The sequence below is a fragment of the Astatotilapia calliptera genome, chromosome 12 (genome assembly GCF_964374335.1).
Source record: "Astatotilapia calliptera chromosome 12, fAstCal68.1, whole genome shotgun sequence".
Classification (NCBI taxonomy): domain Eukaryota; kingdom Metazoa; phylum Chordata; class Actinopteri; order Cichliformes; family Cichlidae; genus Astatotilapia; species Astatotilapia calliptera.
The window spans coordinates 3,438,815-3,568,417 of NC_137433.1; the positions used below are offsets into that span (position 1 = coordinate 3,438,815).

A 129,603-nucleotide genomic window follows, 5' to 3' on the forward strand; every position below is an offset into this window, starting at 1 on the left:
TATTAAGCAATATAAATATCCTATAAAAATCCTATAAAAAGCAAAAATACTGTACTATGATTTGGTAGAAAAACTACAATTTAACAGAAATACTATATTTGGCACAAATCTTATAAAATAGCAGAAATAGTGTGATTTTAGCACAATAGTAATAACTTAAACAGAAAAATTGGAAAAGCAAAATGGACAGCTGAAAAAATGCTGAACATGCTGAGGGTCCCTCAAATATACTTGTTAAATGAAAAAAAATATATATATAACAGCCACACAATCACAAATATGGACACATATGGAAACACATGCACAGAGAGACACACACACAGGATCCAATTCAGTCAACCAGTCTAAATATATTGAATTGGAATCTTACAATGAGATCATCCCATAAAAAGGCGCTCTCTCTCTCTCACACACACACAGACACACACACACAAATAAGTGTAAGTAAGTGTTGTCTATTTAAAATAAAAATGTGAATTTTTAGAGATATATGACATGGATGACTGGTTGGCTTACAAGCCGTGAAGGCCTCAATATGCAAATTTGAATGCCTCAGCCCTCAGATATGATTGGCTGGCTGTGAAGCCGTGCAGGCCCTGATTTGTAAATTTGAATGTCTCAATCCTCACAGAGGATTGGCTGCCAGGGGACCTGGCAGTAATATATGGAAATAGTATGATTAAGCATAAATACTACATTTAGTAGAAATACTATGTTTTAGCACAAATACTATAAAAAGCAAAAATACTGTACTATGATTTGGTAGAAAAACTATAATTAATCAGAAATACTATATTCGGCAGAAATACTATATTTAGCACAAATCTTATAAAATAGCAGAAATAGTGTGATTTTAGCACAATAGTAATAAGTTAAACAGAAAAATTGGAAAAGCAAAATGGACAGCTGAAAAAATGCTGAACATGCTGAGGGTCCCTCAAATATACTTGTTAAATGAAAAATATATATATATATAACAGCCACACAATCACAAATATGGACACATATGGAAACACATGCACAGAGAGACACACACACAGGATCCAATTCAGTCAACCAGTCTAAATATATTGAATTTGAATCTTACAATGAGATCATCACATTAAAAGGCTCTCTCTCTCTCTCTCTGTCTGACACACACACACACACACACACACACACACACACACACACACACACACACAGCAGCAGCAAGTGAACTGGGGCTGTCAACAGCATGTTTGTTCACACCGAACGCGATGGACGCGAATAGAGCGTCAGGTTTACATGTAAAGTCAATGGAAAGGCGCAATGACGCGCGATTGCGGGTCCCGCGAAAATTCGGAAGGAGATTTGCGTCGCCAAAACGCGTGAAACGAGCGTCAGTGTAGCGCATCTGGCGCGTTTGACGCGCGAATAAAACCACGCGCGTGAGTTTTTGTGTTGCATTTTGTGCATACGCGCGTTTCGCGTCTACTGCTCGAGTTGGAAAATCTGAACTCCAGCATCAAATCGCGCCGCGACAACCAATCAGGAGCCTGGTGACGTGGCTCTGACCTAGGTCAAAGGGGCAGATCCAGCCAAAGCCATTCATTCTTCATTCAGTATGGAGGAAAAGCTAATCAGTGCTGTGGCTAATTACCCCGAGCTGTATGATGCCAGCTACTATTTCTACCAAGACAGGAATAAAAAGGACCTAGCTTGGAGGCACATAAGTGAGGAGATCGGGCAACCTGGCAAGTCCATTCCTTCTTCTTTTTAATTTTCAGACTGACCCGATGAAGCCGCACAAAAGCTAGCAAGCCCACCTACTGTCCCGCGATTTTCCCACTGTTGTACAAATACCTTTCCGCTAACCAGATAATGCGTTTATTCAGAGGACATCTGCAGGAGAAAGTGGAAGAGCCTCAGGGACACCTATAATAAGGAGAAGAGGACAGAGAAGGAGAAGAGGAGTGGGTCTGCAGCAGGATCGGGGAGGAGATGGAAGTTCTTCGCGGTCATAGGGTTTCTGGACCCCTTCCTCACCCCGCGGGAGACTAGCGGAAATATGGTGCGGACCGTGGGGAACTTCTCCCCCGAGGACCAGGGACAGCCCGAAGAGGCAGCAGGGGAGTGTCAGTCAGAAGGTGTATGTTTACAATGAATTAATGTAGGCAGTTAATTTATGCGTGTTGTCATACAGGAATATATTTTGTTTATTAATAAACAGTATACAGTAGTCCCACTGTTCATCCGTCACCGCCTCGCCTTTTCGCTGATTTTTTTTTATTGCACCGTACAGCTTTCAACAATGCGCATTGCATTCTGCAGCCCAAATGACAAATCTCCTCCGTGTCGTGTCTCCTGCGCTTGCCAAACTTATCATGTTTGGTTTTGATAACCATCATGTCCAATAGAAAAAACAGCACTTAACTATGACCCTCATTCGGAAATAGACACCTGCACCGGGAGCGAAAAAGGCGCACAAAAGTGGCGCCGCAGACGGAGAAAAAGCGCAGCATAATACTTTTACGTTTTAAAATCGACAAAGGTTTGCACTTTGAGAATCAACTTGTGAGAACTGTGACCAGTGTTGGTCAAGTTACTTGAAAAAAGTAATCAGTAACTAATTACTGATTACTTCCCCCAAAAAGTAATCCCGTTACTTTACTGATTACTTATTTTCAAAAGTAATTAATTACTTAGTTACTTAGTTACTTTTTAAAAACACGATTTACAACCTGAAGAGGTGATAAAGCGATAGATCTTTCAGCCCAATTCTACTTTTTCTGCATAATCCATCATACAAAATGTAATCAAATGGAAAAGTCTCTTTTTTTAACTTGTTTTATCAGTTTTAATCTTTTAACTTTATGCATCAAGCAAAACTTTAATTATCTGCAACATTCTCTGAGTTGAATAAATTAGTTTAACATTTAAACCTATTTTCTGCACATTCCAGCACATAAAATAAAATATTTTTTGTGTTTACACTCACTCTTTCAAATAGATGCAAGTAAAACACAGCAGAAAATAAATAAAGTCAAAGACTCAGCAGTCCTGTTGCTCTATTTTCACCTGTAAAGCAGGACTGCGGTAGGCGGAGGTTTACCCTGGTGCAGGTGTACAGCGGTCAGTGGAAGGATACGGCAGTTTCTCTGTGAGTTTCCCATTACGTCGTAGCTACTCGGTGCTTGCTTGGAAGTTTAGGGTTTTTTTCGCTGTAAAAAGAAGTTTTCTTCCCACGCACAGCGGACACTAATGTTTTTGTCAGTTTTTATGGAATCAAACTCAAAGTAAGGTCAGTACTTCCACGCTGCACGCTCATACTCTCTCCCACAATCGATATGTGATCCATTGTTGATCTGCACACAGCTGTTGTCACTAACGGCGCACTCGCTTACGTCACTGTCGTGAGACATTCTCGCAAAAAATCACGGTTTTAGTAACGCAGTAACGCAGCGTTCCTACGGGAAAATAACGGTAATCTAATTACCGTTTTTGCAATAGTAATCCCTTACTTTACTCGTTACTCGAAAAAAGTAATCAGATTACAGTAACGCGTTACTGCCCATCTCTGACTGTGACTACTGTTCATGTGCTGCAATAAATGAGAGACCACTGTATATAATAATAAGTATATAATATTCTCTATGACTATTGTCTTCAGCCTGTTAACATTTAATATTCTCCTGATAGAGTCAAGTAATCATGCAGCAGAGTCCTCCCCTGTTGCTTCTCTTGGCTCCCCAGTCCCTGGTCCCTCAGCTCCTGCTGCTGCACCCACAGGTATGAACATCAAGCACTGATAGCTTGTTACTTGCTTGAATCCCCTTGTGATCACCTTTACTAAATATCTACAACCAATCTGTTCATATCCTGTTTTTTTTTTCAATTTTGAAAATGAAAATCTAGTAGCAGCCTTCTCATTACTTTGTGGTGGAGCTGGCTATCCTGGAGTCCCTAAAGAGGCCACGCCCATCTCCAACAGAGCATTTCCTCCTCAGCCTTGTTCCTGCTCTGGAGAGCATGCCGCCTCAGACACGAGAATTCGTGAAATTTCAAATTTATAAATTAGTTTTTGAAAACAGCACAGCTGTGTTAAATTTGGAAACATTGGACCCTAATGATCAGTAGTTTTCTGATGAGGCAGCAGCTCTCCAGGGCAGAAACAATGTTCTTATTCTTCTCCTCCTTCTCCCTGAGGCTCTTCCACTCCAAGCTGGGTCCTTTTTATTCCTGTCTCTCTGTAAATAGTTAAATTTCATATATTTATGTTTTTGTTACTGAATTTATATATTTTATCAAATAAACATTTATAATGACAAATGTCTCTGTTCTACTACACAGCAAATATTGGCACCCGACTTGACACATGTAGAATTTATTTCATATTATACTAATGACAAATATACTAATACAGTGGGATGCAAAAATTTGGGCAACCTTGTTAATAGACATTATTTTCCTGTATAAATCGTTGGTTGTTACAATAAAAAATGTCAGTTAAATATCATACAGGAGACACACACAGTGATATTTGAGAAGTGAAAAGAAGTTTACTGGATTTACAGAAAGTGTGCAATAATTGTTTAAACAAAATCAAGCAGGTGCATAAATTTGGGCACCACAAAAAAGAAATGAAATAAATATTTAGTGTATATCAATGTGTGTGTCTCCTATATGATATATGGGGTGCCTTTGTCTGGATGTGCTTCTCATCCAGAGCTGCACAGCACAGAGGAAAGTTCCAGCGCTCCTGGAATCCCTCTGTGATGGAGCGCCAGTCTCCAGGTGAAGGCACAGCCATGAAGTCGTCCACTAGACAGTCCCAGATGGACATCGCTGCCTGGGGGGTGATCTGGCTCACCGTGGACACACCGACTCTGTAACTGAACGCGATGGTCCTGAAGGAGTCCCCGGTGACAAGGAACCTGGACAAAATTGTTCAAAATTAGTATTATGTGTACTGCAGTTACAAAATACATTATTCAAATTCCAAAATACTTTTGTGATGTCAGATTTAAATCACAAAACTTAAATCTTACATAAAACATTTTGTAATTATAAGGATAATTACAAAATGTATATTAGATCATATCTAAAACAGTTGTGTTTTGTTTTAACTTTAACATATCATAATTTGATTGGTAGCAACTTTTGCCACTACAGTGAGCCAATCACTCATAATCCCTAAACATGTCAATCAGGTAGGAATGAAGTAAGACATTAATAGAAATAAAGAGTTGTATGTTGACATGTAGCCCTTTCCTTGCTTAAATCATTAATATTTTTGAAAAATTAATCTGTGATAAGACATAGCTTATCAAGATAGAACCATGTAACTAAAGATGAACCAAACTGTTCAGTTTTATCTAACTCTGTTTTAATAAAGGCTGGTGACCCCTGCTATAGAGTCTGACAGTTGCAGGGATTATATACAAATATTCAACTATCCCAGAATTAAACCAGGTCTAAATTAGAGATGGCACGATACCACTTTTTTATGTCCGATACCGATACCGATATCATAAATTTGGATATCTGCCGATACCGATATGAATCCGATATAGTGTTTTTTAATCAACAAAACTGTTTTTTAAAATATCTTGCTGCATTTTGCAAGTCTGCAAGTTCATACTCAAGTTTAAAACAACAACTACACTAAAGCTATTCTGTTATACCTGTATACAAAAAAAATATTTCATAGTTCAGCAATACTGATCAATCTAATAAACTTAGACCTACACCATCCTCCCTATTCTGGTATTTTAAAGAGTACTTAGCGTAAATATTAAGCAACCTAACTAATAGGGTTCCAACTCCCAGCAACAACAAAAATAAATAAATAAAAAATAGGGAACCACCCCTCACGCTCCACCTCATGATGCTTAATCAACGTAATCAACCTTAATTTGATGAAGTGTGAAAAAAATGCACAGAAATCAATTATTTTTCAAGAAATATTAAATAGATTCAACATCTTTCTTCAACAAAATTGCAGACTGCACAGATGGTACCTTCCCAAAGGAAAATGTACTATAGCTTACTAGGGTATATATATTAGACTTAATAGTCACTATATACAGTAATTGACTTCTATTCATTTTACATCAAATTAAAACTTTGGGTGTCAGATAATTATTTATTAAAAGCTAGACATTTTAAATGAGAATAAGAAAGAAAAGTATGTCTTTGTGCCCCCTTTTCCCTGTTCATGCCCTATCGGCCCCCCTGGCTAAACTTTGCTAGATCCGCCCCTGCACAGTTACCAGCCGTCAGCTACGTAGAAAAAGATCCTGGTGTAGAAAGTAATATTAAATAAATTGTAACAACAGCTTATCAAGCTTAAACGTGCTGCTGTTGTTCAGCCGCTGGTTTGCTCTTTCTGGCGCAAAGTGGACCAAAAACAAACAAGAGAGACTCACAACAGAAAAGCCGATCAGCTGATCATTAGCAGTTTCACGATTGAAGTAGCAGCCGGAGAGCGAGAGGCAGTCGCTCGTTAAGCTTAACGTGGGAATGCTTTACAAACATTCAGAGATGGACTTACACACTTGCTTTACTTCTCTCGGGGATAACTTTGTCGGAGATGAAATGCCAGGTTGCTAGCGAAGCTCCAAATGCTATCCAGACCACCGACAGGTCCCGCATGCCACAGCTGCTCTATCACGTGATGCATACTGCTCCGACGTTCTGAGGCGAGTTACGGCGTGTTGCAAGTTTTGTGAGGTGCTTTCGTGATATTTAATGGATCGGATTACATTTTTTATTTTTCTCCGATATCCGATCCAGTAATTTAGGTCAGTATCGGACCGATAATACCGATACGTAATATCGGATCGGTCCATCTCTAGTCTAAATATAAAGGAGTGAGTATCACTACAAAGGTTAACTCAGTGGTCCTAATGCTACAGTTTGATATCAGCAAACACCGAGCGCATACATTGATGTGACACCACAGCCATGCTATCATTGCAAACACTGATAACAGCATAAATCGAATTAAATCGGGACTTGATGAGAGCTTCTGAGTATCACTAGAAATATTATAAACAGTCTCCATACCACAGTTTGCTATCAGTAAACACCGACAGCATTCACTGTTAGCATAGCACATCCATGTTAGCAGTGTATAAATGGATGGTTTAGCATATATTAGCACAGGTATCAATAAAGGACTACCGTATTAAATACTTTTACTAACCTCAGGCAGACGGACAGGCGCTCTGCAGGTGGGATTGAGCACCTGTAGTTGGTGTCTAGGCGGGCGATGCTGGGACCGACGAGGGAAAGCAGGTCCTCAAACTGGCCGACGGTGATAGCGCTGGAATCGGCCGTCATCCAGGCGCAGCTCCTGGAGCAAATGGTGAAACTCACCAAACTGCTCACGCCTCTGGAGGACCTGATGGACCCAGGTACGGCGAGGACGTCTTTTACGCCGCTGCTCTGCTCTCCACAGTACATAGAGAAGGGAGACTCTCTCTTCAAGCGCTAGCTCGACAGCTGCCATCTTGCAAAGATACCGGTCTGGCACAACTTCCTCCCACATTTCCGGTTCACGCGCGTCAAAACGTTGAGACGCGAATGTGCACGTGTCAAATTAGGGGCGTTTGGGGCGTTTTGTTCGCGTCCATCGCGTTCGGTGTGAACACACCGTTAGTCAGTCAAACAGCTGTGAGCTGCTGAATTTGAATCCACCAATCAGAGAGGCTGTGTACTTTTTCCCGCCAAAACAGGTGCACGCAGCACAGAGAGACACAGGATTTTTGCAGTCTATTTCTCATAATGACGACTCCCCTCAAACAAATGACCATAATTTCCTAACCGTAGGGGCTAGAACGGTCATTCTTAAACCGTTTTGTTCAGAAGAGATGGGGGAATCTTAAAGTGTTGACAATTTATCATTAAAATATGAATTATTAAAGATACTTGACTTCTAATGCACCATAACTGAGTAGAGCAAAGCAAAAACTGCCTTGACTTGCCCTCAAACAACGCTTTGTAACTCTAAATCTATTTGGAGTATTAATATCATTCTTTCACCGTAAGAGACAGCAGGCTTTGGTGAACAATCATGGAAATTTTCAGGTCTCTGTGGAAATCCATTAAAAAGATATGACGAGAGAAAAAAGTGGTTCATTTCCAGAGTTTGAAATCTGAAGAAATCTGAGCGAAGGACGAATTTCCTACCCTCAAACAAGTCTAACTCATTTCAGAACGGTAATAGGTGAGAAAATAATTCTTGAATTGTGAGCGTCAGGAGTATCTGAAGATATACTGGGACAAGCCTTATGTCTTAACTTTGCTTCGTTAAGGAGATATGACGATTCGAATATGCCTCTCATTACAGAAATCAAGCGGTGATTTTGAACAAGCTCTCCATTCACTTTCTATGGAGAGTTTTGCGACTTTGTGTTGGTCTGAGGAGATTTGCCAAAGTTCTATAAATCCCACAACAATGATAGTGACATTTTTGGAAAGCCAGCAAAAATACCTATGTTTTGATGTATAATTTGTGGAAGTTGAGTGGAAGCTGATTTATACCTGAATAGCCCAATAATTTGAGAACATTTTAAAGTTTGAATGGTTGTTCTACGTGAAAAGTAGTTAAGTTTCAGAAACAAGCAAATTTTAGCAGAATTGCAGAAGTTTCCCATTCATTTCAATGGGACAAATTAAGCTTAATATTTTAAAAAGTATAATAGTGAAAAATACCAAAAGACATAGCACACATTAGCAGAAATAGCAGAATAGTTTAAAATTTGAACGGTGAAAATCGGCTGAAAATTGTGGAAGTAGTTAAGTGCCAAAAAGTGTACGGAAGTCCCAAGAGGAACTCAATAGTGTACAACTAAACAGCAGCTGCTATATGTTACTGCTCAGCAGCTTAAATGAGTTTTGCATTTACGGAGGTTGGGTGTTTATCTCTGTGTCTATAAGTGAGTGTACGTCTACGTGGGGGGGGGGGGGGGGGTCTGGATGAATTAACGGGTAAAAACTAGCGTTAGTAAAAAAGTTGAAAACTTACGGTGGTTTGTCCTTTGCAGAAGCTGTACCTGGATGCAGTCGTTTGAGGTGCTGGTGCATAGCCGTCATGCTTTTATGATAGGCCGTTTCCACCTCACAAAGCCGGCAAACGACTGAATCACTTCCTTTTCTGTTAAAATATCCCCATACTGTAGAACTACGTGTTCGGGTGGAGTGATTTAAGTTGACTGCAACTGCCTCACTCATGATTCCGCTACTCGCTGCCGCCATGTCTTTTTTTGAAAGTGACGACGCATCGACGCAGATTTTTTTACGTCGACGTACGATTACATCGACGCGTTGTCCCAGCCCTAATGGCAGTACTGCACTTTAAAGAGGTTACGTGGACTCTGCTGACTCCATTGTTAATTCTTTTTTTTCCAACAATATCTTTATTATTTTTTACATTTTAATGACTTACAAACAGTCCAACATTCTAAATACTACATGAACATACACTCCTCTCAGACAGCAAAAAGAAAACAAAAAAGTCATCAGATTTATCACCCTGTTAAAGGCCTAAATTTATCATTATCCCAAATCAAATGTCATTGCCCTCAGTCCTCGTCCTCCTCAGATAATACAAATCCTTCTACAAAATTCACAAATGGTCTCCACACCTTCTCAAAAACATCCAATTTCCTTTTCAGTATACATGTTATCCGCTCCAATGGCAAAGCCACCATCATTTGTTTTATCCACTGTGTGATACTTGGTTCCCTTGTTCTTTTCCATTTTAGTGCGATTAATCTTTTTGCTTGTAACAAACCCATATCAATAAACATTCTGTCACTTTTTGTGTATCTCATGTTTTCTGGGTACAATCCCAGAATAAGGAAGCCAGGATCCAAAACAACCTCTTTGGATAATATTTGTTTCATAGTTTGTGTTACTGCAACCCAAAAAGAGCCTATCTTCCTGCAATCCCAAATACAATGCCAAAAGTTACCTTTATCTTCATTACATTTATTACAAGTGTCTGGAATATTAGAGTTGTACTTATTCAATTTTTCCGGAGTAACATATATTCGCATTAACCATTTGTATTGCAACAACCTTAGTCTAGAATTAATAGTTTGTTTATGAGCTTTTGCACAAACCAATGTCCATTGTTCCACGGATACGTCTTTCTTTAAATCATTTTTCCAGGCGTTCAACCTTCCCAAAGAATTGTCAGATGTTTTGGACCTAATCAATTTATATATTTCTGATATTGCCCCTTTTTTTGAACTGCTTTTGCTTATGTCTTCCAATTCTGATTTTGGTGGTTTGGTGGAGGTATTATTTTGATTCGCTCTAATGTAACTTCTAATTTGGAGATATTTGAAAAATTGCTTTCTATCTATATTATATTTATGTCTAAGCATATCAAAGGACATCATATCTTGAGAATCTGTTGCATACAAATCTTGGATTTTTTGGAGTCCTTTAATTGACCATTGTCTAAAAACTTCATCCTCTCTTCCAGGTCTGAAATCCTGGTTTCCCCACATTGGTGTAAACTGTGACAATTAGAGCTGGGCGATAGAACGATAACGATATGTATCGCGATATAACTTTTTCTCAACCGAGCGTGACCGAAGGTTACCGAAGAGAAAACAGATGATGGTTCCAATGCCGGAGAGATTGTCGAACGGAAGAGCCATAGAAGTTCCGTAGTGTGAAGGTATTTCAGCTATTTCAAGCCTGACAAAAAACAGAGTAGCGCGCACTGTAAATTGTGCCGAAAGCAAGTCTGGAAATACAATAAACTGGTGCATGCTCAGGCTACGTCCACACGTACCCGGGTATTTTTGAAAACGCAGATTTTTCTATGCGTTTGCACCTTTCGTCCACACGTAAACGGCGTTTTTGGTCACTGAAAACAAAGATTTTTGAAAACTCCGTTTTTGCATTTACGTGTGGACTAGAAAAACGGAGAAAACGCAGCGTCAAAGGTGTGCGCATTTTTTTGACGTCACACTGTGCGCCACGTTATTGTTTCGGTGAAATGAATTTCTACAATACTGTTACTGTTAATTCACATTTTACTTGTGAGCAACGGCACATTTAAATCTTACAAATATAGTTATTTGACTTATATCATGATAGATATCGTTATCGCCTGAAATGAAAAAAACATATCGTGATATGAAAAAATCTCATATCGCCCAGCTCTACTGAGAACTAAAAGGAAATTCTCAATCTCTCCTTGTTGTATAGCTGAGCTTTTCAAACAGTTTTAAACTTTAGTCTGACAAAAGCCGAATGACGAATTAGCGCTTCCAGTCAGACACTGAGGCTACGTCCACACGTACACGGGTATTTTTGAAAACGGAGATTTTCCGTTTTCGTTTTAAAAAATAATCCCGTCCACACATAAAGGCACAAATGAAGGAAAACGCTGCTATGAACATGCCAAAGCAGCAGGTGGCGCTAGATTCCTAACCGTGCACAAATGTTGGCCAATCAGAAGTCTAGAAGCCTCGGTGGGAAAAAGTAAACAAAGCTGGGGCATAGAAGCAGAACCGAGTCGTATGTGTGGACGGACAGTAACTGTGTGTATATGTAAGCATTTAAACACTGCAGAGAGTAGAATTAACAGTATTGTAGAAATTCATTTCACCGAAACAATAACGTGGCGCACAGTGTGACGCATGCACCAGTTTATTGTATTTCCAGACTTGCTTTCGGCACAATTTACAGTGCATGCTACTCTGTTTTTTGTCAGACTTGAAATAGCCGAAATACCTTCACACTACGGAACTTCTGTGGCTCTTCCGTTCGACAATCTCTCCGGCATTGGAACCATCATCTGTTTTCTCTTCGGTCACGCTCGGTTGATTTTTCTAGTCGGCACACTCATTTCCTCCATTATGCGCTGGCTGCTCAAACAAACACACGTGCGGCTTGGCACTTGTGCTGTATGTAACAAGTCACGCGACGTGACGCTGCGGCTGTGATTGGTTCGGCTCTGCGCTACTTAATTTGGATTGGCTGACCTTTTTTTTTTTTTTTTAAGAGGACAAGAGCGGCGAGGTCTATCGCGATAGCTTAATTTCTCTATCGAGTAAAAGTTATATCGCGATACATATCGTTATCGTTCTATCGCCCAGCTCTAGTTCTCAGTTTATTTGATATTGACAAAAGTTAGTCAATTTTGTCTGTTCTTCTGTAAAACAAGCTAAGATTTATTTTTAGAATTAATATTTTGTTTCTAAGTGGAATTTAGTCTGTTTCGTTTGTTCTATTTTGAAACTTAAACGCTTTAGCGGCTGCCTTTTGTGTAGTTTGCAATATTTGCCTTTATTTATCTGAAAAAGTCTCATGTTCCTTAAGTACATCTACCCTGTTGAACTTATTATGGGAAATAAATATTCAAATAAAAACAAGCTGCTGATTATTTCACATTTTACTTGTGAGCAACGGCACATTTAAATCTTACAAATATAGTTATTTGGCTTATATCGTGATAGATATCGTTATTGCCTGAAATGAAAAAAACATAGTGATATGAAAAAATCTTATATCGCCCAGCTCTAGTGACAATACAACAGGTTCCTTCATATATCTTTTTACATCATACAACACTTTGACCATGTTCTTTACCATTGGATTTTTCGCCTTTTTAATCAAGTTTATTGCTGTGTCTGAGAAAAAATATAAAGGTAAAGGTGGATGCAAATTAATACTTTCCATCTCTGACCATTGCGGGGCGTTATTTAAGTCAAAATAGTATCTTATAGACCTGATTTGACATGCCCAGTAATACCACTCAATATTTGGACACATGACACCACCCTCGTTATATGGTAGATGCAACAATGATAATCTTATCCTTGGTCTCCCATTTTTCCATAGAAAACCGAGAACAAGCTTTTTGATCCTGCTAAACCAATCAACAGGAGGCGGCAGGGGGATGTTCTGATACGCATAAAGCACCTTTGGCAGTATACTCATTTTGTATATATTAATCCGACCAATTAAAGAAATTGGTAGAGACATGCATCTGTCCACTATCTCTGTTATTTCTTTAGAAAGTCTTTCATAGTTATTTTCCACGATCTCACTTAATTTGGGCGAAATCATTATTCCTAAGTACATAAAGTCCTTTACTGTCTTAAAATGAGATGTTACTATGGGTGGGTTTTTCCTTTCTTCTTCATTTAGTAATAAAATTGATGATTTAGAGTTGTTAATGACATACCCTGATATTTGACCAAACTCCCCTATCAATCTAAGCAGAGCAGGTATAGATTCTGTTATTTTAGAGAGATATACTATTACATCGTCTGCGTACAACGAAATCCTATGTTCTACTTCATTTACCATAATTCCTGTCAATGATAAACTCGAACGTACAGCTATAGCAAAGGGTTCCATAGCTAATATAAACAACAGTGGGCTTATCGGTGAGCCTTGTGGACATCCCCGTTTCACCCTTATTGGTTTAGAGATATTTTTGTTTGTCAAGATTTCAGGAGTTGGAGTTGAGTGTAATAATTGTATCCATCTTCGAAACACATCTCCATAACCAAATCTAGTCAGAACATCAAAAAGATAAGGCCACTCGACCCTATCGAATGCTTTTTCAGCATCCAGTGAGAGAAAGGCCCTCTCTGAAGAATTGTTTAGTCCGACTATAATATTAAAGACTCTTCTCACATTATGTAGACCTTGGCGCCCCAATATAAAACCGTTTTGATCTCTGTGAATTACTGAGGGGAGAGTATCTTGCAGACATGTTGCTAATATTTTACCCAACACCTTAAAATCAGAATTAAGTAAGCTTATCGGCCTCAAATTTTCACATTTATTACTCGGTTTTCCTGGTTTAGGTAACAAAAGGATTAGTGATCCTGTTACTGATTTAGGAAGACTTCCTTTGCTTAATGATTCCTGATACATTTCCAATAGTGGTTTCATTAATTTACTTTTAAATTTTTTATAAAAATCAATTGGGAATAATAATAATAATAATAATAATAATAATAATGGATACTTTATTGATCCCCATGGGGAAATTACTTGTTTTTCTCTGCATTTGACCCATTCACTCAGTGAAGCAGTGGGCAGCCCACTAAGCAGGCGCCCGGGGAGCAGTGTGTAGGGACTAGTGATGGGTCGTTCGCGAACGAAATGGCTCTTAGAGCCGGCTCTTTGACGTGAACGACGCGAGCCGGCTCCTTATCGCGAGCCGTCACGTGGTTGTTTTTTTTTTTTTCTTTCTCTCAGCCTCTCTCTCTCGCACTTTTTTTCCGTTTCACTCTGCACGCGAGCCTTGTGCTTTACGCTGGGCAGAGGGGGGAGGGGCGGTAGTTACACTCAGTAGCACAGGAACAGAGCCAGAGAGAGAGAAAGAGAGGCAGGGACAACAACATTAGAAAGGTATAGTAATCATCCACAACTATTTTGTATAGAAACTAGACAACTTAAGAGGAATCTTACATATTTCATAATCACATCTGAGCAAAAAATCTAACCCCCCGACCTTATTAAAGAGTTTGTTTGGAATATGGTACCACATAGATTGAGGATAGGAAATGCAGTCTTTTATCCATGTGAGCCTGAATGCAGCAATAATGGATTCAAAGTCTAAAGCTTTCAAGCCCCCATTTTCATAGTCTTTAACTAGTTGTGATTTGCGTATATAATGTGTTTTATTCTTCCAGATAAAGCTGAATATAATAGAATTGGACAGTTTAATCATTTTAGGAGATGTAAAAATTGAATAACAGGGGTATATGAGTCTTGAAAGTCCTTCTGCTTTAGACACTAAGATACGACCTAATATGGATAAATCACGTGTTAACCAATGATTAAATATTTTTTTAACTACATTTAATCTAGGAGTTATGTTATTAATCTCTCGATCATTAGTATTTTTACTGATTATTAAACCAAGGTATTTTACTTCCTCTTTTACTGGAATATTGTTAATAGTATTTTGATTACAGCTGTGTACAGCTAAGATTTCACATTTTTTAAGGTTTAGTATTAAGCCGGATGCTTTTGAGAATGAAAGGATTGTATTAATTGCAGTAGAGACCATATTTACATTCCTTAGAAATAAGGCAGTGTCATCAGCAAATTGACTAATTTTAAATTCTTTATCAAGAATGTTTATGCCTTCCAGATCTGAAGAGAGTTTGATATAAATGGCAAGCATTTCTGCTGCAACAATAAACAATAACGGGCTAATAGGCCATCCCTGCCGAATGCCACGATAAATTTTAAAACTATTAGAAAACCCTTGATTGAGTGCAATACTACTTGTTATATCTCTGTACAACATTTTCACTACACTAACAAATCTGGGACCAAAACCCACAGCCTCCAGAGCTTTAAATAAAAAATTATGCTCCAAAGAATCAAAAGCTTTAAAGAAATCAAGAAATAAAATAAGGCTATCATGAGGAATTAAATGATTGTAATCCAACATATCTAATACTAAACGGGTATGATGATGGATATGACGTCCTTTTATAAAGGCTGACTGTGTCTCATCTATTATTTGAGTTATTCCTGTTTTTAATCTGTTGGCATAGACATGAGCTAATAATTTGTAATCACAGCAAAGAAGTGTGATAGGTCTCCAGTTATCTAAAAGGATAGGGTCCTTGTTTGGTTTAGGAAGTAAAGAAATTATTCCTCGTTTCATAGTTGGAGATAGCATCTGATCATTTATACATTCATTAAATACCTCTAGTAATAGATCTTTAATGTCACTCCAGAAATATCTGTAAAATTCAATCGTAATTCCATCAGGACCTGGTGATTTACCACTCGCCATTTGGGAAACAGCAGTATCCAATTCAGTTAAAGTGATTTCAGACTCATTGAGATTTTTAAAGTGTGTGTCAATTTGAGGAATTTTTTCATGGATAGAGCTAAAAAAAAGAATTAGTCTCCGAACTGGAATAATTTGTAGTGTAGAGGGCTGAATAGAACTCTGTAATATAGTTATTTATAGTCTGTTGGTCTTCAGTCAGGGTATTATTAATTTGTAACTTCATTATAGTTTTTTATGGTTGGTATGTTTGGTATGTACCAATTTAAAGTCATGCCATTTGGGCTTCAAGGTCCACCAGCGACATTCCAACGATTAATGGACCATTCAATTCAATTTTATTTATATAGCGCCAAATCACAACATAAGTCGCCTCAAGGCGCTTCATAGATACAGAGAAAAACCCAACAATCATATGATCCCCTATGAGCAAGCACTTTGGCGACAGTGGGAAGGAAAAACTCCCTTTTAACAGGAAGAAACCTCCGGCAGAACCAGGCTCAGGGAGGGGCGGGGCCATCTGCTGCGACCGGTTGGGGTGAGAGAAGGAAGACAGGATAAAAGACATGCTGTGGAAGAGAGACAGAGATTAATAACAGATATGATTCAATGCAGAGAGGTCTGTTAATACATAGTGAGTGAGAAAGGTGACTGGAAAGGAAAAACTCAATGCATCATGGGAATCCCCCGTCAGCCTACGTCTACTGCAGCATAACTAAGGGAGGATTCAGGGTCACCTGGTCCAGCCCTAACTATATGCTTTAGCAAAAAGGAAAGTTTTAAGCCTAATCTTAAAAGTAGAGATAGTGTCTGTCTCCTGAATCCAAACTGGAAGCTGGTTCCACAGAAGAGGGGCCTGAAAACTGAAGGCTCTGCCTCCCATTCTACTTTTAAATACTCTAGGAACAACAAGTAGGCCTGCAGAGCGAGAGCGAAGTGCTCTAATAGGGTGATATGGTACTACAAGGTCATTAAGATAAGATGGGGCCTGATTATTTAAGACCTTGTATGTGAGGAGCAGGATTTTGAATTCAATTCTGGATTTAACAGGAAGCCAATGAAGGGAAGCCAAAACAGGAGAAATCTGCTCTCTCTTTCTAGTCCCTGTCAGGACTCTTGCTGCAGCATTTTGGATCAGCTGAAGGCTTTTCAGTGAGTTTTTTGGACATCCTGATAATAATGAATTACAGTCGTCCAGCCTGGAAGTAATAAATGCATGAACTAGTTTTTCAGTGTCACTCTGAGACAGGATATTTCTAATTTTAGAGATGTTGCACAAATGGAAGAACGCAGTCTTACATATTTGTTTAATATGTGCGTTGAAGGACATGTCCTGGTCAAAAATGACTCCAGGGTTCCTCACAGCGTTACTGGAGGCCAAGGTAATGCCATCCAGAGTAAGAATCTGGTTAGATACCATATTTCTAAGCTTTTCAGGGCCGAGTACAATAACCTCAGTTTTATCTGAATTAAGAAGCAGAAAGTTAGCGGCCATCCAGGTCTTTATGTCTTTAAGACATTCCTGCAGTTTAACTCATTGGTGTGTGTTATCTGGCTTCATGGACAGATAGAGCTGGGTGTCATCTGCATAGCAGTGTAAATGTATGCTATGTCTTCTAATGATGCTGCCTAAGGGAAGCATGTATAATGTAAACAGAATTGGTCCTAGCACTGAACCCTGTGGAACTCCATAATTAACCTCAGTGTGTGAAGAGGACTCTCCATTTACATGCACAAACTGGAGTCTATTAGATAGATATGATACAAACCACTGCAGTGCAGTACCTGTAATACCGACAGCATGTTCTAATCGCTCTAATAGGATATTATGGTCGACAGTATCGAACGCTGCACTGAGGTCTAGCAGGACAAGCACAGAGATGAGTCCACTGTCAGAGGCCATAAGAAGATCATTTGTAACCTTCACTAAAGCTGTTTCTGTGCTGTGATGAGCTCTGAAACCTGACTGAAACTCTTCAAATAAGCCTCTGCAGATGATCTGTTAGCTGTTTGACAACTGCTCTTTCAAGGATTTTTTAAATGAAAGGAAGGTTGGAGATTGGACTATAATTAGCTAAGACTGCTGGTTCTAGAGATGGCTTTTTGAGTAAAGGTTTAACCCTTTAGAGCCGGTCGGAGCGGGAACGCTCTGTTTTACGTAACTATTTTTAAATCCCGGTAGCTCTGCAACCACGTGAGCTAGCACAATAATCTTTTTTGCATATGAAACCGGAGGAGTTGTACTTACATCTTATGCCATCAGCTTGTCCTAGGTCACGGTTTCCTTCCACATAAAGCTTTGCAAAAACTGCATAAAAAGCGCTTGCAGGAACAAAAACATAATATTCCAGAAACACGCTTTGCCGATCCGATCAGCTGTTCATAACACTTCCTACGTTGGAATAGACGTCAGCGCGAACTTTTGCATGTCCGCCATTACCTGCTTCGACGGTTTTGTAGAATATTGCACTTTTTTGCAATTTATGTAATTACTATGCACTTAATGCATACATATTATTAAAATCTGGGCTATAATTGTTGTATTGATGTATAGCAACTTGAAATGCTCCCAAAAATGGCACCACACCATGTAAAAATATAATATAAGCTCTGGCAGACTTGGTTCTATGGTAGGTCTTAAAGGGTTAACTACAGCTAGCTTGAAGGCCTGTGGTACATAGCCGATCATTAGAGATAGGTTGATCATATTTAAGATCGAAGAATTAATTAATGGCAGGACTTCTTTGAGCAGTTTTGTAGGAATGGGGTCTAAAAGACACGTTGAAGGTTTGGAGGAAGTAATTATTGAAGTTAACTCAGAAAGATCAATTAGAGAAAAAGAGTCTAACTTAATATCAATGGTACTAAGAGTAGCTGTAGATAATATTACATCTGTGGGATGATTACTGGTAATTTTTTCTTTAATGATAAAAATTTTATTTGTGAAGAAGTTCATGAAGTCATTACTAGTTAACGTTAAAGGGATGGTTGGCTCAAAAGAGCTCTGACTTTTTGTCAGCCTGGCTACAGTGCTGAAGAGAAACCTGGGGTTGTTCTTATTTTCTTCAATCAGTGATGAATAGTAAGATGTTCTGGCTTTGCGGAGGGCTTTCTTATAAAGCTGCAAACTATTTCTCCAGGCTAAATGATGATCCTCTAAATTTGTGACACGCCATTTCCTCTCCAGATTGTGAGTCATCTGCTTTAGGGTACGTGTTTGAGAATTATACCACGGAGTCAGGTACTTCTGATTTGAGACCTTAGTTTTCACAGGAGCTACAGTATCCAGAGTCGTACGTAGTGAGGAGGTGAAATTATTAACAAGATAATAATTCAATAATAACACATCTCCCATGTACTAAGAGATGTGTCAGCATTCTCTGCAGCATATCTGGATGACGTGGTGGTGTACAGCCAGTCCTGGGAAGAGCATGCAGACCTACAGAAGGTGCTACACTCCATCAGAATGGCTGGACTGACTATCAATCCCAAGAAGTCCTCCATAGCCAACAGAGAAGTGGAGTACTTGGGCTTTGTAGTTGGCTCGGGGAAGATAAAGCCGCAGGCTGGAAAGATTGAAGCAATTCAGTCCTTCCCAGTTCCGACAACAAAAAGGAAGGTGAGAGGTTTTCTGGGTCTAGTAGGCTGGTACAGGAAATTCATACCTTCTTTTACAGAGCGATCCACTGTACTGAATGATCTCACAAAAGGCTTAGCCCCCAACAAAGTGCGTTGGACAGAAGACTGTGAGCAAGCATTCAGAGACCTCAAGGAAGCAGTTACACATACAGTTCTACACAGTCCAGACTTCAGCAAGCCATTCATTTTGCAAACTGATGCTTCAGGAGTTGGCCTTGGTGCTGTCCTTCAGCAAGAGGTGGATGGTGAAAGAAGGCCTGTGGTGTTTCTGAGTTGGAAACTACTCGACAGGGAGACGAGGTATTCGACGGTGGAGAAAGAGTGCTTGGCCATGAAATGGGCTATTGAGGCCTTGAGGTATTATCTTCTGGGACGTCACTTCACTCTGGAGACTGATCATCGTGCCTTCCAGTGGTTGAACCGCATGAGGGATGCGAATGCCCGCATTGCAGGATGGTACCTGTCTCTGCAGCCTTATGACTTTACGGTCCAGTATAGGCTGGGGAAGTCAAATGTGGTTGCTGATTGTTTATCTAGGATGACAGAGGAGTGAAGCACTTCGCGCTTAAGAGAGGGAGGAGGAAATGTAAGGAAGAGGACTCCCTTACTGCATTTATTTATATTATATTATCTGTATAGCACTTTAGAGCACACCTTTCACTTTATTAAAAGCACCTTATCAAGCACTTTATTTAGCATTGCACTTTAAGCATGGATTTGCACACAAGAAGTTTAAATATTTATTGACTATTTATTGGGAATTTTAAAATCAGTTGGTAGCCTTATTTCAGATCCTGCACAGCTGCTCCTCGTCAAGGAATGTGGTGGTTGTCTGTCAAGAGTAGTGATGTGACGTTCTGTATCGAGGCTTCGGAGCGTGTGTCGAGTAATGGAGGGGGCGTTTCCGCGAAGCGCGTATCGAGGCTTGCTTCATTTATGGGAGGAGCTGAAAATGATGACGTCCGAAGCCTCGCTGCCCGGCTGTACCACGTGACTGGTTCATGAAGTGGTTCGAACTTTGCCGTGAGATATGACAGCGATACAAACCCCTCAGACTTCATTCAAAAATGTGGGTGTTTGATGGAGAGTTGCGGTTAGAGAGAGTTTGGAGACAGTTTGGAGGTTTATGAGAGTGAGGAGAGAAAGTCAGGAGAGAATGGAGCCAGCTAAGAAGAGGAGGATGTCCTCCCCTGTGTGGGAACATTTTGATCTTATTCCTCCCAACAAGGTATGTAAATTTCTACAGAAGATGTATTGTCATGATACTGATGGTGCAATACAATTTATGTTGAGCTGTCTTGACTTTTGTACAAGGTGAAGTGTTTGCTATGTGCCAGGGAGCTGGGCTATAACAACAACACCTCATCCATGCTTAGGCACTACAGAGCTTTGCATGAGAATAAGGGGGACACCGATTGTGGAGCAAGACCAGGTGAGCCATCAAATGCAATGATAATATAGCATGCAGTAATGTTACTAAATGATATAACAATATTATACAACTGTTATAAGTTACGTGTGTGATATTTATATTTGTGCTTTATCTTTATTGTCTTTCCTCAGGAGAACAATCTCAAATAGATGAAGACCTGGTCAGCATGGTGATTGAGGACTCCCAGCCATTTAGCATTGTGGAGGACAAAGGATTCAAAAGATTTGTTAAATCATTAAATCCCAGCTATGTTCTCCCCACTAAAAAGGACGTAAAAGCAGTGAAAATTTAGTTTTTACAGAATAAAATGTGAACAGGCAGGACTGAGGCTCAAAGCCTCAGTGTGTAGCTGTCCATACCTCAACGTTACAAAAGCACAACTACTGTCCACACCCCAACCACACCTCACCTCACAGTAAATGATCATTTCCATTTCAAGCATTTCCAAATAATCATTTCCCATACTGCCACTATAAATATACACAGTATACTGCCATCACTACAATATACATGTTTTACACACTCCTTTTGTTGTTGACATTTACAGGCTGTGTGCAAAATGCCACACTCTTCAAATTCATGCCAGCTATTATTTTTACGTCCAGTAGGTGTCCTGCTAGAGCAAATGAAGCTTCGCGTTGGGGTGAACCAATTGGATGAAAAGCTTCAGTGCTTCATGGGGCTTCATCTGCCCATCACTATGAAAAGCTTCAGTGCTTCATGGGGCTTCATCTGCCCATCACTAGTCAAGAGAGAAGAATGAGATTGTGATTAAGGTTTACCAGTAAGGAAAACTAATGCAAATTTGTGTGTGAAATCTAGGAATAAAAGTGGTGCAAATAAGTGTTTGTAAGATAATGATTACTCACCTTTCTTGCCTGTGTCCTCTTCAAGGTGTTTGGGCAAATGTTTCCCCGGGGGCCAGACACCATTTAAAGGTTCCGGGAGAGGCCTTTGGTAAAGAGAGTGTGGTGAATCTTGTGCTTGGGTTTCTGGGTTTTTATAATATTGGGTTTGGTGTAACATTAAAGTGTGAAATATTTATTAATATGTAAATGTGAAGATGTATTTATGTATTTATTTATTCTAATTGATATATTGTATACTGTGGTGGAAGGTTGGGATTTAAGAATTTACCTGAGAGTGGAATAATGGTTAAGTCTGTGACAGCTGAACATATTTAAGGCTGCCAGTTGTCATTAGAGGATAGATTTTTGTGCTGTGAAGAAGCTTGACAAATTAATTGTTGTAAGGAGAGCTGTATAGGAAATAAATGCTTTTTTTGTTCCACTACGCTTGCCTTGGTCCATCTCACTGTGTTTCCAGCCACTAAGGGCCGCCCTGTTACAAGCACATTTTATTTTAACCACTAATAAGTCTGATTTCCTGCTTTTATTGGGGGAAATGTATATTTTGAAGAGTCTGTTAATATTTAGATTGGATACATTTGGCTTTATTCACCAGCAAGTTTTCTACAACCTTTCAGTTTTATGCCACTAATATCTCAAAATCCCTCCTTTGTTCTGTTGTCCTTTTAAAGAGATAAAGGTAAAGATAACCTTTACTAGTCCCACACGTGTGAAATTTATTGTGTCACAGCAGAAAGTGGACAGTGCAAAGTTATAGCAGCAAAAATTAAGAGAAACACTGGAATAGGATAAGATAATAAGAATAAGATACTATATACAATAGAATAAAATACTATATACAACAGAATTATTGTAATGTAATGTCTCCATTACAGATTGGTGTTTAGTTCACTTGATAGTTATTGATCCTGTACAAACATGCTATTGCTTATATATATATATATATATATATATATATATATATATATATATATATATATATATACATACATACATACATACATACATACATACATACACATATATACATAATCCTATGGAAGCCTTAGTGGCTTCATATATCATGGAGGTATAATTTTTGCACATAGATTGAATTATTGTATCACAGATGATACTTAGTTAATATTATGACTAATATTTATAAAATGATCTGACAATTATCGAACCAGAAGTTTTTTTGGTTTGTTTGTTTATTAGTTAATTTGTTTTTCTTTCGATACAAGTTGTCACGTTTTTCTATTGACAGTAATATCCAGTAAAAACATTTTTGTGAAGAGGGGTATCCCTGAGAGGAGAGAGGCGGTGCGCGTGCTGTGACAGCGTGAGCACGGACATGCGTAGAGAATTCGGCGCGCGAAAGCTGTAGCAGGAAGTGAGAGAAGCTGAAGGGAAACGGCGGCCAGTTTGGGATTTGAATCTCTCAAACTACTCTCATAATCTACAAACATCTACAATAATATGGCAGACCCAAAGGTGAGGTCTATCATTCTAGGACGTGTAATGCTTTATGATTGCTGGGAAATAACAATTTTGTGACAAACATTGTTTTTCATGTGTCATAATTTGTCAAAGTTTCGAAAGGAAGCCGTGTGCAAGAAATGCCGACAATGATCTTGTCTTTGGTGATGCTATGAAACACTAATTGATATTTTTTCAGTGATGTAAAAGGTAACGGAACGCCAATGGACTTGTAAAAGTGCACAGTGTTAACCGTTGTAAAATTTTCCACTCTTAACACTTCCGTTACAGTTCACGAGCCCATAATTCAAAGTGTGCAGCCAGCAAACGTGTTAACATTAGCTTCATACTGTGAACATTAGCATAGGGAGGTGATGTGCGCAAGAGCATTAGTGCTTCTACTACACGATCACATCGGTCAGTTTTTTAAACTGGGTATTTTTCAATTAGTATACTTCTCACTAGCTCAGGGCAACGAGGTTAGCTAGGTTGCTTGCCTTTGTCTGCCAAGCACAATACTTGCTAACATTAGTTAGCTAGTGTTAGCTCTATATCAGGGCGCTGTTTACTGTCTGTTAGTAGTGACGGTGTTATATTAAATAGACTGCTCGAAAATCACACAAGTTACTGAAAAAATACTGCAGTTGTGCTAAGCGTTTTGCTTAGCACAACTGCAGAGGTGCAAAAAAAAGAGAAAGTCGGATTGTTAGCTCCGGGCTAGCCGGCTAGTGAAAGGCCTGCGTTTCTAGCTAGGCAAGTTCACAACGAGTTGTCTTAGGAAAAAATAAAGTTGGATAAATATTTGATGACAATACTAAAGTAAAATGAAGCTTCAACTTTAGGGGGCCGGGGGGAATTGAGTTAATTTAATGTACTTTTCCTCTTAGGACCAGGAAGACCATGATACCACTGCAGATGGTGCAGAAGACCCTAATCATGATCCCCACTTTGAGCCCATCGTGTCTCTTCCTGAGCAGGATGTGAAAACATTAGAGGAGGATGAGGAGGAGCTGTTTAAAATGTAAGTTGCTTACCATGTGAACACATTAACAGAGACACATTAATCAGTTTCCTAATACTGAGGTGTTCTGCTGTTTTCATAGGCGGGCCAAACTATATCGTTTTGCCTCTGAAAACGACCCGCCGGAGTGGAAGGAGAGAGGAACTGGAGACGTCAAGCTGCTGAAACACAAAGAGAAGGGCACAATCCGCCTCCTGATGAGGAGAGATCGAACTCTAAAGATCTGTGCCAACCATCACAGTGAGTCAAATCTGATTTCATTGCTATTCATGTCATGACAACAATTGGCCATATGTAACCTAAACAATATGGGTGAGTGGCGGTACAGGTAGAGTGGTGTGAAGATGTGTTATTTAAAGCCAAGGTGTACTCGCTGACTGGGCGTCCAAGTATTTTTTGCTTGTTTTTATTGCAAACATTTTCTGATGTACATGTAAGTACAAAAAGACCATAGGCCCCATGTGATTCCCCCCGTCACCCTTCCCCACGATCTTTAAATGAGTCAAATCCCTGGTATTAGTGGCAACAACAGAACTATAGATGAGCAAACGAGAGGTTGAGGGGTGGGTGTTAGAGGTACTGGGCTTGTAATCTCATCCGGTTGTGATATTATCCAGACTGTGATATTTTTTTGTGTGTTGGTTTGATTGGGAAAAATGTGTGTTTTACTCCTCCCTCCACTCATGTGTGGAGATAAGAAATGGTGCATCTGTGTGTTTAATTCCCAATTGAAACTACTAGATATTAAAAAAAAAAAAATCTATTTAAGTGACTGTGCTCATACCAGCACTTTATGTGTTCTTGTTAACCACAGTTTTACCAATGATGGAGCTGAAGCCCAATGCTGGCAGTGACAGAGCATGGGTGTGGAACACACTAGCTGATTATGCAGATGAATGCCCCAAACCTGAACTTCTGGCAATCCGCTTTTTAAATGCTGAAAGTAAGTATTTAGGTACCCATTTCAACATTACACATTAATTCTCCCAGAGCTCTTTAACTTGGATTTTAAATTATGTTACATTATGTTCTGTTGCAGATGCTCAGAAGTTCAAGGTGAAGTTTGACGAGTGCAAGGAGGAAGTCAGAAAACATCTAGAGCAAACAGGTACATGAAGCTTAAACTTTTAGGTTTTTTCCCCCCCCTAGATATCGCATATGTGAATTTTCTGAGAAGCAAGTGAAGTAAAACAGTTTTGTCAACATAAACGAGTCCATAATGTAGATCACATCAACATTAGATAGGAATTGTCAGTAATTTTACTTGGAAACATGTCAGTAGCAAGTACTTTCAGAACCCTGAATGCAACATTTTGCTAAGGTTAAAATGACTTGTGTTGACCTAAGACTGAATTCAAACTGAGGGCAATGTGACATGAGGATAGGGGCTGTGAGCATGCAGACACACTCTGTTCTCTGCTGCCAACTTCAGCTGGGGACTTTTTCTGTCTGCTACATGAACACGCAGAATGTAACACTTTACTAGTTTTCTAAAAGACTGGTGTCGGTATGTTCTGCTACATTACAATTCAGTTTTCACAGGCCCATGGTGTTCGTGTCATAGAAAGGTTAGACTGTTGTAGAGTGTGTTGAGTAAACCTACTGTACTTCTGCACCTTTCAAAACCATGAATTTAATTCTTCTTCGACAAGATGTGTATGCTGAGGGTCACTGTTTTGCTGCAAAGCCCATTTTCTTTTTTGTTAAGTGTCAGTTCATGTATGTATCTTTATTTATTTGCTGGTTTTCAGGGTGGGTGGACTGATTTCTAGCTCAATCATAGCACTATCACGTCTCACTAATATGGGATGAGCTTCTGAAGTTCTCCAAACAGAATGCTTCTTGTTTAAAGATTAAAAAAAAAAAATCCAATTCATCAACAAAACATTGTTCATTCAAACCATTGTATCAGTCTTGATACATTTCCGCACATTTGGAGCTCATGCTCACACCTGATTGTCATCCTGGTGACTGTAAACATCTGGTTGTTATTTGACCTCTGGGTTTACATGCATGTGCCTCTTACAGATGAATATTGGATCATTTTCCTGACTAACCCCTTAAATGTCAGTCAGCGTTTCAATTTCAGTTGTTTTATTGGGTTATCCTTATTTTTGATTATTTTGTTTTAGGTAATATTTCTACAACACAACAGTCAAAGCTGTAGAATGCAGCATTGCTTCTTAGCTAATGGCACTTATCCCTGTTTGCTTTTCACAGGCAACAGCGATAGTGCGAACAAGGTGGCAGAGAAGTTGGAGGAACTCTCTGTGAAAGACAAGGCATCAGTGGAAAAGAAGGAAGAGGCGAAAAAGGAGACTGAGAAGAAGGAGGTGAAGGATGAGAAGAATTGAGAACCAAGAACTTGCTTTTGCTGATCTTCAATATATCGGTTTTTCCTCTTTTTCTACAATAGACTCTAAACGAACTGAATTTGGACACTTGCATAATATTATTAGGTTTTCTTTTTATTGTTTTTTGCCTCAAGATCACAAGTCCTTGATGCCAATGGGGGAAAAAAATACACGCTAGTGATTTTTTTCTGGAAAAAGTCCTTCCTTTCCCACCCCTTTCCCTCTTTGCACCGTGGAATGCCACGCTTTCCATCGTTGTCATCTACAGTTCAATGTTACTTCAAACAAACTGTGAAAAGAGGCTTGTGATAGTGATGATTCCCACATTGGGGTATTTTTTTTGTTTGGTTTGTTTTTGCTATTCTGATAAAGAGTTTTGTTTGTAGAGGGAGAGGATAACGTAGCCTGCTCGATGGCAGCGCAGGGTCATTGAACAGGTATTACAGAGGTGCATTTTAAGTATAAAATCCCATGTTGCATCTCAGTGGGCCGCCTTACCCTGTCCACTGTTAATGCTCCTACTGTTAGACAACAAGGCAAAGACTTCTCACTGACTGCCTTGCAGAAGTAGTTCCTTCTTTGGTCAGTTCTGTTGGGAACTGATTTGAAGGGAATCCACTCCAGAAAGTTGAGGGGCATCAGATGAGTACTGCTCTGTGCAGTGTGCACTGATGGTTGACTGATAGGAAATGAGATGCACTTAGCTATTTTTTTTTTTTTTTTTGTCCTGACAAACATCAAGTCCAAAGTAAACAGTCCATCAGTTTGGTGCAGCTATGCTCTGACTTGCGTTCCTCAGTAGTAAATCAAGTTTGTATTGTTTAGATCATAACATTCCCAGACTTTAAAGCATGTAGAGTATATGTAACAGAGTGTGCCCTCTTTGATCTGTGTGCTCACCACCCTCTCCTTTTCTTTCCACTAATTGAGTTCTTAACCTTGCCTCTGAAGTGCATCTAAGTGCCAGTGCATCTGTAAATACATGAATATGGATGAAATGTTGCTTCTCATTTGCACAAATGATTTGAAATGTTTCGTCCAACTTCGAATAAAAGCTGTCAAAGACCACACGTTTGCATTCATATAAAGTCACTCGTTTGTTGTTAGGAATAATCAGTCTGATTCAAAGAGTCGGAAACTTTATTTACTCTGCTCAGGTCATTGGGAAATATTTCCTCTTCACAAAAATAGGAACGCATGTACAGTTACAGTATATTCTTCATTTTTAATACACATTGAACTTTCTATATGAGTTTCAGAAAACAAAAGTCAGCTTGTGGCTGATGCAACAGAGTCATTGCTGACTGTCAGGAATGGCCCCTGACCTGCAGTGATGTCCATCCCAGAAAAACAACATTGGACTAACGGCAGTCATCTTAAAGAGGAATGACATCGATTAGCTCTTTAGATATGTGGTCAAACAGGGTCTGGGAGTCACGATTGATCGGCTTTTTCAGCAAACTCAGCAGCCATTGGTCTGTTCTGGGATTTCAAGATGTTCCACTTTGCCATTCCGCTGACATTCCTACCCGTCCGAATTTCCAAAAAACTAGCCCTGTATACCACAGCCTCACAAACTATTTTAATCATTTCTCAAATACAGGAGTTGGAACAGACGAGCGCGACCGTGCTTTGCAGTAATGTCTTCATTGGTAAGGCAACTGGGTGAGACCTTAAATGGGAGACAACTCTTGCCACAGAAGGTTCAAGAAAGCGTACCCAGTCAGAGATCGTCACAGGTGTCACCTGCTGCTCAGTACAAAACACTTCTGCTATTTCACTGTCAAGTGAGTCAGCCATAGTTTGCTTTGTATGGAAACAAAGTTTCTTCCCAAAGGCAACAATGGCTTATTGTTAATGCAACCAAATGCAACATTTACATTCTAGTAACATCTGGCATGTTGTGTCATTGTCCACTTAGTTTTCATCAGCTATTTTAAAGGTATTACTTTTTTTTTTTGATTAACAAAAAAGTAACGGCAGTGCCAGAGCTGTACCAGACAGCTACTGCGAATGAATGAATTTGGCATTTTCACTCTTTGTGACATAGCATTACATGACCTATTTGTTGTCTCTTTGAAGATGTGGTGTGTAGCCGCTTTTGGCACTTAAAGGTCAAGGCTGCTTTTATGCAAAGCCCAGTCCTCAACGTCATCATTTAGACAGTTCATATCATTGTGGATTATGTCATAACTTCTGTTTTTAACACTGCCATGTAGAACAAATTCTATCTACTTTATTTACCCATCTTTCACAATCTCATCCATTTATTGAAATTATAATTTAAGAACAAACTCCACTCGAAACAGCAATTCCATATAAAAGGATACTTTTTTTAAAAAAAGGAAAAGTACAAAATAAAAAGTGTGACCAATGTTTGTTTTTTTTAACTGATACTGATTTGTTTCATTTAATCTTCCTATATGTATAGTTATAGCAAAAACATAGCTTATTGACTAAATATTTTTCCTTTTTTGAGTTTGACAAAGTTTCATTTGGTTGCTTCCGGGGTGGACTCATTCTGTACTCAGTGAAAAACACTGGGATGAGGTATTCTGGTCTTTCAGAGCACAATATAATCACCCCAGCTCTTTTGATGTGGCTGATGCTGAAATCACAAACTGAAAAAACAAAAAGCCATGATTGGATACTGAATCCTCATTACGGGGTAAAGGGGCGGGGCTGTGCTAGTTTGCAACTCTAAAAATCTGTGCTCCACAAACAGGAAGCGGAGACATTTATAATATTCAATTTAATGTCAACCTGCATCTCTGCATGCATGAGTTCTTGAGAAAATTCTTTAGAAAAATTAAGTGTGTTCATTAAAAGCGACTTTTTCATTAAATTTGGAATGCAACCACCCAAAACTAAAGTAAAAGTTAGGTACTCTGTAGAAGAGTGGGTGTTCCTCAACCCCTTACCACGTGCTTTAAGGATGGATGGATCCCTCTGAAAGTGAAACCAGTACGTTAGTGCCTTAAACCTGCATTTGTTGTAATAGCCAGCAGGGGGCAACACTTCTGGTTACACAAAACAAGTCTTATGGAATTCAAAAAGAAAAAGTAATCCTAAATCTCACTTGATTTCTAATGCATCTTCCAAATGAGATCATGGTATCAGTAGCTAGGATCAAGTTGTTTTTATGTCGGTTTTTTTAATACTCCATGGTGTTAATTTAGTAAAACATGGTCCCATTTATAACAAAAGGAGACGGTCAGGCAGGGGATACACTGGGATGTGCAGTGCCCTCTGTTCCACCCTTCACTTTCTCTAGCATACTAAACCAGTGCTAGTCGGACAACTAATGAGTCAGCTGTTCTGTTTGATTTTTGCAGTAAGTGCAGTTTGTTTTAAGCCTGATTTTCACAGGCTAAAATTAGCATCCAGTTGATGTCACAGTATAAAACAGATGCAATCCGCTGATCGAAGATGCTAACTAATGTTAACTGATCAGCTGTGCCCTCCGTTTCAAATGTGTTTAAAAAGAGAAAAAAACTCAGCTAAATCCTAAAGTTAGTCCTTCAAAACAGGAATCTCCAAACAAATGGGTGATGTCATTGTATTGTGGAACATCTTTTATATACAGTCTTTGCCCAATCAAATAACCATGTCAGGGTTGAGGAACACCCGCTCCTGTTCTGCAGAGCTCTTTCCTTGTCACCATCTCCAGTTTCTCATCTGACTTGTGTTGCTTTTTTTTTTTTACTGCCCTTGCACATATCGTCTCCACATAAACCTCCATCACATCTCCACCAGACATGGCATGAACAGTACAAGTTAATGTGAAGCACCTTGACTTTTTGAGGTCAGCTGAAAAGAGTCTTCTTGCAGAAATCCGTAGCAAGTCAAGTGTTTAATCGATCTGTAGTGTTTCTGTTCAGCCCTCAGCGTTCGCTGGAGCGAAAGTTTGCGTGTAACATTTGGAACAACAAGCGCTTCATAAACACAGATGAGAGACGACGGTAAAAACATTGACGATCTCGCTGGACGGTCCACGACGATGGACTACAAAATATTAAGGACAAACACTCTGCACACGCACAGTACAGCCTGCAACGTTAACAACCGACAACCCACCCCTCTGGCACAAACACACACGGGCATATAGCTAAACAAGACCCTCAAAAGAGCAAAGAGATCCTCTGATTTTGAAGAGTAAACAGGGGGGGGTACTATGCACCCCTCACTGCCTGTTATCTTATTAAAATAACAGAGGAGAATCTCTGTGGCAGAGCGTCCACTGTGGGTCATTGGTGGATGTGGTGTCCCTGCTCACACTGATATCTCATACGTGGTGCCTCCTACGCCTGTCACCTTTTTGACGTTACTGTGGCGACTGGGACTGAGGGCGGCACCCTGGGCACTCGGGTGGCAGTCCATCTGCCCATTAACTTTCATGGCCTCTCTGAGTGGAAAGAGAAGAATAAGAAATGATTCAACAAACAAATCAAACACTAAGGGATGTGAAAACATGCACATCAGTTGGAACAGCAACACAATTTTATATGTCAGTCAGAACCCGCCCACCCAAAAAAAAAAACAAGACAGCAACGTGGATGATTAGTCAAGTGTTTACTTGTTAGTAAAGTAAAAGGCTTGAAAATGTTAGTGGAGTCAGTAAAGAGCATGCAAAATGAAAAAGGAATGATTGTCACACAGTTTTATTCAACAGATTTGTTTGAAATAATACAAAAAAATGTTATTGATTTTTTTAACTTCTACTAGAAAGGCAAACAAACAAATCAAAACAGAATGTGTACGACTTCACACACCAGACATAACTTGTGAATAAATGAGCAGAACAGTGGGACAAAAAAAACCATACACGACACAACTGCTACATGTTGCCTCGATTAGCAGTACCCTAGTGCCCTATGTATTGCTGGTTGTGTCCAGCAGAGGGAGCAGCGTTTCCATCCAGAATACATTCAGTGACCTCCAGACCCCGGCTCTGTACAATGCATGCAGTACCCCAGGAGTTACATTAGGATTCATACCTTGGGCCCCCTAGACGAGGGGAGTCTGTCCTCTCGTGTGCACTGATGTAGGAGAGTTTCTGGCGGGAGTAAGAAGGGGAACGGGGCATAGCGGGGGAATGGGGCTGGTGGGCCGGGGAGCGATAGGGGCCTTCTGGGCCTGTGGTTCTGCTCTGGCTGCTGTTGATGCTGCTTTGATCTGTGTGCAGGGAGGTGGACGACGTCCTAGGTGCACGGCCCAGTGTAGAGCCAGCATGACGCAGCACTGGGGTTCTTTGACCATAGCTCATCAGTCCAATCCCCATTAGGTTGTCCCTGGAGCCTCCATAGGCTGGAGGTGTTGGGCCTCTTGACCCGGGGCCACGAGGCCCATCTGGGTAGCAAGCATTGGCAGGCAGGCCATAGCCCCCATCAAACACACCAGAGTCCTGGGCATAGATATGGGTCTGGGAGCGCCCGTGATGCATCTGCCGCCTCTCCCTCTCCTCCTTCTCCTTTCGCTCCTGGATGGATGCCATGATGGTCTGGGAGAGGTTGTCGTAGCGCACCGGAGACGGGTCTCTGTCCCTCAGGTGAGGGGACTGTCTGCCCACCACTCTGGGGGGCATCACTGGGCTGTAGGTAGGGGGGACCTGTTGTCTCTGCATATCAGGTTCCCGGATGTGGCACATTTTGGTGGGCAGGTAGGGTGAGTGGAACCCCACAGAGGGAACACCACGGTGGGCCATGGACTCACTGGGAGTAGCTGGGGAAATGCTAGGGTTGAGCAGGCTGTCATAGGATAGACTACCATTGCGGTTGGAGAGATTATTGGGAGAGAAGACACTCTTGTAGGGGGTTGAAGTGACTGTCCGTGGCTCCAGTGCTGGGAGCTGGCCCTTCTCCGGTCGGCCATGACCCTGCTTGAGGCTGAGAGAGCGGGAGTTGATGGGGTCTGAATCCAGCTGGAGGGGCGAGGACTGAAACGTGCGGTGGAGGGGAGCATTAGCATATTCAGGCAGGTCCAGGTTCGGCTCAGATCGATAGTCATGACCACGGACACCTTCTTCCAGGATGGCTGAGGGCTTCCGGTCATCAGATATGACAATCTGAGGGGCAAATGTCAAAATAGCATCTGAGCCTTTTGGCACTTTACGATGACTCACTGTTCATTGTTTCACAGAGATGTATAATAGATAATAACATTAATGCGTTACCTTCTCCTCTGTAGTGTGGTAGTGGACTTTGGGCATGGTGCCAAAGGTTGGCCTGAATTTGTACATGGCTGGAGTGGATGGGTGGGTCTTACCAGACAGGGAAGTCTCTACAATACACACAATATAAACCCTGTGTTAAAAAACTCCACATTAAAGCAACAACACATTATAGTATATAAGGACAAGAGATAAGAAGCTGTAGAGTTCTGCAAAACCACACAATCACAGTTTCTACACAACAAAACTAACAGGAATAGCCAGATGGGAAGAATCAGTTCTGCAACTAATATTTAACACATCTGAGTCCAGCAACAGCCAACTGCCCATCACTGAAAAACAACACTCTTCTTGAGTAAAATGCAAAACCCAAATGCATTTAAAGAAAGTGCTTTTAGCAGGCAGCCATGTCTCAGCGGGGATGCCTGAATCTTTTTGGAGAAACACGCAAAGAACACCTGTGTCCACAGGTTCAGAGTTCAGTAAAGTGCCTCGAAAGGCGAGGTGACGCTAGACTGGGCGCAGTGACCTGAAGTACCACCAGGCAGCAGTAGTGCTCTTTGGAAGAGCAGAAAGTTTCCAGTCCCTGACATAATGCACCATGACACTGGAGATCCGAGGAAGAAACCTGCCCTTAACACTACTATAAACCATTTCATACTGCTGAACGGAGGCTAAAATCCTTAGCTGTACCTCCACGGTAGGTTCGTCGTTTATACGGATGGTTTTCAAAAGGCATTTTTCAGTTGCCATTGTACCCCTCCCCTACCCGAAAAACGGTGGTGATTTACGTTGTAATGCTTCACCCTGGAATCGTACCACAAATCTGGTGCTGATTCACAGAGCAGAGCTTGCCTTCTCACCGCAAATCACGGCCGATTTTCTGGCCAGGCGTGAAAAAGGCCATCAACCTGCCGCTGGGAGGGACATTCATCAGGCTAATCTAGAGCCTGCTCCCAAACCAGGACACTAGTGATCTACAGAGGAAGTTCTGGGAATTGCTCTTTGGTGCAACCGTGACAAGAACAAGAACTTGGATTGATGATGACTGACAGGAGAAAGAGAGAGAGATGGAGTCAGGGCTGTTTCTGTGGTTCTTACCTTCACTGGAGGTCATCTGGCTTTTAAGCTGGTTGTACCTATCAGCTTTGGGTGGCAGCGGCGGCTGGGTATCCTTGTCATCTAAACCATCGAGGCTGCTTTTGGACTACACGAAAGACAGGAGACAAACACAAAGTGTCACAGAGGGTTTTCGGGGTGGCAAACCTGCACATGGCAACTAGTCTACGTTTAAATTTATACTTAGTAGTGGCTGTAAAACGAAAAAAAGAAATAACAGCAGAGTTGGATTAAGATTCTCAGATTAAGGGATGTAATGCTGGTAGCAGCTGACGCAGTCTTGAGCTGGAAGTCAGCTGTGCTTCTATTTAAGTCACCGTCTGCAGATTTCTTCCCTTTAAAAACTTGCATTATTAGGCCGAGATGGCACCAAACTTCAAATGACACGACTTTGTCATTTAGCAATCAATACAATTTTCTCCAGTACCTCTCAGCCAGCTCTTAAGAACTTAAGTTACAGGCAGAAAAGAAAATCCAAGTAATCAATCCTAGTTGCAGAAAGATCCCTGACTAAGCACAGAAACCAGGAAGTAATTACTCCATTGTAATAAAGCTAACTTTCCTCTTAATATTTTCCTTCCCAAACCATAGATGCGACAAACCATGGTTAACTAAAAACAAAACAAAACTTCAGCCAGACATGAAGAAGAGGGAGTTGCAATAAAATTAACTGCTCAGTCGAGGCCTACTTAAGAAAGCCGACTCGGATTTTCCAAAAGTTAACAACATAAGGAACAAAAACGTTCCAGAGTCTGGGGACAATCCAAGGGTGACTTCCCAGCCGGCTCTCGTTTCCATATCTCATCTGCCCCTTAAAGGCAAAAAGACAAGTTTCAGTCTGTTTAGTCTAACCTGTGGGTCAAATCAAATATGAATTGCTCAATATAATATTTCATTCGTTTAGTCGTTCTGACGCACGTGTTTCACCCCAAATTTATCAGCAAGTGCGCAGCAGTCTAGATTTAAAGTGAACTGAGGTATCTGTGCCATCCTCTGCATAACCCCCTGTATTTTTGAATAATAATGAAATAATATGTTGACACAAGTCTTGTTAGTATTAAAGTAGCCATATTGTTATACAGTGTTATCAGTGTATGCATTCATAAGAAAAGATTTGTTGTGAGATTTCTTGTCAGTCTCTGTGTTATGGGCAGTAACTGGTGGAGGATAAGAGCTGGAAATGTATTTCTTGTCCTCTGTGGATTAATGCTAAATGGATTCTTTTCACTCCATACATTATTGATGAATACTAGGATCATCTTTAGTGCCTATAAAAGTTGTAGCGTGCACCATAGTGCTCACACAGCACTTCAAGGCTCCTAATGACAACCGAAGTTCAACATGACCGATTCAACATTAATGATACAGGCCTGGATAAATGCTAGTGCAACCTGATTCCAAAAAATGTGGGACGCCATTTAAAATGTAAATAAAAGCAGAATGCTACGATTTGCAAAAACTCATAAAGCCAATTTGCTTTCACAGAAAACATATCAGATGCTTAAACTGGGACATTTTACTGTATTACACCGAATTTGATGGCGGCAAACGTTCTCAAAAAAATAGGGAAGCTGGAAAAAGTGCTAGAAAAGTGGTTGGAACTAAAAAGAAGCAGCTAGAGGAACATTTGGTGTCTAATTTAGGTTTAGTAACATGACAGGGTGTAAAAAGAGCATCCTAAAGAGTTCCTCAGAAATGAAAATGGGCAGAGCTTCACTAAACTGCAACAACACTGTGTCTAAAACATGAAACCTTTGAAAACTTAGAAAAAAGGGCGATTGTGGCTCAAGAGTTGGGAGTTTGCCTTGTAATTGGAAGGTTGCCGGTTCGAGCCCTCGACAGTCTCAGTCGTTGTGTCCTTGGGCAAGACACTTCACCCGTTGCCTACTGGTGGTGGTCTGGCTACAATGTAGCTGCCATCACCAGTGTGTGAATGTGTGTGTGGATGGGTGGATGACTGAGTGTGTAAAGCGCTTTGGGGTCCTTAGGGACAAGTAAAAAGCGCTATACAAATGCAGGCCATTTACCATATTTAATTGCCTACAGTAAGTACTATAGATTCAGGAAATCTGGAGGAATCTGTGTGCAAGGGACAAGATGCAAATACAGATTTGAAGCTCTATCAAAGAAGCAGAGAAGAAGCTGTATGCAAACATGATTCAGAAACTCTTCTGTCTTCTCTGGGCCATGCTCGTTTTAAATACCTCCATACAATCAGCGCCCAGTTCAAAAGCCTGCATCTCTTATTGTAAGGAGGTGGACCCGTGCCTATATAACTGCCAGCTTGCACATCTGGAAACACACCATCAATGTTGAAAGTCAGGTTTTAGAGGACATGTGCTCCCACCCACACGATGTCTTTCCATATTTCACCAGTACAACGATAAATCTGCATCTATTACATCAAAGTGGTTTCACAGCAGTAGAGTACAGGGGGCTGAACTCTCCCGACTGCAGTCCCGACCTTTCATCAATTTGATGCATCATGAAACAAAAAATATGACTCAGAAAACCCAGAATTTTTGAGCAGCTAGAATCGTCTATATGACAAATATGGGACGACATTCCTGTCCCAAAAGTGCATCAGTTGGTCTCCTCAGTTCCCAGACGAAGAAGAGGGGATTCTACACAGCAGTAAACATGGGACTGTCCCAACATGTTGCTGACATCAAATGTGGAACACGTTTTCTATTGCAGGTTTGTGAGATTTGCAAATCAGTTGCAGACATGCTTACTTTTACATTTAGTCAGACTCACCACATCCTTTTGAACTCAAATAATTTTCCCCATTTGAGTCGTCCGTCTTTAAGGTGTTAAATAATATTCTAAAGCTCTGCTTTATCGCACTAATGTGTCCTCTGTAGTGGAAAAAGGACTGTGTCGAGCCACAAACGATAGAGGAACAAGGGAAAGCTCCCTAGTAAGTGCAAGCTAGTCACCTTGGAGCTGATGATGGTGCTATGAATACCGTTGTCGGTGACTTTGATGGTGATTTGCCTTTCTGAGAGATCTGGTCTGATGAACGGGGGCTGAACTTTGACGTGTGGCTTCTTCCTGGGGTCCAGCATGTACCTTCATGAAAAATTTACAGCACATTAACAAACAGGTTATTTACAGTCATCTACTGAAAGTTATACTTCATTATCAACGCACGTCAGCCTCTCTGTCATGCACTGACACGCCGGTATCCCAACTGACTTGCTGCATGCTTTACAAAAGACATTTCACACACAGATGCGCACGTTTAGCTGGCTTTTCAGGGCCGTCGCTGCAGAAACTTGAGGAAAAAAAAAACTGTTCCATGTTTTCTGAGCAGTCGTGACATATTCAAGCAATCAACGCCTTTATAAAAACAGGAAACATAATGATTCTGCTGTCAGACTCACTCCCAGTCAGGTTCGATGTTATATGAGTCACTGATTCAGTAAATTAAAGCGGATCCCATCAGGCCTGTGCAACAGCTAAACAGCAACCACACAACATTTCACCCCCACCTGTTGTTGTCTCTCTGCAGTCACACTGTTGAATTTTATGGGATGGGGCTCATCCCAATAGGGTGTAATGGGGCGGGTTTTAGTGATGCTCTGTGTGCATGTGAGCAAAAAGCAGGTTGACTAGCTCCGCGCCGTTTCCCATTAACTGTTGTTTCTACAGAGTGAGCCAATTCCCTCAGCCATCTGCCTTCCCCCCCCCCAGGGTTGCTGGCTGCTTTCAGGCAGAACACCTCTGTAGCTACCTCAGAGCATGTGCTTGTGTTACCACTGCAGTGATGTGCTGGTACAGCATGGATTTCATGGCACATGAGTAAGCTGTGGTATACATATGCACGTGTATTGCCTTGATGTACTGCATGTAACAGGAAGACAAGACAGTTTCTACAATGTATTAGCTACCCATACTATGGACACACGCAGCATAGTAAAGCATCTTACCTGGGTGCTAGGGGACTACATAAAACGTACTCCACGTTGCCACAGCAACCCTTGGTGAAAGGATTTACTCCTCCACGAAACTTGCCCGTCACCTGCAGAACAAAATGCTGGTTTACAGCTGGAAGCAAAGTAAACACAAGGCCATGGCCAACATACAGAGAGTGGACACACACACACACACACACACACTTGCCTTTTTATCTTAGTGAAGACATCTAATTGACTTAATGCTTTCCCTAGCCGCTTACCCTAATCCTAACCATCAAAAGTGAATGCATAACCATAACCATAACCTGTAACCTTGACACTAAAACCACATTTTGAGCATCAAAAAGATCTTCAAACTTGTGGGGCCAAGAATTTGGGCCCCGTAAAAGACTGTTGGTCCCCACAAGCAGAGGTGGGACCAAGTCATTGTTTTGCAAGTCTCAAGTAATGTCAGGCAAGTCAGAGTCGAGTCTCAAGTCATTGGTGTAAAAGTCCAAGTCAAGTCACAAGTCTTAGAACATTTTTTCAAGTCAAGTCTAAAGTCATAAAATTAATGACTCGAGTCTGACTCGAGTCCAAGTCATGTGACTCGAGTCCACACCTCTGCCCACAAGTATAGTAACAGTTGAATTTTTGGTCCTCACAAGGATGTATAAGTGTGAACACACACACCCAAAATGCATTCACAAGGCGTCTTGCATGGGAATATCTGTGCTGTTCAGTGTTGTGTGTGATATTCCCTTAAGTGTGTCTGTGCTTATTGCCTTTAACGTGCTCAACTAGTTTCTAATTTCTTCTTGTTCTACGTGGAGCTGTTACACCAATAAACAGTAACAATACTAATTGTTTGATTAATAAATGCACGTTCCTTTTCAGCAACATCTCCTCACCTGTTCGTTGGTTGTTCGACCTCGAGCTACAAGCACCATGTGAAAACCTGTGAGTCCCATGACTGGAATAAAGAAAAGACCCGCTATGCACATCACTACCAAACTGAGCACAAAGGTCAAGGTCATAATAATGTAAGGTCACAGTGCGAGTCATATATGCACGATACAAGGAAGCAAGTTTACAAGAAATAATAAAGAATCTAAAGCTAATAACACAAAATGATTTTTGTAGGATTTACAAACGTGTAAGGATACGTGACAGTGGTGTGCAGCGCTCCCAGCGTTTCTCTGTGATCAAGGACAAAGATGAGGCCAAAACAGAACACTCCCACCATGTGAGCGCTCAGCGACAGCAGGAAGAGGAAGAAGTAGCGGTAGTTTCTCCGTCCAATGCAGTTGTTCACCCAGGGGCAGTGATGGTCAAAGTCCTGAGAAAGGGAGGGAGTTTTCTATTTAGAAATTTTGAGAAACCAATCAGAAGAACTCTTTAAGGTTTTAAGAAGGAAAAAAAAAAAACCCCACACAATGTAAGTAAGTCATGATGGTACAGTTGGTTCAGAGAGAGAGAGAGAGAGGGGGGGGGTTTCAAATGCTAAAACTCTGCTTATTTTTGAGGCATATGAACATAAATTATAAATAAAAGATAGACGTGGTCACCATCACCTTTGTTTGTGCCTTAGCAACCAGTTGAGCGTGTTTGCTGTGGCCGGCATGTGACCGAGAAATCAAGGACACTGCACGTAGAGACAGCTTCACGGTCTATTTTACTGTAACTGGGACTATAATTTACTAAATTACCATCATGCTCTGTTATAAAAAAGACTTGATAGAAGGGACTGAGAACATAAAGTTTTTAGGAAAACATTTTCTGACTGAGGACCTTTTTTTTCTCCACAGTCAGAATTCTTTTTGGAACCTGGAGGCCAGAAAAAGAAATAAATAAAAATGCAGGTTTTAAAGCACCTAATCATCAGGTACAGTCCAGCTCATACATACAGCTCGAACTCTGGCATTCGTTCTTCTTCTCCTTGTTCTGCACTGCTTGGGAATTGGAAACTAGTTTTATGACTCCTGTTGTTTCAGTAAACAGTAACTCCGAATCACACTGTGCCTTAAATAAATGCCTTGTACTGCCTATTGCATGTGTGGTTTCCCGGTAGTCCTAAATCTTACTGAGACATAAATTCATCTACATCCCTGTAAAACTGTTCATTAATTTCATTGTTTTGATCATCAACATTCGACCCCTTTTTCCAGTTTCTAGAAGAAAAACACATGCAGGAATACAAGCTGCTTAATTCTGCATCTTGTGTATTAATATCTGATGTCCCTGTGTATTTTTATGCCTCTGTGTGTGTACCAATGTGTAGTCTTACAGTATTTTACTGTTGAAGCTGCCAAAAGCTTATATTTATTCCAGTAATTATAATCTTTAATGATGACATTTTTCTTGCCAGAAACACAGATAATAAGAAATGCTGTTTCCCCGCTTTAATCCTTGGCAGGAAGTCTAAATATATGCAAAAAAGAAAAAAATCTGCATTATTTTTCATATCAAATATGCCTGAACATGCCAACTGGACAGATTCTTGATAAAATACTTATATGTTACTCTGACCTTGATGCATATTTAGATTTCATATGCAGTGAACCCACACACACACACACACACACACTCTCTCTGTTTGCACTCATGCTTCTGTATTCACACACACACCTCCACACAGTTGTCACAGACGCTGCAGTGCGAGCAGCGAGGCGGCCTGTAGAAGTGACAGGTGGCGCACCACTTCATCCGGACCTGAATGCCCTTGATCTCCACGTTCTTGTAGAGCGGTGCCCGGAAATCATCCTCCTTATCCTCGTCCTCGTCCGCTGTGGGTGAGAAGAAGACATTGCAAACAAACCCAGAAAGAGACACGTGGTTGTGCTTTATGATTCCATTTGACAGGGACACGAGGGAAGCGCCTCAAACGAAGCCCACCCTGCTGTTAGATGTCTGCAGAGAGCAAACCCGTGACCTATTCGGTGTGCTTTGAGCTGATCAACTGTGTGACTTGTGTAGAGCAAGAGACTGCCTGGCTTTATTCGCACAAGTTTATACATTCTTAAAATGGATTTGTTTTTATGGGAGTTAGACCTCAAACCCTGGCAGAATTATCGGTTTGCTTTATCTGACATAAAAAGATAATTAAACCCGTACTTTGCAAACTGCAGTATGAGCTTTCCCAGTGTCCGACTCTGCTGTTGGATGAACTGCAACTGTTAGCCACAAGCAGAAATGCAATGCCATACGCAAAGTATTCCTTATTGTCTCTGCAGAGAGAAAAACGGAACAACTCCTGCAGCTGAGAGCTTTTTTGTTTTGTTTTTACTGTGGAGCTGTACCAAAGCAACATGCCTTTCATCTGATCAAAGGAGCACATTTGATCGATTTGCATGAAACTCCAACTTCAGAAAATAATTTCACAGTACAGCAATAACTGACCCGGGTAGGTGAGTACACGCATGCAGAAGGAAACCAAGCAAGATAGCAGCAAAGGTAGAGCACAGAAATAAACAGTTCCATAGCGGGAGATTGCTCTGCTATTATGGCTCTCAAGTCGATTCAAATAGATTTTGAAGCAAAGCCGCCTGCCAAACCAGCAAACACAAACAGCAGTTAGGCTCGCATCTCCTCTGACAGATTCTTTCCTCCAAATGCTCCATCCGAGCTTGTTCGGTAACAAAGCATTGGCCTGTTTCGTACAATCTACACCGCCTTTGTCAAACTCAATTCTATTTTTGCATGAAACTCAGGAAACAAATGAAGTATGACCTAAAATATACAGTTTGTTTTTATTTTTAGCACTAAAGACTAAGGTACCTACATCCAGTCGCATCCACAGCGACCGGCCATCAGCCACAATATTAAAGTCACTGACAGATGAAGTGGATGGTACCTATCATCTCAGTCTTCTGTTAGGAAACATTGGGTTCTAGCATTGACCCACTTAAGCATTGCTGTAGACTAAATACAAACTCCTCTCCTTAATATAACAACGCACCCCAGTGGCAGCCACCTTCCCCTGACACTCCGAAACATTTTAGGATTGTTCTCGAGAAATGCAACAAAGAGCAGAAGGTGATTTCCCACATCCCTGTCCTATTGAGCATCCTCGAAAGCCTGATCCACAGATGCCACGACCCTCAACCCACATGGTCCAAAACATCCACTGGCAATGCTGAGTACCAGCCACACACAGCAGAACCCCCTAAAATTCTGTGTCTGGGCTTCAATATGTATGAACTGTTTAAGGAGTTTTATTATTTGCAGCTGATTGTGTGTGTATGTACTTACAGTGTGATTCTTTATCATTGTTTTATGTTAACTGCGTGATGTTCAGATACATTTCATTAGCTCTGAATGCTTGTTCTTGAAAGACTGCCAGTGTGAAGGCCACGTAGAACATCATTCATGTTCTAGGTTGTAATGCTCAATTTGTTCTTGAATTGTGAGTCACTTTTTTCCCAGCGCATCGTCACCGTCAGCATATGTTTTTGTCAGATGTTCATCCTTCACAAACGGGTGAACTGTGCATATTTACAGGACATGAAGCTGGCAAATTAAACACAGTGAAGGAGAAACATTTTACTATTGTGGTCAGTGATGATTGGCTGTTAGTGGGCATGAAATTATCTTTGCTCTTTGAGTGAAAAAACGAACACTTGAAACACATGCCATTTCCTATGGTGACATAGAGGTAGCCTACATGGACAAAAATGTTGGGTCACACCTCTTAATCTCTGAATTCAGGTGTTTTCATTGCAAAGTAGAAGTGTTAAAGAACCACAGCAACTCAGCCAAGAAGTGACAGAACATATAAAGTTGCAGAGCGAGCTCAAAGAGTGCTGAGGCTTATAATCCAGAAAAGTCTCAGCACTCTGTTGTCGCAATTACTGCAGACTTCCAAACTTCCTCCGGCATCAACAACAACACAAAAACTGTGCATCGAGGTGTTGTGTTTCCATGGCCAACCAGCTCCTGTAGGTGTAAAACATAGGTGGCCTAGTACTTCAATTCAATTCAATAAAATTGCATTCAATCCATGTAACACCAAATTACAATAATAGTCGCGTCAAAGAGAAAGCCCCAAGAGTCAAGCGACACCCTATGAGCAAGTACTTGGTGACAGTGGGAAGGAAAACTCCCTTTAAACAGGAACAAACTACAACATTAGCATTTTTATTGAAGTTTCAGTTTCTTTCTAATTGTCTTCAGAAAAATGAACTTAATAACTGCACAGCCTCATTAGCCCCAGTCATCTTTTTTGTGCATCACCTCAATTAGTGGCTTCCTCAAAAAAAGGGGGAAATTGCAAGTGCTGTCCATGACCTCAATCTGCACTTTACTTTTACAGTCTTGATGACACATATATTATAATTTGGCTGACAAATATAACATCAAGTGCCTAGAAAAACTCATCTGCCACCAGTCTATAAAACACAAGACAGCTGCTATAGAAGGCTACAGTCATGGCCTGGGGAGGCGGCTAACTGGCACTATACACAACCTACTAATCATTTCCCCTTTATGAGCAGAAAAGACTCTCTAAAGCAAGGTCCTTATCATCAAGAAGCAAATTAAACATGTCCAGGGATGGGTGAATTATCAGTACCCACTATGGCTGAGACTCAGGAGTCTGCCTGCATCAGGAGCAGAGGTCAGTGCAGCTTGTTTGACAGGCTGAACAGCTGAAAGATACTTAATACACCGTGCAATATGAAGGCTCGTATAACCTCCAGCAGTGCCCTGCATGTGAAGCTGGTAGACTGTAAGAGGCAGATAATAGGGTAATGAAACGCTGTAGGGTGGTTCTCTGATAAATGTGGTGCTATAAAAAAAAAAGAAAAGAAATAAAGAGCACCTTCTAAATGGGGACTCAGCAGAGTTTACCCATTACTTACATGTAGCACTTACATTTATGTGCACATGCTTTATGACAGACACTAATGTTTTAGATGGCAGATAAATACTGTAATAAGATTTTGCTTAGAAAGTTTACAGTTCAGACTGTGATCAAAACATTTTCAAAGCTCCTCGCGTCGGTACAAACCTCTGGGGTAAACACCAGGGTCCATGAAGGTTGCCATACTGAAGTTGGCCAAGACGAAGAGGAAGACCAGTCCATTGTAGAGAGGCACAGCGGGCGAGATCACTTTAGTCAACCAGGGGCACCTAGAGACACACATCAAGACAAAGACAATCAGGATCCTTCCTGTGTGTTGAGCAGCACATCGTAACAAACATTTAAACAGCGCTGCATTTTCATCAACCGTGCGTTTCCCCTTCTTGTCTTTACCATAACCGCGTAAAAAGTGACAGCAAAGATAAAAGTGTTACAAGAAAACAGACTTTCCCATGAATGAGCCTCTATTGAGTAACGATGCAGGGCAGTGTCTAACAAAATGTCTATTTAACACGAGTACATAAAAGCCCGATGAGGAGGATTTGAGGTCTTTGAACTCAATTTGTATCTTTCTGTTTGGAAGTAATTCTTCACTGGAAAAGAACTATTGTTGATTTCTTACTATGCGGCTCCACTCAGTGCACCACTTTACACTTACATAAGTTGGGCTGTAGTGAGTCACTAAAGTCCAAGTACAGCTTTTTCCTGCATCAGCTTTTTGTGCCCAAACAATCAAAGCTGACAAAAACCCAAACTGGTTGAAATCTTCTAAAATCTTTGAAACTCCTGCCTTTAATAGTAGCTACTGTTCAATTAAAATAATTGAGTTTTTGGCACAACAGCTGATGTCTTACTCATCCACAATGAACTTTAAACTTGATGTAGTCTGCACTGGGATCTGCTAGCCAATAAATGCATCAGCTAGAAATACTCCAGCCTCAACACTCACACTCAAAAGCCATCACTAGCGTGGCTAAAAATATTCTCACCAAACCTCGATGAGCAACATTTTGCATCAAACCGACCTTCCCCACCGCCTGCAAATTATAGCTCAATAAGGGCTGTGACACATTCAAGTGTGGAGACACCTGAGTAAGACTCACAGCTCTGCTCAGTCACCTGCACTTAAATGTCAAGACACTGTTTGCTTCCTACGGTGTCACGATTCAAGCCGACTGCCTCTCTGGAGGTGAAACGCCATCGGAATGGAGATGTGTGAACACCTACAGCTGGACATACCACAGAGACCCTGCAGGTCAGAAACTCACAGAGGATTCATGAATTAATGAAATATCTCACAGGTGTGGGGTGTGGGGCTGGGGGTTCAAAGAGAGACTCTAAGTGATGACTAATACACTCACGGCCGGCTGGCACACAACTCAGATACAAACACTTGAATCTCCAAACATGCCTCCCCAGCTCATTGTGACGTCAAAAGCTCCTTCCTGTACTCGTGCCCCGAGATCAGCTTCAATCCATTTATCTCCTTTCCTGCTCTGCCAGTCTGCTGTTGCTTTGCTGAATTATTCAGAGCCATGGCTCTACAAAAGACCGAGAACAGAGAAGCGCTAACGGGGACGAGATGGCCTTTCACACATGCAGTCCTCTTCAGCTTTGTTAGACCTAGTATTGGGTTGATCCGCCCTCACTGTTGCATCATATCACTGCTAACTCTAGTCTATAACTAGATGACTAGTTGAAGTTTTCAAAATGGCCACAAAAATATTCATAATATATTACATCCTAAAAGAGCTGCCACCTAAGTTAACTTTATCCATGTAAAATCGGAAACAGGTGGAGCGATTTATTGCGACATGGAAATACAGGATATATGGCAAAGTCTTACAAGGGACAGATTTTTGTTCCTGCTTATTCTCTGAAAACACACATTGCACATATCTTCCTTTACAAGACAATAACATCAAAGTACATCTCAGCAGAACTGGCATTCACTCAGCACACTGCAGTGAGTGCTATGCTGTGTCAACAAGTGCTTAAAAAAATTGATCAAAGAAGAGAAACGGGACGCAGCCCCACAGTCTCCCGAAATCCCAATTTACTTGCCTGTCAAGGGATCATGTATTTTTGTGCAGTGTGTGATACAGTGGAGTCAGATAGGAGGTGGGGGGTGGTGGGGTGGAGTGCAGCTGACAGCAACCATTTTGGGAACCTGGGAGCTGACAGCGTGGGAGGAAAATGTGACTGAAAGAAAGTCTAATTAAGCACACAGACATTGGTTAATTGTGTAGGAGGAACAAATAACAACAGAGTGCTTATCAGCCCTGCGTGGTAAGCAGTGTTCACGCTAAGTGTCGCCATGACACTTCAACTGAGGCAAATAAATACAGAAATAAAAATGTCCACAAAAAATAGCTTGGATAATTTGTTAAGCTGAAAGGGCTTTTTCTGCCAAAAGGGCAGTAAAGTAATGAGTTTGCTTCCATCGAGGCCTAAAGTCCAAAAAGTCCAGGAATCTTTTTGATGATTAAAACTACTGCAAACAGGAGCTGGAGAGCGTCCAGGCCGATCGGCATCTAAAACAGCAGCTTGCATGCGGCCGAATACCTCACAGACACTGAGGTGCAGAGTCAACGTCTATACCAGGGAGTAGAAATTAAAATCATATTTCGTCTCGTGACTGAGATGAGGATGAAAAGGGAGATAAAAGCACAGGATTGGGAAGAAATAGCCCACAGCTCGCTCCCATGCTGGCAGAGCAGCTTGCGGTCTCCTCACTAACCTTAGCCAGATCAATGAGCGCTTTCACAGCAAACATCTTCTAAATCACTTCTACTACTACCACTACAGGTCCCATCCATGCATGCCTACTTAAATGTAAATCCACCCGTCATTCCTCGGGTTACACATGTGATTTTCCTGCTGAACAGCAAAGGAAGAAAGTCTGTAGGAGGCAGACTGCGAGCTAAGAGCGCACCTTCCCCTCTGCCGTCATACATTTGCATTGTTAAAGTGCAAATGAGCTCTTTAAACATGACTCACATGTTTGGTGAACGATTATGCAAACGGCCTTGGGGTGGTCAGAACTACTTGGTGATTTAATGGATCCATACTGAGACGTGAGCAAAAACAATTAGAAGTGTAGAGCTGTTGTTTTCTAAACCAGAAATAATTACACGACACGAATTACAGCGCAGCGCCACGCCGCTGCATTAGCTGTCAAAACTCATCCTCGCTGTTGTCTGGATTCACATACACTGTAATTCAATCCAGCTGAATTCAGTGTAGTATAGTTAACAGTTTAACAGGAAAAAACGAGGAATATTTGGAGCATTTTCCAGACTTCAAAATCCCGATTTTATCATTGTGAAATCACTGAACAAAAAATCACATGTATGCAAAGCTCAGCGACAACTGCTGAGTTGTTCATTTGATCTATATTTGCATTAAAAAGAGAGAAAAAAGGAGACAGAATGAGAGCTGTGCAGCTCATCTGCATGTGCTGCTGCTGCCCTCTGAACAGAGCAGAGGCCCCCATGTCTGCCGACTCTACCACGTTTAGGCTGCATCATTACTTGATATGTGCTTTTGACAAAATTATGTCACTATGGGATCTGCAAACAACAGGACAGCTTGAGAGTTCGTGGAGCTGGATTTGCTCACAGAGGGAGAAAGTAAAGACGCAAACGTTGGGATGGTTTTATGGAAGAAAGTCGTGAAACCCAAAATGAAACTATTTTAATAGATACACATCATTTGACAATAACAACAGAGTATCTGATATCTATTGGTGGGAAACAGCAATGGTGATGATAACTCAGCAGTCTTTAAAAGAAAAAAAGTAAAATGGGAGAAAAACAAATCGTGTCTTAAGAAAACCACAGGCTTGAGTCTGTTGATTCAACACAAGCTCAGTGAAACACTTTTAGAGGTAAACCCCTAAAATCCAGAAAACCTCAGAGGGGAGGAAAAGCCACTGCAGTCTTTGTCAAGTAATTATGTGTTTGATGAGGAATTTGATGATTTTTAAGATGGCTCAACTGGTCCATTAGTCACAGCTGAAGCTTGAAACAGTGCTGTGACAATCAATCACCTACCATGACAAGCATCTATATGGTCTCCACTACATATCCTAAGGCTATTTGACTACTCGGATCTATCTGTCCCTCATTTTCCTTCTTTTGGATCACAGCAGAAAGAAAAAAAAACAGCCTTCCCTTTGAAGTTGCTGTAATCTGCTCTTTTAGTAGCACTGGGAGAAATGGAGGGCAGAGTCTGAACAACCATCAAAGAGAAAGCTGACTGAATCCAGAGAGCTTTGGGGACTGATACTGAGAGGTGGCACTTTTCTTTGTCCAACATGGACATTTTTAAGACGCGGTCGTCTGTGTGAATGTGAATAAGACGGATTAATATGCAGAGTACGTCTGTGATTCATTCACAGTAATGCTCGATGAACTATACGTGTAAAACCTGACAGAAACTGACTTTTGATATTTCAGGCTGTCAAAATGTTATAAGTGATAGATGTTCACTACATGAACAATAAAATACTTTCCTGTCACCTTTTATCTGGATCTCAGAGCCATCATGAACAGTGAGTCCTCGCTGGAATTACACCCATAACGGTAGAAGACGCTGCTGGGCCAAAAGGAACACTTACAGTAATGTATTCAGCTCCTGCTGAGAACACCAACCCATTGATTAGTTCATTAAGTCTCAACCCAGTGGGACACACGAGGGAGGGTGTTCTTGTACTGACTGCCTACTGAGACCCAGTGATCCGAAATCCATTGTAAGGCTGGTATCATTTCACCCCCTAGGAAGGAAATTTTCATTAGGACTTAAAAAGAAAGAGAGGCAGTGTGAGAGAACTGTAGTCATGAAGGAAATTAGTGTGAGAGCTTGATCTCAGTTGTTACATACATGCCATCTACAATCATCTCCCAGGACCTCAGTTCCCACAGTCCATCACAGAATCCCACCTGCCAAACCAGTGCCGGTTCCTTCCTCCTCTGCAGTTTCTGTCAGACTAATTTTACTCCTCATAGGTTTCGTGAACAGCACCATAAGTCGCTTCTAACTCCCTTAGGAGCTGCCAGTCACCAACACAAACACATCCCTGAAGCTTTGTATTCACACACAGCGGCAGCGAGCCTGTTGTCAGTGGAAACAGAGGTGTGTTCACTGCAGATGTTAAGCAGAACGGTTTGAGAACTCACAGACCGAGCGGGTATCGTAAATTAAACTTCCTCTAACCCCAAGTTATTCCTTCCTTGCCTACAAACTGCAGAGCAGCCCGGCTGGCGCTCAGCCTCGCATTCAGAGTATGTAGTTAAATTAGGTCTAGTCATTGCTTTTAGCGTGACATGTCAGAAAAATTGTGAGTAGTGACCACTGCAAGCTTGCAGAGGCCAAAGTGAAATCTTTGCATTGCTTTTTTGTCTGACCAGTTGGTCTCCATTCAGAATTAACAACCGATCCTTTTGTACAAGGGGAAAAAAACATAACCGGATTTATAAATATGATTTTTAAACTGTCCTCCCTCCGTGTGTTTGTGAGCTGGAGGCTTGCTGCTCCTTGATTGGCTTCCCCACAAACTCTGTAAGCAGATCTGAGTCTTAACCGAGACTTAAAGTGAGCACAGTCAAACAACAAACATGTGGTCTTCAATAGCGGACTTTAAAAAATTCTATTTAAAAAATAGCCGTCTGTGTTTGATTTTATTTATGCTCATAAGGCATATAGAGTTTAGCAAATTAATACCAATACTAAAGACTAAAAAACCCACTTCACTTGTGTTTGCTTCTCTGGAGCCTCGCGGAAAGGTCGCCTTCGCTCTGAGCCTAGAGAGCAGAGGTGGAAGCCGAGCAGCCGCGGGGTACACTGTTTGCCATCTGCATGCTCGGAGCCCAGCGTGCATTTTCATGGCTGCACAAAGGCTTCGTTTGAAATCAAGTTAAATGCTTTTCACCCCTCATGCTGCCCTTTTACATTTGCATATTCACAAATCCCATTTTGATTGTTTACAGAAAGACGACAGCAGGAAGGCTGCCCAGCGCAGAAAAGCACAGTATCCAAACCAGCTTACTACAGTAAATGACATCACGTTATAAATACGCATACTGTGCAGTGACACTATTACAAGCGTCGCCTGACTCCACACGTATAAGGCTCATGCTAAAGCGCATGGTTTCATTTCAAATTTATATTAAAAGAGCAGTGTGATTCAGTATTTATAGCTAAATGCTTACACTCGTGTTTCAGTGAAACATGACTTTATAAGAATAAAACAACCAAACATTTGAAAGTCATCCCCGGTACAGTTTCCAGTTAATGTGTGGAAGCATTTTGTAGGGGCAGATGGAGATGAATGACATTTGGTGATAAATGAAAATATTTTCATATGGAAGAGGAGAAAAGAGACAGTGTGTGTGTGTGTTTTCCTCATCTTCACTCTTCTGCCCACTCACTGTCTTTGTATTAAGAAAAAAAACCCATTACAATACTTTGTCAATCTCCCCGTTAATTTCCCCAATAACGATTTTACAAGTACTCATCTTTCCCACAGGAAAATAACAAGTCAACAACATGTGCGCTCATAATCCCATAAATCAAACGGGAGTCACTTTTCCTGATGAAAAACTGTTGGCAATGACATGTGTACCAAACTGGCATAACAAACACACTCATGTGCATGCACTGGATTGTGTGGGCTGTCCAAGTGATGACACATGGGTGGCTATTTTGTCGTTATTGGGATTTTTCTTTTCTTTTCTTTTAGGCACCCCTTGGGAAACTGGAAACCAGTACAGTGCGATGGGTCATTTGTTATAAATGAGGCTTATGGGGCCAAAGAAACAGAGGCTTAACAAGAGAAGTGCTGTAACTATGGGTTATTTAGAGAGTAGCAAAGTGTATGCATGTATGAGTGGCTGGATACTGCTAACATAGACACGCCATTGGTCTGCTCACTCAGTTGCCAGGCTGATATGTACGGAGGGAAAGCAATGTCTCAAGAGGTTTGCTTGCCCTGTGTCACATTCCCAGCCACTCTTATTCCAAGTCTCAAACATGGCAGCCTGCAAGTGTGGCCAAGAGTTTCAAGAGTTATGACGCAAAGAGGCGACAGACAGAGTCGTTCAGACTGGTTTGTGGCCTATTTTCAGATAATTAAGTGCTGGACCATTAGTGTTGCACAGTCGATACAACGGGAAGGATGAGTTGCATCCATCTTTTACAGCCAATGACATGAGAACCACAGGAATTTATTGTATTTATCTGACATTCAGTTTATTTATAATGTTGATAATTCAATTCAGTTTAATTTTATATATACATAGAACCAAATCACAACAAAAGTCACTTCAAGGTGCCTTATGTTACAATAATGGAGAGAAAACCCCAACAATGAGCAAGCACATGGCAACAGTGGGAAGGAAAAACATCATTTTAACAGGAAGAAACCTCCAGCAGAACCAGGCTCAGGGAGGGCCGGCTATCTAGCGCGACCGTTTGAGTGTGAGGGGAGGGGCCAGGACATAAGACACACTGTGGAAGCGAGCCAGAGATTAACTGATGATTAAATGCAAATTCGGGTATAAACACACAGTGAGTGAAAAAAGGTGATGAAGAAACCTCAGTGCATCATGGAAAGCCTCCAGAAACCCAGGCCTATTGCAGTGTAACTAAGGAATGATTCAGGGTCACCTGATCCAGCCCTAACTATAAGCTTTATCAAAACGGACACTTTTAAGCCCAATCTTAAAAGTAGAGAGGGTGTTTGTCTGCTAAATCCAAACTGGGACCTGGTTTCACAGAAGTGGGGCCCAAAAGCGCCGCTCTCGTTGGATTTATTACCTCAGTCATAACTTTGCAATGTTATGTAATAATATCTCGTATTGTAATGATTTCAAGTCTTTTCACTCGAGGATTATGTTCTTTTTTGTTGTTGTAAAACTGTTGTAAGATACTAGTGCTATCAGTGAGGAAAAAGATGCAATTGAAAGCTCAGGAAAAGCAAGTGAGGGCCTTTGTTGAATTTGACCACTGAGGAGAGTTTGATGTTTAGCAATTTTAAATGAACCAAATAAGGAAACTCAATACATCCTGCATTTTATCAAACATTTTTCGCTGACAGAGGCCAGTCAGTGCTCTTTGGCAAATGCAAATTTATTCGTAGCCAAAGCAGAGGGCAGCAATGCCAAATCCCTTTCAGCACACGGCTGACTCGACAGTTCTAAGAAGAAGCGAGGAGGAGATAAGAAGATCTTAGCTGAAACCTGAGGAGCAGCATCTACAGAGACACACATGCAGATAAACAGAGAGCAACACAAACAAACAGGCACAATGCAAAAGTCAGATAAAGCCCGAGCCTTGTCCAAGTTTTAGGAAGCAAGACGAGGTCTTAATGCACAATGTGCCCTCTCCTCCTCTCTCTAACCGCACCCTCCATGGCTCTCTTATCACTGTTATGGCTATTTATCTCTGTGCGCCATCTGCAATGTGCTCCATCCACACCACCGAGGTCAGTGCAATTCTCCTTTCCTTTCCCTTCCTGCAGGAAGTTGAGGCTAAGTTAGGGCTGGACACACACACACACACACACACACACACACACACACACACACACACACACACACACACACACACACACACACACTTCTTAGCCAGCCGGAGATATCGTGTGGAGGTGCTGGAGAGTTTCATGAGGAAAACAGGACACATTAAAAACACAAATACACTGTAACACATGGCTCGAACTAGAACACACAAACAGTAACATCAGCATGATGCAAGTCCTGCCATGTTGTTTGGGCTGAAGCCCTAAACAAACACCTGGCTATATTATATTATATTATATTTTATATACAGATATATATATATATAAATATATTCACTTCCAGGAAATAGCCATTCCAAACCGCTGATGCATCTGGTATCTTGCCACAGCAAATTCTGCTGTATTTGAAATCCACCTTTTGTGGCTGATAGCTTGTCTGCCCCTGCAGAGCCCATCAACCTAATGAACTGTTCATCAATCACTTTAACACACACACACACACACACACACACACGAACTGGCACGGAGGTTGGCAGAGATGAATGGGACTGGTAATAAAACAAGAGGGGATGTTCACACACACATCCTCCCTCACAACCGAGGGTTCGAGTTAATGTGGTTAAGTTTTGAGGGAATTAGCTCAAAGAAACCTGTGCACACACACCAGCTTCCAGAAGCTGCTCAGAGTGATAAAATGCTCCTGTGGGGAAAAGGTCTAACACTGAACATTTCTTTGTTTCAGGTATAGTCCTCCTTGCAGCCGTGTTTCTTGCATCCAGTAGCTTATTTTTGGTGGGCAGTGTTAGTCAAACAGCAAAAAGTGAGCCCAATGCAATAGGCAGCTATAGCTGAGAGCTGTCTGCTAGCCTTCACCTCAATCTGCATCTACCAACAGTATTTAGAAATTTGGTGTTTTTTCGAGCATTTTCAGTAGAAATATGTGGTATAATAGTGCCGTACTGTATGGTAAAAACTATCCTGAATAATTTTCTTCTATTATTTTGCTAGTCTGTTAAATAGCACTACTAAACAGATATCTGTTTCTGGTACAGTTTACAGATGCAGCATCCTATCAAAGAGTGTCTCACCCTGGTGTCCAGATATGCCAACTTCTAGGTAAAAACTCTAACATAATAGTGGCCAAAACACTGACGTTTCAAAATGCAGCACCCAGAAACCAATAGGGGTTGTCACAGTGCATATATCCATTTTAGCCACCATAAGCTACACTTGACCAGCAAAAAGAGATCAAAGGAGCTATTCTTTAGAAATTGAACTATTCTTTTCCACAACACACCAGGCCTCAGAGGCAGTAACCAAACAGATTCTGCTTAAAGTATAAAATGCCAAAGAAAAGAGACTAACCCAACTTAGCAGTGATATTGTAAAATGTAACCAAGTCCAGCCCACATATTCATGGTAACGTAATTAACGTCTTCCCTGTGTTCTGAACGTTTCTCTCTGGAGCGGTCCCTAAAGCTTCTTTCCATTTCAATATGTGCTAAATCAAATCCAGTCTCTAGGCTCAAAAACTTCGGCTCTTTCATTTGGAGCAATATGGACCTTTTGCTCACCTTTAACACATTCGAGGCCTAAAGGCATTACTGGACATCCCCAAATATAATATTTTGGGATATTCAGCCAGAGTTGGAATATTATTATTTTTTAATCCTAAGTGATCCATCCAGTCCATATGCAGCTTATAATGCAGTACTTTCCATTTCAATAAAAGAGCCGACAGATGTGGAAAAACAAAACTGCATTCACATTCAGGCTGAATATATTTTAGTACAAAATACTATCTTACATTGCAACATGAGCCAGTGCCATTAAACAGTACTGACAAACATTAAGAAGATGATATTACAATTAAATGTTTACATAAGGCTCAGAAAATATCTCAGTGATTATTTTTGCCAATGCTTGAAAAAAAGCAAGTTTTAATAACACATGAGAGCATCCCAGAACTGTTCTGGAGTTCCAGTACAGCAGACAGACCGTAAATAAGGATGACTGACGTGTCTTCACTACCTTGCTCTCTTTATAAAGAGTATATTATACAGCACAGGAAACCTGCTAAACAAAAACACTGCAGCTTCACAGCATCCACAAACTGTAGACAAGCTTTTTCCCCACTTACACCAGAGTGTACGTTCCTCGTGTGTAGCGTAAAACGTCTGTATCTAACTGGCGCTTTCACTCGTGTGGCAGAAGGCTTTATAATAGTCTTTTCTCTCAGGCTGCCCACATGCCTTATATATATTATGACAGACTAGGCCTGGGAGCAGACCATCCTTATAATAATGTTTGTCCAGGATCAACATTGCAACTGTCCAACCATGTTGTTCTGATGTCATAGCTTTGCAATGCTGGGGGTAAAAAAATCCTTTGTTTATTCAAAACTCTCTTCTGGAACTAATGGTAAGCATTTCAAATGTTGACTTTATTAATTTATACAGTAATATAAATATGTTAATAAGTTAGGCTCGCTGTTAGCGAAATTTAGGTTACTCATGTTGGTTTGCTAACAATAGTTTTGAATAGCTTTGGCTAACTTCTTGGCTAACGCTAACTGAATGTCACTGGTCAATATTGGTGTTGATCCTGGACAAACATAATTACGGTGATGCAGGAACGACACCAGCACAGGGAATAACAAATTGTGCATGCTTTTTTCACTGTGAGGTACAAGGTGTAGTCTTTGTGAACAACACCCTGTTTTCTAAATGTATCAGTGAGTTCTTAAAGTCAAAATGCTTGCTAGCGTACATCTCTGTACTTTTATTTAAAAATGTAAACATACAATGAAATACACAAAATTAGATAGCGAGATGAACCATTAAACATGAAGGACCAGCAAGAACAAACAAACTTCAACTTAATATCTCACTGTACAATACTCACATTAGAACTCTCATCTAAAATGTTGTTTTAACTTCATTGTTTTTTGTCAGGAACTTTTTATGTTGCCCACCAGCTACTTCTATAAATCCATCTTAACAGAGGAGGCTAAAAGCAGTCCCCACCTCACTATAGCTTCTTATTTATTGAACATACCTCAGAGTGGTATTGATGTCCTCATCTCATTTCTGGCAAAAATAATAAATAAATAAATACACATCACAAAATTTAAATAAAGCAAATTTACAAATAAAACCAGTCACTGGGGATGTGATGTAAATCCAGCTGAGACTATGCAGAACCTGTCAGGTGGTTGCTTCTTTGTGCCAGTTATGTATCAAAAAAAGCAGCAGTGATTTATTGATGTCGTATTCTAAAGAAGCAGATTTAAAGTCAAGTCACCTAAAGGGGAAACTGAGTCGTAGCCAAGGTTCAGAAGTTTAAATGAGAGAATTGAATCAAATTTCAGGATCTTTGAACTTGAAGGCACAAAAAAAAATGAACTTTGGACGATTCAAAGGAATTGCTTGGGTTTAACATGAATTAACCCCATCCCGAGCACCTTTGTATCTTTATTGAATTGATGTGTGCGTGCCAAACTGGCTAAAGGGAAGAATTTGCAGGACAAAATGTCCTTCACTTCAAGCTCAAACCTGCTCCCACCCCACCTCCCCCCTCTCAGTTGTTCTTCTCCATCCATCATGAGTCCCAGAGCTGAGGCAGGTGCTTTCACTAAACCTCCCTAAAGAGTGCCCCCCACCACCCCCTCTTCCTCTTCCTTCTTCTTCATCTTCGTCTCCGCGCCTCCCACCCCTCTCTGCTCTCTCCCTCTGAAGAAACTCATCAGCGGCCCCTTCACATCTGCGGGAATTTTAATTGTACATTGTCAAAAAAGATTTTTTTTCCCCCTTTAATCCAGCAAGAGAGGCAATCTAGATCAGCTGCAGGCCTTGAGGGACACAAACACAATGAGCATTTACGCCCTGACACGTGAACAAAATGTGAAAGCCCTAGCAAACACGAACACTACCTATGAATGAGCATGCTTGCACGTGGAGATGCACAGAGCATGGAAACGTGCAAAGGAGAAACCTCTGAGATGATTGAATATGGCAGATCTTAATATCATAGTTCATTCCTTGTATCTGCTGGGACGGGGATGAAATGTGACTGTTCTAAGACAGAGAATACAAAAAAACCTAAAAAACAGACGCACTCGGTCTACAGCAGGCACCAATCGTGACGTCTGTACAGGCCGGGCTCCAAGTCCTACATGCTGCAGGGGGAACAAAGAGTCCCATTGATTTACCAGAGCGCAACAAGACAACACAATGATTCCTTTTAGAAATACAGGCTGGCAGCGTGGGGCAGAATCCCACCAGTGTTCTCTGGGAACTCGAGTACAAAGACGGGGACAGACAGAGGGCAGAAAGGTCAATAAACTGGGCTGAACTGTCTTGAATGCAAGCATTTTGCAGCTCAGAACGACATAATGGCAAATACATGACTGGGCACATTTACACACTGAACGTTACCCTGCACAGTTGCATAATTGATATTACACCAGTGTTAGCGTTTAAGCAGAGAGCATCAATATGTTCTTTCACATCAAGTGCCAATTCACACGCCAGTGCCTAGTGAGCCTCGCTGGCAAACTCGCTGCCGCTGGACAGACGTAAATATAGGACACTGACGTTAAAGCCTCACGGGGACGGTTACGATGTCTATGCACTACCATCAAAAATAAGAGCTCCTCCTGTGAAGCGCATTGAATTGGGCATCCATTCTTTCCAAGGGAGCATTTTTTAAGCTGCTGATTAAAGTATAATAAGGACGGATGGCAGAGAGAGGAGCCTGGGCTAAAAGCGTGACCTGTGGCAATGTCAGTCGTGGCACTGCTGATCACAACTGATCAGTATGTGTGTGTGTGTTAGGGTTCATAGGGTGAAGAACCAAAAAGATGACATGAGACCGCTAATCCAACTCCCTGAGAAATAAAGGTGATAAATCATAGCAACCATGTGTTTTAGCCCTCGTGTTTTAAAATTAATCTCAGATTTTCAGCAGTAATAGGATAAAAAGAAAAGGATTTTGTACGAATGTAATATGTAAATGTGTGGGTTTGGTTCCTGCTGATTGAAACTGATTTAAACCAATTTGGACGGAAGAAAATGAAAAGCGTGGCCCTGTGACTTCCTGAAAAGCCCAAACCACGATTTACAGTTTCTGTATCTGGCTTCACTCACTCACCAAAGGATCCTGCGAACATCATATGAAAAGGCAGGCGCTATCTTCTAAAGCACCGGCTGCCGGCCTACTTCCCTTATTAAAGGGATTCCTCTGGATGTCTCTCCCTTGATGCTTTGGGTCGCACCATCTGCTCCTGTTGCACTGGGGAGTTTATTATGGCATGACAGCCCTGCGAATTGTGACCCTTAATGAAATTGTGGTGCGATATGTAAGGTCTGATCCGCTTAGGGGGGCTGTCGAGGTCTTTGTCGCTGTAGCAGTGGCAGACAGGAGCTGGAGAGTCAGAGCAGCAGGAGCCATATGCGGGGATAAACGCTGATGTCAAGTTGCCACTGATTCAATAAGGGGGGGGGACTCTAGCTAGGCTTTTACAATAACAACATTCACATTAAGGGTGTGGGATTTCATTACTGAATTGTTAAGTGATTCCTGGCCATATCATTTACTGAAAGGCTCAACACAGTTATGGTGAGTAGCAGGTTGGCAACATGCTGGAATAGAGTCTGATGGTCTTTATTAAGATTAATGCATTTTTCTCTTTCACTATATCTACTATTGTTACTACTGTGCATCCCTGGAGACGATGAGAAAGATGAAGAATTATTTTCTAGTCCTTTGATAGACAGAGTAATATAGCAGCTTAGGCAGAGGCTGTGTTTTACACTCAGTGATCGTCTAACTGGTCCTAATGACAGAAACTGATGAGAGCTTTTGTTTACTTAGCGCACAATTCAGGCTACTTAGTGCAACTAGCTCCGTTTTGTGTTTAATGGGTTTGGAAAGACATTCTGTCTATAAATACACATGCTGACCCAATTATAGGTGGAGTAGAGTCATCTGTGATTTAGTCTGTTTGAAGCCAGCCAAAAAAAATCCCCTTGAGTCTGGTAGGTGGGGCAAGCAGATTCTCTGAAAACAATTAGAGCTGAATGCATAAAGATGCAGCCAATATCCCATTTTCTAAAATAATGCCAATGTTCAGAAGTGCTTTCACGCTTGTAAAGGCGAGATCGAGCAAGGTTTAAAGAGAAAACTGTGTATTTCTAAAAGCACGACTGCATTTTGGGCTAATGTGATATCTGCTAAAATCTAAACACACACTCGCAAAAGCAAAATCTTGCAGTGCTTCAATCCTGAACTTGAAAATCTGGTATGAGGCCACAGTCACACAAAGCATACTGTGTGGTGCTCATGTGTCTGTCCTGCGTGTGCATTGAATCCACATGCATCCCTGAACAGATAGCTGCACTATCCATCTGGACGACCGAGAGCACATGTGGATCTCCTTATCAGGTCTCTGAAGGTTTCACTATGAAGTCGTCTGTAGCCTGCACTTTGGGTTTCTTTTTTTGCTTGAAAAATAATACTGAAACCAGAACATTTCCTACCAAAAGGAAGGAGGCCCTGATGAAGCCAAAGAAAGCCACCCTTGGTTAAAGGTTTGATGTTTAAAATCACCATCAATAAAAGAATGACTTCCTCAATTTATGAGCACTTTTTATTTCGAGAAATGTGCTCATTCATGTTCTTGCTGTGGGTTTGATGATAAGATCAGTATGTAAACACCAGAGCAGTGCCTATTAAAAAGCTCTATCCAGCACTGCATGGCCAATGGTTTCACTTTAGGACATTATAATGGAGTTCAAAGAAGAAACCAGGCTAACATTTCATAATACAGCCCACAACTCGAAACAAAAATAATTACTATGTAAGTAATTTTAAATAATGCGTAAGTTCTTTTATGTAGTGCATGAACAATTTGACATCTTGCAAACATAAGGTACTTTAGAGGAAAGGAGACACAAATAATACTGTAAGTAATTTTAAATATAGCATAAGAAATGTATTATGAAGTGCATATAAATGTACTTATAATTACTCTCAGAATAATTTGTGTCTCCTTTCCTGTTACTGGACATATTATAAATTGTTACCAAAACCAGTTGTTCCAGGCATCTCCATAAGCCGGCAAGAGCCAGAGGGTGAGTTAATTACACTCTGCAACCACAGATGGGAGCCCCATGACTCTGTTTCACAGCCAGTCTGTCCTACAGGTGAGATGGGGAAATATGCCCACTAGTGGATAGCTAATTAATGCCTCCTATCCGCTCACACGTTTGGAATCTTTGCGATTATTTATTTTTTTCTCCAAGGATTTACTGATGAATGCATTTTAAAATGCCCTTCAGTCTCTTGCCGTCTGCAGTTACTAATCTGTGGTGTCGAGCTCAGTCCAGCATGCTGCAATCTGTTATTTGTCACAAGTAATTGCAACCCGTAACCAGGCTGGTGAGCTTGCAGAGCGACGCAGGTTGGTAGCAGTACATAGGACAATTCATTTTGCGTTTGCATTCTGAATACCACAATTTATGTTCTATTTTTATTTCGCTCTGACTGAATGACAGCAGAGATACCTTACATCCGAAAAACTGATTATCAGTGCAAGCCATTGCCAAATATTAAAAGAAAGAAGTCGAATTGGCTACTTTTGCTATAGTTATTAATGTTATCAGGTATGAAGCTAGGTTACACTAGCAGCTAAGTTAGAGGGGAGCCACAAACTACCACAAAAAAGTCACTGGAATAATCGTCTCTGGATCAGCTCTTAAAAAAACTAAACAAAAAAAAATCAACCATACTGGTCCATCCCTAATCCTACTGTAAAAATAGAGCTCTACTTCCTACTAATCCCAGATGAACAGGTGCTTCTATTTAAAGGACCAAATCCTCTCCAATCCACCCTTTGGAATGCCAACACTCTTTCTCCTCCCCCACCCTTCAGTGTGTGGGGTTTTCACTTGTATTTCTTACTCTTCCTGACTCTCCTGGATTGTGGACAGAGAAACAAAAGCCTCCGGCTCGGAATGAGCTGTGGAAACCTGCAGGAGGAAAATCGTTTAAGAAACCAAAGCTTTCACACACCCCACCCCCCACCAGGAGAATGTTTGACTGTGCAGGCCTTCAAACACAAAGGTGACTGGGCACTTCTCCTTCAGCTTATTCTTACTTTAAAACTGAAAGTCAGTAAAACTCGAAAGCTGTTCCCTAACATTAAGCAGCCACACCCAAAGGCCCAGAAACTATTCAAATCCAACAAATAATATGTGAGTGTTTGGAGAGTGTTTCAGTCAAAAAAAGAGGTCAAAGAAAAATCTCATGACGTTCCAGAGTGCAGGGAAGACCAAAAGATTACCTTAACTTAAAAAAGTAATAAATATGACATAACATAAACAAAGATCTGCATTATAAACTTATATTAAACCCGAGTAACCACAGTGGTGAGGACACAATAACTAGGAACTAGTTTTAAACCTGATTTTAATCTGGGCCTGTTAATACCTGTTAATTTTAGAAATAGAAAAAGATTCTTTACTCCTGAGTTAATGTAGTCGGAATATTTCTGAATGGCCCATTGCACAGAATTTGGTTGCTAACAACTGGGGCAGCAAGGAGAAAAGATTTCCTTGTTTCCAGACAGAGGAAACGTGAGCAGAGTTCACAGTGGCTGCAGAGACAATATGAATTGCGGAAAGTGGTAGGGGTAGGAGAAAAGACAGAGTAATAAGTGGAAGGAGGGAAGTGGGAGGCAACAAGGTTTACTTTAGACTTTCCTTTGTTTTCTTCGACCTCAAGGCCGCTCGTGAAACCGAGACGCCAATCAGGCAGTGCAACGCTGGCGGACAGCGAGTGACAGGACAATATGGTGCGAGTCTGGCTTTGCCAGCAGCCACAAGACAGATTGATCGCACCCTTTGACTGAGCGACCGTCATGGCAAGAGCATCGTACAGTAAACCAAAGCTCTCACAAAAGGCAGCAGAGTTTGAGCTCTGCTAATTATAGCTTTCCCCCTGAGCCTGAAACCAATTTGTCTCGTTTTCAATAGTTTCCCCTATCACGCTGGCAGAACGGCTCAGAGGCCTGTTTGAAAAGTTGTAATGAAAACAATTTCTCCTAAGAACCAGTGGGGTCTGCGTTTGGCCTTGGAAAATACAGCAGGAGTAGTCCTCCACCACTATCACCATAAATGGGTGGAGAAGCCAGCGAGCAAGCAGACATAAATTCTCTTGTAGCAGTCAAAATGTGTTATGTTATCAAAGGGGAAATAAGGTTGACAGGCCCTTGGGGCCAGTCGAGGGAGCCGGCTATTCACACAAGCACAATCACAGTCTTTCTAAATATGAACTTTGTATGGCCGGTGCAGCTTTAGTTTTTGTGGTGGACACAATGTGACACGCATGGGTTGTGTCAGTTCAGCAACATACAAAAAGAAGGAAAAGAGCCGGGGTATCCGAGCATGGGACAGCGTTCCTGGCTCACTTAAAAGCCTTGTTTTTCCTTTCTGTGTCTCGGCTGTGAGAGGAAAAACAAAAAAGTCCACTCTGATGACTCGGTTTACCCTAACTTGGGATTTTAAAGCCAGTGACAGCTGCTGTTATGGCTTCTACTTAATCTTTCTTCCTTTTGGACGGACTTAAATTATCGCCATCTTTATGCTCCTGCTCTCAAATTAAACACTGAATACTGAAGCTATGCAGGAACAAGAATCAGCAGTCTTACAAGGTTACAAGAGTTTGTATGATACTAATGAGCTTTATTGTCAGTATCCACTATGACCACCTTTATTTCTATAAGTCTCTGAGCCAAGCCTTCTTGTAATTTCTGTAAACAGTTTTCAGGAATCCTTTTCCAGGCTTCTTGAAGCACATTCAAATCTCCTCTTTGGATGTTGGCTGCCTTTTCTTTCATTTTAAGTCAAGATGATCCAACATTGCTTTAAAAATGTTGAGGTCCAGACTCTGGAAAGGTCAGTCCATGACTGATTGTGTGTTTTTCCATCCAGGTATGCTTTTACCACACGATACAATTTAAAATTGGTTCTTTGCTAATTGGCCTGTAGACACAACAATGGTCTCTTTTATATGGTTGAATTCTTTGAATTATCAGTTGAAAACAAACAAAAAACCCTCATAGCTCTAACAATGGCCAGGTAGAAGGACTGGGCTGAAAATGAGTCCAATGAAAAAACAAACAGAAACAGAAACAGCTAATGTCCACAGTTCTGCAGACCTTCAAGAATCCTGAGAAATAGACCACGTAAAAATACAAGACAGTCTGACTTCTTGGAAAAGCAAAAAAAAAAAAAAATATATATATATATATATAATAAAAAACCAAAGAGGGGTGTCTCAAAACCTCTGCATAGTGCTGCTGATTAAAACCTCTGCATTTGTGTTAATCTTATCCTTGAGATCTTTAATTTGATTTAAGCGTAATTAGTCCAGATTTGTCAAATCCAGTTTGTCCTTCCTTCCAAGCTACTCTGTACATGTGCCACTGACCAATACCACCAGGGTGTAACTTGTTGTTTTTAACTTGTTAGCTTGTCAGCCTCTAGCTTTTCTAAGTATTAATGTTAGAATGAAATTTCACTGGGCAGCATTTTGTCAGCAGCCAGTGAACACTGCAGTTTTTAATCGAGCACAGGTTCTTATCTCTTAGTATAAATATTTAGAGATTCGCTCTGTGAAAGTGTGAAGTCATGACACACTCTTATCTATGATTAGTGGTGCAATGCTGATACGGCGTTTTCATGTATCAGCCTGTTGACTAAAAGAAATATTCAAATACAGTATGTCAGAGTAAACACGGGAAAAGTACTGGAAAAAACCCAACAAAATAGACACTGATGATGTTCTCATACATCATATAAATGAGTAGGTTTACCAGAGTTTGTACAGATGGTTGATAAAGTTAAAAGACATGTTCGTCTGCTCACTCAACTCAAATCTATTAACAGCAGAAGGAGCAACACAAGACTGAAGTAGCTGGAGTCACTGTGCTCTCCTGTGAATTCAGCCCCTCTCTACAGTTTGCAGGCGGTTTTGAAACATCTGAGATTCAGCTGATCGTCCTGCACGGACAACACTTTGTTCCGGTTTGGTTCCACTTGAAACACTCGAGTGCTGCGCTTTTACAGCGTTATCAGTACGGTGGGCAGGACTCATGACGTCCTGCCCAGAGGGCCTGTGCCTGAACAGCACACTCATTGTTGACTACCAACATAGGACCTGACGCCATACCTCGTGACTCACCATCAGAAGGCTCGACGTCTGATGTGAAGGGATTACCTGAGGACCAGCCGGTCTAACGTTTGCAGATTAATAAACAGCGATTGTATATGTGTGTCTGTTCTCTTAAGAAAGGTTTCTCCTTGCTGTGAACTTGACCCAGTCTGATGCAACAGGATGCAAAAGGCAATTTGTGATCCCACTTTCTAAGTATAATCTTAGGCCAAAGAAGCCGCTCGTGACAGACATGTTTCCTTCAGTGAATAAAAGCTTCATCTCTGCCCTGTTTGATCTCTGCAGCTGCCGAGACTTCAAACTCTCCTTTCCCCGCAGTAACCGAGCCACGACTTCAGCTTTCTTTGCTTTCCCCCCCCCCTCTTCTAGAAAGCCAAGACTTTTTATAATTCACTCTTTTACTTGAAACCACACCACCCCTCTCCATCTTCTTTTTCCATCTCCACCTGTTAAAGCCTTGCGTGCTTGACATATAGGTTCTGCACATATGTTTGATCTCGGTGAGAATATCAGCTCACGGCCTGAAATCGCACAGTGAAAACCAAACAGTCGTTCTGACTCAAAGCGCCTCCTTGCTGGCTGAACATGTAAGACTTTCAATTCATTTTCCAGCAGGTTGAAAGAGATGGAATCAGCAAAGGATCCTTGGAGCGAGAAATCGCTTCCCTGAAGATGAGCTTATGGTTTTACATCGGATGTTGTTGGTTTTTTAAACGCCGGAAACTTAATAAATATGTAAAGTGTAAAAAAAAGACAGCAATTTGATTCTTGTTCTATTTGTGATTGTGGCATATAGCCAATCAGGGCAGCGACTCTACAGTGTGTCTCTTATGGCTTGTTAAGAGAGGTGGTGGTGTTGTGTGTGTTTGGGGTGTTACTGGCACTTCACAACTCGCACACAGAGAAAAGCGACACATGATTTTTGAAGCCTTTGAAACTGAAATATTCTTGATCCTTTTCCGCTACCTGGCCTGACTATAAATAAACACAGCGGAAATAACTTCGCGTCCCCACTTTACGGCCAAAAAAAAGTTTTAATTAGAGGATAATTTCTCTTGTTTACTGGCCTTGTGTCGTTATGTTCAGCAGTTTTTGGGGGGTTTCTTTGACAGTTGCTGAGAGGTGGTGGCTCTCTGTCTCTGCTGAGAAAAAAGCAGCAGACGGGTATTAATTGTCCTCTCATCCTATAATGATTCATCACAAAGTGAGAGGCAGGCAATAATGGCGAAACGCCAAAATCACATATGCGTGAAGCTATTTCTGACGGCAGGACTCTGATCAAAAAGCCTGGTTTTGAGTCCCATGGCTTTACGGGTTAATCAGTAATGTAAAGCACTCATTTCTCAGATCCACAGTAGACTAACATCTTGCTCATTGGCCTATTTTAGACTAAGAAGTAGGAAGAGTTCACAGTAAACACACGTATGTGAACCAAGGATCCCATTAAAAGCAGCCACTGAAATAGAGGTCTGCCTTTCTCCCTGCAACAAAGCTGCCTTCACCCCTCATAATCTCCCAAGAGTCTGGATTATGAGCAGCATAAGTTTATTTTGAGCCCCGAATAAAACGAACAGTTCATCTTACATCCACACCTACTCACAAGGAGAAGAGAGGAGTGGCTGAGTACAGCCTCCAACTTCCTCCCTGGGTTCAGTGAATGAATGGACGCTCTATTGGGCCTGGATGGTCTGTTGCTTCAGCCCACAGTGGAAAATATGACGACCCAGCAGCAGGTAGGAGAAAGAGGCCTTCTGGGACAGCATAGGTGGGAGGTCCAACCACTTTACACACAGTATGGGTTTGTAAAGACGAACTGACACGCACTGACTGTGGGGTTAAGGGTTCAGCTCATCTGAGTTTTGGGAGCAAATTAAACTCAAACATTTTGCACAGTGTCTTTCCCGCTTAGTTGAAATGTGGTCACCACAACATATTTTACAAGCTTTTACAACAGCGTAGTCTACTTCTTAACTGGCCCAGAACTGAAACCCAGCATGAAAGCAAACAATTTAAAGATCTAACTTTCTGTAGAGAGAACCAAGGACTATGATTTTACACTTGATGCGATGCAGTGAGACGTTTTCTTACACAGCGGCAGAGTTCCATGTTAGTGCTCCACATTTTCAGCACCAATTCAAGGGTTTTTAACACTGCTGACAAATTAGCAGACAAGGTCACACAGAAACATGATAGTTACTGGTAGCTTTATTTGAGATGTCTTGTTTTATCTTTGGAAAACAAAACAAAACAGCAACTAGTGGCCAGTTATGCTGTGCTTATTTTTAAAGTTTAGTTTAGCTAGTAACCAGCTAGTCCTGCGGTCAGACAGAGTCAAACTCCAGACTGCATCTGCCAACAACGGTCCCTCATCTGCTTTTGGAGACCCACGACGAGTTAGAAATGCGGAGAACCAGTTCATTGGTGTCTACGCTGAAAATCACAGAGGCTACCAGAGCAGAACAAACGCGACCGTAAGCAGCTGCAGTCCGAGACGCTGGAGTCTGAGTCCTCCACAGGATGACAGACTCACTGGAGAGGAAGCAGATTATATGCTCCACTGTGAAGGCTATAAGTTAGAAATGCACACGTATGTACATGTGCACATATGCAGAAATAGAAACTAAATCTGTAGGAAACACTTACAGATACTTTTTAAACTTTGGCATTGAATACGCAAAAGTAAAAAGGGGGAGAAATGACAAAACTTGTGCTAAGAGATCTCCGTTTCACCATTTCGTGGGCTCTCTGTTTTTATTTGGATTTTTTTTAAAATCCATTTTTCACAGATGACACCACAGTGGAACTTTGACCTTAATTGCCGCCAAAAGATAAACAACCTGGAACAATATTTATGTGAATTATTGCACGCCATCTCCCACAGTCATCCATCCGCAGCAAATTACCTGACTGAGACAGTGAAGGCATCGCTGTCTTCTACAACCTCTCTAAAGGTATACAGTCAACTTGTGAACGTTAATGTTTCTTTTCTGAAATCCACATACATTACCATTTGAAAGGTGGTCTGTGTCTCACTGCAAATGTGCAGAAAAATACACGAGTTTATAAATGTATTTATAGGAACCAAACAGCAGCCATTGTTCTCTTTTAGTGTAACAACGAACATGCAGTTTAGCAATATGTAACAAAACCCACATTCAGGCCCTTTGGTGCCCTGAAGCTCCTTCAGACAACAGGATCCCTCGGATGTCATGTTGGAGGTGTGACTCACAGAAAAGTTGGAAATTATAAAATTTCCTAGAGTCAGCTCATACAGTATGTGTTCTGATAGATTGCTACAACATTTGAAGAGGAAATGAATCACCGCATGCTTTTAAATCATTTCTAAGGAAGTACTACCAGCTGGTGCCAGGAGTTTGCAGACTGGATTGAACCAGCTATGAGCAACTATGTCTGTGCAGCAAGCTGCTCAACGCTAGTACTACAGTAGTCACTCAAACCAGCCAACAAATCACTACAGCAACACAGGCTGCAACCACCTTAAAGAAAACTAATTTGGTGGTTATGTCTTAAACTGGTCACTGCAGATGGCTGCCCCTCCCTAAACTTGGTTCCTCTGGAGGTTTGATCCTGTTAAAAAGGTGTTTTGTTTGTTTTTTATTTCCACTGTTGCCAAGTGTTTTTTTCTCATCGGGGCAACATCATTGTTGGGGATTTCACTGTTATCGTAAAGTCCCAATATAAAGTCCTTGAGATGACTATTGTTATAATTTGGTACAATATAAATAAAGCTGAATTAAACTGAATCAATGGATACAATTTCTTCTTCTCACACTCTGCATGGCAACAGCAAGGTAAAACTGAACTCCACTCAATGCTGCAGACTAACTTTAGGCGGGTTTATCTTGCACCGCTTTCACGCTGCCGTAGATGGCGTTTCCATTATTCCTGGAGTCACCCATCCTAAATTTGTACACCTTTCTAATGCAGGCACTTTGGATAAAAGCAGCACATTAATGCTCTGGGAGAGTGCCTACATATTTGGCATTGGTGGCTCCAGAAATGTGTTGTTTTTTTAAAAAAAAACAAAAAAAACATCCATTAAATAGCAGATAAAATAAAATAAAGCAGCAGAATGCACTGATACAACGGGCAGAAAGAGTGGCGTAATCACTTAGCTGGGATTATGTGGAGTCAAGCATCCCATCCTGCAGGGATTAGTCATGGAAAACTAGGCCTTGCATTCACTGTCACCTTGCCATGACATCACACTTTGTTACAGCTGTGACAGGTCACACTTCACACTCACACACCCGCGGTTCCATCGCCAAAAAACCCACTAACAAGCTAAAGCCTCGGTTAAGCACCTTGCCCCTGGCGTGCCCCGGCATTGTGCGCGAACAGCTTGTTGTGTAAACTCCTGTTTGTTCGGTCTATTCAAGCTGTTAGGCGTCACAGGAGAAAACGTCAGCGCATCTTTGTGTCTAACTGGCTATATTTGGAGTGTGGCACAAAGCGAGGAGTACGCTGTGATTCTTCGTAACACTGAGTCAGCTTCTCTCCCAGTTTCAAACTCACCTTTTCCCTGTGGGGTCAATCTAGCAAAAGGCACACAGCCTCATGCCAACATGACTATACAGGGGATGTGTCACTGTTTCTAGCCTACTGTTATGGAGTTTTCAAATGGAAATCTGCTCCCTAAGCATGTTTTTTTTCTTAGCTTGACTTTAAAGGACACAGCTGGTTGTTCCATACCTCATGTGTCTTTGCTCCAACAGACTCAACATACAGGGAGTGCAGAATTATTAGGCAAGTTGTGTTTTTGAGGAATAATGTTATTATTGAACAACAACCATGTTCTCAATGAACCCAAAAAACTCATTAATATCAAAGCTGAATGTTTTTGGAAGTAGTTTTTAGTTTGTTTTTAGTTTGAGCTATTTTAGGGGGATATCTGTGTGTGCAGGTGACTATTACTGTGCAGAATTATTAGGCAACTTAACAAAAAACAAATATATACCCATTTCAATGATTTATTTTTACCAGTGACACCAATATAACATCTCCACATTCACAAATATACATTTCTGACATTCAAAAACAAAACAAAAACAAATCAGCGACCAATATAGCCACCTTTCTTTGCAAGGACACTCAAAAGCCTGCCATCCATGGATTCTGTCAGTGTTTTGATCTGTTCACCATCAACATTGCGTGCAGCAGCAACCACAGCCTCCCAGACACTGTTCAGAGAGGTGTACTGTTTTCCCTCCTTGTAAATCTCACATTTGATGATGGACCACAGGTTCTCAATGGGGTTCAGATCAGGTGAACAAGGAGGCCATGTCATTAGTTTTTCTTCTTTTATACCCTTTCTTGCAGCCACGCTGTGGAGTACTTGGACGCGTGTGATGGAGCATTGTCCTGCATGAAAATCATGTTTTTCTTGAAGGATGCAGACTTCTTCCTGTACCACTGCTTGAAGAAGGTGTCTTCCAGAAACTGGCAGTAGGACTGGGAGTTGAGCTTGACTCCATCCTCAACCCGAAAAGGCCCCACAAGCTCATCTTTGATGATACCAGCCCAAACCAGTACTCCACCTCCACCTTGCTGGCGTCTGAGTGGGACTGGAGCTCTCTGCCCTTTACCAATCCAGCCACGGGCCCATCCATCTGGCCCATCAAGACTCACTCTCATTTCATCAGTCCATAAAACCTTAGAAAAACCAGTCTTGAGATGTTTCTTGGCCCAGTCTTGACGTTTCAGCTTGTGTGTCTTGTTCAGTGGTGGTCGTCTTTCAGCCTTTCTTACCTTGGCCATGTCTCTGAGTATTGCACACCTTGTGCTTTTGGGCACTCCAGTGATGTTGCAGCTCTGAAATATGGCCAAACTGGTGGCAAGTGGCATCTTGGCAGCTGCACGCTTGACTTTTCTCAGTTCATGGGCAGTTATTTTGCGCCTTGGTTTTTCCACACGCTTCTTGCGACCCTGTTGACTATTTTGAATGAAACGCTTGATTGTTCGATGATCACTCTTCAGAAGCTTTGCAATTTTGAGACTGCTGCATCCCTCTGCAAGATATCTCACTATTTTTGACTTTTCTGAGCCTGTCAAGTCCTTCTTTTGACCCATTTTGCCAAAGGAAAGGACGTTGCCTAATAATTATGCACACCTGATATAGGGTGTTGATGTCATTAGACCACACCCCTTCTCATTACAGAGATGCACATCACCTAATATGCTTAATTGGTAGTAGGCTTTCGAGCCTATACAGCTTGGAGTAAGACAACATGCATGAAGAGGATGATGTGGACAAAATACTCATTTGCCTAATAATTCTGCACTCCCTGTAAATACAGATCATAAAGGAATTGGAAGGATCCAACAACTGGCAGAAATTTGCCTTTGACAAATTTTATTTTATGCTGCAAACATTCCATTAATTTCTCTCCTTGGCTGTTACTGGAGCACATATTGCATGGCTTCAGAGCACATCTGAGTGTTTCAGAAGCATTTAGTCTGCAAAAGGAGTTTGATTTCAAAAATGACTTCCTGGTCTCCTCATCTGCTCTGTGCAGCTTAACGTAGCTTCTGTCAAAAGCAGTCTGGTCACATAGTTTTAGGGATGCAGAGCAGATTCCTGCTTCTGAGACAAGGCATCAGATAGTTCCAGTTGCAGCCTTTAATGCAACACGTGCCAACAGACAATCAGACAATTGACAATCCACTGTGTTTCGAATCAGCACCGACAGAGTAAGAACCATATTCGGATGAGACCGGCCGGAGGAGTACACACGTGGGCGATCATGGCTCAAGAGTTAGGAGTTCGCCTTGTAATCGGAAGGTTGCCGGTTCGAGCCCCGGCTTGGACAGTCTCGGTCGTTGTGTCCTTGGGTGAGACGCTTCACCCGTTGCCTACTGGTGGTGGTCAGAGGGCCCGGTGGCGCCAGTGTCCGGCAGCCTCGCCTCTGTCAGTGCGCCCCAGGGTGGCTGTGGCTACAATGTAGCTGCCATCGCCAGTGTGTGAATGTGTGTGTGAATGGGTGGATGACTGGATATGTAAAGCGCTTTGGGGTCCTTAGGGACTAGAAAAGCGCTATATAAATACAGGCCATTTACCATTTACACGAGGTTAAAAACAGTATTTTTTTTATTCTTTTTAAAAAACAAAAAAACAAAAAACACTATATTGAAAAGTTACATTACAAATGAGAAACTTGGGCAGTGGGCATCAACAGCCCTCCCCTGTCCACACATCTGGCTCGTTTTACTTTACATCTGGTCGGATAACAGCTGACATTTTGATGTCAACTCCAAAACTGTGAAGTATGTTAGAGGTAGGAACACACACACACACACACACACACACACACACACACACACACACACACACACACACACACACACACACACGATGATAACAATACTCTCACTGTCACCTGCAGTTACAAACTGTTCTAATTTTTACAAAAGGCAGCACTTCACTAATGGCAATCAATTATCTGTTTCAGTAGCAACAGTCATTAAAATGCAACACACCAGGCTCCGCTAAAGACACAGTAAGTGTTTTGAAACCAATATCATAATTTTAAATGAGGTTAGTGTAGAGCTTTGAAAATAAAAGCTATTATGCAACAGAAATAAGCATCCCAACCTAATACCTCCTGTAATGTTTTGTTTAAAACACGGGAAACAGCAAATGTAATTGTAGTAGCGATCTCTTTGTGCGTTTGTTTACGGTGTGCAGCGGTTACGTAATTCGTTAAACCCCTATCAGCAAACCTAATTTCCTGCCAATGACGCCAAATATTTGAACTGCTGCCTTGTGCCCGCTAGCAGGAATGAAATGTTTTGTGGCTTTGCAGCCATATTATTTTATTCATGCAGTGAAGTACGGGACAAAATGTTACAACAGCACCACATTTATTATTAAACCCTGCAAACTGGTGTCTAGTTTCTCCAGCTGCCACTGTAAACTCTCGTAATGCATACTGTGTGTGTGTAAATGTATAAGCTTCACTTGAGGCAGTACTGTGAAGGAGTGTTGGATCAGAAGTTATCCTGTGTAGATAAATATAGCTTTATATCTGGCAACACGGAGAAATGTGCTGCATCCAACATACACCCCTGTCCCCCTTTACAAGGGGGTATGTTGGATGTGTGGCACACATAGTGCAATAGCCTGTACAGCAGTCCCTGGAAGGGGGGACAAGCCTCCAGCACAGACCCAATCCTCATCTCCTGAGTCAGTATCCGGTGTTGGGGCAGGGCCTTTGCCAGCTGGGCCTTCATGTAAACCTCATTAGGCCTGGCATCAAAGGAAGTGGCAGCAACCAAGCAAGAGAGCTCCTGTAAGACACTCAATTTCCTGTAAAATGCAGCAGGTGTAACAGGAGAAAAGCAGACTGGTCTGCATTACAGGCTGACGAGGAAGCCGCTGATATTCAGACTGATTTAACCTGTTCTGTGTCACAGAAATGCTCCTGAATCAACAGCTGGTGCTTTCAATATTTTCCATCAAAGACATATATGATATATATATATGGTTTAACAGTCTAGTACAAACAATGAGCCAACCTGGGGGAAGGGGGGTCGTTCAGTAACCTCTCCACTTCTCTCACACAGACTGTGATGATCTCAACAGTCATTGCTAGAAGACACCACACGGTCTCCCCGCAGGGATCGCTCTGAAAGGAATAAGATCCCATTTCCTGTGATCTTTGTGGAAAAACCCTACAAGTCCACCACACCAGATAAGCAGTATTTTATAGCAAAGCTTGTGTAGACAAAGATTTTATAGCTTATTACTATGTGCCACAAAGCTCCAGTGATGTTTAAAATGTGCTAAAAACACAACAGTGAGCCACACGGGTGGACCTGGGCAGACGGCAGAAATCTAGTCTATATCAAGTCAGCTGCTCTGATGCTGCAAATACATGAAAGATTTAATGTGGATCAACCAGAGAGTCTAGCAGATGTCCTGTTATTACTCTGTTTTACACTGCTTTACATGAAACTGTGCTACAGCATTGTGGCTGCTATAACACCTCTAAGATTAGCCATTTTAAATGTAAGTCTTGCTAGACTAGGACTCATAGTAGCCTTTGCTAGAAACATGGAAATGCACACTCACACAGACATTAGTATCCTAATACAGTCAGATCAACTAATTGTGTTGATTTGGCTGAGACCAATTTGACCTCAGCCCACATTAAAAGATCACCGTGTGAATGTGAGCACATGCAGCTCTGAGAGCAAAAAGAGGCAGCCCTGATGCGCAGGAGTCATCAGCAGAGTCAGACTCCCCGTGCAAGTCCCAACCCATCTGTTTCATTCAGACGCAGCGGAGGAAGGGTTAGGGTTCAGCCTCAGCTGATGATCACCGGTCAGACCTTATGCAAGCAAACAGGCCAAATCTAACAGCTCGTGATATCCCCTCAAAGTAAACGCCCACGTCAAGAGGCCGAAGAGTTCCGAGATTTATTAATGTTTGCACTCCCCTGTACTTGATGATGCATTTTGTCTGAGAGGGGGAAGAAAAGATAAAGTTCAGCAGAGCCGTTTGCTCTGGCTCTTGAGTTTGTACACATGGAAGTGTGATAAAAATGTCCTCCTGGATATGGCTTGAAGATAAGGGCTGGCAGCTGGCCAGCTCAGTCAGAGCACAAAATGCTTGTGTTTTTTTTTTCCAGTCTCGCAGCCAAGATAAACTCCTAAATGGTACCAGCAAGCAACAATTACAGAAAAATAAAGCAATCCCAGATCTGCCGTGCTGTTTCTGCTTTGTTTTGTTTGTTTATTCATGATGTTGAGTAGAAAGACAAAAAAAAATGGGAAATGAAAAGAAACTATAACTGCTGATTGACAACTACCTGCCCATTAGCTGTGCTACTCGTGTCAATGAAGGAGCACTGTGCTCCAGTTACGTTGGGAAGTTAAAAATAGGCCTCGCTCAGTCACCACTTAGCCTGGCAATGTGGAGAACAGATTGCAAATGAGCGCAGTGAAGTGTTTGAATGGCAGCCCTTGTCGCCGGCTCTGCAAGCTTTGACGCACACACTGAATGTAAAGCAGCAACGCACACGAGCGATGGCTGAGCAGTAAACACGCTTGTCATGGATGAAGGGTCTGAACGCAGAGGTGCCCTGTGTGCTTACACTTTATTAGTACATTAATATTACGGCCTCTGAAGTTCCAAATCAGAGCTACAACTTTACCTCTGCTCTTCCCTCTGGGGGCACATCATACAGACTCGAACATTTAGCAGTGTGTGACAGCAGCTGAACATCCTAAAGGGACAAGTAACTGGTTACAGAGGAGTGAGTGTCTGATACAGCGGGGTGAACTGGTTATTCTGGGCTGTAGGTAATGTTACAAGTAAGCAGTGCAAACAACTGCATGTCTTTTACAGTAGACATGCAGTTGCGCGGCTATTCTGTTCACAAAGTAAGGAAGTAAATGGGAGCAAAAGCTCAACACGACGCCATTTTTTGCCTCCAACTGTGGCACACGTGAAGCTCCACCCTTAAAGAAATGATTAGGTCATGTCACTGCCGTCATAAACTTTCTCCACTGTGTAGTCTATAGAATATAATTAGCTTCAGCTTCATGCATAACCCATTAGAAGGAAGATCAATACTCTTGCTCATTCTGCCCCGTGCTTCATTAAGCATACCGCGAGGCATGATTTCAACGGGGCTTGAAAAATGTGTTGGCAGGACCAGCAAAGCTCTCAGCACCGCACGTCTGCTTTAACACACAGCCCTGCTTTCTCAGAGGTAAACAGGAGCACACGACCAACCCCGCGGGCCACAGAGACACGATTATATTAATGGGACACATAAAAGTGTCGACAGTCACATATAATAAGTCGTCATTTTTCCTGCAGGCTTGCTTAATGTTGCTGCTAATCATAGTTATTTGTGAGGGCACTTAATAGTTCCCAAATGATGTAGAGAGGAAAAGCACCATATTGGAGGTGGACGGATAAATCCAAATATTGACAGCATCGATACCGGTGCTGGTATTGGATCCATCGATCCACTAAATTGTGTTGAATAAATAATTTTTGGGGAATAAAAAAAAAAATGCACGAAAAACTGAAAGGTGTGTTTTGTTGTGTTAAGTATTAGTGTGGACACAGTGTGATGATTCATCTCATAAGCCATGACACACCGCCCCCCCATGTAAGCAGTACTGGCCCTTTCCTTACTTGGTATCAGCTCAATACCAAAATCTGCACTACCATGCGTGTCTTTGTCATTGTCACAAGGCGCGAGGTTGTGCCAGTCTAGGATGTGTCCCATATCATTGCAGGCTCTACAAATGTCCACATATGGTGCTGATATCTGTGAACTGTAATGTCAAGCAGTATGCACACTTTCATATTATACTGCATAGTCCATCATTGTCACACGAGCAGGCTCTGGAAAACAACAGCTGAAATGTGTGCAAATATGCAGCTAGCATTATCTTTCCATTTAAGAGTGTTTAAATATTAATATTTAAACACTTAATTTTTTTGTTCAGATTCTGCAGTTGTACATACAATGCTTTGTTTTGTTTTAGGTCATCTACTGCACATGCAGTCTATAGGAGTCCTTTATGCTTGTTGGGGTAACAGAAGAAGGTGTTGTGAGATTTTACAGACTGCGGACAATGGCGACAGACCTGTTTGTCAAAGTCTACAGGTCTAGCATAATGACGGGCTCCTAAAACCATGAGACAGGTGCTCAGATTTGTATTAGCAATGGTCTAAAAATATCCCTTTGTGGGACTCTATAGTGTCAGCAGGAGGCTGATGCACAGAAGCTGGTTGTTGTTTTTTTGTTTTTTTTCCTCTTTAGTTCAGTTCTGCATATCCGTGTCCTCTCATTCCAGCTGTCACCACACCTCAACCCATGTCACATGAAGGCGGGCTTCCCGGGCAGCTGTTGTCACGCTCCCTGTCACCCCACCTGCTGAGAGGAAAACCTTTTTTTCCAGCCGCTACAGACGGAACGGCAACTCTTCGCCCATCACTATCCGAGCTGAACCGACGTGTTTCCTGACATCTAAGCTACGTTTGCATGCTTACTTAGGGAGGTGTGTGTGGGAGTTAAGGCAGCTGTACTACTGCTGTTTCTGCACTAACCTAAACAATTGTTCATGCTGTTGGTGTTTCTTTTAGACAGGTGTAGTTTGTGACTGTGATTTCCACTCCTCCTCCTCCTCCTCCTCCGTTCTTGGGTAGCTATTCATTTGGGCTTTCAATCCAATCTGTCACAACATTGCGGACGGCATTTATGGCTCCCTGGTTGGTCATCTCTCTGTTTACTGTGCTCAGACTCAAAAACAGGGCCAGTAGTAGCCATCTCAAGCCAAACGCGCTGCTTTAAGAAGGACTCAGAAGTGAGAAACATGCAAGAAATGTGAATACATATGGATAATAAAACGAGAGGAATAAAAAACCCCAAAATGAAACACTGCATTTCAAGAAATACATATGCAATAGAAGCTCTCCTTTTTAAAAAAAAGCCCACGAAAACTTTGTTCGGAGAGTAAAATGCGACAGACGTCTCGAGGGAAGAACTGAAACTCACTAATAACATTCTGCACACACTCTCAGGGGGAGCTTCTCAGTTTGCAGCACCCAGCACATTAGTGCAGGCAGGAATATGCTTATAGGGACGAGAAAACGCCAGGGCCTGTCACAGAGAAGCTCTGCAACCCTGAATGATTTCATTAACATGGAGCAAGACAGATATGGCAAGGCGGGCTAAACCCACAAGCACATATCGCAGGGACTGTAACCTGCCACAGAGAGATGACAAAAACACATGCGTCCCCTCAGAAAGGCGGCGTCTCCACAAACCAAAGTGGACATTCAATCGTGGCATCGTGGGGGGGAGTGAAAGACGTGAAGAAACTTGTGAAAGATGTTTGTGGAGCACTCTGGACTGTGAAGCTGACTTCGCTCGAATCACGGCAAAGACTTTAGGTGGGTAAAATGTTTGAGAGGTCAATATACAAAAAGAACGCACATTTGCACTGGACGTTATTGTCACAAAACACACGGTGGACGAGGATATGCAGGATCAGAATGTGAATTGAATTAAGGAGAGCAGTGCGTACAGAGCTGAGTACGGCCTCGTACAAAGATCGATAAAACAAACTACTTGATATTCACAGATTATGCCTGTCTGATATTCAGTGATGCTAAAAGCCAGCGTCCTCATGAGAATAATGCAGAGAGACACATTACTGCTGAATTATTGAGCTTCTGTGGTGAAACTGCTACAGAAGTATTTTAATTGCACGTAAGGTGAGAAGCAGAGAGAATACTTCACTTTGGTCAAATTGGCTCCACACTGACAGATGCTGTAACTCGCACAATACACAGCTGGATCCCACACTGGTAAGGATTTACCCCCAGGGCCACATTCAGAGAAAACATCTCTAGCTGTTGCTGTAAGACAGATTCAAACAGAAATGTTTTCATACATAACAATAGAAGAAAATCTTCCTATCATCTTGCGGGTGCGGCCAGATTAAAGCAGGCGATCAGGAACATGAACTGTAGTAAAGTAGCTCTCCTGTGCTCCATGTTTCTCTGTGTAGATTTGAATCCTCTCTGTGTTCTGGGAGACTAACACTAACATCAATTAAACAGTTTTGTTTTGTTTTTTGATCCTTCTTGATAAAGTTGTCAGCGTACGCTCGGGTCAGCAGAGAAATGCAGCCACAGTTATAAAAGTGCAAAAATGTCTGCAGAGGCAAAGTAGGAGATAAACAGAAGGGACGAATTCAGTGGATCAGTGAACTCGCCACACACAATAGGGCAGCTGAGTGTGAGCGCACAATGTGCTCAATTTTCAAGTGAGGTCATGCTTTAAAACCAGCTGCACGAGCTGATAAATGACATCTTTTTAGTTTCAAAGAGACATGAGGGGTACTTCCCACAATATGACCTGCACAGGCCGTCCGCTCTGTGTCCTCCTCAGTCATGCTGGTTACCATCATTGCTGCAGAAGCAGACCAACATAATGCTAATGCATAGGAGGCATAGCTTAAACTTCTATCCACAGCACATGGGGTCTGCTTCTTTTTGGGACAATCACTTCTTTAGTTTAGTTTGTTTTCAGGACCAAAACCATCTGGTAGAATTAGAAAAAGATCAGTTTTAGCCAGAGGGCTTAAATACATCACAATGTTTAGCTGTTATTTTCTAGAGTTATGAGTCTCAGCCAACATGATATGTGATTAATTGTATGAAAAGGCAAACAAGCATTCAAGAACATAAATTACAAATGAAAAACCAGCACATATTTAGATACATACTAGTGCTGTCAGCGTTAATCTCGTTAAAATGACGTTAACGCGTTAGCGCCGTGCAGCCCCACGCACAGGGCGATCCGCGCTAACTCGCTAACGGAGATTTGCCACGTTAGTGCGGTTATGGCATTAACGTCATTTTAACGAGATTAACGCTGACAGCACTAATACATACATATTTAGGTAGATGCACTTTCTCATATTTAATCACCAACTATTTGAAATTTTTAATAAAAAAATATTCTAATGTAAGTAATAAGGTGGGAATGTTTTGTGGTTAGATAAGAACCACAGAAATGAAGGCATTACTTTAAATACATACATTCTGATCAACAAGGACGAGCTTTAAGGGTTTCAAGCAGTGCAAGCAGAAAAACATTTAAACCGAGAACACCACACGTGTCAGTCTAGACATGGCAATCAGCCCTGGCCCTTGATGGAAGGACGGCTTTCCTGTCAACGGGAACGCTTTTTAAACAATTTAAAGGATTAGCCGGATTTGGACAAGCGGCTAATACTTCTACAGCCGTTTAATCAGGACTTTAGCAATTATTCACACTGCTAGGAATGCACACGGTGGTAGTAGCAATGGGGACAGGGTTGGGCGCAACATACTTTGAGAGCAACAAAGTCTGTTGTTTACGTCAGCTCTAATCACACGCTTTGAGGCTGCAGTGCAGCCAGGTCACGGAATTAGATCCCTGCCACGCGCAGGTCAGATTAAAACTCCAAGTAAGATCCTAATTTGAAGTAAAATGCCTCCAAGCGCCGACATCAAAGTCGCGCATTAATTTCTTTGGCTTGCTCTGTTGACATTAATGGTTTTACCAAATAGATCAGGCTCTCAAGTTGGATCACTTTGACGCCCTGCAAGACAAGAGGCAAAACAAAGAGAAAACGTCCTACACCCTGAAAGATAAGGTGGGACAGGATTAAGCTCCGGGCCTCCAAGTTCAGTTAGCAACTCCCACTATCCCGAGTTAGTGTTTCTCGCTGCTGTTCTCAAAATCTTTCTAACACAGCACATTTATAATGCTGTTTACAATGATAGCAGTGGCAGATATACCACTAGAAAGTCAGAGCTTAGAGAGTGAGCATATCCTCAAAATACGTTTTAAAAATGCACAGAACAGCTGAACAGCACCGACACAAGCACCAAAACCTGCAGATACAAAACAGATGATCCACTTTGCTGTTCTGAACGGGGAGTGCTTACTGCTCAATAATGACATCATGTGCCCAGCTCAACTGTTATGATGTCGCAATGTTAAAAAAAAAAAAAAGATTATATCAATTGAATGACACACTGAAGTTTCTCTGGTCTGTACCACTGAACTTCCCCCAAAACAAGATGAGTGAGAAGTGAAATATTTTCTGTGCACAGACGCTGAGTCAAACTTCCTGTCCTTGTTTTTCGGTTGAAAGAGCCATGACTGCATCAGCTGTGCATGTACACGACAGAAAGAAATGCAGACTTTTCTCCAGAATTGTTCCAAAGAAAACAAACCAACAGAGGAAATCCACAGCTCTGAGCTGGCCCACTGTTCAACACTGGACAGTTGCGCGCACCGTCTCTGTCACAAATATGTCAACAACTTCCTTTCGAGAGATCGTGAGCATTAATTCCTCCACTTTTTTGATTTTCTGTCACGTTGTGCACTAAAAATAGAAGTGCATCAGCGGGTTTCTTTATTGTTTTCAGAAACAGCAGCTATAACAGTATAAAACTATATAACAGTAGCTATAAAAAAAGCACAAGTCGACTGCACAGTCTCTGAGCTGTAAAAACGATCCTCCAGGTTTAAACTGTGGTAATATGTAATAGCATGAAAAACAAGAAGGACTGTATTTGCCCGTTTGTTTGAATGCTAGAAGGACATCATAAAATATGAGAATGTACAAATCAGGTCTTGACGGGATAACGCTATAAAAGTTAGAAACAAAACTATGACATTCATTTTTTATGCCAGGCTTGTAATTTTTTGTTTACAGGTCTTTCTGAACAAGGACACTTTTATATGCTTGCAAATGCATTTTGGACATGAAATATGAATCGAATGCTACCTGTGTATGAACTGCCCAGAGTGGTGTGAAATAAGAGCATGTGACAGACATGGCAGGACAACGCTGCCTCTGTGGCGAGCTACAAAGGGAATGTACACAAGCTTCGCACAGGTGATCATGGCTCAAGACTGACAGCGTCAGAGACAAGAGTGAATGAGTACAAGTGCAAGTTTATGTTAAAACCTGCATTAGATCTGGGATTACCTTAGTTCAGGCAGGAAGGCAGAAAATTCAAGCTCCAGTGCTGCTCAGCTGATCTAAACTGAACTGCTGCAAACCACTTTGCAACCCAACTCAAGTCTAGCTGCCTCAATGTCATATCAATGTCCAGCTATAGTTCTGTGCTGTGGTCTGGCTGCTGCTCTTCCTGCTTCTGTCTTCCATGTATGCACATCCAAGGACGAGGAGGACGAGGAGGAAAAATAATAATCTTCCTCTGATTTTTTTTGTTGTAAAACTGGCTGGCTGTAACACAAAAATCACGCTACACCGACACACTGTCATCTTTTAAGCTGATATGATGGGATACTTGTTCACAAGCTGCTACAACATTAGGATTTATTTTTCTGTCAACCTTGCACGTGCGAATCCAGCATCCAGCATGCTCCCGGACCATTTTTTCTCTCTCATTACCAGATCCAGGGGTGCTAAAAGCTCGACTTAGTTGGTTGCTCGGTGCTACGCAGGCGGTTTACAGCAGCGGGCATTAAAATGTTTTACTAACAGCTCCCCGCTGTGTGTGGAAACAACCCTGACAAGAGCAGTGAAAGTGAACTACACAGCATAACTGTAGCGCAAGAAGCTTATGGTGGGGCTTTGAAAGTGAAAAGTTGAGATAATTATCTGTAGATGAAAGATAAAAGTAACACCTTCCACATTCACATCCTGTCTCCTATTTTAGAATAGTTTCAAATAAGCAATAAGAAATTACATCAAACTTCTGCACTAGCTTTAAGTAGATGTGTGAAGTGGTCTTTACACAGATATGCATAGAAATGATATCTGGTCTTTTTGGCTGTGGCAACTTATTTCAACAGATTTTTATAGGTGGCAAAGCGGCATAATAATGGAGCCTATCGGCTGAGCTCCCCAGATGTATTAGACGTGAACCGTTACACACCAGGTGCCTCAGCTCACTACACTTTCTCAGAAAGCTGTTGTGTCTAGCGTGTTAAGATGCAAAGTTCTGCTGTGAGTTATTAAGAGTCAAGGTCTCTCTCCCTGACAAAACAACAGGAGGGGAAAACAGGGTGGAGAAACCCGAGGAGGGAGAGGCTGGAGGTCTAAATTGATCCCACATGTTCCCCGAGAGGAGACTTTCCAGGAGGCCTGGGCTTGTTCAGCTGGTGGGAGGGCACAGAAGCACACAGCAAACTCTGAGAGCACCTCAGTGCACTTTCCCGCACTTTTCGCCCACACACTGCTGTGCGCCGAGTCCACATGGATCCATTTAGCTCAACTACGGCATCACAAGGCACAATTTACTCTTTTTGGCTCCACAAAGTTACTGCTTCAGAGAAACCAAAGGCACTTTAAATAGACACGGAGGAAGAAAAAAGTCACGAGCTGCGGTGGGAAGCAAGAAGAATCTAAAAAGTTCCATCCAACCATATTGATCTGGAAAACTTAAAGGCGCTCCCTCACTCGTTTTCACGCCGTGTTACATTTGTGTGATTCAAACATTTTATATAAAAGACTACATGAGAAAATCAAATAAATGCCCACGAGTTCAGAGTTTGGCCTGATTTAAAGAACAAAGATTGGAGCTCACCATGTGTTAGGAAATCTAGGAGCATGTTATTTTATGAAAAACACCTCCCTCTACAGATTAAGGTGCTTAAACTTTGATGGCAAACCAAACTAATAATAAAAAAAGTCAACACAAAGCTTTTAAAGAGCTGAATTAAACTGTATTTTGAGTTCTTTAATGCTGTTTAACAAGCTTAAATAAATACACAACAAAACTTATTGCAAAGCTGGCCCAAATCACAAAAGCCCACCCTCACTCTAAAGCTTAACTTGATCCGTTTGTGTGACGCGCAGAGTGGTCAGTTGCTCAAAGACTCGTGGTACAGTGTCCCTAACGAGAAACAACTAACATTACTTTGAGGGGACAACACAGCTGAACATAGCTTGGCTTGACAGACATGGCAGATATATGATGTTTCCCTGCCACAGAGGAAAGCACTGGTTTATGTTTGTGTGGAGGGTGTGGGGGGGTATCTTGGTTGTAGCTGTTTGCTAATTGTAAGGCAGAACTCCCTCAGTAACTATCAGCATATTCATTCCACGACAAAAGAAACGTGTGAGATGAATACTTTGCAGGGCAGTGCTACAGCTCTCTTCTTGTCCACCTGCACCTTCAGGGTCACATACATTCAGATAAAAATACAAACAAACTGAAAAAACTAAAAATCCAGTTTGATAAAAAGGAGAATTCAGTGCACTTTCATTTTGAAACAACTGCAGTATAGTTTCCACTGACAATAAAAACCAGTGCCCACCGTGTTTTAAATAGTTTTCCTTTGTCAAACAAACTGGAATGTCACATGAAATAGAAAATCAAGTGTGGTTCTCAACCTTGCTTAGAGCCTGCACTGTGAAAATTGTGCAGTTTTGTGCTCGAGACAAACACAGCTGAGCTGGTCTTAAGATTCCTGCTCATTTTGACCGTTATCAGATCAAGATGTACATCTGAAAGTCACATTGATGGTCCTGTTATTGTCAGCAGCTGAAAATATTTTAGAGATGGCGTCCAGATTCAGGTGATGGAGTGACAACTGAGCGTCGAGCAGAGAAGCACCGGCGGTCCATCCAAGCTCTGCTCGCATTTACGCTCAACACGATGCACAAAACCTATGCAATAGATCAAAGTCGTGACAGGTGCAACAACCGCGCCAAGCTCGATCTCACTTACATTCCTACTGACTTTTGTAGGCACAATAACCATGAACCATTAAAAATAAAATTATGTGGGGCAAATTACAAATGCTAATGACGAAGAAAGTAATTGATACTCTGTGGACACCAGCACAGTCTCGCCGACCTAAATAACACTTAATTTTTTTTATTTTTTTACAACAAGTGCTGTTGCACACCGTTTACATTCTCCCTTGAAACAAAGAGCACATTCACCAAAACCAGTGTGGCTGTAATGAGCTAATATGAGCCACTGCAGTTTAGTTTCTGCCACATACAGATGAAAATAAATAAATAACAAAGCTGTTGGACTTAAATAGAAATGATCTCAGGCTGAAGCTCCATGACGGCATCAAAGACGCAGCCTTTCAAAGGAGTTTTGATTCTTTTCTCTCTTTTTTTTCCATCAAATGAAGACATTTAGGGTGTGGGGACATCACACAGGGCCACGGCTGTTTGCAAGTGTAAATACTTCCCAGTCAACACAGTCCTTCACTCTGACTTAAGTCTGGTGTTTCAGGAAAAAAGGGACTATCTTTTGACTTCCATGTGGAGTAGCTGCTGCAGCAGCTTTGAGGCTGTGGGGAGCTGCAGAAGTAGGAAACTGGTCAATCTGTAATAATATTCCCGGCTGGGAAAAATGCCATGTGGTAAACCATAGACCACAATAAGAATGATAGTTAATCACAAGCTACCACACGGACTAAAGACATACTGTTACAAGCTATCAGAGTGTAATGTGAGGAGAGACGTCTCAGGTGAGTTTTATTTTACTCTTTAAAAATTAATTTAAGTGAAATGTGGCCCCTTCTGTCACCCTAACTACCTTCTGAGAGCGGATGTGACACAGCCCTGCACTGCACCTGTCAATCTCCAAGCCCTCACTCCAAGGTGCTGATAGATGAGGACCTACAGAGGAAATTACAGTGTTATCTAATCAGACAAAGCCACACTGAACTGATCTGCTACTGCTTTTACAGCAGCTCTCTACAAACCACGAGACTGCACCGCATGGACTTTATGAATAGGCCGAGGGGATGTCTAAGCCCCGGGGAGTCTGCACGTCTTGCAGCTGCTTTTAGCGTTGTTAAGATTATCAAAATTTCATCCTCTGTGTAACACGAGGACAAGATTGCGTCTTATCCAGCCGGGCTGAGGGACTGAAACCTAAAGCAGAGATAGCGTGCGAGGACAGAATAGTTCACCGAATACAGGCAGGACCCAGGGGTTAGGGTAGGACTTGTAAAGAAGGTGAGCCCTTCCCTGTGAGTTCGGAGCACCAGGCTAAGCTGCAGGCAGGAGAAATCAAGAAAGTTTTTTTCAGTAGAAAGTAGCTGAAGATGGATCCTGATGAACTTGACTTACAAGTTGAAATCTGCTACTCCTGTGGGAATCAGGGAACATTTTTGCAAAAGCTCACTGGGCTCAAATGTGCAACCATGTTGTGAAGTACACATCAGGGAGGCTTAGCTTCTCTAGTTTTTAAGATTTGATAGATGCTTGTTCATAAGCGCAGACATGGAAAGAGCCATTAGGCCAGCGGGTAGTTTCCTTCTTCTGAGACATGCTCTGCCCTTGAGACAGCTCGAACTTGACCAAGTGTCCTCGATCGTCTATTTAAATAAACAAACTAAACCCAAATCAGTCCCAGCGTCATATGAGCAATATTTAAAGCAGGCCAACATAGTCTGGCAACCGAGCATAAACAAGACAAGACCAAGAGTTGATTTAACTACAGTCAAACCCACTTCGCCTCGAAGCCAGTAAGGTCACACGCAAGGAAGGCAAATGAGCTCCAACAAACACGAATACAAAGCGGTGAAACATTAATGATTACAAGTTATTTTACTGATCCCCTCGAAAAAACAGACAGCAGCAACTGAGCAGACAGAAAACACACCCAGGATGAGGTGGAGGAAACATTCATGATGGAAACATTCAGTTGTGCTTTCAGTGATTCAGTGTTACACAGAAAAGCTGAAACACCTGATGAAACAGAACCAAAGTTTCCCGAAACTCAGCAGCGATCTTGGATTGGATCCAGTTAGTTGGGTTGAAGCACGCAGCCTATCAATGGGAGGACACCAGTCATTTTCACTTCAGTGATCACTGGGACATTAAACGTGCACGACTCCGTAGTGAAGCGGGTTCATGTCAGAAAGGGCCTCAAGTTAAAACTCTGCCACGTCAATCAAGCAAAGCTACCCACTGTGGCGCCCCCTTGTGGTGAGGAAGCAGGCGAAAATAGCTTTTAGAAATGGCTTTAAAAGGCAAACAAATTTGTGGCAAATATAAGGCGTGCAAGACTTTTCCCGCAAGTTTTAGTTTTACAATGCACGGTCACAGTTTCATAATATCACGAGATGACGGGTGATTAATGCTGATTGGATCTTTGGGATGGTGGGTCTTTAGTATTTCTGAATTCTCTCCTAGATCCTTCAAGATTGTTTGAGTGCCACATCTTCTCCTTAAATAATGTCTGTGCCAGTTTACATTTTTAAATTGAAGGAACAGACTAACTACATTGTAGCTGCAAGAGACCATGATATGTCAGGTAAATTCAGAAACTCGAATCATGACATGCAAGCTAACCATTAGCACTGTAGAGTGGGCGTGTCCTTAGTTAGACTAATCTCAACTTTGAGGCTGGCTTAATGATGTGTTCCACATTAATTCAGAAGTCAGGATCTTTGAGTTCCCAGTTGGAATTTTTGTTGGAAGGCCCCTCAACTTGGATTTCTCTCTGGGGAAGTCGGAGCAGCCTCACCAACCCTTGGATTGTAGAAAAACTGAAGAACTTTAAATCTGTCCTGCTACTGTTGTGGATTTGTGACTTCCACAAAGATAAGCCACACAGACCAGGCTCTATCCGTGAACGTGCTGCAGTAGTGTGCTTTTCCTTTCCTCCTTCTAGCCCTTTCTAGACCCTCTATAGACTAATCTGCACTCTCTTCGCCACCATGTCAAAAATACCCTTAAAAATCTTCACAAGCACCTCTTAATGAAACACAAGCATTCAGCAGGTAGAGAATGAAGTTGGATTCACTGAAACAACGGCGAAAAAGAGGAAATGTGTGGAATTTGAAGATTAGTGTGCAGCTCTGGTCTCAATCCCGGTGATGTTCAGCCTCCAACCATCACTACTGACCACCTCTCTCATAAATCACCTCCACACGGCAAGCACTGCAGAGCGTAAGCCTCGTCCAGACGATCAACGCCTGTTTTTCAACACATCTCCACGCCTGCTCTAACATGTTAACTATTAGACTTGGAAACTAACAGTCTTATTTCCAGGACATCCATATGGCATATGGTCAAGGTCAGTGATTAGACTGAAAAAATACTGAAAAGGTACAGCCATACAAAGCTGGGACACGTTTAGACACAGTAACAGGACTAAGCACCACAGATTAGGCTGCGATGATGACGATGATGCGATGGCTAAACCGTGACTGAAAATCCTAATTTATTGCCAGTATTTTTTGTGATGAGTCGTGGTCATGGTGTGAGGCTGTATAAATAATTCTGTACTAACATGTTCTAATTCAGTCTCAGTGGGAAACACAAACTGTCAGGCGTCAGTAAGCCAAACACAGTAACACACCACGGACACTCCAGTTGCCCATATGACACCAAGCGGTTTGCTGGCAGCAGTAAGACCTTTAGCTCACTGAGGCCCGGGAATAAAAAAAGATTTGTGTCCCTGGCTAGCTGCATCTACATGTGTGCATCAGGGACTGATGTAGTTCTTAAGTTTTAACTCCAGACTGCTGTAGTTTATGGATGTTTGCACTTTGGAGTCCGTAAATATGCATTAGATAAAAACTAGAAGCGTGTCTTTTCGCAAGGCTAGACTGAATTCAAAATAATGAAATAATGGACTCTGTGTGTGTCTGAGAATGAGGAGGCATGGCCTAGTTTGGACGTGTACCGCTCCCCAGGGGGGTTCCATTATACACGAGTCAATTCTTAGGGCCTTTTCCTGGCAAATGAAGGTAACATAAAGTAAAGCCTAATCCTCACCCTTTAACCATCTGCTAGGGGTAAACCTTAAAGTATAGAGTGACATGAACACCAGCAAAAGACGGACTAATAATGCTCTTAAAAGATCTGTTGGAGGGGGACATTCTGATTTCTCATATGAAATCACAAAACACTGACTCTGTTTCAGGACTTGTAAATCAGACCATTTGTTTATGCAAAGCCCCAGACAGTACACCAGGCAGAGTTGGGATTTTTAATGACACAGCCCACAAGCACCATATGTTTCCTTTAGTCTCAGCCAATGACCTGACAGCAAGAGAGAGAGAGAGAGAGAGAGAGAGAGAGAGAGAGAGAGAGAGCAAAAACCACTCAGGGTGCAGATAAAGCATGTACTGTCCAGGTGGACACAAGCAATTCACACTGCGAAGACCGAAAAAGAAAAAAGAAAAAGCATCCTGTGCAGTTTTAATGTGAAAAGGCTACATTTGTATGTCTAAACTGAAATCAGTTCTAATGCTGCTGAATGAATCATCTCTACAGCCAGCGTGTCTCCTATTGGCAGCTGTGGCATACAGCAAAACCTCCCTCTGCTGAAGGGTGAGGAATCCCATTCAGCAGTTTTTTACTCTTTAGCAGACCATCCAAGATGGAAGCTGGGCAAGCTATCCCTCTATAGGTCAGAGGTCCCCAAAATGAATTTCAAACCCACGCCCTCGGGGTATTTTGCAGATGTGAGATGGAGCGTGATGCTGATTCCATTGATAATCCATTCGCCTGAGGCTTACCACTTGAGGGGGAATGAATGAGGGAGGGATGGTGATTCAGAGACACACCACTCTCCCTGCTCTTATCGGAGCTTCTTACAGCATCAGTTTTGACTTCCAGATGTAGGGAGTGTGGGACATTCCTTTTCCAGGGTGGGGTGATCATTGACAGACAAGGTGATAATGTAGCAGATGAACCACTGTCAGCTTCCATGAAACCATGGAAAAATTCTGGAAAACTGATTTTACTGTGCCTTCTTTTTTAGCCCATACCTCCAGTTTCTCCTAAAGGAAAACCTGTGTGAGTGTGGATGCAGGACGCATTAACGGTAGATGTAACGAGCCCCACTGCTGCATGACTACACTTTCTTTTCTGTACCTCTTATCACTGTTTTTACCGCTGATCCACTGCAACCATTAAAAAAAAATATGTGTCAATAACTGCCTCTGGCTTTTCTTTAAAGGGAAGTGTTTGCGGCCTAAACCGCGGTCTCCTCCACGATCATTAGCCCTGTTAAACTTGCAAGGCTCATTGGAAGTTTGCCTTGCAGGCTTTGCAGCTGAATGGCGTGTCCGAGGTTGCACAGAGAGCTGCTTTTTTCATTGCATCTCAGCAGTAGGGGATTGTCTTTATAAAACCCACTTATCCCACCTATGTGACTCTATCCACCCGTGCAAACTTCCAGCCCCTATCCACCCTGTGTCCGTGTCAATCTGAGGGAAGCGCACAGTTTGTAAAAGGAAAAAAAGAGAAAGAAGGAAAGAAAAAAATCCCTGCACACACGAATGAGATCAAGAGGAAGCAATGTGCAAACTTACGTGAAAACGAAAAATAAAGTGGTCGATCCCACCAGGAGTGTGGCAGCAGTGGACACTGGGATGTATTTGGTGGGTTTAAATCTCTTTCCAACGCTGTTGGGCATTCTGTAATTTCCACATTCCTTAATTATTTATTCCGATTGGAGTCGCATGTAGAGAAGAAGAAGAAAAGGGAGCTCCAGTGTGGTGTGTGAATGTGCCTCTCTATGGCCGTGAAAGGTACACGCAGTCCGTGCTCGCTATCGCTGAAGCTGCATAGATCCTGAGACAGAGGCAGTAATACACAGAGCCTGTGAAAGCCTGGAAATCCCACCCTTACAATCCAGCCCACTGCTGAGGTCACTGAACCGCTCGAAAAGGTGGAGCCTCGGTGCAAACCCGGCAAGCGTCTTAATCAGAACCAATTGCAAGGAAACATATTTGCGCAAATTCTTTCTCATCATTTTTTTTTTCACCCACGAGATTTTGCTGATACGCAGTAAAATCCGCTTTCCTCGAAAACGCTCACGCTTCACCTCAACAATCTGCTTTCATTAATTTAATGCAAACCCGTGTGTTAAAGTTTAGGGAGAGGACGCTGCTTAGCTGCACGGTGCAGGTGGCTCTCACCCGTATGTGCAACAGTCATGTGTAACACGCCTATTTCTTAAATGTTTAAATACTGCTCCGCTTAGCTCCGAGCACGCACACAACACCCAGCAGTCAGAACTGATTTGTCCAACGACTCAGCTTCCACTCTTAAATTCAGCATCCTTATTATTTTTCCCTCAGCACTGACGATAAGCAGGAGCGAGCTCTTGTAAGGGAGGAAATTATGTGCGGCTCCTACGATGATTTTATAGTGAAATGGTGCAGAATGAATGGAGTTCACAGAGCCTCTTCATTCAACGGAGCACAAAATGCCCAAGCTGTGGACCTTACTGCGAAGTTAGGGAGCTGCGCGCCCTCACGCGACAAAATCCCATATTTCAAGCGGGAGAGCGAAGGCTGACTGTTTTGGCTCATGTGGGACACCGTAAAGTTTAGAGGAAACTGATTAGTCTGCTTTCGCTTGTATCGACTGTATTTTTAGTATCCGTCCAACAGCCGGAGCTCAGCAGGTAGTTGCGCTTAGAGAACATATTGGATATTTTTTCTGTTCCTTGCTGTAAAGTTGGAATTAGAAGTCAAAGACCCGTTTAACAACAGCAGAGGCGGGGTGCACTTTGTTAATAGCGCGACTGTTAAGCACAGCTAATTAGCTAGCATTAGTTTCCTTGTTCTGCGGCTCGCGGGATGTCATTCAGGAAAACTTTGAAACTTATTTGCGGCTTCGCTGGAGGCTCCGCAGTCTTGGTTTTCGCTGCCGCAGCCGCCGACTCCAGCGGGTTTTTTGGAGAGCAGGGCGGAGAGAGGTTCAGTCGGTGGTCGAGATTCGCCGTCCTTCAAGCTGCCCAGCCGGCGTTTACCCCTGCCAGCCACACGCCAACCCCGACCGGACACGCCTGGGACTTCAACTGGGACAAGTAAGTTAACGTACATGTGTTGTGCCGTGACCCGCTGTTTGTTCTGACGTGGCTGCCACCGTTATATTTCATCCACTTTTCTACCTTTATATTGAACGTCATACCAAACGGGACCAAGCTGCTATGTAACGGACTGAAGCAGGCATCACCATAACTTGGCAGTCGAGGTGTTTCCCGAATGAAAGACATGAGCATAATGACTTATGACACCGTTAAAGTCCTCTTGCATTGCCGATGGCCAAAAAAGTGTTGTTGTTTTTTAACTCTTTAAAAGTCGGTCAGGCGTGGGTGTTATTCCCAAGCAGATTTAAAGTCAGTTACGTTAACCCACTTTTCCAGCTCTCACCTTAACCACGTGAGACAGTAAGCCACTTCTAATCTCAAAATCACTACGCTTGAACTTTGACCAGGAGAGATCCATCTGCTCTGACCAACGGGAAGAAGAAGGAGAATGCGACCGAAGACCCCACCTCGGAGCAGAACAACAGCAAACCGAAAGCTACACGCAACATCCTCCTCATCAGACACTCCCAGTACAACTTGAGCGGGAATAGTGACAAGGAGAAGATCCTCACTCCTTTAGGTTAGTCGTTCTTGTTTTTATCCACAGGAAACGTAATAGGCAGCCTGCATGCAAAGTAATGCTGGGAGGTAGCCTTGGTGAGTGCTGGGGCTGTTTGTTTTGCTCATACCCCGCAACCCCCAGATTTTCCTTGTTTCTGACAGAGCATTGTTGGAATGATCAGTGTCTCTCCATCCGCAGGCCGTGAACAGGCCGAGCTGACTGGCCAAAGGTTGGCTGCACTTGGATTGAAGTATGACGTGTTAATCCACTCCAGCATGACCAGGGCCACGGAGACAGCAAATATAATCAGTAAATACCTCCCAGGTAACTAGAAAAGGCAACACAGCCAACCACAAACTCAAGTTTGGTAGATTCTTAAAAAGTTACATTTAAAAGTTCTAAACTTGAAGTTGTCTTGTGTCCCTGTGGGTCCAGGAGTGGACTTGGTGAGATGTGACTTGCTGCGAGAAGGTGCGCCTATTGAACCGGTTCCACCTGTCACTCACTGGAAGCCTGACGCTGTGGTGAGAGAACCTACAGCCCATTCCATCTCTGGAGTGGCTGTAGGTTTGATATTCTTTCTTTTTTTTCCCCCCCCCGGATTTGCTGATACCTAAGGTAACTTTGTTGCCCACGTGTCTGTGCAGTTGTCCTGTCAAGTGCTTGTTGAGGCTTGCGGGTGCGAAAGTCAACCAATACATCAGTGCACTGGCATAGGAATGAATCATGAAAAGAGTTAATTTCCAAAATATTGGAAATGAGGAGTCTTGAAGCTGTTCAGTCTGGTTTTGTGTCATTATGTATATATTCACATGCTTTAAACAAGCTGGTAACTGTTGACAAAGGAACAATCCTATAAAGATGGATTTTTAATGTGAAAGTAAAGATAAGCTATTGCATTTCTTTAGAGACCGGAGTGCTACTGCAGCAGTTTCATGTATTGATCTAGCGCAGGGGTCTCGAACTCCAGTCCTCGAGGGCTGCTGTCCTGAAGCTTTTCCATGTGTTCCTGTTGCAACACGCCTGAGTAAAGTTAGCAAGAGCATAGAACTTGACTGCATGCTGAAGTGGCAACCCCTAACCCTACTCAAGTAAATTTAAGTTAATGTAAGTGTTTGGGAAAAATATACTTCTAAAACTACTTTTATTGCACCGTGTTCATTCACTCATGAGCTGCTGTAACATGAATCCAATGGCTGAATCACCACCACAGCATGCAGTTAAGGTCTATAGAGTCTTGCTAATGACCTACAGATTGTAATCAGGGGTGTTGCAACAGGGACACATGAAAAGCTTCAGGACAGCGGCCCTCGAGGACTGGAGTTCGAGACCCCTGATCTAGCGTTTGTTACATCTGCCACATAGTGGGCTTCTTTTTGGAATAAAACTCTTCATGTATTCCTACAATGCATGTCATTTAATGACATGCATTGACTCTGCTTTGGGGTTCATACAGAACCCTTTTATGTGACAAAGGTGGCTTTCAACCTTTCTACTGTCCTCCAGCAGTACCACGAAGATGGAGCTCGCATTGAGGCAGCCTTCCGCCGCTACATCCACCGGGCTGACCCCAAACAGAAGGAGGACAGCTACGAGATCATCGTGTGTCATGCCAATGTCATCCGTTATTTTGTCTGCAGGTTTGTGCTGTCGCTGCTCAGCTGAGGCCAGACTTGTTGCTCTTTGCTTCGCTAATCTATGTATTCAAGCCATTTCACATAGGATTTCTAATTTGTGCTTCACTTGTGTCATTGTGCTCTCATTAAAAAAGTTATTTCATTTAATGACATGCAAATGAATTTATAAGGAAACATGCTTTAGTGCTGGTTTTCTGTTAAGGGTACAGGAAGATTTCACTGCATCGTGGGGCAAATAGTCAGGGCCTTGTACTATAAAATTTTGGATGATAGTGTTCTTCCCTCAGTCAGAATATTGAAGATGGGTTGTGAATCAGTCTTCCAACGTAACGATGCTCCAAAACATACCGGCATAGCAACAAGGAAGCGCCTGCTACCGACCAGTCAATCAGTGGCATGTCGTCTGACGTTACATTTTAGTACCTGCTCGGATCACCTGGAAAACCCTGAAAACTGTGGCGAGTCGATCCGAGTAGGTATAATGGAAAAGGGGCTATAAAGATTAGGGAGTGGCCTAGCCAGTCTCCCGACTTTCAAATTTAGCAAGGGATCCAATAATTATTCCCCACCACTGCATAAGATATTGCCCATGCTGACATGATACTGAGATTACACAATACACTGCAAGACGTTTTACCCCTGAGCTTTTCTTTTTCACTGGAAATTGGTTAACATTTGCTTAGTTAACCCTCACTTATCTGATAAGCTCCACTGCAACAACTGTGGACCTCTGTTAAGGTGGGGGAATCTGTTAGCAGGAAGAGATTTGGCGCCAGTGTATTGATGCGTTACAAGAGGAGGCCTTGTGGTATATTGATGTATTGATGTTCTGTCCCAGTCCTAAAGTCACTGACTGAAGAACACTTTTCCTATTCCCTTAGATCTGTTTGACTGAGCTTCAGTTTATCCTCTGAATAACTGACAAAAAGTAGTTTAAAAAAATCAAGATATTAGTTAAGGAATTGCACGATCCAATTTTTTAAAAAGAAAAGAAAAAAGTAGATATTGGTAACACTTATCATATTCTTTATTCCTCAGGGCTCTTCAGTTTCCTCCAGAGGGCTGGTTACGCATGGGTTTGAATAATGGCAGCATCACATGGCTTACCATCCGCCCCAGCGGTAGGGTGGCCCTCAGGACTCTTGGAGATGCAGGATTTATGCCCGCGGACAAACTAACACGGACCTGATGGGCTGACCCATGAAATGTTTCTCCTTAAGTGTCTTCAAATAAATTATGGTGTTGTTTTGTAATTGAACTCTGATGTTATCAGAGACTTTGTGGTGGTGTTGTTACTTCAGTGCCATAGGATGCCAGCAGAAGTGATTAACAGCTGCATAGCAACTCCTCCTGAATGTAATGAAGAATTTTTACACAAGTGACTCATTTTTTTCAAACCAAAAAAATAAATATTTGTAAAGCTGTTGAACATGCTATTAGCTTAACATTTCAGGATTATGTTGTGGTGCCATTGTAGTGAATAAAATCATGAATGCACAACTTGTCACATTTCTTATTTTACTGATAACACAGCCAATGAAATAAGTGGATACATTAACAGTAAAGTAAGAGTGAGGGTTTTTTATTGATTAATTGAAAGCAAATGAGGTCTAGACATACAGAAAGAATTCACCATGAAAGTTAAGTTTTAATAAAGCACAGAATGCTAAAAGCACAAGAAGCATGTTAAGTTTTTTTAAGGTACATTTTTGCAAAGTTCCACATTCAGAAACCAGAATTAGATCTGTTGTCATCTGAGAACACGAGGATGACGACACAATCTTCGCACTGAAGTAGTTTGTGCTCTCGGATAAAGGTATAGTTCACACAAAAAATACATTCTTTAAATGCGAGTGGCCATCTGAATATTCAGGATAATTGGCTTTTTAGTCCTAGACACAGCTGATAAGCCCTCACCCAGCAGTGATGTTATCCCTACAATACAGACTGGATACAGCAGGTTTTTAGAGGACTGCAAGAACTTGCCGTTATCTACACAAGTTTACTTGAAGTCAGTTTTACCACCTGAGGGATTACTGAAATTTTGGGCCTCAAAGCTCTACTTAGCACTTTGTTAAAATCAAATTCTATCATGAGGGTCGCATGTTCTGCTAATCAACTTCATATTTTAAGCAGCTCTCAACTAATCTGTATTCTCTGTATCATAAGGCAGTTTCATTAACAAGACAGTCGTAACAGGACATAGAAACCCTATCAAGTTACTTTGAGTCTTTCTCGCCCCCTAGTGGTTACAAATCACTTCACACAGCTTTAAAGTGATCGCAACACCAGGCACTAGCCAAATCTGAAATAATACTATACTGATGGGTGTGTTTTGTCATTCATACATTGTAGGAGATGTTTGCCCATAAAAGATACTCCAGAAAAAAGATAAAGAAAAAAAATTGCACAGTCTCTAAGGCCGCCAACAGCGACAGAAAGAAAAAGTCCAGATATGTCCAGGAACTACCGAGAAAAGATGGAAATTGTATGAATTTATTGAAGGACAAAATAAAAACATGGAAGATCTCAGTTGCTTTATTTTCCATACATTTCATGTATGAGCTAGAGGAAATGTGTCCAAACTGACAGAGAGCTGGTCCATCACTTCAGAAAATTAAGGCAATTCCTGAACTGAGGGGGGAAAAAAGAACATAGGAAATGGCAGTCTGTTTTAACACCATTAATAAAAACATTTAAATTTTGTGCTACTGACCAACATACAAAAAATAATTTTTAAAATATTGACATTTTAATTTTTTTTAAGAACATCTTCAGTGACAATCCTTTTAGGATCCCTCACTAAAGTTTTAGTGATCAACTAACTTTGGGGGGTGTGGCTTGTGTTCACAATATTCATAAAAGTTGAGTCAGGCTATGATAAAGGTGCTTCACACTTGCCACAAATAACGTTACCGTCAATTCAACATGGTCCACACCCATACAGTACATAAATTAGCAAGGTTTGTTTTGTTTTTTACCTTTTAAAGTCTGGAGTTGACATCACAACCTAACTGTGATGAGAATTCCTGTGTTACGTAGGAGTCGTACCATACATCATTAATACAAATCTTCCAGACACTTTGTGCATATTTCTGTTAGGTTTGTGGTTTCTGAGCTCTGGTGTAGCCAGCTCTGTACAGCTGGATTCGGGTGTGTGAGAGAAGGCAGGGCTTGGAGAGGGTATGGCTGCATTGTAGCGCAGGAGGTGGGTGCAGTTAAACTGACGGCTCGTTCAAGTGCTTGAGGCGCTGAATGTAGCTAATGTTGGCAGGGCTGTACCGGCTGGGGCTGAAGTCCGGTGAGGCAGCGTGCCGAGCGGGGCTGAAGCGGCCGGTGGGGGACATCAGGCCGCTGATAGGAGAGCCGGGAGTCTGATGCTGCATCCTGAGTCGTGGTTTTACCACTGCAGGGCTAGGCCAGCTACACAATACAGATCAACACAATAATCAGTGTTTTAGAATAAATTTAATGGTAAATATAAAGCATATTATTTGGGGGACTGGCCTGAGACTAGTGATGTGCGATACCACTCATTTCCTTTCCAATCCCATACCAAGTAAAATCCAGGATGGTATCGAGGATACTGATCCGATACTTTGTACAAAAACTTATTTTATTTATTGTATCTTTTACTGTATCTCAAATTATAGCTTCATAATGATTATGGGATATCAGACTACTTGTTATCATTTAATAATGCAGAATTATCTTATAAAAATAAAAAACCTGAAGTTGTGGCTATTTGAGCATCTTGCCTGCCTGCAGCACTAAAGGACTCAATGAGAGACGTCTGTCTCGCCCTAGCAGCACCTGTCCCTGTCCTCCTCTTCAGTTCGCCTCAACATACACTCGTCATATTCTGTCATATGATTTACTCTGAGGTGTTTGAGGAGGTTAGTGGTGTTGCCACAACACCTCACTGTCTTGCCACATGTATCGCAAACCGCGTCTCGGCTGTTTGTGGAGGTAAAACGTGTCCATGGATGACTCCATTTACGCTCAGCCATTGTTGTGAGTGCGCACGCCAAGGAGCTGGACACATTTATTCAGCTGTATTTCGCACATGACTATGAAAGGCGGAAGAGGAAGTAGTTCCTTCCAATGTAGACAATCCGAATTACATAGTTTCTTTCCACTGTGTTCCTGTTAATGATAAACTACAAATTTACCCCAAATTACTAAAATATCGATATTTTAATATGAGAATTGATTCTAGACCATAAATGGCTGGTATCAGAGGAATCGATATTTTAGTATCAATCCGCACACCACTACCTGAGACTACCCTGCGTGGGTGCGTGTTTAATAGTTGCCTTTATCTCTGCACCCTGGATTTAAAGAGGTGTATTTGGACTCTTGATTTTGAGTTAACACATGATTTAAAGGGCAAAGAGCACATTCTTTGGGTGGCTCAGGTTGGAGAGTGGGTTGATCAATCCCCGACTCAGCGTGCAAGATGGTGAGCCCCAAGTTATACATCCATTTGAGTGAGAATATGACTGTGAGAAAGCACTTCGGTATAGAGGGAAGTCCTCTGTGAATGTGCCGTGTTCAAATTAATACAGGGAGTGCAGAATTATTAGGCAAATGAGTATTTTGTCCACATCATCCTCTTCATGCATGTTGTCTTACTCCAAGCTGTATAGGCTCGAAAGCCTACTACCAATTAAGCATATTAGGTGATGTGCAAGTCTGTAATGAGAAGGGGTGTGGTCTAATGACATCAACACCCTATATCAGGTGTGCATAATTATTAGGCAACGTCCTTTCCTTTGGCAAAATGGGTCAAAAGAAGGACTTGACAGGCTCAGAAAAGTCAAAAATAGTGAGATATCTTGCAGAGGGATGCAGCAGTCTCAAAATTGCAAAGCTTCTGAAGCGTGATCATCGAACAATCAAGCGTTTCATTCAAAATAGTCAACAGGGTCGCAAGAAGCGTGTGGAAAAACCAAGGCGCAAAATAACTGCCCATGAACTGAGAAAAGTCAAGCGTGCAGCTGCCAAGATGCCACTTGCCACCAGTTTGGCCATATTTCAGAGCTGCAACATCACTGGAGTGCCCAAAAGCACAAGGTGTGCAATACTCAGAGACATGGCCAAGGTAAGAAAGGCTGAAAGACGACCACCACTGAACAAGACACAAGCTGAAACGTCAAGACTGGGCCAAGAAATATCTCAAGACTGGTTTTTCTAAGGTTTTATGGACTGATGAAATGAGAGTGAGTCTTGATGGGCCAGATGGATGGGCCCGTGGCTGGATTGGTAAAGGGCAGAGAGCTCCAGTCCCACTCAGACGCCAGCAAGGTGGAGGTGGAGTACTGGTTTGGGCTGGTATCATCAAAGATGAGCTTGTGGGGCCTTTTCGGGTTGAGGATGGAGTCAAGCTCAACTCCCAGTCCTACTGCCAGTTTCTGGAAGACACCTTCTTCAAGCAGTGGTACAGGAAGAAGTCTGCATCCTTCAAGAAAAACATGATTTTCATGCAGGACAATGCTCCATCACACGCGTCCAAGTACTCCACAGCGTGGCTGCAAGAAAGGGTATAAAAGAAGAAAAACTAATGACATGGCCTCCTTGTTCACCTGATCTGAACCCCATTGAGAACCTGTGGTCCATCATCAAATGTGAGATTTACAAGGAGGGAAAACAGTACACCTCTCTGAACAGTGTCTGGGAGGCTGTGGTTGCTGCTGCACGCAATGTTGATGGTGAACAGATCAAAACACTGACAGAATCCATGGATGGCAGGCTTTTGAGTGTCTTTGCAAAGAAAGGTGGCTATATTGGTCGCTGATTTGTTTTTGTTTTGTTTTTGAATGTCAGAAATGTATATTTGTGAATGTGGAGATGTTATATTGGTTTCACTGGTAAAAATAAATAATTGAAATGGGTATATATTTGTTTTTTGTTAAGCTGCCTAATAATTATGCACAGTAATAGTCACCTGCACACACAGATATCCCCCTAAAATAGCTCAAACTAAAAACAAACTAAAAACTACTTCCAAAAACATTCAGCTTTGATATTAATGAGTTTTTTGGGTTCATTGAGAACATGGTTGTTGTTCAATAATAACATTATTCCTCAAAAACACAACTTGCCTAATAATTCTGCACTCCCTGTAGAAAACACCAGTTCATTTACATGCCAGAATCTGTAAGATCTGAATGTACAGTAGTTTAAATGTCAGTCTTGTAGATTTCAGTACTGATTTCTCTTTTTTCCACCAATGTTTCTGTGGATGCCCTCTGTCATGATGTAAAATGTAAAATAAAAATAACAGCTTCTAAGCTGTGTGCAGAGCCAGTTTTTAAGCTTAAACAGTAATGAAAAGCAAGATAATAAAAGCAAATGCAAGGGACGGGAACTGATAAGAATTTAGCAATTTCGATTCTATTATCAGTATCTCTTATTGATTTGATTTCTCATCAATTCTCTATCGATTCTCCTTGGCTACATTTTGAGAGTCACCACATTTGCTAAGCTGCATATCAAAGACATAACATTTGTGCAAATTAACCGCATTCTGTGTGGTCAAATGTTTGTGCATGTTGGAGGCGTCTCCCCTCTTTGTTGTGATCAGTGTTGGGGTTGTTACTCAAAAAAAATGTGCATTACACATATTACACAGAACTGGTTCTCAGTTCCCATTTCAGCAACTACTGCACTAAACTGACCTTTAGTGCTGATTAAAGACATGAAAAAGTATTATCATCATCATCATCATCATCATCACCTGGTACTGAAACCTTTGAAGCCAGCAGGATCACACCCACACGTGAAATAAGCATACAAATAACTATGAACAGGGTTTGCAGGAAATTTAACTAGCTATAATGCTAACTGTACGACAGAGGAAAACAATGGAGCTGTGCTAGCCTAGCTGCATCTCTGCACACTGTGGAGAAAAAGAGGGGGAAAAAACAAAAGGGCATACTTCCCAGCCAACACAAGCAAGAAAGCACCAATTCACAGTTTATGTAGATTAGCCAAGCAGGACCTAGCCTACTGTAATCCATGATTAATGGACATAAGTTGACAGATAGCAGCAGAACAGATATAATTATGTTAGCTGTTGACATTCACCTGGTTCATTATTCTTTTTAAGTCTGCCTACAACTGCCATCAAACACACACACAGCCTGTAAAACACTGGTGGAAACCCTGCATTGATATGCCAGCCAAGCTTACTAACCTCTGCATATCTGAGGCAGAGTATGACTTCACTGTGCTCTTCCACTTATGAATACTCGGATACTTCTGAGGATCGATGTCTGTGCCCTCTATTGCTGACAGGACCGCTCTGTCCAGTTTGGTTGGAGAATCACTGTAAAAAAGACAGACGATTAATCAGCTACTTATCACTTCAGCTCAGTTGGGGATCATCAGACTGCTCCTAATTGTACCGTCTGCCTGTCACATCCCACTAACAGCATCTAGCTCAGAGTGTGTTACACAGTACTTCTCTGGATTATCACAGAAATATTCACAAATGCTTCATGTAGTTCAGTTTCTTTTCCACATAGTCTCATATTTAATTTTATTTACAATACCAAACTTAAAGATTCTCAGGAACATTTTCTATTTGTCTGCTATAAACTGAATCCTCTGCAGTGAAAGCAAGTGCGACTCACCCATCAATAAAAAGTCCTCTTCTGACATGTGGTGGGGTCCTGGGTAAGAACTCATGGGAGTTCTCTAAGGACTTATAAGAGGACCCAGAGGATCCTGAGCTGCTTAAGTCCCTGCCCCCGTGGTCCCATGACTTGGACCTAGCGCAGAAATTGCGCAACCCTGACACTGACCCCCTAGTCCTACCCAGCATCTCCAGACTCTCCTCTGCTTCAAAGTACTCCTCTGAGCTGCCGCTGCTGTGCCTCTCTTCTTTACCTGCTCCCTCTGTTCTCCAGCCTGGCCCATCCACAGTCTCACCATCTTGACCGCTGTGACTGAGAGACAGGAGGTTCAGCCCAGAGCTCAGGTCTGTGGCTGAGGAGGAGTTATAGTCCCGAGCCTCCCTATGACGGTTCCCACCACTGCTCCTTCTCTCTCTGCAGCTGGTGGGACTGTCTGGTGGCTCCTGCAGAGACATGCGCTCAAACTCCACCATGAGATTGGAAATAGGCGACAGCATGCAGGAAGAGGATGGGGAGGTGCGTGGGGACACCTTGTCTCCATTGTGAGTCCTATCTCTGGAGGAGGAGCACACCCCGTTTTTACAGACTACACCAGGCGACAGGAGGCCGTCTTTGCAGCAGCACAGCAGGTCCTGCTCGGCAGCAGTCTCGATCAGGTCGGCCCCGTGGTGGCGGAGCGCGATGTGGAACTCGCGGCCACCCACAGCTCCTTTCAGGACGTCCTTGGATGCAGCACAGGAGGTGATGCTGGTGAGTGCTGCGTTCTGCCGGTTCTTCATCTCCTCAAGGCTGATATCGTCACCCTCGTCCAGGAAGGCACCAACAGAAATAGAGTTGCAGAACTTTTTGGGCTTCCCTGCAATCAGCGAAGAATGAGTAACAAAAAACGGTAAACTAAAGAGTGGTGCACTTTGCTTTAGGGCAAAAAAACGAGGTATGAAACTTTGCAAAGACCATTTAATATAACAAGAGGCTATACTTGAGAAACACACTGATTACGCTACATCACTAAAAATTAACACATTAAATCAGGATGTGATCAGAAATGTGCACAGTCCATCTCAGCAACCCATACTTCTCAAATACAAAGCACTTTGTACCTGGAGAGGGGGTTTTAAACCTGTTGCTGGTTTCATTCTCGCCGGCCCCCTCATGAGTCCGTGAACTGAAATCCTTCTTGCTCAGGTAATCGTCCAGCTTGCGGAGCCCCTCACCAGATGACAGATCCACAAAACTATCCAGGAAGTCCCAATATTCCGCCCAGGGGTGTCCCATCTCATGAGCTAGGTCTCTGTAGGCAAGACGTAGATTCATTTAAATAACAAAGATATTTGTTTATTTATTGGTTCCCCATGATTGTGGCTAATGTTGAAGCTGATCTGCGTGGGTTAAAAGGATGCATAATCAAAATTAACCCATTACATTAATTTCGATTTATATTTCTACTGTTGGACTTTGAAAAAAGAAGCTGTGCATGTTTCCAAAAAACACAAAACTAGTCCTCAATTATCTTAAACTGGACTTTGATTCAGTCACTCAGGTCATCCGCTCTCTAAAATGAGCTTCTCCTTACCTTTAAGCCGGCTTTGTTATGATTTTCCTTTACAAATTCATTTGAACAGGAGGTGGACTTTGTTGCTCACAGCCAGATCTATTCAATTCAGTTTTATTTATATCACACCAAATCACAATAACAGTTACCTCAAGGCGCTTTATATTGTAACATAAATACCTTCCAATAATAGTAAGTAAACCCCATCAATCAGATGAGCTATGAGCAAGCACATGGCAACAGTGGGAAGGGGAAAAACTCCCTTTTAACAGGAAGAAACCTGAAATTATCATAATAAGGATATCCTCTCCAATATTTTAGAGAGCCAAGAGTCAGGGGGAAAACCCCAAACAAACCCAGACCTCATTAACTAAAACTTTAGCCATGATTATTATGAGTATCCACCATTATAGCAGAATAATAGTAATAAACTGCTAAATATTATTTTGGTAATTTGAAGAGCTGATTATTCCAATTATTGACGGGGAAGGTTAATGCATAAGTCGACCTTCACATAGTTACATAATGGGCTGTTCTATTCTCAGTGGTATATGGAATACAAAACATTTTAAACATTAAACAAAACATTAAAAACTGTCCACCATTTGGTTGACAGTTTTTGGTGGACACCAGAGGTGAAGGGAGCCACCAGGCTGAAGAAGGAGGCCTATTGGGCTTGGTTAGCCTGTGCAGTTAAACAACTCCTTGGTGGCAGAGCCCCTGGTGTTGATGAGGTCCGCCCCGAGTTCCTGAAGGCTCTGGACGTTGTAGGGCTGTCCTGGTTGACACGCCTCTACAATGTTGCGTGGAGATCAGGGGCAGTACCTGTGGACTGGCAGACCGGGGTGGTGGTCCCCATCTTTAAGAAGGGGGACCGGAGGGTGTGTTCCAACTACAGGGGGATCACACTCCTCAGCCTCCCTGGGAAAGTCTATGCCAGGGTGCTGGAAAGGAGAGTTCGTCCGTTAGTCGAACCTCGGATACAGGAGGAACAATGCGGTTTTCGTCCTGGTCGCGGAACACTGGACCAGCTCTTTATCCTCTCCAGGATACTTGAGGGTGCATGGCAGTTTGCCCAACAAGTCTACATGTGTTTTGTGGACTTGGAGAAGGCATTCGACCGTGTCCCTCGGGGTGTCCTGTGGGAGGTGTTGCGGGAGTATGGGGTGTCTGGCCCATTGCTACGGGCCATTCGATCCCTATACAACCGTTGCAAGAGCTTGGTTCGCATTGCCGGCGATAAGTCGGACTCGTTCCCGGTGGGTGATGGGCTCCGCCAGGGCTGCCCTTTGTCTCCGGTTCTGTTCATAATTTTTATGGACAGGATTTCTAGGTGCAGCCAAGTGGCGGAGGGCTTTCGCTTTGGTGGCCTCAGAATCTCATCTCTGATTTTTGCAGATGATGTGGTTCTGTTGGCTTCATCGGGTGAGGGCCTCCAGCTCGCACTGGAGCGGTTCGCAGCCGAGTGTGAAGCAGCGGGAATGAGGATCAGCACCTCCAAATCTGAGGCCATGGTTCTCAGCCGGAAAAGGGTGGAGTGCCCACTCCGGGTCGGGGATGAGTTCCTGCCCCAAGTGGAGGAGTTCAAGTATCTCGGGGTCTTGTTCGCGAGTGATGGGAGAAGGGAGCCGGAGATCGACAGACGGATTGGGGCTGCAGCTGCAGTAATGCGGACGCTGCACCGGTCCGTCGTGGTGAAGAGGGAGCTGAGTGTAAAAGCGAAGCTCTCAATTTACCGGTCGATCTACGTCCCTACCCTCACCTATGGCCACGAGCTGTGGGTAGTGACCGAAAGAACGAGATCGCGGATACAAGCGGCAGAAATGAGCTTCCTCCGAAGGGTGGCTGGCCTCTCCCTTAGAGATAGGGTGAGAAGTTCGGCCATCCGGGAGGGGCTCAGAGTAGAGCAGCTGCTGCTCCACATCGAAAGGAGCCAGCTGAGGTGGTTCGGGCATCTGATAAGGATGCCCCTTGGGCGCCTCCTGGGTGAGGTGTTCCAGGCATGGGAGGCCCCGGGGCAGACCCAGGACACGCTGGAGAGATTATATCTCTCGGCTGGCCTGGGAACGCCTTGGTATTCCCCCGGATAAGCTGGAGGAGGTGGCTGGGGAGAGGGAGGTCTGGGCCTCTTTGCTTAGGCTGCTGCCCCCGCGACCCGGCCTCGGATAAAGCGGATGAAGATGGATGGATGGATGGGATGGATTAAAAACTGTATCCTACTGTGGTTTAGCTAATCATCCATAATGAAGTGAAAGCTTCCAATATGTATGACTATGTGAAAAGTGCAGAGATGGCATTTAACAGATGATATCGGTGCATCACAGCGGACACAGATATTCCTGAGAAAGTTACTGAAAATAAAATAAGACTTAGGTTTTGGACGTACCTGCCTACTCTCTCCGCCCCTCTGTCAGGATCAGACTTAAGTATGTGGTGGTAAAGTTCTGCCCGGTCTCTGGGTGGCGTCTTCCAGAACCGGCGAAAATCATCTGCCTACAGTGGAAGACAATATGTGTTTTAAAAAAAAAATTATTACGGCCTTCATAAACACTGATAAGCAGGTTTTTTTGTTGTTGTTGTTTTTAAACTTGCTTTAGAGGGGTTTAGGGGGCCAGCAAAGGCAGTGACAGCCATCATGGGATCCTTGGGGCTTCTTGTGTGTCGCTGGATTAGCGAGAGACTTTCTGAGGACTCAGGTGACCATGGAGCACCAATGATGGGCTGGGAGGTATTGTCAGTTGCTCTCAGCAAAGGGATATAGCAACGGTCTGTGAAACAACAGAGACTCAAAGTCAGCATGACAACATAACTCATGACAACATTTACATATCGTCAAAGGTGGAAGCGGTGGGAGTCGAACCTTAAGCTGGCAGAGTACGTCAAAACAAAATCTAAGTTTATGTGTTGTCATGTGGCTGCTGCATATGGCGTTGGCAGTGTGCGCATACCAAATGGTATAAAGAAATACAGTATGCAGAACGCCGTGCCAAATGCTCTGACGCTGCACACCAGATGCCTTCAACTCTCACCGGACTGAACAAAAACTTGTCATGATTTGCAAAACAAACTTGTTGCAGTTTATTCATGAGTATACCCGCTCAGTAACACTAACACATGCAGTCTCGAGAGCTTGAAAAAAGTAACTGGATTTCTTTAGTTTTGTAAATACGTTTCACCTCTCAAACCTAAAGACATCCAGGGCTCTTTTTTCAAGCTCACAAGACTATTATGACCGACACTTAACAGCTCCAATTTTACAAATATTAAAAGGACAGATTTAAAAAAAACAAAAAACTAAGATGTCACATGCTGTGTGTTGAACCAGCCCAAGGAGAACAAACTTAATTTGTAAGAAATGTGCTAATCCCTTACCCTCCAGGTAGTCACTTATCTTCTGTTTCACTTCTGGACTTTTATTCTTTCTGCTGCATATAAGCTGTGGGAAAGAGGGAAACAAAATAATGATGCGTGAACAGACATTTATGTACAGCTGTTGCTGGATCAAGTGAGGAAAGAATTTGCTCATCTAAGTTTAGCTTACAATGTTCAGTGAGTGATTGCTGCCAAAGGAATTCAAAAAGCAAGCTTAGAGGTCACAGCTTAAAAACCTGTGTGGGCATAACTGCGCCTCCCTGAACAACTACTGCGAGGATTGCACTGAGAGAGACTGTATTTGCTAGACAGCACTCATATAAATGCGTACACATTCACGGTCACTCCTGTGGTTTAATCCATGCTCCATGTGTGTGCATCTGTGTGTGCTGCTCGTTTAAATAATGGTTCGAAATGTAAGCACTTACATCCCTAGGCGTCTGGCCATCCTTATTCTCACGGTTCTTATCAATGTCAGGATGCGAGCACAGGACATTGACCACATCTGGACACCCAAACTTACAGGCAAAGTGGAGCGGTGTTTCAAAGCCCTACAGTGGGGGAAAAACAAAATAATAAAGTTACTGGGCTCTGTTCATATTATTATTTAAAATGAATCTATTCAGGTTCAATTGGGAGTGTGAAAGAACTTACAGCTTTATCTGGAGTGTTGAGGTAAAGGTCTACAATGTAGCGGATTCGTTTCTGCAGCATGACTTCCTGGTCATCTGGGTACATGAGGCGCATAAACTCTGGGTTTTCCAAGGTGTCCAGCAGCAGCTGAGCAATCCCTGCCTGGTTTTCCTTGGCTGCCACGTGCATTACATTGTACCGGCAGCCCTCCTGAACATAACAAACCACAGAGGAACGACTGAATGGGTCAGGAATCCTTTTTAATCTCCAGTTAACAGAAACTGCACGTTTTTTTCTAAAAATCAGAATCTGACTTTGGGATTAATCAGGGATTAACAACATGCCACTGATTTTATTTGAATACCTGCAGCTTAATAAACAAACAGTTATTTATAATATACTAGCATCAACTATGAACACTTTAAATCCCAATTTTTAAAGTACTTTTAAATGTAAAACAAACACATGAATTACTTTGATGCAAAAATTCCATTTCAGCACATCCAGCAGGTAAATTCACTTTTGTTTTTGTCTCAGGAGCTACAAGCTTGACACACACACACACACACAGTAACTGAAAGGCTGGCGCTGATAGAGTCAAAATATTTATGTATCAACAAATGGCAAGTCAGGCCATGCTACTCTATTAATAGCAAAGACTTTCCAGAGATTGTGGCGGCATCTCTGTGCTATCTTAAGATGCTAAATACCATGCAACTTTCAGTCAGCGTTATAAACAGTCCGAATATACCAAAAGTATTCACTACATGTTCCCACCTGAACAATAGTGGGATTATCTCCTGAGCCAATGAGATAGCGTGGATTGCCCCAGACCAGTTCGCTGAAGGCCGTCTCATCGCCCTTCTCCACAGCTTTCCTTAGTTTGGCCGTCAGGTCCTGGGAGCGCGGGCTCTTAAAACTGTTGGCACGCTCCCGGTTGATGGTATCGACCTCCACGTTGTCTGGGGTGGAAGGGAGAAAGAGACGAAGCTGGTCACTGCAGTGAAGAATTTTTCAGGAGTGCCTTGCACAATGGCTCGGATTCTAGCTCGATCTGTAGTCTTTTTATCCGCTTGTGCCTTTTAACATGTCAGATACATCAGCAAACTGTGAAATCTTTGAACTATGCTGCACCTCTATATTCACACTGTAATAAATACAGCGATCAGCTCACAGATGACACTTCACTTAAAAGCGATAACAATTTTGACTGATAACGGTGCACTGCTTTATCAGGCAATAAACTAACACAAGATGAGAAAATAAAAACTAATTCAATTGAATAAAAATACACAAAAAAAATACTGTGAAGCTCTTTTAGAAGCGAAGCCTAAATCATTTCATGTACTTACCTTTACTAATGGGCAGGCCTGGTTTGACAGGAGATACACAGACCGACTTGCTGGGAGAGGGAAAGTAATCACAGATCCCCTTAGCAAACTTCTCAGCATCCTCACGGTTGGAAAAGGCTTTAAAACGGGCTCCCTTCATCGTCTTTACAGCTTGAAGGGCATCTTTCTTATCTGAGTACACATGTGCTCCCTCTGCAGAAAAACACAAAAACCATTTTAATTCTTTTATTTGGTACTCCGTTTTTCCTTAATTGTTGTGTTTTACAGTGGCCTAACCGGTGGCTGGGTTTTTTTCCACATTTTTTGCCCTGTCTGTCTTGTCAGCCACGTAAGTGCCACTGCTTCTGCAACTGCAAAAAAAGCCTGCCTTGACTGATTAACATTAACAGCACTGATTTTTATGGAAGCTCAAAGTGAATTTAGATCATTGCCCCAGAGAGGTCAGGCTGTCCTACTGCCTGACTGCTCACTGCCAAGAAAAGAAAATGTTTGTCCACTAAACAAATATATATATATAAATAAATATATAAATAAAAAAATATCTTAATTATCTGATTATTATTGGATAAACCATATTTCTGAGACATTTCTTCTGTTCTTTGCCTTTGAAGTACTTTTTGTAACAACACTGCAAATTTAAATGCTTCAATCCAATATAAATTGTTTTTATTTAGTGAAGCACAGACTTTTAGCTTTAATTCAAGCGGTTTAACAACATTATTACATTAACTGTTGGAATTACATGCATTTTTATACTTAGCTCCTCATTTTCAACAACTTAAAAGGCTATTTGACAAACACTGTAGAATATCCCTTTTCTTTGCCTTGAGAAACGGGGCTTTGGGTGGTTAAATCAGTTTTGGAGATTATAACCCTGTACACTATGAGCAGTCACATGATGCCCATGCCATAATATTTACTGCACCATATTCAACAGATGAGATCTTTCAGATCATAAATGTTCTCTTTCCTTCTTCATATTTTCCTCTTCCCATCATTCTAGTACATTTTATTTTTGTTTGTGTCCGAAGAATCTTTTAGGAGTTTGTGGTCTGTTTTAGGTTTCTTCATCCTGAGTGGAACTGAGTAACTGAGCATGGTTTGTGTCTCGTTATAAACACTCTGTATTTCAATTCATGAAGACATCTCTCGATTGTAGACCCTGACAGTTATGCACTTACCTACTTGAGATTTTTGAATTTGTTGACTTGGTGTGAAATTTCCTAACCCCCCTTTTTTTCCAGTCTTTCTTAACATTTGCTTTAGTTGTCTTCTGTGATTTTTCAAGTCATTTGGAGTTGCTAAACTGGACAGTGCATCTATTTATTTTCAAGAACAAACACAATTGTTTATTTGGCCATTTCTTACATTTTTGCAATCAGTCTGATAGGATAGGTTTATTTTAGTTTTCAGCCAAATGATAGCCTCCTTCACTTGCATCAGTATCTGTTTGGATCTCATAGTGACAGCTGCCTGTAATCCTAAACAGTTACTGCAATTCTGTTGTTAGAGCCACTGAATTAAAGCCATTGTGATAATATGCTAGTCATATGACTAATATAAGTTATTACAAGACAATAATTCCAACAATTGTTACTCCAAAGTTCACCGTCTTAAAAGGACAAATATCATGTCACACAGTCTAGGAAACATAAACAGTAATAACTACATTTCTAAAATTAAACTAACAAATGCATGCAAAATAATGCTAACTAGTCATCCAGCAGCTGGGAGCATCTCCACAGCTAGTGTCAATAACAGTAAAGACAGGTGAAGGATGGTGAAAAGAGAGCAAAGCTGCTCCAAAATAACTTGTACTAGGATAGAAGCTGTCGCTATAGTTCCGATTTTTTGGGGTTTATAAAATGGACTCATTTGCTTCATTCCTGCCATCGTCTTACTGGTGGCAGGGCTCAGTTCCTCTACACTACTTGAAACGCAAACAGGTGGGGCAAAAACAGCGTGTTGTACCATGTTTTTAAACTGCGTGAAGTAATGCTAAATTGTTTCAAAGTATTGTTTCTACAATTTCCAAAGTCAACAACACTTGGCAAGTAATTCTTCATACCAAAATTAAACATGATATCTAATGGACTCTAAAAAAGTAAGAAGCTGAGTTTCTCTTACCATTTCTTGCCAAGACATCCTCCCAAAGTGGACACACTCCATAATAAAGGGTTGGGGACACTTGTGCTGGCTTTGAAGGAGTTTCCACTTTGGACTGCAAGTTACTGCCCTCAGCAGAGCTGTTTGAGTTTGTATTTTCTGATATTTCTTCTTCCTCTGGAGGGTTGAGACCCACACCGTAGCCAAAGTCCAACTCTTCATTGGCAGCCTTTGAGGAGCTGCTGCTTGCTCCAGAGGTTGTGGGCACAACAGCCGAGGTGGCACATGACAGAGATTTGGCATGATCCACCACAATGTTCAAGGCACCAGCTGAAGAGCTGCTGTCTGTTTCAGTGGTACTGCTCTCTGGTCCAGCCAGGATACGGGCTAATTTCCTCTCATAGGTGGCACGGGTGGTGGGTGTAATGGGTCCACACTTGACGTTTGCCCGGGCAAACTCCTCGGACAGTTCATCGGCACTTAGCCCCCTCAACCTGCTCAGAGCCGCCTCCATGCTTCAGCTCCCTGTAACACAGCACAAACTTCAGCATTTACAAACAGCAGCTATTGATAAACAACTTCCTATACACTATAGTTTTATCATTACTCATAAAAATAAGTAGTACTTAAACTAAAAGTTGATGGATGTCTAAATCAAGCTTAGACTAGTATGTCAACATTTTCCACTGCATTCCACACGTGTGCAATTAAACAGTCTCTAATTACTGCGTGCACAATAGCTAAATGCCATGTATAATTTAATATACTCCAACAGTCAGTCCAAAGTTTTAAAATGTAACACACCGATACTACCATCACTGACACCCCCCCCCCCTTTCAGTAGCAAAAAGATAATCATTTACATTTAATAAGCATGAGTATGTGTCTTCAACAGCCTCAATGAATTTTTTAATTAATATGACAGAAAAACACCCGGTGGTACTGATGGTCTAAATGCTTATTTTAACGTAGCATATTATGCCTCAACAGAACCACCGAGACCAGTGTTGGACTAGCATCTACTAGCTAGCCTGCTAACCAGCAAGTCAGCTTTAAAAGCCGGGAGTTTGCCTGACAAAGCTAGCACAAGAGACGCTGCTCGGAAGGAATGTAGATGGGGCTGGAATACTGACCAATATAAATCTGCATTAAAGTAAGTGCATAATAACAATATTAGTATGTTCATTCGCACGCTGTCACGCCCAAGTATGTCATTCGAGGTGGGTTTTCAGGCTGTAACGTAATAAATGTGATACGTGTTCGCAGTGATGATGCTGATAAAAAAAAATTTTAGTCACAAATGTGTCTCTTTACTTACCAAGGAACATTTTTTATTGAATGTACGGAGAGCTATGGGAAACCGTTTAGTTTTGCACAGATCAACTGTTGGACAGACACAAAGCTGGAGACGGTCTGGAAGAGTCTCATTGTTTACAACACGTTCTGCGCATGTTCAAATTTAAGGGAGGGCGCACGATGCGTTTAGGACTATAGGAAAATTTACAACTAGCTCACTTGAAAGTGACAGCAGCCAATCACAAATCGATTTTTTAAACATTTCTTTCTCTTAAAATATGCTACTGTTGTGGTTAAAGATCATTTAGATGACACCTTACACTGGATGTGACATGGGTTTAAATAACATCACTGCTGAACTCTCTCTACATCACTAGTTTATTGTTTTAAATACCGTATGTTTCTACATTTGTTAATAATAATACTCAACGTAACATGTCAAATATTTTGTGCATGTTGGTGACAAGAGCCTTTATCGGGACATGGCTGCTGGTCTACAGTTAAAAATACACCGTCCTCATATTTACGTACTTTCTGCTAGCCTTTAATATAGCATCATGCTGTGCCTTAGTAGACGTGACTAATTCAAGGAAACGATAACCTAGCGCCGATTTTTGTAGTTAATAACAGACATACTATTTTACAGTGAATAAGAAAAATACAAAAACAATGAAGAATCTGAAATGTAAAACTGGTATAAAGAAAATGGTAAATATTTTGTGTTAGCACAAAGCCATGTACGCAGGCCAAACTGATCACTTATCGGGTAAAACAAACGCAGGGCATGGCGAAGGTATTCAAATAACTGAAACGATCAACTGCACGAATGATCGTTAAATATGAAAATTAGATTAGAGTGACATTAGGTATGCGATTCATTTCAGGAAGCTGAGATTGTCAGCCATGCTAGCAGTCATTAGCCAGCTGGCAAGCCAAGAAGCTAACCACTCGAGCTACCGGTTAGTGATAATAAAAACTGATACGAACGTTAAACGCACATTTTTTTCTGGTTTTACATTGCATATAACCGTAAACATGTACCCCAGTCAACTGTACATCAATGATATATTAATATATAATTTTAATTGTACCATTCCCACCTCCTCCTCCTCTCCCCGGCTATTTTGCTAGGTGTCTTCTCACCGCGACGGTTTCAAAATGCACAGAGCGAGGACCCGCTTCCGTCTAAAATACTGCCTGAGCAAAAATAACGATTGAAAAGAAAAAATTCAAAGTGGAAACAGGAAACAAAAATACGGGGTAATTTACAGAGTTTCATATTTAACTTATACTTGAATGGGCACACCGTGACAGATGAATAGTGCAATTTTATGATAAATACCAATATCACATCTTTTTAAATCAGGGTCAAAATGTCTGGGGGAAAAAAAATATATATATATATATATATATATATATATATATATATATATATATATATATATATATATATAACAAAAAGCTGTAAGCAATAGAGAACACGGTCCAAAAACATATGGGAACACAGTATATCAACATGTTTAATGTTTTGTGTTATTTGCTTCATCTCAATAAGCATCGTCCCTTTGGAAATTCATCAGCATAACATGGTATTTGCCTAAGCATTTAGTGTGGGAATGAGCATCAGCACAGCAGCTGCAGCACAACTGCATGCAGAAAGCTACTGTATCATCCAACAACCACTCTATACTGAAATGTTAGTGCAGCTGCAGCAGAATTATTATTGTTATCCAATTTATGGTTTGCATTAGATTCCATTTTTCTTTACACTATCAATTAAGATGAATAAACAATCGTACAAAAAAAGGACATGTACATAATATATTAACCTCTGGAAACAACAATTAACTTATCCCATTACCCATGAAACAGAAAAAAAGTGATTCAGGGGTATTCATTTTTTTGTAAATACAAACTTAATGTATTAACTGTAACAGAAACTGAACACATCTGATTGCACTTACTGTTATTAGAAGTTTTTTTTTTTTTGTTGTTTCATCTTACAACTTTACCCCTCGGTCAGTCCAGTTTTGATCAAGTGTGCAATGTCAGTTGATGTAATCCACATATTTTACAATAAACTGGTTTTAAGTAAGCAGTCACACATATATACAATATAACAAGTGACATCTTGCACACAACCTCAGCAGAAATATATTCACCCAAACAAATTAGTCCTTTATACCATATTAAAGACTGCTTAAGGCTTTTTTTTTTTGCGTACAAATTACTGCCGTCCATGCTAGACAAACTGATATTAACGTTGTTGTTTTTTTTGTTGTTTTTTAGAGTTTAAGAACCCAGGGTGACACAGCAAACATATTAAACACTGCATCTTAACATGAGGCAATACAAAATAACTGACTACAACTGTGCGTGAATTTTTAAAGTTGATGAACAGGAGTGATAAAGTTTTAACACAGGCTGCCTGTTTAACCATGTCAGTTTTTTCATAGACGAACGACTTCACTCATAGACAGGCACACATAAATGGAAGAACATGTGGTAGCCAGCCTTTAGGCGGCCTCGTGGTTTGTTTCTGTCGCTGAAAACACTTCTTTAAATGAAGCCAGTCATCATTAAGCAGCATGAATGCCACTGATCTAACATTACGTGGATAGTAGCCAATTTTTGTGAGGAAAAATGCTAAACTAACAAGGAGACGGAAAAAAAAATTATGGCCTGAAAGATTTGTATAGACTGGGAAAAGAAGCATGGAACAAAAAGTTGTAATCTCTCAACTCTAAATAAATAAATGTGACAAAGGCGTAACACAAATAAAACAACCATCAAATAAAGAAGAAAGAATAAAGCTATGGTATGTAAAGTATTACTCTGCGAATGCACCTCTGTGCCGATGGGAGAAATGCCAAATGTTGGCAGCAATTGTTAAAAGAGAAAGGGTGTAAGGGGCTAAAAAGTGCCTTGGTGGATAAAACTCCACTCTCCCTCTATTGGCCTGAGAAAAAAGTTCTTTAGTTATGATTGCTGCTGTTCCCCATGGTTGTTATTTTCCACCTCCATGTTGTTTAGCTCTGTTGAGTTGGAGATGTTGTTTTGAAGCCTCAGTTGATCCAGTCCTTCCTCTGCGTTTGTCCATGAGCTCATTGACTCATGTACTGTTACTGTGTGTTCCTCCATCTGCCTTTGGAGGCTGTCCATCTCCTCCCTGAAAGGGAAAAAAACAACAGAAAAAAACTGTTACATCAGTTCTGGCGTTTGAATAACTGCCCAGCACTACAAAAAAAAAAGTTTCATGTCGGTTTGCTGATAATGTTTAACCAAATCATTCACACAGAAAAAAGATCTTACTTGAGCTGTCGTAGACAGTTGTGGAGATTGTTCAGTGGCTCCTTGTTGACAGAAGTCGAAGGCTTCAGCAACTCATCCAGTAGGGAGGCAGGCACTGGGCAGTCTGGGATCTTAACTGGCGTTACTGGGGTGGATGGGTTCCCGTCACTTTTCAGTTCCATGCGCTGCTGCTCCAACAACAACAACAACACATTATTTTTATATGGCATTATACTTGCAGTACTGACCTTTACATCTCTGTAAAAGACAGAATGCCTTCATTACTCATACTGTAGAAAGTAATGGGCACACCCAGCTAAATGACAACATATTAGCCATTGCTAGTTGCACCCATATGAAATATTAACATACGTTTTATTTGCTTCGGTTTTAATCTTTTTAACAACAACCTCTCATGACGAGACTCTCGCAGAGGGAGAAACCATAATAATCACATGCAGCAGTTAATACTTTACTGTACATTATTTAGTGGACTCCTGAAGTTTAAATGATCTCACAGCTAGGAACTAAGAAAGCACTAAACAGGTCACATAACACAACCGTTCACGGCATGAAAAGTTGCCTCACCTTCCTTAGACGACTCTGTTTGAAGTCCTGTTTGAGTTGCTGGTTTTGAAGCAGGACTGTCTTCATGCTGTTTCTCAGCTCACCCACTTTGGCCTGCAGCATAAACTTGTCCTTCCTAGTGCTGCTCAGCTCCTCCTGTACCGACTCCAGCTCCACTTTAATATTCTGAGTCAGACATTTTATTTTACCAGTAAATGGTTTGAAAGAGGCATAAATGACAGAAACATGGAAACATGAGACACTGTGCCTATACTGTATAATCAGGTCAAAGCTTGCCTGCAGAGCTGTCTGTAGGTTGTCGAGCTCCCTGTGGTGGCACTGCTCCATCATCTCCACCTGCTGTTTCTGAGCTTCAATCTCCCTCTGCCTTTGCTCCACCTCCCACTTCAAATCTTCAACCTGAACCAGCAGCCAGTGTTAGACATCAGTGTTATTGAGAGGTGATCTCCAACAGTAAATTGGAAGGAGACTAAAACAGGTTTTAACGAACTGCAACACTGAAATGTTTATAGGAAATAAGGACTACATAACCCCAAGTGTTGTATTCGAATCAATTCAGCTAATCAGTATCAAATATTACAACAGTCACACAACAAAAAAAAATTTTTTTTCCCAAACTGACTTCTGTTGGTTAGAATACAAATGTAGCCCAACTAACAGGTAAAGTAACCCAAAACGAGTACTTGCCTCTTGGTTAGTGAGCGGCTGCTTTGCCAGTTCATCGTCCAGTTGTTTCCGGAGGATCTGGAGCTGGGAGTGAGCCTCAGCCAGCTCCTCTTGGAACCTGGCAACCTCCTGAGCGTGCTGCTCATCCTGAGCCCTGCAGAGTTTGTTAAGCAGCTTATAAAATCGTCAATTACTATAGGTTATGTAACACAGTATTAGATTAGAAATCATTAAAATTTTCCTGAAGTCACAGTATTCTTTAATCAGGCAAATGCACGCACTGTAGTTTGTGGGCTTCTTTCTGCAGAGCTTTAACCAGGTCCTCTTTGGACTGCAAGTCCTTCTTGATCTCTGACAGCTCCAGCATGGCTGCCCTGTAGTGCCGTCTATTGTGGGCTGCCTCAGCCTTTGCTGCTGCCACCTAAAGGAAACATTGCATAAAACAATATGGGAACTCCAAAGACCACACTACTCCCAATTTGGTGTCAAAAAGGAGAACGTACTGAGCTAGGCATGTGACAGTTTATCAGTTCGATTTATAGATTGTAAGCAGGTTCTTGCTGTGTCTTGTGTCAAAACAAAAAGTATTTAACTCCCAAAATACTTTAATAGGAGTTATTTTGAGGTTGTACTTCAGCTTAAAGAGAAGGAAATCATAATTTAGCCTAATATGCAGCACAGAAGTCTTACCTGTTCTTTCAGGTCCATGACTTTGGTCTTCTCTTTTTCCAAGGCCAGCTGTAGACTTTGTACCATCTGCTTCATCTGCTGGTCCTCCTCCTCTTTACGCTTCAGAACAGCTTGAACCTGAAACCCCACTTTTCTAGTTTAGTCTACAGGTAATATGATACTTTGTGTCACCAGGATAATAAAAACAAAACCCACATCTATATTATTAGATGCAATCCTTTTTTTTTCTTACCTGCAAATTGAGCTGGACAAGATCTGCCTCCCTCTTTGCTAAGGCCGACTCCAGAATGTTGGCATGCTCCCGCAGTGCATTGTGGGACTGAGCTAATCCGGCCAGTTTTCCTTTTTCGTGTTCCAGCTCAAGTGCCAATTTCTTGTTGGCATCTTCTAACTTTCGGATCCGCTTCTTGAAGCAGCGCGATTCTTGAAGCTGTGGAAGCAATACATGTCATTGATACAAAAAACTAAACAACAAACAAAACAAAACATATGAACTGAATAATTTCAGAAGTGCAAATAAACTGCTCATACAGTTGTATTATTGATGAAAAAGTTCATGAAATTATTTCTTTTTTCATGAACCAACTAAGCTCTGGGACACCTAACCTATCAGTCTATTATCAGTGATTGCATTCTGGTATTCATACGTAAGCCCGTTTTACAATAATCTTCCTTAAGTCTTCATTATATGATTCCCACATCAACAAAAGCCACGGTGTTAGCAAAAAAATTGACAGAACATGAAGTGACATTGTCTTAATGCATTTTATACTTTAAGATTGCTGTTCTTGAAATCTTAACATACGTATATTTTATTTATTCTTTTGTATATTAATCATGTTTGTCACAAGTAGATTGGACAGCAGGAGAGTGTGTCACTCGAAGACTTTTTTTCTGTTTTGTATTGTTGCCTTTTGGTTGGTTCTCCAAAGCGTACGATCTTTTAGTGAAATGCCCATCTCAAGATTCTGGGGAGACACGTTGATAGCTGGAAGATGCCATGAGATTAACAGAGAAAAGCATGTCTGAAAGGGGCTAAAAAGAGGTTTGAACTGAGAAAAAAAAAAAAAGTATATGAGCTATAAGATGAAAGATTAACAAAGTTTACCTCATCTTCAAGCTCCAGAACCTTCTCCTGGTATTCTTCCAGCTCTGTGGACGTTAGGGTGATCACTTCTTGAAGTTCCTTCTCTAGCATAGCTTTGCTGTTGGTAACAGCCTGCAGTTCAGCCTGTAGAGTCTCAATCTTCTTCTGTATGACAAATAAATAAATGTTTGAGTTAGCCAACAGCTACAGTTATATTCACGATGCAGGGGCATACAACCTTCTGACAAGAAATGGTAACAAATGACAAGAATACGGGTCAATCCATATAAAAAAATCTGTCAAAATAAAATAAAAACCTCACGCATTCAGAATCAGATGATATTTTTAACACTAACTTTAGCAAATGTAATGAAGCTGTAGAGAGGGCTGTTACAACATGGTTGCAATGCATAAACCTGGCGTTACCAAGGTTAATGCACATTTGAGAGTTGAGTAGTGCACAAAGGGACTAGAGAGAAAGACAGATGACTCATACTTTAACATGATCCCTACCACCTATGTAAGCGCTGTCCATCATAAACGAGGTGTACAGACAGTAACACATGTCTGTAGGAGTTAATGCACCCATTTTATTTATTGTGATACAAACTAAATAAATAAGAGCAGGTATAGCTTTCTAACAGTGATACTTCTTCTAATGCTTGAAACTCTTTAAATAGATGTTGCAGCTTGAAGCTTTAAAAGAAGTGCTCATTACCTGCAAGGCCTGGCTGTTCCCTTCATCTGATACCTGGGCCTTCAATTTAGCCAGCTCCTCCTCAGCCGTCTCCTTGTCAGTCAGAGCCTCTTGGAGCCTCCTGCTCAGGATGCCCACGGCGTTCTCGTAGGCCTTGTGTTTGGCCTTCATCTCCTTCTGAGCGCTGGTCAAATCTGTTCCCAGCTTCTTCACACGCACCTTCTGTTCAGTGATGGCTCTATTTCAAAGAACATATGAATGAAAAAAATAAATAAAAATGTATTTTAATTCCTGATATAACAAACACAGAATTTCTGAGGAGGATTTAAAAAAAAAAGAAAAATCACACATACAAACTTTTATTTCTATGAGGCGTTTAGGCATTACCCCTTATTTCTATTTATAAATACCAAATGACTACAAAGAGGGGCATCATGGGCCAAATCATCACTGTGGGACCACATGACTCACTTCTTGGCTTCAGCCTCCATTTGCTCCACCTGTTTCCTTAGACCTTCATTCTCCTGTGTCACTGCTGCTAGCTGGCTCTGATCAAACTGTAGAGACTGCATTGGGGGGGGGGGGGAAACACCCAAGGTTAATATAATATTTTCTTTATTATATAATACTGTAATGCCATGAGCAAATATCAGACAAACAGTACCTGAATCTGGGTTTCGAGCTGATCCCTTTCATTCTGAATGGTTTGCAGATGGGCCTCCATGTTACTCATCTGCTCCTGCACTCTCACCACTTCCTTTTGCAGCCGGGTCTGCTCCAGCTCTGCCTTCTGCTTCTCCCCCTGAGCAGCCAGTAGCTCCTGCTTCAGATCCTTCACCTCCATCAATAGACGCTTTTTGGTGGACTTGAGCTCACTGATCAGCTGGTCTTTGGAGCTGGCATCCCTGCGGTATGCTTCCACCATCACCTGTGAGGTAAATGGCATTTTTAACCCCAGTAAAAGGTTTAAAGTGGAACAAAATACTTATGAGGCATTTGCTCCTTTGGAGATGTGCAAGTAGTCTCACTCATATTTGCCTTGACTGACACAGCAGGGAAAAAACAAGAACTGACAGCACTGCAGGAGACAGGGCTGCATCATCTCCAGGGTTTGAGAGAGATTTAATTCACTGATGCCGTCTATTCATAGAGGAGTGGATAAGCTTTATTTTTGCAGGCCAAACATGAACACAGTCCACCAATGAAAATGGCTATAGTGAACCATTGTAAAACCTATAAGATGGCAAATATAATTCTAACCTTTTAATGAGAGGACACAAGTCTGTTGTGCCATTTATGAATTAGCAAGAAAAACATGAAAATGAAAAATCTCTCTAAGACTGAACTTGCTGATTTTTTTTTTAAAGTGCTACTAAATGCACATTGCTTTTTAACAAATTGACAACAAATACCATATTTGCTTACTTTTATCCTGTACATGTTTAAAATTAGGGATGTGCACGACTAGTCGACTAATAGTCGCTGCTGTCAGTAGTCGGTAACAGACTTACCAGTCATTTAATCTAATTGTTAAAATTTTAATTGATACCCAATGCTGGTAAATTCTTGTGTCCTAAATGTTGTTGAGAAACGCCATAAATCTGTTAATCAGATCGTTTGGTTAACACTATTATTGCTGGTTCTTTTAAGGAGACAGAATGAGATCGTGGATACAAATGGCGGAAATTAGCTTTCTCCGAAGGGTGGATGGGCTCATCCTTAGCAATAGGGTACAGAGTTCAGTCATTCAGGATTAGTTTATTGATAATAGAGACATTTTCACAAAAACTTACTTGGTTGTCATGTGTTGCTCAAAACAGTTCAATTACTATTTGATGGACCAAGATGTTAATGCATGCATATAAAGAGGGCCTACAATAACTCAAATCTTGAAAGGCACACAATGCAGTGCATGAGTCTGTCATTCTGTCAACTAACTCCACCCTTTTCATGACAGTCTGTCAATGCAAAATAAAGCAGCCTTGGACAATGCTCAATCCAGTGAGGCGTGTCAGCACCGCTCTCCTCCAGAGAATGTGTCTGCCATCTGGCTCTACAATACATACTCCCACGGCAGCCACAGCCTTAGCCAGCTGGGAGTCACTCTGACAAGTGGCTTATAAATGTACATGAAGTCTTTCTGAGTTGCTGCAGGCAGCATATAATGTCATGTAAAAGCTATGAAGGCGTCTTACCTTTTGTTGCAGGAACTGCTCCTTAAATTTCTGAGCTTGCTTCTTCAGGGAATTATTTTCTTGTTGTAAAGTTTCAATCTGTAACATAATACAATTGTTTCATTACTCACTATAAGTTGTATCAATGCTACTTGAGTTTTGTTTAAATTAATATTAACTACACTGAAGAAAAAGGGGTAAATCCTCATTCTTCAGGCACAAAAACAAGCCTTTTTGACCTATTGCAAACATTTCCAAACTGCAAAAAACATTTTAGGTAAATGTAAAATAAATTAACTCTACCTCAACACATCTTCTGTCTCATACCTGATTGGCTTTGACTTGGACTTCCTGTCGTAGTTGATCCAAGACATCTGAGGCCACCAGAACATCCTCGCCAAGCCTCTCAGCACTCTCATCAAGTTGGCTCTTGTCTGCTCGGGCTGCCTGCAGTGCTACCTCAAGGACAATCTTTTCGTTCTGGAGGTACTGGATGTTGTCATCCTTGGCAGTGCTTTCTGTCTGCAGCTCAGCCAGCTGGGCCTCCAGCTCCTGGTATCGGGCCTCTAGCTGGTTGATGGACTGCTCTTTGGTGTGCAAGTTCTCCTGAGTGGTTGTCAGCTGGCGCATCAGCTCCAGATGTTCCTTCTGAAGTGTCTGCAGCTGTGCATCCTTCTGGGAAAGGGTCAGCTTTACCTAAGACAGAACATTAAGAGCAGAGTTTACAAATGAAGAATTACGTCTAAGAATTTTATTGCACATGCAGGGTGACAAATAAGTCACGGTTACATTTGGCATGACTACCTGCTCTAGTTCTCTTTCCAGGGTGCTGGCTGTGTTGGCAAGCTTTATTAACCGTTCTCGCTCTTCTTCATACTCGTCCAGCTTGTGCTGCAGGTCATCTTCCACCATGCTCTTTGCATCCTGGATCTGCTTGTAAGCAGCTTCTTGGGTCAGCATGTCGGCCTACATTACAGAGAGTAAAAGCACTTTAAACAATGTTCAAATATAGTCGAGATACACAAACGGTTAAAAGTACATTTTACTGCAATTCCTGTGATTTTTTTTTTTAAATATTTTGAGTGGTTTTATTTAATTCCCTTGGCTAAATAACAAAGTTAACGTGTAGTTTGTTTTGACTTTAGATTTAAACCTGAAGCTGGAAAATACCTCAATGCTCTGTAGCTGTACAGCGATGCGTTCTTTTTCTTTGATGGAGCGGTGCTGGGTCTCAGTGAGTTGATGTGACAGTGTCACATTTTCCAGCTTCAGATGCTCCAGAACACCAATCTGAGTCATCTGTCCAGCCTATAAAAAAAAAACAAACAGAACCAGACATGTCAATAGTTATGTCTCCTGCATGACAACTAATGCCAAGCCGTGACATTAAAGCCAACTGCACGGGCATTAAACTTACCTGCATGTTGGCCATTTCACTTTGCAGACGCACTCTTGCCTCCTGGGCCAGAGCTAGCTGCTGCTGGTACCACTGTCTGACCTGCTGAAGTGAATCGATCTCGGCCTGGGAGGTCTTCAGTCGGCTCTGTAGGGTACTGCGCTCCAGCTGCACCTGTTGAAGCTGACTCTGAAGACCACCCATCTGCTGACGCAACTCCTGAACTGCAAAAGCGCAGGATCAAAACATAAAATTGAAAAATATGAGGTGGAGGTGAGTATATACACTCAGCCATTTGAGTCTCCATCACTCACCTGTATTGTCCCTTGAGGTTACAGCGTTTTGCATCTCCTCCACCTTCCCCATCAGCCTGTTGTACTGGTCTTCAGCAACCTTTAGATCATTGCTTAGAGAAGCCAGACTGGCATTCTTGTTCTCTAGACTGCTCTGGAGCTCTACCATAGCCTTCTCTAGCTGGCTACAGCTTTGCCGTAGTGTGCCAACCTCTGTAGTGAGGGCACTCTGCTTCTCCTTGCTGACTTGAGCCTCCTCCATTTTAGCCTGCAGCTGTGCATTCACTGTTGCAAGCTGGGCCTGAAGCTCTGTCTTCTCCTTGAGAGCCTAGAAAACAGGGCAGGTGGTTATAGCATGTAGCCCGATTATTTTCAGTGTGTACTTGTATAATATTGGTCGCCCACAAGGTTATATTAGGAACTGAAGACCAAAAAAATAAATAAAATATTACTGATGGTTTGCATTACCTGATTGGCCTCAGATGACAAGGATTCCAGCTGGCCCTCAAGCCTCATTTTCTCTTTCAACACTTGGAGCACTTCATCATGACCCATCACAGAACTCTCCAAAGAAACACTAAAACAAATTTAAACAACCTCAGTGAATACGATCAAACAAATGAGTTGAGAGGTTCAACAAAAGATTATACATATCAATCTTTTTCCAAAATGAAAATTTTCAGGTTCCCTCATATACTCAGTCTGTGAAAATACACAGTAACCACAACTGCACTAATATTTTACCAGCCTCACTACTCAAATAATAAATTCAAACATTTATTGATTTGCCTTTCTTGTAAGAAATCGTCACCTGCTGGAGAAGCTGTCCCTGCGGCTACGAGGCTCTGCTGTCCCTTCTCTTTCCTGCTCCAGCTCCAGGAAGTGTTGCTCTTCAGTGGCTGCTTGCAGAACCTCCTGAAGGGAAGGGAACTGACCCATGGCCTCAGGGGCGATCTCGCGTCCATCTACTGTGTATGGCCCCTGCTGCCTCTCCACTGCTGCAGAGAGCACACCGTAGGTTCCCCTGGTAGACACGCTGCTGTAGGAAGAGCTGTCACTGTCGTTGCCATCATTCCCGGGCCTTACCCCTGATTCACTGCCATCAATTTCTGACACACTGTCCCGGACGTGGAGGGGAGCACCGGACTGTGCCTCTGTCTCAGAAGTACCGCACTCTGACGTCACACTGATCTCAGACAGTGTGGACACAGAGCTAATAGTGGAGTTGACAGAGCTTATGTCTGCTGCCTTTATGCCTCCTCCTCCACCACCACCACCACCACCACTCTCAGGAGACTTGTAATCAGCCAAGGAGTGGATCTTGTTAGGGCGAGGTGACCTGGACTTCTTTTCTTTGGGAGGAGGAATTCCAAGGCTACCAAGTTTAGGACCACGTGGGACACTGGTCCTGAGGAAGGAATACTCCTTGGTCATGGCAACAGTACTAGCCCGGGGTAATGCCTCAGGATGTAGCATAAGTTCTGGATCCAGGGTACTGAATGGTCTGCTCTTGGTGGTGGTACGATGAGACTAAAAAACAGGAGAGAATCAGAGGTTGTATTTGAAACAAAAAGAAAAAAATGACATCTATTCTTTAATTGGTAAAATGAGTGTCCAGCAAAAATAACCGAATAAATGTGTAAATATTTATATTCACATCAAGTAAAAGAACTTAGAATAAGTCCAGTAATTACTGTACAATTACTAATCTCAGTCACAAACATAGCCAAAAAGTTAAACTAATTTCACAGGAAAAGGCAGGAAAAAGTAAATCAGCAGAAACAAGTGACACTGTGCTGGTGCATCACTCTACCTCTCCTAAGATTACGTTCAAGGACTGCTTCTCTGACATTATCATGTAAATATTGTGATATAACTTTGCTCCTTCACCATGGTGCCAATGTTTCTGTGTATAATTTTTGCCAGAAAAACATCATTTTCCCTTTGCATTCACCCACCCTCTCCTTCTGTCTCTGCACTCTGTACTGTTTTAGTTGCTCCTCCAGGCGCCGGCGAGCCTCTAGGCGAATCTTCTCCTCATTCTCCATCTCCAGTGATGGTTTCTGGTTGGCTGAAAGGATGAAGGGCAAGGAATGTTAAAACAAAGAGAAAAATGCTACCGCTTAACATATACTATCCAACTACAGCAAAGCAGATTATTTAAACAGGCTGTTATGTCACGAATGCAAACGCTGGAATTTGGCATGGTGGTGAGTGAAGCTGCTTGAAGCCTGGTTCTCAAATGACAATGGTAAACAAATTATTCAAATTTTAGTTATTTTAATACTTGGCCATGGGCAGTAAGTCAAGGTTTGCCACTTGACTTAAGGATTAATGGCATTTTTAGAGCAGGTGTTACATAACTGTTGCGTGTTACACCCATAAAATTAAAGGCGTCCTATAGGATAGAGCAGGGGTCAGCAACCTTTCACACCCAAAGAGCCATTTGGAGCCGGTTTCCACGCAAACGAAAACACCGGGAGCCGCAAATATTTTTTGACATCTAAAATGAAGATAACACTGTATATATTGTTTTTTACCTTTATGCGAACAACTAAGGTGTGTTGCTTTTGAAATCCATGAAGTGCTACAGAGAAAATTACATTTTATTGATGTTATTAACACATTTTGAACTCTTAAAGAAATATAACAAAAGGAAAGCTGAACTAAAATGATCCAGCAAACAAAAACTGTTGTGAGCCGCCCCCCTTATATCGCCTTTGGGCTTTTGGAGCCTTGATCTGACTTTTAAAAAATAAAAGAACTATGCTGCTAAAAAAAATTTAAAAATTGATGTTTGCAAAATTGAATATGTATTTTACCTGGTTAATGTGTGTGGCAAGGCGTGGTCTGTAGGGGAGGCGGACGCACCTGAGCAGCACCCGCAATCACGCCTCGCCGCCTTAACGTCTGTGCTCTCTATGCTGTTGTGTTGGTGTGTGTCGGGCTGTGAGCTGAAAAGCTACAGCCGGCTGTGTGCGTACAGCAACCGTGTGTGAAAAGTGGTCAATAAAGAGATGCTGAAAAGCGTGTTCATGCAAACATCGTCGGGTCTGCCGTGGTATGTTTACAACGGGACTTCTGCTCCTGAACCTCTGCGCACAGCGCCTGCAAATCGGGGCTGTTAAGAAGTCACATTCATCTTCACGCAGGACTGTAAGCTGTCGTCTGTGAGGCGTGAGCGGTGTTTGTTTGTAACATAGTTCACAGTGGAGCTGCCGACATAATGTGGATCCGAAGATCCATAATTGGCCTACCTGGGGTTGAAAGTCTCGGCAAATGCAGGCGTTTCGGCGGGTACACCGGCTTCCGCCAGTGTGACGCTTATTTTGAGCGATGAAAAAATAATAAAATATAATTGTATTTTTATATTTCAATATCACAACAATCTTCCAATTTAGAACTACAAGTTAAAAAGAACTAACATAAATAAATTACACTTCAACTAAATACTCCTAATTTATTTTCCCAAACCACGCGGAGCCGCAGTATAAGCACTAAGGAGCCGCAGGTTGCCGACCCCTGGTATAGAGGTACGCAGCTATAACACTGCAATAGATGTACACTGAATTAGAGCTGTGTATTCACCAACAATTAAGAGATACTTCATGTGGGTTTTTCCTGTGGAGTTATTTTGATTCTCTGTAGGAGTTATAATGTGCAGGCAAACAAAATCAGTTATTGCCATGCTTAAAAATATAAGCTTTCATAACTGTGAATCAGGCAATGGTGCCAATTTTTAAAAATACCATGTAAAAGATAATGTATCAGAGCGATTAGTAGCAAAACAAAGCCGTGAATTCAAATAGTGTCTTGAAAAAGAAAAAGAAAAAAAAAAGCACCCACACAAAATTTTAGTTAAACAAAAGACTGCTATGGGAGTTGCTGGGAGGAGGTAAAGTCAAACAGCTAAATGAAATCCTCACTGAATCCTTCAGTCCAGATAACACACAGACAGGGGAGTTAAAGCAAACACTTGTACATGAGCCAACGACCAAAACACTCCACATCAAAACGGGAGGTTAGAATAGAAAGGGTTATAGAGGGGGCATTCACTGCACATAAATTTATGCTTACACAGTTCAGTCTCCTGCATAGGCATACTGAGTCTGAGTGACTGCAATGCATCACTCTTGTGAACCGTGACCTCAGCACTAGCCCCCTCAGACTTCTCTAGCATCATGGGTGGATAAGCAGCCACACCTGGGGAGGGCTCGCGGTTCTGCGAGTTGACAGGGGAGCTGGTGCTCTGGGGAGGAGCTGTCAGAGGCAGGGTGTCCCCTGCAGTATCAAAGCCCTCTGCCAGTCCATTTCCATTTGGCATCACATCTGAATTGACAGGACCTGAAAGAGGAAGGGGGGAAAGCCCTCAGGAATCCAACAATTAGTCATGAGAAATTCTTGTGAACTAGTTTGAGTGGATGTGATTCTTTTGTCAAACTGGCTAGACAACTTTGTCAACCAACAATAAGGCAACGACAAACACTCATGTAACACTATTGTTACTGAAGCATCCCTCCTAGCTGCATCTACTCTTATAGGAGCAAAACTGGGATTCAGCTTGCAACACAAACACATTTAAAGGGACTGGAAATTATTTTCTTTGTTACCCACAGACTACAGACAAAACGTGCCATTTTCTGTCAGCGGTGGAAGTGGTTTGTTCATTTTACATGACAGACATTTTCTATGTCCTCTTGTCACTGGTTGAAGTAGTTATGGAGAAAACGGGATTCATTTTCAGCAATAGAATGCGGGAACGTCTGCCAAGCAGCTGTCATTCAAAACTGAAGAAATCATCCCAGAAATGTCCCGCTGAGAGGAGTTTATTTGCGGTAAAATCGTAATATCTTGTTAGAATTTTTTTTTAATGATGTTGTTTGTTGCTAATGTAATTATGGATATTTAAATGTACAGAAAATAAATGAGATATTCAAATGCTTTTTCCAAATATAATTACAAAAAATATTTCTGTACACTTTTCAGTAAAGCTTTTGTATTTCTGGGTAACGCACTGTGTGAGAAAATCTTCCTGCTACTTTTTCCAGTTTGTCTCATGTGTATCCTCAAACTCGTACACTTACATACGTTACAATTAGATACATTCTGTACACATTTTTTCTGTCAAAAACCCCCAAACTGAAACACTGTAAACAGATGATGAAAATTTTGAATTTAGCTCAGCTATATAATATGCTTGTTCAAAGGCCTGTGCAACATGGAGCTGCAGATGGCCTAGAGAGGCTCGTCATAACCACCAAAACAGGTCATGCATGGCAAAATAGTGTTAGATAAAAGAGACACCATTACACTTCAGAACCTCACAATCTAGGAATGAGTGATCCTTTCCAGAAAAGCATGCTTACTCACCGTTATGAATATCCCCCTTTGCATCCTTTGGGTTTTCCAGCCCTTTTTTAAATGTCGTTTCACGCTCCACAGCATGGGCTTGAGCCTCTTTGGATTTTATAACATGGTCCTCTTGATAAGTATTGGCCTCCATCTGGGCTGCCACTGACTGCTCAGTATCCACTTCCATTAAGAGAAGTAACAGTCACAGCACTGCTGGTGCACTTCTTGAAAGGGCATCTCACTACGCCATCTTCTTAGGAGGCAGATTAGCTGAGAGCATGTCAGTCTACAGGAGCACCTCCAAGCACATACAAGAAGAGAGAAAATATATAACAACTTTTAACGACACATGAGAAAGATCAACATGCGACACAGAAGAAGCCGTAGCGACTCACCAGGGATCTGTTTTACCCACTAATAAGGTTACGTAACAACAGTCTGCTTTTATAAGCTATAATTAAATACTAACAAACTACTTTGGTAAGTGGATTTTTCAGGTTAAATATAACTTAACTCTGCAATAATTTATGTGTACTTTAAAAACAAATGCAACAAAGGTTTCCCCGGCTTATCGCCTATTTGTCAGCCACGCACCACTGAAGTAAATCTGTGAGGGCATGTGTACAACCTACCCTATCAGAGATACGCCTTATTAAGCACAGTTGATATTTACATGTAAGCCTTTCCGAAGATTAAAAAACAGTGACAGCAGTACTCTGCAAAGCCTTTCCGCGTGACATGTTATATTATTATCGTATCCTACTATAAATGGTAACCTTTGACTCATAGGGTGTGCTGCAAAGACTGGTGCAGCCGCTGGACGCACAGCGGCTACAACTGCTGCTAGTAGCTAGGGTGCTAGCATCTACTCAGACTCAGACTCGGAGTCGGCATCTCGGGGAAAAAAGCAAGACAGTTGATGGCAAACATTACTGTAAAGCCCCTATATTTCCAGCGACTAGGCTGAATAATTTCACTTCATATAAAACTGGCAATGACAAGAAAGACGCACTAAACTTTAGGTGGGTAGCACTAGCTAGTGAAGCTAACGTGAGTGCTAATTAGCCACGGGACCTGTCAAGCTAAGAATTGCTACAACCTGGAATCGCCTTCACGCCTTCATAGGACCATTTTCTGAAAGTCATTCGCCGAAACACCTGGCTTCACCTTTGTTACAAACCCTAGTATAAATTATAAAATATATCACAGATAAATGCTACAAAATACAACAAATACTCACCTTCTTGCGAGCTTCGCCTTTTACTACGTGGCTGTTTAGTTTCGGTCCCTTTTCTGTCCGACTAGAAACACTGGGCTCAAACAATACATTATTTGAAACAACTAACTAAGCTTGTCGGGTCACTGACTGATTGTCTATGTGTACTCTCAAATGTTTAAATTTAAATAGAAAAACATATATTTTAAAGCCGCGCAATATCTGAAGATGTATATAGCAATAATACATGTATTACACGACCCATAATAAGGAACGGACAGCCGCTCCGGTGACTCTCTCGGATGTGGTACAATGCTTCACTCTTGTGGTCAAATACTGCGCCCTGCTTTCCAGCTGTGCTGTCAACCTGCAGCTGTGGCAACCACCAAAAGTACCGTCACAAGCAGCTGGTGCCACTTACCAAGACGGTGCACGGACATGCATTAATATACACACGATTAAATCACGCCACTACTTAACGTAATTAGATTAGATTAGATTCCACATCTAGGATTTGAGCTACGTTTTTATTTAAAGGTAAAGCCCTTTCACTGGTACAGCACTGTTCAAGAGTCTCAAGTTATTCCTCCTGTCTTTAAAAACTCTGTTTTAAAAATTTAAAACAAACTTGAAAGTCAGTATTAGAAATCACGACATTTATTTTTCAACACAGCCTGAACTTTCTTAGACAAGCTTTCTTGTCATTTCTTTGAGTAGTCTTCAGGCATAGTTCTCTCTATGGCTTTGTGCATGTGGTGGAGGAAGCTGTCTTAGTGATGTGGATGTTCACAATTTTGTGTGCGTGTGTGTGTGTCTAATAGGCTGCAAGAGCTTCATAAATGTCTAAGATGCTGTACCTATAAATGTCTCTTTTTTGGTTGGTTGGTTGGTTGGTTGGTTGGTTGGTTGATTTTTAATTCTGACAAACAGGAGAGAACTGTCCTCCTCATGAGTCTCAGCTACATTTGCTATATTAAGAATATAAATATGTATGCCTGTACTGTTTTGTGCAAGTAGAAAAAGGCTTCAAGGGCTATATATTTTTAACTTTATTCAGGTATTGGTGTTATTTTTTTGGTCTATTTTATTTAACTGAGTCATCAAAAAATGTCAAAGATAACACAGTTTGACAAGGATAAAATAGTAATTTTGCACCAGCAAGTAGATTCCCAGAGAACTATTAGTTAAAAACTTAGCACATCTTGACATGGTGTGCAGTCTGTCCTTTAAAAAGTAGAGGGCAAAAGAAGGAAAACATCAAGCAAAAAATATGACACTGGATGTGAGAAATGCATCTGTGCCGCAGGCCCTTCAGTCGATTCCTCTACTGTTCACTGAAGCCTCTTCAGAAGTGGTCTCAGAGGAAGGATGGCTTAAGCCAATCTTAAGGAACAAAACATCCATTTGTAAAAATAAATAAATAAATAAAATAAATAAATAAAAAAAATAGGGGAAATCTCTGTCATGCTTTAGGACTGCATTTCAGCCAGTGGTGTTGGGGACTTTGTCAAAATTGATGGAATTTATTTATTTTTTGACATGACAGTGAGCCCAAACACAATGTTAGTGCAGTAAAAACCCGGATTAAAAGACATAATGGAAAGCTACACTTCATAAATGAAACGCAGAGCTCAACATGGTTGAAGCAGTGTGATTACAGACTGTTGGAAGACGGATCTGTGTGGAAAACACACATGAATTGGCATTTTTAAAAGGAATTAAAAACTTTTACTGCAACAAAATCTGAATTGAATTTGGAGGTGAACTGTTCACAAAATGTCTTTCACAAAAAGACTTAATGAAACACCTCCACAAATGTGATGAAAACAGTTATTTGATGATTTTCCATGTAAAATTATTATTAACATGAATGGAAGTTAATAGACTTTCAAGAAGAGCTGTAGAATGCAAAAAATAATAATAATAATAATTAAAGCACTGGTTTGAAAACATTATTGTTCTTTGTTGAGAGTATTTGTCAAAACTTATTAAATTTTACATGAAAATTGCTGAACAAGTCATGTGTATAAAGGCAGTATGTGTAGCTTGTAGTTTATGTAGGTTTAGCTACTTGGTTTTTTTTTACACTTAGTAGATGTGTACAGTGATGTGTTCAAAATAAAGAAAGACACTGTTGGAAAAAAAGAAAATTGCTGAACAAAGATGAGAATTGGTCCAAATGAGTAAAGACCAAAGATCGTGCACTTTGGACGGGTACAGAGGTGAACACACTGGAGGGACGTAATGGTTGAGCTTAAAGTCAGCTTTTTTTATTGTCTGCAAGGTGGCTTTTATTTATAGTGTGCTAGGTCTACACAAGTGTCATATAGATTCTCTA

At 41.7% G+C, this 129,603-nt stretch overlaps 6 protein-coding genes, 2 long non-coding RNA genes and 1 other non-coding gene across 14 annotated transcripts; 5 read left to right on the forward strand and 4 right to left on the reverse strand.

Annotated features, from left to right (window-relative positions):
- The first annotated feature begins 459 nt into the window (after positions 1-459).
- On the forward strand, positions 460-4,379 carry LOC145432165 (uncharacterized). The gene is made up of 3 exons (XR_013912444.1): positions 460-2,108; positions 3,661-3,750; positions 3,877-4,379. It is a non-coding gene; the product is annotated as an uncharacterized LOC145432165 (long non-coding RNA).
- Positions 4,380-4,498: 119 nt separating this feature from the next.
- On the reverse strand, positions 4,499-7,539 carry LOC145432164 (uncharacterized). The gene is made up of 2 exons (XM_080308774.1): positions 7,169-7,539; positions 4,499-4,895 (listed from the first exon to the last, which is right to left on the reverse strand). The coding sequence occupies exons 1-2, from the start codon at positions 7,426-7,428 to the stop codon at positions 4,625-4,627; spliced, it is 531 nt and encodes a 176-aa protein (XP_080164900.1). The 5' UTR covers positions 7,429-7,539; the 3' UTR covers positions 4,499-4,624.
- Positions 7,540-17,144: 9,605 nt separating this feature from the next.
- LOC145432320 (uncharacterized) lies at positions 17,145-22,124 on the forward strand. 2 transcript variants are annotated; one of them, XR_013912609.1, is made up of 3 exons: positions 17,165-20,627; positions 20,714-20,831; positions 20,963-22,124. It is a non-coding gene; the product is annotated as an uncharacterized LOC145432320 (long non-coding RNA). The 2 variants fall into 2 exon arrangements; XR_013912608.1 differs by having other exon boundaries at positions 17,145-20,627; positions 20,714-22,124.
- Positions 22,125-23,025: 901 nt separating this feature from the next.
- On the forward strand, positions 23,026-27,601 carry ranbp1 (RAN binding protein 1). The gene is made up of 6 exons (XM_026187959.2): positions 23,026-23,173; positions 24,046-24,179; positions 24,262-24,419; positions 24,994-25,122; positions 25,219-25,287; positions 26,400-27,601. Exons 1-6 carry the CDS (start codon positions 23,159-23,161, stop codon positions 26,531-26,533), a joined length of 639 nt encoding a protein of 212 aa, XP_026043744.1. The 5' UTR covers positions 23,026-23,158; the 3' UTR covers positions 26,534-27,601.
- On the forward strand, positions 25,578-25,706 carry LOC113034436 (small nucleolar RNA SNORA77). The gene has a single exon (XR_003274180.1). It is a non-coding gene; the product is annotated as a small nucleolar RNA SNORA77 (small nucleolar RNA).
- A 3,054-nt stretch (positions 27,602-30,655) lies between the features above and the next one.
- Positions 30,656-88,447, reverse strand: zdhhc8b (zDHHC palmitoyltransferase 8b). Its single transcript, XM_026187952.2, has 11 exons — positions 88,158-88,447; positions 43,728-43,849; positions 40,349-40,506; positions 38,887-39,059; positions 38,632-38,734; positions 37,754-37,845; positions 36,761-36,893; positions 33,804-33,909; positions 32,706-32,812; positions 31,531-32,597; positions 30,656-30,938 (listed from the first exon to the last, which is right to left on the reverse strand). Exons 1-11 carry the CDS (start codon positions 88,259-88,261, stop codon positions 30,806-30,808), a joined length of 2,298 nt encoding a protein of 765 aa, XP_026043737.1. The 5' UTR covers positions 88,262-88,447; the 3' UTR covers positions 30,656-30,805.
- Positions 88,448-89,146: 699 nt separating this feature from the next.
- Positions 89,147-93,361, forward strand: pgam5 (PGAM family member 5, serine/threonine protein phosphatase, mitochondrial). 2 transcript variants are annotated; one of them, XM_026187958.2, is made up of 6 exons: positions 89,147-89,662; positions 90,073-90,245; positions 90,426-90,551; positions 90,663-90,751; positions 91,737-91,867; positions 92,903-93,361. In XM_026187958.2, exons 1-6 carry the CDS (start codon positions 89,433-89,435, stop codon positions 93,051-93,053), a joined length of 900 nt encoding a protein of 299 aa, XP_026043743.1. In that variant the 5' UTR covers positions 89,147-89,432; the 3' UTR covers positions 93,054-93,361. The 2 variants fall into 2 exon arrangements, with proteins under 2 accessions (XP_026043743.1, XP_026043742.1); XM_026187957.2 differs by having other exon boundaries at positions 89,151-89,662; positions 91,734-91,867.
- Positions 93,362-94,331: 970 nt separating this feature from the next.
- On the reverse strand, positions 94,332-111,044 carry ankle2 (ankyrin repeat and LEM domain containing 2). Of its 3 annotated transcripts, none has more exons than XM_080308777.1 (13): positions 110,916-111,044; positions 108,541-109,044; positions 106,414-106,605; positions 105,839-106,023; positions 105,083-105,271; positions 104,857-104,979; positions 104,429-104,492; positions 103,645-103,824; positions 103,443-103,545; positions 100,605-100,795; positions 99,502-100,360; positions 99,063-99,194; positions 94,332-95,287 (listed from the first exon to the last, which is right to left on the reverse strand). In XM_080308777.1, the coding sequence occupies exons 2-13, from the start codon at positions 109,031-109,033 to the stop codon at positions 95,083-95,085; spliced, it is 2,916 nt and encodes a 971-aa protein (XP_080164903.1). In that variant the 5' UTR covers positions 109,034-109,044; positions 110,916-111,044; the 3' UTR covers positions 94,332-95,082. The 3 variants fall into 3 exon arrangements, with proteins under 3 accessions (XP_080164903.1, XP_080164901.1, XP_080164902.1); XM_080308775.1 differs by having other exon boundaries at positions 110,907-111,024; XM_080308776.1 differs by lacking the exon at positions 110,916-111,044 and adding an exon at positions 109,838-109,969.
- Positions 111,045-111,309: 265 nt separating this feature from the next.
- golga3 (golgin A3) lies at positions 111,310-127,523 on the reverse strand. 2 transcript variants are annotated; one of them, XM_026187436.2, is made up of 24 exons: positions 127,290-127,523; positions 126,068-126,347; positions 124,901-125,041; positions 122,656-122,768; positions 121,509-122,227; positions 121,166-121,274; positions 120,719-121,025; positions 120,426-120,628; positions 120,179-120,316; positions 119,813-119,974; positions 119,336-119,704; positions 119,030-119,107; positions 117,499-117,762; positions 117,306-117,400; positions 116,856-117,072; positions 116,159-116,302; positions 115,283-115,480; positions 115,051-115,167; positions 114,642-114,781; positions 114,382-114,514; positions 113,971-114,093; positions 113,695-113,859; positions 113,128-113,294; positions 111,310-112,984 (listed from the first exon to the last, which is right to left on the reverse strand). In XM_026187436.2, the coding sequence occupies exons 2-24, from the start codon at positions 126,234-126,236 to the stop codon at positions 112,795-112,797; spliced, it is 4,461 nt and encodes a 1,486-aa protein (XP_026043221.2). In that variant the 5' UTR covers positions 126,237-126,347; positions 127,290-127,523; the 3' UTR covers positions 111,310-112,794. The 2 variants fall into 2 exon arrangements, with proteins under 2 accessions (XP_026043221.2, XP_026043219.2); XM_026187434.2 differs by having other exon boundaries at positions 124,775-125,041.
- Positions 127,524-129,603: the final 2,080 nt, after the last annotated feature.

Coding starts and splice junctions, on each gene's coding strand:
- pgam5 (XM_026187957.2), top strand. CDS start 89,433: ATGTCATTCAGGAAAACTTTGAAACTTATTTGCGGCTTCGCTGGAGGC. Junction 90,752..91,733: donor ACTGGAAGCCTGACGCTGTG/GTGAGAGAACCT, acceptor ACTGTCCTCCAG/CAGTACCACGAAGATGGAGC. Junction 91,868..92,902: donor ATCCGTTATTTTGTCTGCAG/GTTTGTGCTGTC, acceptor TTTATTCCTCAG/GGCTCTTCAGTTTCCTCCAG.
- LOC145432164 (XM_080308774.1), bottom strand. CDS start 7,428: ATGTACTGTGGAGAGCAGAGCAGCGGCGTAAAAGACGTCCTCGCCGTA. Junction 4,896..7,168: donor CGCCTGTCCGTCTGCCTGAG/GTTAGTAAAAGT, acceptor AATTTTGTCCAG/GTTCCTTGTCACCGGGGACT.
- ankle2 (XM_080308777.1), bottom strand. CDS start 109,033: ATGGAGGCGGCTCTGAGCAGGTTGAGGGGGCTAAGTGCCGATGAACTG. Junction 106,606..108,540: donor GGATGTCTTGGCAAGAAATG/GTAAGAGAAACT, acceptor GTTTTTCTGCAG/AGGGAGCACATGTGTACTCA. Junction 106,024..106,413: donor AGGCCTGCCCATTAGTAAAG/GTAAGTACATGA, acceptor CTTCCACCCCAG/ACAACGTGGAGGTCGATACC.
- zdhhc8b (XM_026187952.2), bottom strand. CDS start 88,261: ATGCCCAACAGCGTTGGAAAGAGATTTAAACCCACCAAATACATCCCA. Junction 40,507..43,727: donor CCCTGGTGTTTACCCCAGAG/GTTTGTACCGAC, acceptor TCTCACCCACAG/CGGACGAGGACGAGGATAAG. Junction 36,894..37,753: donor TGTAGTCCCCTAGCACCCAG/GTAAGATGCTTT, acceptor TTTTTCATGAAG/GTACATGCTGGACCCCAGGA.
- ranbp1 (XM_026187959.2), top strand. Junction 24,180..24,261: donor GAGGAGGAGCTGTTTAAAAT/GTAAGTTGCTTA, acceptor CTGTTTTCATAG/GCGGGCCAAACTATATCGTT. Junction 24,420..24,993: donor GATCTGTGCCAACCATCACA/GTGAGTCAAATC, acceptor TGTTAACCACAG/TTTTACCAATGATGGAGCTG.
- golga3 (XM_026187434.2), bottom strand. CDS start 126,236: ATGGAAGTGGATACTGAGCAGTCAGTGGCAGCCCAGATGGAGGCCAAT. Junction 120,317..120,425: donor GTGAAATGGCCAACATGCAG/GTAAGTTTAATG, acceptor TTTTTTTTATAG/GCTGGACAGATGACTCAGAT. Junction 119,705..119,812: donor TGGAAAGAGAACTAGAGCAG/GTAGTCATGCCA, acceptor GTTCTGTCTTAG/GTAAAGCTGACCCTTTCCCA.